The sequence below is a fragment of the Phoxinus phoxinus genome (genome assembly GCF_949152265.1).
Source record: "Phoxinus phoxinus genome assembly, chromosome: 2".
In the NCBI taxonomy this organism is placed as follows: domain Eukaryota; kingdom Metazoa; phylum Chordata; class Actinopteri; order Cypriniformes; family Leuciscidae; genus Phoxinus; species Phoxinus phoxinus.
The window spans coordinates 30,166,981-30,311,159 of record NC_136877.1 but is presented as its reverse complement, the minus strand read 5'-3'; the positions used below and the strand labels follow the sequence as shown (position 1 = coordinate 30,311,159).

Sequence of the window (144,179 nt, the reverse complement as noted above, 5' to 3'; positions counted from 1 at the left end):
GGCCCTAAATATAGCTGCAAGCAGCGATTACGGGCCCAAGCCGGTGGCACCGCCACCCTGGTGCCTTTAGTTCCACTAAAGGCACCGGGCTGGCGCTGCCACCGGCTTGGGCCCTCCATCGCTGCTTGCAGCTATATTTATTTATATATATATATATATATATATATATATATATATATATATATATATATATATAAAAAGCCGCCACCCCGTTGCCTTTCGGGTTCCTGTGCACGACGGGCAATAACGTAACCCCGCTTTGACTGTCGAGAAGAAGTCTGCTTTAGAGCTTGCATCAGTGTGAGTCTTTCTGCTCCCCTCCAAACACACACAGAAAAGGGGGGGGGGGGCTGTCTGTGTGTGTGCCCTCCCTCCCTCCCTCCCTCCCCCCCTCCCTCCCCCCCCCCCCCCCCCACACACACACACACAGAGAATGGCAGGGGGAACTCTGTCAGAGAGAGACAAAACCACATTCAAACCAAAATATCTGACTTCCTGTTGGTCGGAGCTAATGACTGTAAATGAGAAAGTTGTCCGGATCGATAAGCACAATATACAGACCGAGTTTTGTGACTGTAGGTAAAAATAACCCACCCACTTTAGTCAAAAGTATCTTGAAAGTAACACACTTCCTGCTGCCAGTTGGTGGCGCTATAACTTTGACTCACAATAGTCACATCCATGTGATCGCCCTCTTACAACAAACACACTGCTGAAGTTTCATCAAGATCAATAAATGTATGAAGACGTTATAACACATTGTGTTTTTCTTTTCTCGCCATAACTTCGTTTCCTCGCCACGGCCAAACCGTTCGAGATATCAAAAATCCGTCCGCAATTTAGCGTCCTCAATGTCTTGACTTCATGCTGACCGAGTTTGGTGGCGATAGGATAATTTTTCTTGGACGAGTATATCAAATTCCAGGGGCATGCATTTTCATACAGCCCATAATAGCCGACTTCCTGTTGGACTGGCGTAAAACTTAGAGCACGAAAGTTGTTCGGCCCGATTAAATCTATATGTGTACCGAGTTTCATATTATTACATGCAAACGTGTTTGATATATGGACCAAGTTTTTCGGACCACGTTCAAGGGGGCGCTGTTGAGCTCCCCTGCCACGCCCGGGTACCAGCTTCAGCCCAGCCCTGATGGCCGCAGGTTCTGACATGTGTGCAAAGTTTCAAGAGTTTTCGAGCACGTTAAGGGCCCCAAAAGTGCCCGAGAAGTCCCACACAGCAGAGAAAGGGTTAAAATAAAGCCCCCCTCCTCTCTCACACACACAGACACTGAGGGCCCTATTTTGACGATCTGAAACGCAAGTGTCAAAGTGCAAAGCGCAAGTAACTTTGTGGGCGGATCCCGGCGCTGTTGCTATTTTCCCAGCGCGATAAATGACTCTTGCGCCCGACGCAAATCTAAAATGGGTTGGTCTGAAGTAGCTTCATTATTCATAGGTGTGGTTTGGGCGTAACGTGAAATAAACCAATCAGAGCGTCCTCTCACATTCCCTTTAAGAGCCGGCACGCTTGTTCCACGGCGGATCGCTATTATAACGGCGGATTTGCCGGCGCACGCCAGGAGCAGTTCACAGCCGAGGAAACCGACGTTCTCGTCAGGGCCGTAAAACACAGAGAAGTGACATTGGGGATGATGGGAGAAACCCACCCAAATTAGCTTCGGTTAAACAGGCGTATAATTCGGGTAGTAAATGTGTAGCCTAATCTAGATTTTTTTATTTTTTTTTATCTAGATAGATCTTTTTCACATCTTCACGGACACAACAATGATTTCCCTCGTGTGTTAATATTTTTCCTTGTAATAATGTATGATTTGCAAAAATGAAAACTGCTGCATCTTTTTATATTCGAGAATCAAAGTGGATGCGCGTTAACATTATGGCCAAGCACGCGCCCTTAAAATACCATATCACTAACGCGCAACGCGCCACTGTCTTTAGACTGTTTTTTTTACTGGTCAATGGCGCAATTGCTTTCTAAAACTGGAAAATAGCACCATGGAAGTTTTGCGCCGGAACACGCCTTCTCTTTGCGCTGAACCGCCCCCGCGAGCGCAAGTTTATTTCCCAATTTACTGACGTGCGTCTGTGGAGGGAAAAGTCCGCTGTGCGCGGGTGCAAAATAGGAATGATACATGCGTCGGTGTTCAAAGTCAATTGCGCTGGGTGCAAGATAGGGCCCTGAGAGAGACTGGCAAAATTCCCATCAAATCACATTCAAACCAAAATATCTGACTTCCTGTTGGTCGGAGCTAATGACTGTAAATTAGAAAGTTGTCCGGCTCGGGGAGATAAATATAAATACCGATTTTTGTTACTGTAGGTAAAACTAATACCCCATTTTTGACTAAAGGTGGCGCTACTGAGCCCCTTACCACGCCCGTTTCTGAAACTTTGCACAAGTGTACTAGGCAATAAATGTAAAGTGTCTGTCGAGTTTCATGCAATTTCAAGCATGCTAAGAGTCTCAAAAACTTTTAAAAAGAATATTAAAGTTTGCTGCGTTGCCATGGCAACAGTATTTAAGATATCAATAATCCTTTCACAGGTCTACATCTGCCGTGTGTTTACATTATACACATAAAGTTTGACGCAAATCGGGTAAAAATAAGAGGGTGATTTTAAAGCATTTTGAAAGTGACACACTTCCTGCTGCCAGTTGGTGGCGCTATAACTTTGACTCACAATAGTCACATCCATGTGATCGGCCTCTTACAGCGAACACACTGCTGAAGTTTCATCAAGATCAATTAATGTATGAGGATGTTATAACACACTTCCTGTTTCCAATATTCGCCATAAATTCGTTTCCTCGCCACGGCCAAACCGTTCGAGATATCAAAAATCCCCTGGCAATTTTTCATCCTCAATGTCTTGACTTCATGCACACCGAGTTTCGTGGTGATTGGTTGAATTTTCTAGGAGGAGTATTTTAAATTCCATTGCATGTGTTTTTTAAACTACGCCAAATAGCCGACTTCCTGTTGGGCTGGGGTAAAAAGTCAGAGCACGAAGGATATATGAACCGATGAGATCTATAAGTGTACCGAGTTTCATATTATTACACGCAAGCGTGTTTGATTTATGGACCAAGTTTTCGGACCGCGTTCCAGGGGGCGCTGTCGAGCCCCCCTGCCACGCCCGGGTACCAGCTTCAGTCCGGCTCTAATGGCCGCGGGTTCTGACATTTGTGCAAAGTTTCAAGAGTTTTTGAGCACGTTAAGAGACCCAAAAGTGCCCGAATAGTCGTAAGAAAAATAATAATAATAATAATAATAATAATAATAATAATAATAATAATAATAATAATCCGAAGGAAAACAATAGGGCCTTCGCCTTTTCAAGGCTTGGGCCCTAATAAAGAATAATAAATAATAATCCGAAGAAAAATAATAGGGCCTTCGCCTTTTCAAGGCTTGGGCCCTAAAAAAAAAAAACGATGACCCGGGACCTGTCGTCAAAATCCCAAAAGTATGAGAAAAAAAAAAAAAAACGATGACCCGGGACCTGTCGTCAAAATCCCAAAAGTATGAAAAAACAATAAAACAAAAAAAAAAACATGACCCGGGACTTGAACTCAATTTTTTTGTGGATGGAGCTTAACTCCCATAAGTTTAAAGAATATCTTTTGCCTTTTAACAATGATAGGAAAGTATGAAAAAAACTAAAAAAAACGATGACCCGGGACCTGTCGTCAAAATCCCAAAAGTATTGAAAAACAAAAAAACAAAAAAAAACATGACCCGGGACTTGAACTCAATTTCTTTGTGGATGGAGCTTGCTTAAGTGCCATCAGTTTAAAGAATATCTTTTGCCTTTTAACAATGATAGGAAAGTATGAAAAAAAAAAAAAAACGATGACCCGGGACCTGTCGTCAAAATCCCAAAAGTATGAAAAAAAAAAAAACATGACCCGGGACTTGAACTCAATTTTTTTGTGGATGGAGCTTAACTGCCATCAGTTTAAATAATGTATTTTGCCTTTTAACAATGATAGGAAAGTATGAAAAAAAAAAAAAAAAAAAAAAAAAAACGATGACCGGGACCTGTCGTCAAAATCCCAAAAGTATGGAAAAACAAAAAAACAAAAAAACAAAAAAAAAACATGACCCGGGACTTGAACTCAATTTCTTTGTGGATGGAGCTTAACTGCCATCAGTTTAAAGAATATCTTTTGCCTTTTAACGATGATAGGAAAGTATGAAAAAAAAAAAAAAAACGATGACCCGGGACCTGTCGTCAAAATCCCAAAAGTATGAGAAAAAAACAAAAAAAAACATGACCCGGGACTTGAACTCAATTTCTTTGTGGATGGAGCTTAACTGCCATCAGTTTAAAGAATATCTTTTGCCTTTTAACCATGATAGGAAAGTATGAAAAAAAAAAAAAAAACGATGACCCGGGACCTGTCGTCAAAATCCCAAAAGTATGAGAAAAAAACAAAAAAAAACATGACCCGGGACTTGAACTCAATTTCTTTGTGGATGGAGCTTAACTGCCATCAGTTTAAAGAATATCTTTTGCCTTTTAACCATGATAGGAAAGTATGAAAAAAAAAAAAAAAAACGATGACCCGGGACCTGTCGTCAAAATCCCAAAAGTATGAAAAAACAAAAAAACAAAAAAAAACATGACCCGGGACTTGAACACAATTTCTTTGTGGATGGAGCTTAACTGCCATCAGTTTAAAGAATATCTTTTGCCTTTTAACCATGATAGGAAAGTATGAAAAAAAAAAAAAAAAACGATGACCCGGGACCTGTCGTCAAAATCCCAAAAGTATGAAAAAACAAAAAAAAACATGACCCGGGACTTGAACTCAATTTCTTTGTGGATGGAGCTTAACTGCCATCAGTTTAAAGAATATATTTTGCCTTTTAACCATGATAGGAAAGTATGAAAAAGAAAAAAAAAACGATGACCCGGGACCTGTCGTCAAAATCCCAAAAGTATGAAAAAAAAAAAAACATGACCCGGGACTTGAACTCAATTTTTTTGTGGATGGAGCTTAACTGCCATCAGTTTAAAGAATATCTTTTGCCTTTTAACAATGATAGGAAAGTATGAAAAAAAAAAAAAAACGATGACCCGGGACCTGTCGTCAAAATCCCAAAAGTATGAAAAAACAAAAAAACAAAAAAAAAACATGACCCGGGACTTGAACTCAATTTCTTTGTGGATGGAGCTTAACTGCCATCAGTTTAAAGAATATCTTTTGCCTTTTAACGATGATAGGAAAGTATGAAAAAAAAAAAAAAAAACGATGACCCGGGACCTGTCGTCAAAATCCCAAAAGTATGAGAAAAAAACAAAAAAAAACATGACCCGGGACTTGAACTCAATTTATTTGTGGATGGAGCTTAACTACCATCAGTTTAAAGAATATCTTTTGCCTTTTAACCATTATAGGAAAGTATGAAAAAAAAAAAAAAAACGATGACCCGGGACCTGTCGTCAAAATCCCAAAAGTATGAAAAAACAATAAAACAAAAAAAAAACATGACCCGGGACTTGAACTCAATTTTTTTGTGGATGGAGCTTAACTCCCATAAGTTTAAAGAATATCTTTTGCCTTTTAACAATGATAGGAAAGTATGAAAAAAAAAAAAAAAACGATGACCCGGGACCTGTCGTCAAAATCCCAAAAGTATGAAAAAACAAAAAAACAAAAAAAAACATGACCCGGGACTTGAACTCAATTTCTTTGTGGATGGAGCTTAACTCCCATAAGTTTAAAGAATATCTTTTGCCTTTTAACAATGATAGGAAAGTATGAAAAAAAAACAAAAAACGATGACCCGGGACCTGTCGTCAAAATCCCAAAAGTATGAAAAAAAAAAAAACATGACCCGGGACTTGAACTCAATTTCTTTGTGGATGGAGCATGCTTAACTGCCATCAGTTTAAATAATATCTTTTGCCTTTTAACAATGATAGGAAAGTATGAAAAAAAAAAAAAAACGATGACCCGGGACCTGTCGTCAAAATCCCAAAAGTATGAAAAAAAAAAAAACATGACCCGGGACTTGAACTCAATTTTTTTGTGGATGGAGCTTAACTGCCATAAGTTTAAAGAATATCTTTTGCCTTTTAACAATGATAGGAAAGTATGAAAAAAAAAAAAAAACGATGACCCGGGACCTGTCGTCAAAATCCCAAAAGTATGAAAAAACAAAAAAACTAAAAAAAACATGACCCGGGACTTGAACTCAATTTCTTTGTGGATGGAGCTTAACTGCCATCAGTTTAAAGAATATCTTTTGCCTTTTAACGATGATAGGAAAGTATAAAAATAAAAAAAAACGGTGACCCGGGACCTGTCGTCAAAATCCCAAAAGTATGAGAAAAAAACAAAAAAAAACATGACCCGGGACTTGAACTCAATTTCTTTGTGGATGGAGTTTAACTGCCATCAGTTTAAAGAATATCTTTTGCCTTTTAACCATGATAGGAAAGTATAAATAAAAAAATAAAAATAAAAAAAACGATGACCCGGGACCTGTCGTCAAAATCCCAAAAGTATGAAAAAACAAAAAACAATAAAAAACATGACCCGGGACTTGAACTCAATTTCTTTGTGGATGGAGCTTAACTGCCATCAGTTTAAAGAATATCTTTTGCCTTTTAACCATGATAGGAAAGTATGAAAAAAAAAAAAAAAAAACGATGACCCGGGACCTGTCGTCAAAATCCCAAAAGTATGAAAAAACAAAAAAACAAAAAAAAACATGACCCGGGACTTGAACTCAATTTTTTTGTGGATGGAGCTTAACTCCCATAAGTTTAAAGAATATCTTTTGCCTTTTAACAATGATAGGAAAGTATGAAAAAAAAAAAAAAAACGATGACCCGGGACCTGTCGTCAAAATCCCAAAAGTATGAAAAAAAAAAAAACATGACCCGGGACTTGAACTCAATTTGTTTGTGGATGGAGCTTAACTGCCATCAGTTTAAAGAATATATTTTGCCTTTTAACAATGATAGGAAAGTATGAAAAAAAAAAAAAAACGATGACCCGGGACCTGTCGTCAAAATCCCAAAAGTATGAAAAAACAAAAAAACAAAAAAAAACATGACCCGGGACTTGAACTCAATTTTTTTGTGGATAGAGCTTAACTGCCATCAGTTTAAAGAATATCTTTTGCCTTTTAACAATGATAGGAAAGTATGAAAAAAAAAAAAAAAACGATGACCCGGGACCTGTCGTCAAAATCCCAAAAGTATGGAAAAAAAAAAAAAAAAAAAAACATGACCCGGGACTTGAACTCAATTTCTTTGTGGATGGAGCTTAACTGCCATCAGTTTAAAGAATATATTTTGCCTTTTAACCATGATAGGAAAGTATGAAAAAAAAAAAAAAAACGATGACCCGGGACCTGTCGTCAAAATCCCAAAAGTATGAAAAAAAAAAAAAAAAAAAAAAAAACATGACCCGGGACTTGAACTCAATTTCTTTTTGGATGGAGCTTAACTGCCATCAGTTTAAAGAATATATTTTGCCTTTTAACCATGATAGGAAAGTATAAATAAAAAAAAATAAAAAAAAATAAAAAAAACGATGACCCGGGACCTGTCGTCAAAATCCCAAAAGTATGAAAAAACAAAAAACAAAAAAAAACATGACCCGGGACTTGAACTCAATTTCTTTGTGGATGGAGCTTAACTGCCATCAGTTTAAAGAATATCTTTTGCCTTTTAACCATGATAGGAAAGTATGAAGAAAAAAAAAAAAAACGATGACCCGGGACCTGTCGTCAAAAACCCAAAAGTATGAAAAAAAAAAAAACATGACCCGGGACTTGAACTCAATTGTTTTTGTGGATGGAGCTTAACTGCCATCAGTTTAAAGAATATCTTTTGCCTTTTAACAATGATAGGAAAGTATGAAAAAAAAAAAAAAAAAAAAAAAACGATGACCGGGACCTGTCGTCAAATCCCAAAAGTATGAAAAAAAAAAAACATGACCCGGGACTTGAACTCAATTTCTTTGTGGATGGAGCTTAACTGCCATCAGTTTAAAGAATATCTTTTGCCTTTTAACGATGATAGGAAAGTATGAAAAAAAAAAAAAAAACGATGACCCGGGACCTGTCGTCAAAATCCCAAAAGTATGAGAACAAAAAAAAAAAAAACATGACCCGGGACTTGAACTCAATTTCTTTGTGGATGGAGCTTAACTCCCATAAGTTTAAAGAATATCTTTTGCCTTTTAACAATGATAGGAAAGTATGAAAAAAAAACAAAAAACGATGACCCGGGACCTGTCGTCAAAATCCCAAAAGTATGAAAAAAAAAAAAACATGACCCGGGACTTGAACTCAATTTCTTTGTGGATGGAGCTTGCTTAACTGCCATCAGTTTAAAGAATATCTTTTGCCTTTTAACAATGATAGGAAAGTATGAAAAAAAGAAAAAAAACGATGACCCGGGACCTGTCGTCAAAATCCCAAAAGTATGAAAAAAAAAAAACATGACCCGGGACTTGAACTCAATTTTTTTGTGGATGGAGCTTAACTGCCATCAGTTTAAAGAATATCTTTTGCCTTTTAACAATGATAGGAAAGTATGAAAAAAAAAAAAAAACGATGACCCGGGACCTGTCGTCAAAATCCCAAAAGTATGAAAAAACAAAAAAACAAAAAAAAACATGACCCGGGACTTGAACTCAATTTCTTTGTGGATGGAGCTTAACTGCCATCAGTTTAAAGAATATCTTTTGCCTTTTAACGATGATAGGAAAGTATAAAAAAAAAAAAAAACGGTGACCCGGGACCTGTCGTCAAAATCCCAAAAGTATGAGAAAAAAACAAAAAAAAACATGACCCGGGACTTGAACTCAATTTCTTTGTGGATGGAGTTTAACTGCCATCAGTTTAAAGAATATCTTTTGCCTTTTAACCATGATAGGAAAGTATAAATAAAAAAATAAAAATAAAAAAAACGATGACCCGGGACCTGTCGTCAAAATCCCAAAAGTATGAAAAAACAAAAAACAATAAAAAACATGACCCGGGACTTGAACTCAATTTTTTTGTGGATGGAGCTTAACTCCCATAAGTTTAAAGAATATCTTTTGCCTTTTAACAATGATAGGAAAGTATGAAAAAAAAAAAAAAAACGATGACCCGGGACCTGTCGTCAAAATCCCAAAAGTATGAAAAAAAAAAAAACATGACCCGGGACTTGAACTCAATTTTTTTGTGGATGGAGCTTAACTGCCATCAGTTTAAAGAATATATTTTGCCTTTTAACCATGATAGGAAAGTATAAAAAAAAAAAAAAAAAAACGATGACCCGGGACCTGTCGTCAAAATCCCAAAAGTATGAAAAAACAAAAAAACAAAAAAAAACATGACCCGGGACTTGAACTCAATTTTTTTGTGGATGGAGCTTAACTCCCATAAGTTTAAAGAATATCTTTTGCCTTTTAACAATGATAGGAAAGTATGAAAAAAAAAAAACTAAAAAAAAACATGACCCGGGACTTGAACTCAATTTTTTTGTGGATGGAGCTTAACTGCCATCAGTTTAAAGAATATCTTTTGCCTTTTAACCATGATAGGAAAGTATGAAAAAAAAAAAAAAACGATGACCCGGGACCTGTCGTCAAAATCCCAAAAGTATGAAAAAAAAAAAAAAAAAATTACATGACCCGGGACTTGAACTCAATTTCTTTGTGGATGGAGCTTAACTGCCATCAGTTTAAAGAATATCTTTTGCCTTTTAACGATGATAGGAAAGTATGAAAAAAAAACAAAAACGATGACCCGGGACCTGTCGTCAAAATCCCAAAAGTATGAGAAAAAAACAAAAAAAAACATGACCCGGGACTTGAACTCAATTTTTATGTGGATGGAGCTTAACTGCCATCAGTTTAAAGAATATCTTTTGCCTTTTAACCATGATAGGAAAGTATAAATAAAAAAATAAATATAAAAAAAACGATGACCCGGGACCTGTCGTCAAAATCCCAAAAGTATGAAAAAACAAAAAAACAAAAAAAAACATGACCCGGGACTTGAACTCAATTTTTATGTGGATGGAGCTTAACTCCCATAAGTTTAAAGAATATCTTTTGCCTTTTAACAATGATAGAAAGTATGAAAAAAAAAAAAAAAAACGATGACCCGGGACCTGTCGTCAAAATCCCAAAAGTATGAAAAAAAAAAAACATGACCCGGGACCTGTCGTCAAAATCCCAAAAGTATGAAAAAACAAAAAACAAAAAAAAACATGACCCGGGACTTGAACTCAATTTCTTTGTGGATGGCGCTTAACTGCCATCAGTTTAAAGAATATCTTTTGCCTTTTAACCATGATAGGAAAGTATGAAAAAAAAAAAAAAACGATGACCCGGGACCTGTCGTCAAAATCCCAAAAGTATGAAAAAAAAAAAAAAAAAACATGACCCGGGACTTGAACTCAATTTCTTTGTGGATGGAGCTTAACTGCCATCAGTTTAAAGAATATATTTTGCCTTTTAACCATGATAGGAAAGTATGAAAAAAAAAAAAAAAACGATGACCCGGGACCTGTCGTCAAAATCCCAAAAGTATGAAAAAACAAAAAAACAAAAAAAAACATGATCCGGGACTTGAACTCAATTTCTTTTTGGATGGAGCTTAACTGCCATCAGTTTAAAGAATATAACAATGATAGGAAAGTATGAAAAAAAAAAAAAAAAAAAAAAAAACGATGACCCGGGACCTGTCGTCACATCCCAAAAGTATGAAAAAAAAAAACATGACCCGGGACTTGAACTCAATTTTTTTGTGGATGGAGCTTAACTGCCATCAGTTTAAAGAATATCTTTTGCCTTTTAACAATGATAGGAAAGTATGAAAAAAAAAAAAAAACGATGACCCGGGACCTGTCGTCAAAATCCCAAAAGTATGAAAAAACTAAAAAAAAAAAAAAAACATGACCCGGGACTTGAACTCAATTTCTTTGTGGATGGATCTTAACTGCCATCAGTTTAAAGAATATCTTTTGCCTTTTAACCATGATAGGAAAGTATAAATAAAAAAATAAAAATAAAAAAAACGATGACCCGGGACCTGTCGTCAAAATCCCAAAAGTATGAAAAAACAAAAAACAAAAAAAAACATGACCCGGGACTTGAACTCAATTTCTTTGTGGATGGAGCTTAACTGCCATCAGTTTAAAGAATATCTTTTGCCTTTTAACCATGATAGGAAAGTATGAAAAAAAAAAAAAAAACGATGACCCGGGACCTGTCGTCAAAATCCCAAAAGTATGAAAAAACAAAAAAACAAAAAAAAACATGACCCGGGACTTGAACACAATTTCTTTGTGGATGGAGCTTAACTGCCATCAGTTTAAAGAATATCTTTTGCCTTTTAACCATGATAGGAAAGTATGAAAAAAAAAAAAAAAAACGATGACCCGGGACCTGTCGTCAAAATCCCAAAAGTATGAAAAAACAAAAAAAAACATGACCCGGGACTTGAACTCAATTTCTTTGTGGATGGAGCTTAACTGCCATCAGTTTAAAGAATATATTTTGCCTTTTAACCATGATAGGAAAGTATGAAAAAGAAAAAAAAAACGATGACCCGGGACCTGTCGTCAAAATCCCAAAAGTATGAAAAAAAAAAAAACATGACCCGGGACTTGAACTCAATTTTTTTGTGGATGGAGCTTAACTGCCATCAGTTTAAAGAATATCTTTTGCCTTTTAACAATGATAGGAAAGTATGAAAAAAAAAAAAAAACGATGACCCGGGACCTGTCGTCAAAATCCCAAAAGTATGAAAAAACAAAAAAACAAAAAAAAAACATGACCCGGGACTTGAACTCAATTTCTTTGTGGATGGAGCTTAACTGCCATCAGTTTAAAGAATATCTTTTGCCTTTTAACGATGATAGGAAAGTATGAAAAAAAATAAAAAAAACGATGACCCGGGACCTGTCGTCAAAATCCCAAAAGTATGAGAAAAAAACAAAAAAAAACATGACCCGGGACTTGAACTCAATTTATTTGTGGATGGAGCTTAACTACCATCAGTTTAAAGAATATCTTTTGCCTTTTTATCCATTATAGGAAAGTATGAAAAAAAAAAAAAAACGATGACCCGGGACCTGTCGTCAAAATCCCAAAAGTATGAGAAAAAAAAAAAAAAACGATGACCCGGGACCTGTCGTCAAAATCCCAAAAGTATGAAAAAACAATAAAACAAAAAAAAAACATGACCCGGGACTTGAACTCAATTTTTTTGTGGATGGAGCTTAACTCCCATAAGTTTAAAGAATATCTTTTGCCTTTTAACAATGATAGGAAAGTATGAAAAAAACTAAAAAAAACGATGACCCGGGACCTGTCGTCAAAATCCCAAAAGTATGAAAAAAAAAAAAAACATGACCCGGGACTTGAACTAAATTTTTTTGTGGATGGAGCTTAACTGCCATCAGTTTAAAGAATATATTTTGCCTTTTAACCATGATAGGAAAGTATGAAAAAAAAAAAAAAAACGATGACCCGGGACCTGTCGTCAAATCCCAAAAGTATGAAAAAAAAAAAACATGACCCGGGACTTGAACTCAATTTTTTTGTGGATGGAGCTTAACTGCCATCAGTTTAAAGAATACCTTTTGCCTTTTAACCATGATAGGAAAGTATAAAAAAAAAAAAAAAAACGATGACCCGGGACCTGTCGTCAAAATCCCAAAAGTATGAAAAAAAAAAAAAAAAAAAAACATGACCCGGGACTTGAACTCAATTTCTTTGTGGATGGAGCTTAACTGCCATCAGTTTAAAGAATATCTTTTGCCTTTTAACGATGATAGGAAAGTATGAAGAAAAAAAAAAAAAAACGATGACCCGGGACCTGTCGTCAAAATCCCAAAAGTATGAGAAAAAAACAACAAAAAAACATGACCCGGGACTTGAACTCAATTTTTTTGTGGATGGAGCTTAACTGCCATCAGTTTAAAGAATATCTTTTGCCTTTTAACAATGATAGGAAAGTATGAAAAAAAAAAAAAAAAAAAAAAAAACGATGACCGGGACCTGTCGTCAAATCCCAAAAGTATGAAAAAAAAAAAACATGACCCGGGACTTGAACTCAATTTCTTTGTGGATGGAGCTTAACTGCCATCAGTTTAAAGAATATCTTTTGCCTTTTAACCATGATAGGAAAGTATGAAAAAAAAAAAAAAACGATGACCCGGGACCTGTCGTCAAAATCCCAAAAGTATGGAAAAACAAAAAAACAAAAAAAAAAACATGACCCGGGACTTGAACTCAATTTCTTTGTGGATGGAGCTTAACTGCCATCAGTTTAAAGAATATCTTTTGCCTTTTAACGATGATAGGAAAGTATGAAAAAAAAAAAAAAAACGATGACCCGGGACCTGTCGTCAAAATCCCAAAAGTATGAGAAAAAAACAAAACAAAAACATGACCCGGGACTTGAACTCAATTTCTTTGTGGATGGAGCTTAACTGCCATCAGTTTAAAGAATATCTTTTGCCTTTTAACCATGATAGGAAAGTATGAAAAAAAAAAAAAAACGATGACCTGGGACCTGTCGTCAAAATCCCAAAAGTATGAGAAAAAAACAAAACAAAAACATGACCCGGGACTTGAACTCAATTTCTTTGTGGATGGAGCTTAACTGCCATCAGTTTAAAGAATATCTTTTGCCTTTTAACCATGATAGGAAAGTATGAAAAAAAAAAAAAAAACGATGACCCGGGACCTGTCGTCAAAATCCCAAAAGTATGAAAAAAAACAAAACAAAAAAAAACATGACCCGGGACTTGAACTCAATTTTTTTGTGGATGGAGCTTAACTCCCATAAGTTTAAAGAATATCTTTTGCCTTTTAACAATGATAGGAAAGTATGAAAAAAAAAAAAAAAAACGATGACCCGGGACCTGTCGTCAAAATCCCAAAAGTATGAAAAAACAAAAAAACAAAACAAAACATGACCCGGGACTTGAACTCAATTTCTTTGTGGATGGAGCTTAACTGCCATCAGTTTAAAGAATATCTTTTGCCTTTTAACCATGATAGGAAAGTATAAATAAAAAAATAAATATAAAAAAAACGATGACCCGGGACCTGTCGTCAAAATCCCAAAAGTATGAAAAAACAAAAAAACAAAAAAAAACATGACCCGGGACTTGAACTCAATTTTTTTGTGGATGGAGCTTAACTCCCATAAGTTTAAAGAATATCTTTTGCCTTTTAACAATGATAGAAAGTATGAAAAAAAAAAAAAAAAACGATGACCCGGGACCTGTCGTCAAAATCCCAAAAGTATGAAAAAAAAAAAAAACATGACCCGGGACTTGAACTCAATTTTTTTGTGGATGGAGCTTAACTGCCATCAGTTTAAAGAATATCTTTTGCCTTTTAACAATGATAGGAAAGTATGAAAAAAAAAAAAAAAAAAAAAAAAACGATGACCGGGACGTGTCGTCAAAATCCCAAAAGTATGGAAAAACAAAAAAACAAAAAAACAAAAAAAAAACATGACCCGGGACTTGAACTCAATTTATTTGTGGATGGAGCTTAACTACCATCAGTTTAAAGAATATCTTTTGCCTTTTAACCATTATAGGAAAGTATGAAAAAAAAAAAAAAACGATGACCCGGGACCTGTCGTCAAAATCCCAAAAGTATGAGAAAAAAAAAAAAAAACGATGACCCGGGACCTGTCGTCAAAATCCCAAAAGTATGAAAAAACAATAAAAAAAAAAAAAAAAACATGACCCGGGACTTGAACTCAATTTTTTTGTGGATGGAGCTTAACTCCCATAAGTTTAAAGAATATCTTTTGCCTTTTAACAATGATAGGAAAGTATGAAAAAAACTAAAAAAAACGATGACCCGGGACCTGTCGTCAAAATCCCAAAAGTATGAAAAAAAAAAAAAACATGACCCGGGACTTGAACTAAATTTTTTTGTGGATGGAGCTTAACTGCCATCAGTTTAAAGAATATATTTTGCCTTTTAACCATGATAGGAAAGTATAAAAAAAAAAAAAAAAACGATGACCCGGGACCTGTCGTCAAATCCCAAAAGTATGAAAAAAAAAAAACATGACCCGGGACTTGAACTCAATTTTTTTGTGGATGGAGCTTAACTGCCATCAGTTTAAAGAATACCTTTTGCCTTTTAACCATGATAGGAAAGTATAAAAAAAAAAAAGAAAACGATGACCCGGGACCTGTCGTCAAAATCCCAAAAGTATGAAAAAAAAAAAAAAAAAAAAACATGACACGGGACTTGAACTCAATTTCTTTGTGGATGGAGCTTAACTGCCATCAGTTTAAAGAATATCTTTTGCCTTTTAACGATGATAGGAAAGTATGAAGAAAAAAAAAAAAAAACGATGACCCGGGACCTGTCGTCAAAATCCCAAAAGTATGAGAAAAAAACAACAAAAAAACATGACCCGGGACTTGAACTCAATTTTTTTGTGGATGGAGCTTAACTGCCATCAGTTTAAAGAATATCTTTTGCCTTTTAACAATGATAGGAAAGTATGAAAAAAAAAAAAAAAAAAAAAAAAACGATGACCGGGACCTGTCGTCAAATCCCAAAAGTATGAAAAAAAAAAAACATGACCCGGGACTTGAACTCAATTTCTTTGTGGATGGAGCTTAACTGCCATCAGTTTAAAGAATATCTTTTGCCTTTTAACCATGATAGGAAAGTATGAAAAAAAAAAAAAAACGATGACCTGTCGTCAAAATCCCAAAAGTATGGAAAAAAAAAAAAAAAAAAAAAAACGATGACCGGGACCTGTCGTCAAATCCCAAAAGTATGAAAAAAAAAAAACATGACCCGGGACTTGAACTCAATTTCTTTGTGGATGGAGCTTAACTGCCATCAGTTTAAAGAATATATTTTGCCTTTTAACAATGATAGGAAAGTATGAAAAAAAAAAAAAAACGATGACCCGGGACCTGTCGTCAAAATCCCAAAAGTATGGAAAAACAAAAAAACAAAAAAACAAAAAAAAAAACATGACCCGGGACTTGAACTCAATTTCTTTGTGGATGGAGCTTAACTGCCATCAGTTTAAAGAATATCTTTTGCCTTTTAACGATGATAGGAAAGTATGAAAAAAAAAAAAAAAACGATGACCCGGGACCTGTCGTCAAAATCCCAAAAGTATGAGAAAAAAACAAAACAAAAACATGACCCGGGACTTGAACTCAATTTCTTTGTGGATGGAGCTTAACTGCCATCAGTTTAAAGAATATCTTTTGCCTTTTAACCATGATAGGAAAGTATGAAAAAAAAAAAAAACCGATGACCTGGGACCTGTCGTCAAAATCCCAAAAGTATGAGAAAAAAACAAAACAAAAACATGACCCGGGACTTGAACTCAATTTCTTTGTGGATGGAGCTTAACTGCCATCAGTTTAAAGAATATCTTTTGCCTTTTAACCATGATAGGAAAGTATGAAAAAAAAAAAAAAAACGATGACCCGGGACCTGTCGTCAAAATCCCAAAAGTATGAAAAAAAACAAAACAAAAAAAAACATGACCCGGGACTTGAACTCAATTTTTTTGTGGATGGAGCTTAACTCCCATAAGTTTAAAGAATATCTTTTGCCTTTTAACAATGATAGGAAAGTATGAAAAAAAAAAAAAAAAACGATGACCCGGGACCTGTCGTCAAAATCCCAAAAGTATGAAAAAACAAAAAAACAAAACAAAACATGACCCGGGACTTGAACTCAATTTCTTTGTGGATGGAGCTTAACTGCCATCAGTTTAAAGAATATCTTTTGCCTTTTAACCATGATAGGAAAGTATAAATAAAAAAATAAATATAAAAAAAACGATGACCCGGGACCTGTCGTCAAAATCCCAAAAGTATGAAAAAACAAAAAAACAAAAAAAAACATGACCCGGGACTTGAACTCAATTTGTTTGTGGATGGAGCTTAACTCCCATAAGTTTAAAGAATATCTTTTGCCTTTTAACAATGATAGAAAGTATGAAAAAAAAAAAAAAAAACGATGACCCGGGACCTGTCGTCAAAATCCCAAAAGTATGAAAAAAAAAAAAAACATGACCCGGGACTTGAACTCAATTTTTTTGTGGATGGAGCTTAACTGCCATCAGTTTAAAGAATATCTTTTGCCTTTTAACAATGATAGGAAAGTATGAAAAAAAAAAAAAAAAAAAAAAAAACGATGACCGGGACGTGTCGTCAAAATCCCAAAAGTATGGAAAAACAAAAAAACAAAAAAACAAAAAAAAAACATGACCCGGGACTTGAACTCAATTTTTTTGTGGATGGAGCTTAACTCCCATAAGTTTAAAGAATATCTTTTGCCTTTTAACAATGATAGGAAAGTATGAAAAAAAAAAAAAAAAACGATGACCCGGGACCTGTCGTCAAAATCCCAAAAGTATGAAAAAACAAAAAAACAAAACAAAACATGACCCGGGACTTGAACTCAATTTCTTTGTGGATGGAGCTTAACTGCCATCAGTTTAAAGAATATCTTTTGCCTTTTAACCATGATAGGAAAGTATAAATAAAAAAATAAATATAAAAAAAACGATGACCCGGGACCTGTCGTCAAAATCCCAAAAGTATGAAAAAACAAAAAAACAAAAAAAAACATGACCCGGGACTTGAACTCAATTTGTTTGTGGATGGAGCTTAACTCCCATAAGTTTAAAGAATATCTTTTGCCTTTTAACAATGATAGAAAGTATGAAAAAAAAAAAAAAAAACGATGACCCGGGACCTGTCGTCAAAATCCCAAAAGTATGAAAAAAAAAAAAAACATGACCCGGGACTTGAACTCAATTTTTTTGTGGATGGAGCTTAACTGCCATCAGTTTAAAGAATATCTTTTGCCTTTTAACAATGATAGGAAAGTATGAAAAAAAAAAAAAAAAAAAAAAAAACGATGACCGGGACGTGTCGTCAAAATCCCAAAAGTATGGAAAAACAAAAAAACAAAAAAACAAAAAAAAAACATGACCCGGGACTTGAACTCAATTTCTTTGTGGATGGAGCTTAACTGCCATCAGTTTAAAGAATATATTTTGCCTTTTAACCATGATAGGAAAGTATGAAAAAAAAAAAAAAAACGATGACCCGGGACCTGTCGTCAAAATCCCAAAAGTATGAGAAAAAAACAAAAAAAAAACATGACCCGGGACTTGAACTCAATTTCTTTGTGGATGGAGCTTAACTGCCATCAGTTTAAAGAATATCTTTTGCCTTTTAACCATGATAGGAAAGTATGAAAAAAAAAAAAAAAACGATGACCCGGGACCTGTCGTCAAAATCCCAAAAGTATGAAAAAACAAAAAAACAAAAAAAAACATGACCCGGGACTTGAACTCAATTTCTTTGTGGATGGAGCTTAACTGCCATCAGTTTAAAGAATATCTTTTGCCTTTTAACAATGATAGGAAAGTATGAAAAAAAAAAAAAAACGATGACCCGGGACCTGTCGTCAAAATCCCAAAAGTATGAAAAAACAAAAAAACAAAAAAAAACATGACCCGGGACTTGAACTCAATTTCTTTGTGGATGGAGCTTAACTGCCATCAGTTTAAAGAATATCTTTTGCCTTTTAACCATGATAGGAAAGTATGAAAAAAAAAAAAAAACGATGACCCGGGACCTGTCGTCAAATCCCAAAAGTATGAAAAAAAAAACATGACCCGGGACTTGAACTCAATTTTTTTGTGGATGGAGCTTAAAGAATATCTTTTGCCTTTTAACAATGATAGGAAAGTATGAAAAAAAAAAAAAAAAACGATGACCCGGGACCTGTCGTCAAAATCCCAAAAGTATGAAAAAAAAAAAAACATGACCCGGGACTTGAACTAAATTTTTTTGTGGATGGAGCTTAACTGCCATCAGTTTAAAGAATATATTTTGCCTTTTAACCATGATAGGAAAGTATGAAAAAAAAAAAAAAAACGATGACCCGGGACCTGTCGTCAAAATCCCAAAAGTATGAAAAAACAAAAAATAAAAAAAAACATGACCCGAGACTTGAACTCAATTTCTTTGTGGATGGAGCTTAACTGCCATCAGTTTAAAGAATATCTTTTGCCTTTTAACCATGATAGGAAAGTATGAAAAAAAAAAAAAAAAAACGATGACCCGGGACCTGTCGTCAAAATCCCAAAAGTATGAAAAAACAAAAAAACAAAAAAAAACATGACCCGGGACTTGAACTCAATTTTTTTGTGGATGGAGCTTAACTGCCATCAGTTTAAAGAATATATTTTGCCTTTTAACATTGATAGGAAAGTATGAAAAAAAAAAAAAAAACGATGACCCGGGACCTGTCGTCAAAATCCCAAAAGTATGATAAAAAAAAAAATAAAAAAAACATGACCCGGGACTTGAACTCTATTTTTTTGTGGATGGAGCTTAACTGCCATCAGTTTAAAGAATATATTTTGCCTTTTAACAATGATAGGAAAGTATGAAAAAAAAAAAAAAAAAAAAAAAACGATGACCCGGGACCTGTCGTTAAATCCCAAAAGTATGAAAAAAAAAAAACATGACCCGGGACTTGAACTCAATTTTTTTTGTGGATGGAGCTTAACTGCCATCAGTTTAAAGAATATCTTTTGCCTTTTAACAATGATAGGAAAGTATGAAAAAAAAAAAAAAAACGATGACCCGGGACCTGTCGTCAAAATCCCAAAAGTATGAAAAAAAAAAAAAAAAAAAAAAACATGACCCGGGACTTGAACTCAATTTCTTTGTGGATGGAGCTTAACTGCCATCAGTTTAAATAATATCTTTTGCCTTTTAACCATGATAGGAAAGTATGAAAAAAAAAAAAAAACTATGACCCGGGACTTGAACTCAATTTTTTTGTGGATAGAGCTTAACTGCCATCAGTTTAAAGAATATATTTTGCCTTTTAACAATGATAGGAAAGTATGAAAAAAAAAAAAAAAACGATGACCCGGGACCTGTCGTCAAAATCCCAAAAGTATGAAAAAAAAAAAAAACATGACCCGGGACTTGAACTCAATTTTTTTGTGGATAGAGCTTAACTGCCATCAGTTTAAAGAATATCTTTTGCCTTTTAACAATGATAAGAAAAGTATGAAAAAAAAAAAAAAAAACGATGACCCGGGACCTGTCGTCAAAATCCCAAAAGTATGAAAAAAAAAAAAAAAAAAAATAACATGACCCGGGACTTGAACTCAATTTCTTTGTGGATGGAGCTTAACTGCCATCAGTTTAAAGAATATATTTTGCCTTTTAACCATGATAGGAAAGTATGAAAAAAAAAAAAAAAACGATGACCCGGGACCTGTCGTCAAAATCCCAAAAGTATGAAAAAAAAAAAAACATGACCCGGGACTTGAACTCAATTTCTTTGTGGATGGAGCTTAACTGCCATCAGTTTAAAGAATATCTTTTGCCTTTTAACCATGATAGGAAAGTATAAAAAAAAAATAAAAAAAAAACGATGACCCGGGACCTGTCGTCAAAATCCCAAAAGTATGAAAAAACAAAAAACAAAAAAAAACATGACCCGGGACTTGAACTCAATTTTTTTGTGGATGGAGCTTAACTCCCATAAGTTTAAAGAATATCTTTTGCCTTTTAACAATGATAGGAAAGTATGAAAAAAAAAAAAAAAACGATGACCCGGGACCTGTCGTCAAAATCCCAAAAGTATGAAAAAACAAAAAAACAAAAAAAAAACATGACCTGGGACTTGAACTCAATTTCTTTGTGGATGGAGCTTAACTGCCATCAGTTTAAAGAATATTTTTTGCCTTTTAACCATGATAGGAAAGTATGAAAAAAAAAAAAAAACGATGACCCGGGACCTGTCGTCAAAATCCCAAAAGTATGAAAAAACAAAAAAAAACATGACCCGGGACTTGAACTCAATTTCTTTGTGGATGGAGCTTAACTGCCATCAGTTTAAAGAATATATTTTGCCTTTTAACCATGATAGGAAAGTATGAAAAAAAAAAAAAAAACGATGACCCGGGACCTGTCGTCAAAATCCCAAAAGTATAAAAAAAAAAAAAAACATGACCCGGGACTTGAACTCAATTTTTTTGTGGATAGAGCTTAACTGCCATCAGTTTAAAGAATATCTTTTGCCTTTTAACAATGATAGGAAAGTATGAAAAAAAAAAAAAAACGATGACCCGGGACCTGTCGTCAAAATCCCAAAAGTATGAAAAAAAAAAAAAAAAAAAAAAACATGACCCGGGACTTGAACTCAATTTCTTTGTGGATGGAGCTTAACTGCCATCAGTTTAAAGAATATATTTTGCCTTTTAACCATGATAGGAAAGTATGAAAAAAAAAAAAAAAACGATGACCCGGGACCTGTCGTCAAAATCCCAAAAGTATGAAAAAAAAAAAACATGACCCGGGACTTGAACTCAATTTCTTTGTGGATGGAGCTTAACTGCCATCAGTTTAAAGAATATCTTTTGCCTTTTAACCATGATAGGAAAGTATAAATAAAAAAAAAAAAAAAAAACGATGACCCGGGACCTGTCGTCAAAATCCCAAAAGTATGAAAAAACAAAAAACAAAAAAAAACATGACCCGGGACTTGAACTCAATTTTTTTGTGGATGGAGCTTAACTCCCATAAGTTTAAAGAATATCTTTTGCCTTTTAACAATGATAGGAAAGTATGAAAAAAAAAAAAAAAAAAACGATGACCCGGGACCTGTCGTCAAAATCCCAAAAGTATGAAAAAAAAAAAAAACATGACCCGGGACTTGAACTCAATTTTTTTGTGGATGGAGCTTAACTGCCATCAGTTTAAATAATGTCTTTTGCATTTTAACAATGATAGGAAAGTATGAAAAAAAAAAAAAAAACGATGACCCGGGACCTGTCGTCAAAATCCCAAAAGTATGAAAAAACAAAAAAACAAAAAAAAAACATGACCCGGGACTTGAACTCAATTTCTTTGTGGATGGAGCTTAACTGCCATCAGTTTAAAGAATATTTTTTGCCTTTTAACCATGATAGGAAAGTATGAAAAAAAAAAAAAAACGATGACCCGGGACCTGTCGTCAAAATCCCAAAAGTATGAGAAAAAAACAAAAAAAAACATGACCCGGGACTTGAACTCAATTTCTTTGTGGATGGAGTTTAACTGCCATCAGTTTAAAGAATATCTTTTGCCTTTTAACCATGATAGGAAAGTATAAATAAAAAAATAAAAATAAAAAAAACGATGACCCGGGACCTGTCGTCAAAATCCCAAAAGTATGAAAAAACAAAAAACAATAAAAAACATGACCCGGGACTTGAACTCAATTTCTTTGTGGATGGAGCTTAACTGCCATCAGTTTAAAGAATATCTTTTGCCTTTTAACCATGATAGGAAAGTATGAAAAAAAAAAAAAAAAAACGATGACCCGGGACCTGTCGTCAAAATCCCAAAAGTATGAAAAAACAAAAAAAACAAAAAAAAACATGACCCGGGACTTGAACTCAATTTTTTTGTGGATGGAGCTTAACTCCCATAAGTTTAAAGAATATCTTTTGCCTTTTAACAATGATAGGAAAGTATGAAAAAAAAAAAAAAAACGATGACCCGGGACCTGTCGTCAAAATCCCAAAAGTATGAAAAAAAAAAAAACATGACCCGGGACTTGAACTCAATTTTTTTGTGGATGGAGCTTAACTGCCATCAGTTTAAAGAATATATTTTGCCTTTTAACCATGATAGGAAAGTATGAAAAAAAAAAAAAAACGATGACCCGGGACCTGTCGTCAAAATCCCAAAAGTATGAAAAAACAAAAAAACAAAAAAAAAACATGACCCGGGACTTGAACTCAATTTCTTTGTGGATGGAGCTTAACTGCCATCAGTTTAAAGAATATCTTTTGCCTTTTAACGATGATAGGAAAGTATGAAAAAAAAAAAAAAAAACGATGACCCGGGACCTGTCGTCAAAATCCCAAAAGTATGAAAAAACAAAAAAACAAAAAAAAACATGACCCGGGACTTGAACTCAATTTTTTTGTGGATAGAGCTTAACTGCCATCAGTTTAAAGAATATCTTTTGCCTTTTAACAATGATAGGAAAGTATGAAAAAAAAAAAAAAACGATGACCCGGGACCTGTCGTCAAAATCCCAAAAGTATGAAAAAAAAAAAAAACATGACCCGGGACTTGAACTCAATTTTTTTGTGGATGGAGCTTAACTGCCATCAGTTTAAATAATGTCTTTTGCATTTTAACAATGATAGGAAAGTATGAAAAAAAAAAAAAAACGATGACCCGGGACCTGTCGTCAAAATCCCAAAAGTATGAAAAAACAAAAAAACAAAAAAAAAACATGACCCGGGACTTGAACTCAATTTCTTTGTGGATGGAGCTTAACTGCCATCAGTTTAAAGAATATTTTTTGCCTTTTAACCATGATAGGAAAGTATGAAAAAAAAAAAAAAACGATGACCCGGGACCTGTCGTCAAAATCCCAAAAGTATGAAAAAACAAAAAAACAAAAAAAAACATGACCCGGGACTTGAACTCAATTTCTTTGTGGATGGAGCTTAACTGCCATCAGTTTAAAGAATATATTTTGCCTTTTAACCATGATAGGAAAGTATGAAAAAAAAAAAAAAAACGATGACCCGGGACCTGTCGTCAAAATCCCAAAAGTATGAAAAAAAAAAAAAAAAAAAAAAAACATGACCCGGGACTTGAACTCAATTTCTTTTTGGATGGAGCTTAACTGCCATCAGTTTAAAGAATATATTTTGCCTTTTAACCATGATAGGAAAGTATAAATAAAAAAAAATAAAAAAAACGATGACCCGGGACCTGTCGTCAAAATCCCAAAAGTATGAAAAAACAAAAAACAAAAAAAAACATGACCCGGGACTTGAACTCAATTTCTTTGTGGATGGAGCTTAACTGCCATCAGTTTAAAGAATATCTTTTGCCTTTTAACCATGATAGGAAAGTATAAAAAAAAAAAAAAAAAACGATGACCCGGGACCTGTCGTCAAAATCCCAAAAGTATGAAAAAAAAAAAAACATGACCCGGGACTTGAACTCAATTTTTTTGTGGATGGAGCTTAACTGCCATCAGTTTAAAGAATATCTTTTGCCTTTTAACAATGATAGGAAAGTATGGAAAAAAAAAAAAAAAAAAAAAAAAACGATGACCGGGACCTGTCGTCAAATCCCAAAAGTATGAAAAAAAAAAAACATGACCCGGGACTTGAACTCAATTTCTTTGTGGATGGAGCTTAACTCCCATAAGTTTAAAGAATATCTTTTGCCTTTTAACAATGATAGGAAAGTATGAAAAAAAAAAAAAAAACGATGACCCGGGACCTGTCGTCAAAATCCCAAAAGTATGAAAAAAAAAAAAACATGACCCGGGACTTGAACTCAATTTCTTTGTGGATGGAGCTTGCTTAACTGCCATCAGTTTAAAGAATATCTTTTGCCTTTTAACAATGATAGGAAAGTATGAAAAAAAAAAAAAAACGATGACCCGGGACCTGTCGTCAAAATCCCAAAAGTATGAAAAAAAAAAAAACATGACCCGGGACTTGAACTCAATTTTTTTGTGGATGGAGCTTAACTGCCATCAGTTTAAAGAATATCTTTTGCCTTTTAACAATGATAGGAAAGTATGAAAAAAAAAAAAAAACGATGACCCGGGACCTGTCGTCAAAATCCCAAAAGTATGAAAAAACAAAAAAACAAAAAAAAACATGACCCGGGACTTGAACTCAATTTCTTTGTGGATGGAGCTTAACTGCCATCAGTTTAAAGAATATCTTTTGCCTTTTAACGATGATAGGAAAGTATAAAAATAAAAAAAAACGGTGACCCGGGACCTGTCGTCAAAATCCCAAAAGTATGAGCAAAAAACAAAAAAAAACATGACCCGGTACTTGAACTCAATTTCTTTGTGGATGGAGTTTAACTGCCATCAGTTTAAAGAATATCTTTTGCCTTTTAACCATGATAGGAAAGTATAAATAAAAAAATATAAATAAAAAAAACGATGACCCGGGACCTGTCGTCAAAATCCCAAAAGTATGAAAAAACAAAAAACAATAAAAAACATGACCCGGGACTTGAACTCAATTTTTTTGTGGATGGAGCTTAACTCCCATAAGTTTAAAGAATATCTTTTGCCTTTTAACAATGATAGGAAAGTATGAAAAAAAAAAAAAAAAAACGATGACCCGGGACCTGTCGTCAAAATTCCAAAAGTATGAAAAAAAAAAAAACATGACCCGGGACTTGAACTCAATTTTTTTGTGGATGGAGCTTAACTGCCATCAGTTTAAAGAATATATTTTGCCTTTTAACCATGATAGGAAAGTATGAAAAAAAAAAAAAAAAAACGATGACCCGGGACCTGTCGTCAAAATCCCAAAAGTATGAAAAAACAAAAAAACAAAAAAAAACATGACCCGGGACTTGAACTCAATTTTTTTGTGGATGGAGCTTAACTGCCATCAGTTTAAAGAATATATTTTGCCTTTTAACCATGATAGGAAAGTATGAAGAAAAAAAAAAAACGATGACCCGGGACCTGTCGTCAAAATCCCAAAAGTATGAAAAAAAAAAAAAAAACATGACCCGGGACTTGAACTCAATTTCTTTGTGGATGGAGCTTAACTCCCATAAGTTTAAAGAATATCTTTTGCCTTTTAACAATGATAGGAAAGTATGAAAAAAAAAAAAAAACCGATGACCCGGGACCTGTCGTCAAAATCCCAAAAGTATGAAAAAACAAAAAAACAAAAAAAAACATGACCCGGGACTTGAACTCAATTTCTTTGTGGATGGAGCTTAACTGCCATCAGTTTAAAGAATATCTTTTGCCTTTTAACCATGATAGGAAAGTATGAAAAAAAAAAAAAAAACGATGACCCGGGACCTGTCGTCAAAATCCCAAAAGTATGAGAAAAAAACAAAAAAAAACATGACCCGGGACTTGAACTCAATTTCTTTGTGGATGGAGCTTAACTGCCATCAGTTTAAAGAATATCTTTTGCCTTTTAACCATGATAGGAAAGTATGAAAAAAATAAAAAAAACGATGACCCGGGACCTGTCGTCAAAATCCCAAAAGTATGAAAAAACAAAAAACAATAAAAAACATGACCCGGGACTTGAACTCAATTTCTTTGTGGATGGAGCTTAACTCCCATAAGTTTAAAGAATATATTTTGCCTTTTAACAATGATAGGAAAGTATGAAAAAAAACAAAAAACGATGACCCGGGACCTGTCGTCAAAATCCCAAAAGTATGAAAAAAAAAAAAAACATGACCCGGGACTTGAACTCAATTTCTTTGTGGATGGAGCTTAACTGCCATCAGTTTAAAGAATATCTTTTGCCTTTTAACCATGATAGGAAAGTATGAAAAAAAAAAAAAAACGATGACCTGGGACCTGTCGTCAAAATCCCAAAAGTATGAAAAAAAAAAAAAAAAAAACATGACCCGGGACTTGAACTCAATTTTTTTGTGGATGGAGCTTAACTGCCATCAGTTTAAAGAATATATTTTGCCTTTTAACCATGATAGGAAAGTATGAAAAAAAAAAAAAAACGATGACCCGGGACCTGTCGTCAAAATCCCAAAAGTATGAAAAAAAAAAAAAAAAAAAAACATGACCCGGGACTTGAACTCAATTTCTTTGTGGATGGAGCTTAACTGCCATCAGTTTAAAGAATATCTTTTGCCTTTTAACGATGATAGGAAAGTATGAAAAAAAAAAAAAAACGATGACCCGGGACCTGTCGTCAAAATCCCAAAAGTATGAGAAAAAAACAAAAAAAACATGACCCGGGACTTGAACTCAATTTTTATGTGGATGGAGCTTAACTGCCATCAGTTTAAAGAATATCTTTTGCCTTTTAACCATGATAGGAAAGTATAAATAAAAAAATAAATATAAAAAAAACGATGACCCGGGACCTGTCGTCAAAATCCCAAAAGTATGAAAAAACAAAAAAACAAAAAAAAACATGACCCGGGACTTGAACTCATTTTTTATGTGGATGGAGCTTAACTCCCATAAGTTTAAAGAATATCTTTTGCCTTTTAACAATGATAGAAAGTATGAAAAAAAAAAAAAAAAACGATGACCCGGGACCTGTCGTCAAAATCCCAAAAGTATGAAAAAACAAAAAAACAAAACAAAACATGACCCGGGACTTGAACTCAATTTCTTTGTGGATGGAGCTTAACTGCCATCAGTTTAAAGAATATCTTTTGCCTTTTAACCATGATAGGAAAGTATGAAAAAAATAAAAAAAACGATGACCCGGGACCTGTCGTCAAAATCCCAAAAGTATGAAAAAACAAAAAACAATAAAAAACATGACCCGGGACTTGAACTCAATTTCTTTGTGGATGGAGCTTAACTCCCATAAGTTTAAAGAATATATTTTGCCTTTTAACAATGATAGGAAAGTATGAAAAAAAACAAAAAACGATGACCCGGGACCTGTCGTCAAAATCCCAAAAGTATGAAAAAAAAAAAAAACATGACCCGGGACTTGAACTCAATTTCTTTGTGGATGGCGCTTAACTGCCATCAGTTTAAAGTATATCTTTTGCCTTTTAACCATGATAGGAAAGTATGAAAAAAAAAAAAAAAACGATGACCCGGGACCTGTCGTCAAAATCCCAAAAGTATGAGAAAAAAAAAAAAAAAACATGACCCGGGACTTGAACTCAATTTCTTTGTGGATGGAGCTTAACTGCCATCAGTTTAAAGAATATATTTTGCCTTTTAACCATGATAGGAAAGTATGAAAAAAAAAAAAAAAACGATGACCCAGGAACAGTCGTCAAAATCCCAAAAGTATGAAAAAACAAAAAAACAAAAAAAAACATGATCCGGGACTTGAACTCAATTTCTTTTTGGATGGAGCTTAACTGCCATCAGTTTAAAGAATATATTTTGCCTTTTAACGATGATAGGAAAGTATGAAAAAAAAAAAAAAACGATGACCCGGGACCTGTCGTCAAAATCCCAAAAGTATGAAAAAACTAAAAAAAAAAAAAAAACATGACCCGGAACTTGAACTCAATTTCTTTGTGGATGGAGCTTAACTGCCATCAGTTTAAAGAATATCTTTTGCCTTTTAACCATGATAGGAAAGTATGAAAAAAAAAAAAAAAACAATGACCCGGGACCTGTCGTCAAAATCCCAAAAGTATGAAAAAACAAAAAAACAAAAAAAAAAACATGACCCGGAACTTGAACTCAATTTCTTTGTGGATGGAGCTTAACTGCCATCAGTTTAAAGAATATCTTTTGCCTTTTAACGATGATAGGAAAGTATGAAAAAAAAAAAAAAAACGATGACCCGGGACCTGTCGTCAAAATCCCAAAAGTATGAGAAAAAAAAAAAAAAAACATGACCCGGGACTTGAACTCAATTTCTTTGTGGATGGAGCTTAACTGCCATCAGTTTAAAGAATATATTTTGCCTTTTAACCATGATAGGAAAGTATGAAAAAAAAAAAAAAAACGATGACCCAGGAACAGTCGTCAAAATCCCAAAAGTATGAAAAAACAAAAAAACAAAAAAAAACATGATCCGGGACTTGAACTCAATTTCTTTTTGGATGGAGCTTAACTGCCATCAGTTTAAAGAATATATTTTGCCTTTTAACGATGATAGGAAAGTATGAAAAAAAAAAAAAAACGATGACCCGGGACCTGTCGTCAAAATCCCAAAAGTATGAAAAAACTAAAAAAAAAAAAAAAACATGACCCGGAACTTGAACTCAATTTCTTTGTGGATGGAGCTTAACTGCCATCAGTTTAAAGAATATCTTTTGCCTTTTAACCATGATAGGAAAGTATGAAAAAAAAAAAAAAAACAATGACCCGGGACCTGTCGTCAAAATCCCAAAAGTATGAAAAAACAAAAAAACAAAAAAAAAAACATGACCCGGAACTTGAACTCAATTTCTTTGTGGATGGAGCTTAACTGCCATCAGTTTAAAGAATATCTTTTGCCTTTTAACGATGATAGGAAAGTATGAAAAAAAAAAAAAAAACGATGACCCGGGACCTGTCGTCAAAATCCCAAAAGTATGAGAAAAAAACAAAAAAAAACATGACCCGGGACTTGAACTCAATTTCTTTGTGGATGGAGCTTAACTGCCATCAGTTTAAAGAATATCTTTTGCCTTTTAACCATGATAGGAAAGTATGAAAAAAAAAAAAAACGATGACCCGGGACCTGTCGTCAAAATCCCAAAAGTATGAAAAAAAAAAAAAACATGACCCGGGACTTGAACTCAATTTTTTTGTGGATGGAGCTTAACTGCCATCAGTTTAAAGAATATCTTTTGCCTTTTAACAATGATAGGAAAGTATGAAAAAAAAAAAAAACGATGACCCGGGACCTGTCGTCAAAATCCCAAAAGTATGAAAAAACAAAAAAACAAAAAAAAAAACATGACCCGGAACTTGAACTCAATTTCTTTGTGGATGGAGCTTAACTGCCATCAGTTTAAAGAATATCTTTTGCCTTTTAACGATGATAGGAAAGTATGAAAAAAAAAAAAAAAACGATGACCCGGGACCTGTCGTCAAAATCCCAAAAGTATGAGAAAAAAACAAAAAAAAACATGACCCGGGACTTGAACTCAATTTCTTTGTGGATGGAGCTTAACTGCCATCAGTTTAAAGAATATCTTTTGCCTTTTAACCATGATAGGAAAGTATGAAAAAAAAAAAAAACGATGACCCGGGACCTGTCGTCAAAATCCCAAAAGTATGAAAAAAAAAAAAAACATGACCCGGGACTTGAACTCAATTTTTTTGTGGATGGAGCTTAACTGCCATCAGTTTAAAGAATATCTTTTGCCTTTTAACAATGATAGGAAAGTATGAAAAAAAAAAAAAACGATGACCCGGGACCTGTCGTCAAAATCCCAAAAGTATGAAAAAACAAAAAAACAAAAAAAAACATGACCCGGGACTTGAACTCAATTTTTTTGTGGATGGAGCTTAACTGCCATCAGTTTAAATAATGTATTTTGCCTTTTAACCATGATAGGAAAGTATGAAAAAAAAAAAAAACCGATGACCCGGGACCTGTCGTCAAAATCCCAAAAGTATGATAAAAAAAAATTAAAAAAACATGACCCGGAACTTGAACTCTATTTTTTTGTGGATTGAGCTTAACTGCCATCAGTTTAAAGAATATATTTTGCCTTTTAACCATGATAGGAAAGTATGAAAAAAAAAAAAAAAACGATGACCCGGGACCTGTCGTCAAAATCCCAAAAGTATGAAAAAACAAAAAAAACAAAAAAAAACATGATCCGGGACTTGAACTCAATTTCTTTTTGGATGGAGCTTAACTGCCATCAGTTTAAAGAATATATTTTGCCTTTTAACAATGATAGGAAAGTATGAAAAAAAAAAAAAAACGATGACCCGGGACCTGTCGTCAAAATCCCAAAAGTATGAAAAAACAACAACAAAAAAAAAAACATGACCCGGGACTTGAACTCAATTTCTTTGTGGATGGAGCTTAACTGCCATCAGTTTAAATAATATCTTTTGCCTTTTAACCATGATAGGAAAGTATGAAAAAAAAAAAAAAAACGATGACCCGGGACCTGTCGTCAAAATCCCAAAAGTATGAAAAAAAAAAAAACCATGACCCGGGAATTGAACTCAATTTTTTTGTGGATGGAGCTTAACTGCCATCAGTTTAAAGAATATCTTTTGCCTTTTAACAATGATAGGAAAGTATGAAAAAAAAACAAAAACTATGACCCGGGACCTGTCGTCAAAATCCCAAAAATATGAAAAAAAAAAAAAACATGACCCGGGACTTGAACTCAATTTTTTTGTGGATAGAGCTTAACTGCCATCAGTTTAAAGAATATATTTTGCCTTTTAACAATGATAGGAAAGTATGAAAAAAACAAAAAAAACGATGACCCGGGACCTGTCGTCAAAATCCCAAAAGTATGAAAAAAAAAAAAAACATGACCCGGGACTTGAACTCAATTTCTTTGTGGATGGAGCTTAACTGCCATCAGTTTAAAGAATATCTTTTGCCTTTTAACCATGATAGGAAAGTATGAAAAAAAAAAAAAAACGATGACCCGGGACCTGTCGTCAAAATCCCAAAAGTATGAAAAAAAAAAAAACATGACCCGGGACTTGAACTCAATTTCTTTGTGGATGGAGCTTAACTGCCATCAGTTTAAAGAATATCTTTTGCCTTTTAACCATGATAGGAAAGTATAAATAAAAAAATAAAAATAAAAAAAACGATGACCCGGGACCTGTCGTCAAAATCCCAAAAGTATGAAAAAACAAAAAAAAAAAAAAAACATGACCCGGGACTTGAACTCAATTTTTTTGTGGATGGAGCTTAACTGCCATCAGTTTAAAGAATATCTTTTGCCTTTTAACCATGATAGGAAAGTATGAAAAACAAAAAAAAACGATGACCCGGGACCTGTCGTCAAAATCCCAAAAGTATGAAAAAACAAAAAAACAAAAAAAAACATGACCCGGGACTTGAACTCAATTTTTTTGTGGATGGAGCTTAACTGCCATCAGTTTAAAGAATATCTTTTGCCTTTTAACAATGATAGGAAAGTATGAAAAAAAAAAAAAAACGATGACCCGGGACCTGTAGTCAAAATCCCAAAAGTATGAAAAAACAAAAAAACAAAAAAAAACATGACCCGGAACTTGAACTCAATTTCTTTGTGGATGGAGCTTGCTTAACTGCCATCAGTTTAAAGAATATCTTTTGCCTTTTAACAATGATAGGAAAGTATGAAAAAAAAAAAAAAACGATGACCCGGGACCTGTCGTCAAAATCCCAAAAGTATAAAAAAAAAAAAAACATGACCCGGGACTTGAACTCAATTTTTTTGTGGATGGAGCTTAACTGCCATCAGTTTAAATAATGTCTTTTGCATTTTAACAATGATAGGAAAGTATGAAAAAAAAAAAAAAAACGATGACCCGGGACCTGTCGTCAAAATCCCAAAAGTATGAAAAAACAAAAAAACAAAAAAAAAACATGACCCGGGACTTGAACTCAATTTCTTTGTGGATGGAGCTTAACTGCCATCAGTTTAAAGAATATTTTTTGCCTTTTAACAATGATAGGAAAGTATGAAAAAAAAAAAAAAAAAAAAAAACATGATCCGGGACTTGAACTCAATTTTTTTGTGGAAGGAGCTTAACTGCCATCAGTTTAAAGAATATCTTTTGCCTTTTGACAATGATAGGAAAGTATAAAAAAAAAAAATAAATAAATAAAAACGATGACCGGGACCTGTCGTCAAAATCCCAAAAGTATGAAAAAAAAAAAAAAAAAAAAAAAAAAAAAAGACCCGGGACTTGAACTCAATTTCTTTGTGGATGGAGCTTAACTGCCATCAGTTTAAAGAATATCTTTTGCCTTTTAACGATGATAGGAAAGTATGAAAAAAAAAAAAAAAACGGTGACCCGGGACCTGTCGTCAAAATCCCAAAAGTATGAGAAAAAAACAAAAAAAAACATGACCCGGGACTTGAACTCAATTTCTTTGTGGATGGAGTTTAACTGCCATCAGTTTAAAGAATATCTTTTGCCTTTTAACCATGATAGGAAAGTATGAAAAAAAAAAAAAAAAACGATGACCCGGGACCTGTCGTCAAATCCCAAAAGTATGAAAAAAAAAAAACATGACCCGGGACTTGAACTCAATTTTTTTGTGGATGGAGCTTAACTGCCATCAGTTTAAAGAATATCTTTTGCCTTTTAACAATGATAGGAAAGTATGAAAAAAAAAAAAAAAAACGATGACCCGGGACCTGTCGTCAAAATCCCAAAAGTATGAAAAAACAAAAAAACAAAAAAAAACATGACCCGGGACTTGAACTCAATTTCTTTGTGGATGGAGCTTAACTGCCATCAGTTTAAATAATATATTTTGCCTTTTAACAATGATAGGAAAGTATGAAAAAAAAAAAAACGATGACCCGGGACCTGTCGTCAAAATCCCAAAAGTATGAAAAAACAAAAAAACAAAAAAAAACATGACCCGGGACTTGAACTCAATTTCTTTGTGGATGGAGCTTAACTGCCATCAGTTTAAAGAATATCTTTTGCCTTTTAACCATGATAGGAAAGTATGAAAAAAAACAAAAACGATGACCCGGGACCTGTCGTCAAAATCCCAAAAGTATGAAAAAACAAAAAAAACAAAAAAAAACATGATCCGGGACTTGAACTCAATTTCTTTTTGGATGGAGCTTAACTGCCATCAGTTTAAAGAATATCTTTTGCCTTTTAACAATGATAGGAAAGTATGAAAAAAAAAAAAAAACGATGACCCGGGACCTGTCGTCAAATCCCAAAAGTATGAAAAAAAAAAAACATGACCCGGGACTTGAACTCAATTTTTTTGTGGATGGAGCTTAACTGCCATCAGTTTAAAGAATATATTTTGCCTTTTAACAATGATAGGAAAGTATGAAAAAAAAAAAAAAAAACGATGACCCGGGACCTGTCGTCAAAATCCCAAAAGTATGAAAAAACTAAAAAAAAAAAAAAAACATGACCCGGGACTTGAACTCAATTTCTTTGTGGATGGAGCTTAACTGCCATCAGTTTAAAGAATATCTTTTGCCTTTTAACCATGATAGGAAAGTATGAAAAAAAACAAAAACGATGACCCGGGACCTGTCGTCAAAATCCCAAAAGTATGATAAAAAAAAATAAAAAAAACATGACCCGGAACTTGAACTCTATTTTTTTGTGGATGGAGCTTAACTGCCATCAGTTTAAAGAATATATTTTGCCTTTTAACCATGATAGGAAAGTATGAAAAAAAAAAAAAAACGATGACCCGGGACCTGTCGTCAAAATCCCAAAAGTATGAAAAAACAAAAAAACAAAAAAAAACATGATCCGGGACTTGAACTCAATTTCTTTTTGGATGGAGCTTAACTGCCATCAGTTTAAAGAATATCTTTTGCCTTTTAACAATGATAGGAAAGTATGAAAAAAAAAAAAAACGATGACCCGGGACCTGTCGTCAAAATCCCAAAAGTATGAAAAAACAAAAAAACAAAAAAAAACATGATCCGGGACTTGAACTCAATTTCTTTTTGGATGGAGCTTAACTGCCATCAGTTTAAAGAATATCTTTTGCCTTTTAACAATGATAGGAAAGTATGAAAAAAAAAAAAAAAAAAAAAAAAACGATGACCCGGGACCTGTCGTCAAATCCCAAAAGTATGAAAAAAAAAAAACATGACCCGGGACTTGAACTCAATTTTTTTGTGGATGGAGCTTAACTGCCATCAGTTTAAAGAATATATTTTGCCTTTTAACAATGATAGGAAAGTATGAAAAAAAAAAAAAAAAACGATGACCCGGGACCTGTCGTCAAAATCCCAAAAGTATGAAAAAAATAAAAAAAATAAAAAAACATGACCCGGGACTTGAACTCAATTTCTTTGTGGATGGAGCTTAACTGCCATCAGTTTAAAGAATATCTTTTGCCTTTTAACGATGATAGGAAAGTATGAAAAAAAAAAAAAAAAACGATGACCCGGGACCTGTCGTCAAAATCCCAAAAGTATGAAAAAAAAAAAAACATGACCCGGGACTTGAACTCAATTTCTTTGTGGATGGAGCTTAACTGCCATCAGTTTAAAGAATATCTTTTGCCTTTTAACCATGATAGGAAAGTATGAAAAAAAAAAAAAAACGATGACCCGGGACCTGTCGTCAAAATCCCAAAAGTATGAAAAAAAAAAAAAAAAAAAAACATGACCCGGGACTTGAACTCAATTTCTTTGTGGATGGAGCTTAACTGCCATCAGTTTAAAGAATATCTTTTGCCTTTTAACGATGATAGGAAAGTATGAAAAAAAAAAAACCGATGACCCGGGACCTGTCGTCAAAATCCCAAAAGTATGAGAAAAAAACAAAAAAAAAACATGACCTGGGACTTGAACTCAATTTCTTTGTGGATGGAGCTTAACTGCCATCAGTTTAAAGAATATCTTTTGCCTTTTAACCATGATAGGAAAGTATGAAAAAAAAAAAAAAACGATGACCCGGGACTTGAACTCAATTTCTTTGTGGATGGAGCTTAACTGCCATCAGTTTAAAGAATATCTTTTGCCTTTTAACAATGATAGGAAAGTATGAAAAAAAAAAACATGACCCGGGACCTGTCGTCAAAATCCCAAAAGTATGAAAAAACAAAAAAACAAAAAAAAAATGATCCGGGACTTGAACTCAATTTCTTTTTGGATGGAGCTTAACTGCCATCAGTTTAAAGAATATCTTTTGCCTTTTAACAATGATAGGAAAGTATGAAAAAAAAAAAAAAAAAAAAAAACATGATCCGGGACTTGAACTCAATTTTTTTGTGGAAGGAGCTTAACTGCCATCAGTTTAAAGAATATCTTTTGCCTTTTGACAATGATAGGAAAGTAAAAAAAAAAAAAAAAAAAAAAAAAAACGATGACCGGGACCTGTCGTCAAATCCCAAAAGTATGAAAAAAAAAAACATGACCCGGGACTTGAACTCAATTTTTTTGTGGATGGAGCTTAACTGCCATCAGTTTAAAGAATATCTTTTGCCTTTTAACAATGATAGGAAAGTATGAAAAAAAAAAAAAAAACGATGACCCGGGACCTGTCGTCAAAATCCCAAAAGTATGGAAAAACAAAAAAACAAAAAAACAAAAAAAAAAAATGACCCGGGACTTGAACTCAATTTCTTTGTGGATGGAGCTTAACTGCCATCAGTTTAAAGAATATCTTTTGCCTTTTAACGATGATAGGAAAGTATGAAAAAAAAAAAAAAAACGGTGACCCGGGACCTGTCGTCAAAATCCCAAAAGTATGAGAAAAAAAACAAAAAAAAACATGACCCGGGACTTGAACTCAATTTCTTTGTGGATGGAGTTTAACTGCCATCAGTTTAAAGAATATCTTTTGCCTTTTAACCATGATAGGAAAGTATGAAAAAAAAAAAAAAAAACGATGACCCGGGACCTGTCGTCAAATCCCAAAAGTATGAAAAAAAAAAAACATGACCCGGGACTTGAACTCAATTTTTTTGTGGATGGAGCTTAACTGCCATCAGTTTAAAGAATATCTTTTGCCTTTTAACAATGATAGGAAAGTATATAAAAAAAAAAAAAAACGATGACCCGGGACCTGTCGTCAAAATCCCAAAAGTATGAAAAAACAAAAAAACAAAAAAAAACATGACCCGGGACTTGAACTCAATTTCTTTGTGGATGGAGCTTAACTGCCATCAGTTTAAATAATATATTTTGCCTTTTAACAATGATAGGAAAGTATGAAAAAAAAAAAACGATGACCCGGGACCTGTCGTCAAAATCCCAAAAGTATGAAAAAACAAAAAAACAAAAAAAAACATGACCCGGGACTTGAACTCAATTTCTTTGTGGATGGAGCTTAACTGCCATCAGTTTAAAGAATATCTTTTGCCTTTTAACCATGATAGGAAAGTATGAAAAAAAACAAAAACGATGACCCGGGACCTGTCGTCAAAATCCCAAAAGTATGATAAAAAAAAATAAAAAAAACATGACCCGGAACTTGAACTCTATTTTTTTGTGGATGGAGCTTAACTGCCATCAGTTTAAAGAATATATTTTGCCTTTTAACCATGATAGGAAAATATGAAAAAAAAAAAAAAAAACGATGACCCGGGACCTGTCGTCAAAATCCCAAAAGTATGAAAAAACAAAAAAACAAAAAAAAACATGATCCGGGACTTGAACTCAATTTCTTTTTGGATGGAGCTTAACTGCCATCAGTTTAAAGAATATCTTTTGCCTTTTAACAATGATAGGAAAGTATGAAAAAAAAAAAAAAACGATGACCCGGGACCTGTCGTCAAATCCCAAAAGTATGAAAAAAAAAAAACATGACCCGGGACTTGAACTCAATTTTTTTGTGGATGGAGCTTAACTGCCATCAGTTTAAAGAATATATTTTGCCTTTTAACAATGATAGGAAAGTATGAAAAAAAAAAAAAAAAACGATGACCCGGGACCTGTCGTCAAAATCCCAAAAGTATGAAAAAACTAAAAAAAAAAAAAAAACATGACCCGGGACTTGAACTCAATTTCTTTGTGGATGGAGCTTAACTGCCATCAGTTTAAAGAATATCTTTTGCCTTTTAACAATGATAGGAAAGTATATAAAAAAAAAAAAAAACGATGACCCGGGACCTGTCGTCAAAATCCCAAAAGTATGAAAAAACAAAAAAACAAAAAAAAACATGACCCGGGACTTGAACTCAATTTCTTTGTGGATGGAGCTTAACTGCCATCAGTTTAAATAATATATTTTGCCTTTTAACAATGATAGGAAAGTATGAAAAAAAAAAAACGATGACCCGGGACCTGTCGTCAAAATCCCAAAAGTATGAAAAAACAAAAAAACAAAAAAAAACATGACCCGGGACTTGAACTCAATTTCTTTGTGGATGGAGCTTAACTGCCATCAGTTTAAAGAATATCTTTTGCCTTTTAACCATGATAGGAAAGTATGAAAAAAAACAAAAACGATGACCCGGGACCTGTCGTCAAAATCCCAAAAGTATGATAAAAAAAAATAAAAAAAACATGACCCGGAACTTGAACTCTATTTTTTTGTGGATGGAGCTTAACTGCCATCAGTTTAAAGAATATATTTTGCCTTTTAACCATGATAGGAAAATATGAAAAAAAAAAAAAAAACGATGACCCGGGACCTGTCGTCAAAATCCCAAAAGTATGAAAAAACAAAAAAACAAAAAAAAACATGACCCGGGACTTGAACTCAATTTCTTTGTGGATGGAGCTTAACTGCCATCAGTTTAAATAATATATTTTGCCTTTTAACAATGATAGGAAAGTATGAAAAAAAAAAAACGATGACCCGGGACCTGTCGTCAAAATCCCAAAAGTATGAAAAAACAAAAAAACAAAAAAAAACATGACCCGGGACTTGAACTCAATTTCTTTGTGGATGGAGCTTAACTGCCATCAGTTTAAAGAATATCTTTTGCCTTTTAACCATGATAGGAAAGTATGAAAAAAAACAAAAACGATGACCCGGGACCTGTCGTCAAAATCCCAAAAGTATGATAAAAAAAAATAAAAAAAACATGACCCGGAACTTGAACTCTATTTTTTTGTGGATGGAGCTTAACTGCCATCAGTTTAAAGAATATATTTTGCCTTTTAACCATGATAGGAAAATATGAAAAAAAAAAAAAAAAACGATGACCCGGGACCTGTCGTCAAAATCCCAAAAGTATGAAAAAACAAAAAAACAAAAAAAAACATGATCCGGGACTTGAACTCAATTTCTTTTTGGATGGAGCTTAACTGCCATCAGTTTAAAGAATATCTTTTGCCTTTTAACAATGATAGGAAAGTATGAAAAAAAAAAAAAAACGATGACCCGGGACCTGTCGTCAAATCCCAAAAGTATGAAAAAAAAAAAACATGACCCGGGACTTGAACTCAATTTTTTTGTGGATGGAGCTTAACTGCCATCAGTTTAAAGAATATATTTTGCCTTTTAACAATGATAGGAAAGTATGAAAAAAAAAAAAAAAAACGATGACCCGGGACCTGTCGTCAAAATCCCAAAAGTATGAAAAAACTAAAAAAAAAAAAAAAACATGACCCGGGACTTGAACTCAATTTCTTTGTGGATGGAGCTTAACTGCCATCAGTTTAAAGAATATCTTTTGCCTTTTAACAATGATAGGAAAGTATATAAAAAAAAAAAAAAACGATGACCCGGGACCTGTCGTCAAAATCCCAAAAGTATGAAAAAACAAAAAAACAAAAAAAAACATGACCCGGGACTTGAACTCAATTTCTTTGTGGATGGAGCTTAACTGCCATCAGTTTAAATAATATATTTTGCCTTTTAACAATGATAGGAAAGTATGAAAAAAAAAAAACGATGACCCGGGACCTGTCGTCAAAATCCCAAAAGTATGAAAAAACAAAAAAACAAAAAAAAACATGACCCGGGACTTGAACTCAATTTCTTTGTGGATGGAGCTTAACTGCCATCAGTTTAAAGAATATCTTTTGCCTTTTAACCATGATAGGAAAGTATGAAAAAAAACAAAAACGATGACCCGGGACCTGTCGTCAAAATCCCAAAAGTATGATAAAAAAAAATAAAAAAAACATGACCCGGAACTTGAACTCTATTTTTTTGTGGATGGAGCTTAACTGCCATCAGTTTAAAGAATATATTTTGCCTTTTAACCATGATAGGAAAATATGAAAAAAAAAAAAAAAACGATGACCCGGGACCTGTCGTCAAAATCCCAAAAGTATGAAAAAACAAAAAAACAAAAAAAAACATGATCCGGGACTTGAACTCAATTTCTTTTTGGATGGAGCTTAACTGCCATCAGTTTAAAGAATATCTTTTGCCTTTTAACAATGATAGGAAAGTATGAAAAAAAAAAAAAAACGATGACCCGGGACCTGTCGTCAAATCCCAAAAGTATGAAAAAAAAAAAACATGACCCGGGACTTGAACTCAATTTTTTTGTGGATGGAGCTTAACTGCCATCAGTTTAAAGAATATATTTTGCCTTTTAACAATGATAGGAAAGTATAAAAAAAAAAAAAAAAAACGATGACCCGGGACCTGTCGTCAAAATCCCAAAAGTATGAAAAAACTAAAAAAAAAAAAAAAACATGACCCGGGACTTGAACTCAATTTCTTTGTGGATGGAGCTTAACTGCCATCAGTTTAAAGAATATCTTTTGCCTTTTAACCATGATAGGAAAGTATGAAAAAAAACAAAAACGATGACCCGGGACCTGTCGTCAAAATCCCAAAAGTATGATAAAAAAAAATAAAAAAAACATGACCCGGAACTTGAACTCTATTTTTTTGTGGATGGAGCTTAACTGCCATCAGTTTAAAGAATATATTTTGCCTTTTAACCATGATAGGAAAGTATGAAAAAAAAAAAAAAACGATGACCCGGGACCTGTCGTCAAAATCCCAAAAGTATGAAAAAACAAAAAAACAAAAAAAAACATGATCCGGGACTTGAACTCAATTTCTTTTTGGATGGAGCTTAACTGCCATCAGTTTAAAGAATATCTTTTGCCTTTTAACAATGATAGGAAAGTATGAAAAAAAAAAAAAACGATGACCCGGGACCTGTCGTCAAAATCCCAAAAGTATGAAAAAACAAAAAAACAAAAAAAAACATGATCCGGGACTTGAACTCAATTTCTTTTTGGATGGAGCTTAACTGCCATCAGTTTAAAGAATATCTTTTGCCTTTTAACAATGATAGGAAAGTATGAAAAAAAACAAACAAAAAAAAAAAACGATGACCCGGGACCTGTCGTCAAATCCCAAAAGTATGAAAAAAAAAAAACATGACCCGGGACTTGAACTCAATTTTTTTGTGGATGGAGCTTAACTGCCATCAGTTTAAAGAATATATTTTGCCTTTTAACAATGATAGGAAAGTATGAAAAAAAAAAAAAAAAACGATGACCCGGGACCTGTCGTCAAAATCCCAAAAGTATGAAAAAACTAAAAAAAAAAAAAAAACATGACCCGGGACTTGAACTCAATTTCTTTGTGGATGGAGCTTAACTGCCATCAGTTTAAAGAATATCTTTTGCCTTTTAACCATGATAGGAAAGTATGAAAAAAAAAAAAAAAAACGATGACCCGGGACCTGTCGTCAAATCCCAAAAGTATGAAAAAAAAAAAACATGACCCGGGACTTGAACTCAATTTTTTTGTGGATGGAGCTTAACTGCCATCAGTTTAAAGAATATCTTTTGCCTTTTAACAATGATAGGAAAGTATAAAAAAAAAAAAAAAAACGATGACCCGGGACCTGTCGTCAAAATCCCAAAAGTATGAAAAAACAAAAAAACAAAAAAAAACATGACCCGGGACTTGAACTCAATTTCTTTGTGGATGGAGCTTAACTGCCATCAGTTTAAATAATATATTTTGCCTTTTAACAATGATAGGAAAGTATGAAAAAAAAAAAAACGATGACCCGGGACCTGTCGTCAAAATCCCAAAAGTATGAAAAAACAAAAAAACAAAAAAAAACATGACCCGGGACTTGAACTCAATTTCTTTGTGGATGGAGCTTAACTGCCATCAGTTTAAAGAATATCTTTTGCCTTTTAACCATGATAGGAAAGTATGAAAAAAAACAAAAACGATGACCCGGGACCTGTCGTCAAAATCCCAAAAGTATGATAAAAAAAAATAAAAAAAACATGACCCGGAACTTGAACTCTATTTTTTTGTGGATGGAGCTTAACTGCCATCAGTTTAAAGAATATATTTTGCCTTTTAACCATGATAGGAAAATATGAAAAAAAAAAAAAAAAAAAACGATGACCCGGGACCTGTCGTCAAAATCCCAAAAGTATGAAAAAACTAAAAAAAAAAAAAAACATGATCCGGGACTTGAACTCAATTTCTTTTTGGATGGAGCTTAACTGCCATCAGTTTAAAGAATATCTTTTGCCTTTTAACCATGATAGGAAAGTATGAAAAAAAACAAAAACGATGACCCGGGACCTGTCGTCAAAATCCCAAAAGTATGAAAAAAAAAAAACATGACCCGGGACTTGAACTCAATTTTTTTGTGGATGGAGCTTAACTGCCATCAGTTTAAAGAATATATTTTGCCTTTTAACAATGATAGGAAAGTATGAAAAAAAAAAAAAAAAACGATGACCCGGGACCTGTCGTCAAAATCCCAAAAGTATGAAAAAACTAAAAAAAAAAAAAAAACATGACCCGGGACTTGAACTCAATTTCTTTGTGGATGGAGCTTAACTGCCATCAGTTTAAAGAATATCTTTTGCCTTTTAACGATGATAGGAAAGTATGAAAAAAAAAAAAAAAAACGATGACCCGGGACCTGTCGTCAAAATCCCAAAAGTATGAAAAAAAAAAAAACATGACCCGGGACTTGAACTCAATTTCTTTGTGGATGGAGCTTAACTGCCATCAGTTTAAAGAATATATTTTGCCTTTTAACCATGATAGGAAAGTATGAAAAAAAAAAAAAAACGATGACCCGGGACCTGTCGTCAAAATCCCAAAAGTATGAAAAAAAAAAAAAAAAAAAAACATGACCCGGGACTTGAACTCAATTTCTTTGTGGATGGAGCTTAACTGCCATCAGTTTAAAGAATATCTTTTGCCTTTTAACGATGATAGGAAAGTATGAAAAAAAAAAAAAAACGATGACCCGGGACCTGTCGTCAAAATCCCAAAAGTATGAGAAAAAACCAAGAAAAAACATGACCTGGGACTTGAACTCAATTTCTTTGTGGATGGAGCTTAACTGCCATCAGTTTAAAGAATATCTTTTGCCTTTTAACCATGATAGGAAAGTATGAAAAAAAAAAAAAAACGATGACCCGGGACTTGAACTCAATTTCTTTGTGGATGGAGCTTAACTGCCATCAGTTTAAAGAATATCTTTTGCCTTTTAACAATGATAGGAAAGTATGAAAAAAAAAAAAAACGATGACCCGGGACCTGTCGTCAAAATCCCAAAAGTATGATAAAAAAAAATAAAAAAAACATGACCCGGAACTTGAACTCAATTTTTTTGTGGATGGAGCTTAACTGCCATCAGTTTAAAGAATATATTTTGCCTTTTAACCATGATAGGAAAGTATGAAAAAAAAAAAAAAACGATGACCCGGGACCTGTCGTCAAAATCCCAAAAGTATGAAAAAACAAAAAAACAAAAAAAAACATGATCCGGGACTTGAACTCAATTTCTTTTTGGATGGAGCTTAACTGCCATCAGTTTAAAGAATATCTTTTGCCTTTTAACAATGATAGGAAAGTATGAAAAAAAAAAAAAAAAAAAAAAAACGATGACCCGGGACCTGTCGTCAAAATCCCAAAAGTATGAAAAAAAAAAAACATGACCCGGGACTTGAACTCAATTTTTTTGTGGATGGAGCTTAACTGCCATCAGTTTAAAGAATATATTTTGCCTTTTAACAATGATAGGAAAGTATGAAAAAAAAAAAAAAAAAACGATGACCCGGGACCTGTCGTCAAAATCCCAAAAGTATGAAAAAACTAAAAAAAAAAAAAAAAAAACATGACCCGGGACTTGAACTCAATTTCTTTGTGGATGGAGCTTAACTGCCATCATTTTAAAGAATATCTTTTGCCTTTTAACCATGATAGGAAAGTATGAAAAAAAACAAAAACGATGACCCGGGACCTGTCGTCAAAATCCCAAAAGTATGATAAAAAAAAATAAAAAAAACATGACCCGGAACTTGAACTCTATTTTTTTGTGGATGGAGCTTAACTGCCATCAGTTTAAAGAATATATTTTGCCTTTTAACCATGATAGGAAAGTATGAAAAAAAAAAAAAAACGATGACCCGGGACCTGTCGTCAAAATCCCAAAAGTATGAAAAAACAAAAAAACAAAAAAAAACATGATCCGGGACTTGAACTCAATTTCTTTTTGGATGGAGCTTAACTGCCATCAGTTTAAAGAATATCTTTTGCCTTTTAACAATGATAGGAAAGTATGAAAAAAAAAAAAAAAAAAAAAAACGATGACCCGGGACCTGTCGTCAAATCCCAAAAGTATGAAAAAAAAAAAACATGACCCGGGACTTGAACTCAATTTTTTTGTGGATGGAGCTTAACTGCCATCAGTTTAAAGAATATATTTTGCCTTTTAACAATGATAGGAAAGTATGAAAAAAAAAAAAAAAAACGATGACCCGGGACCTGTCGTCAAAATCCCAAAAGTATGAAAAAACTAAAAAAAAAAAAAAACATGACCCGGGACTTGAACTCAATTTCTTTGTGGATGGAGCTTAACTGCCATCAGTTTAAAGAATATCTTTTGCCTTTTAACGATGATAGGAAAGTATGAAAAAAAAAAAAAAAAACGATGACCCGGGACCTGTCGTCAAAATCCCAAAAGTATGAAAAAACTAAAAAAAAAAAAAAAAACATGACCCGGGACTTGAACTCAATTTCTTTGTGGATGGAGCTTAACTGCCATCAGTTTAAAGAATATCTTTTGCCTTTTAACGATGATAGGAAAGTATGAAAAAAAAAAAAAAACGATGACCCGGGACCTGTCGTCAAAATCCCAAAAGTATGAAAAAAAAAAAAACATGACCCGGGACTTGAACTCAATTTCTTTGTGGATGGAGCTTAACTGCCATCAGTTTAAAGAATATCTTTTGCCTTTTAACAATGATAGGAAAGTATGAAAAAAAAAAAAAAACGATGACCCGGGACCTGTCGTCAAAATCCCAAAAGTATGAAAAAAAAAAAAAAAAAAAACATGACCCGGGACTTGAACTCAATTTCTTTGTGGATGGAGCTTAACTGCCATCAGTTTAAAGAATATCTTTTGCCTTTTAACGATGATAGGAAAGTATGAAAAAAAAAAAAAAACGATGACCCGGGACCTGTCGTCAAAATCCCAAAAGTATGAGAAAAAACCAAAAAAAAAACATGACCTGGGACTTGAACTCAATTTCTTTGTGGATGGAGCTTAACTGCCATCAGTTTAAAGAATATCTTTTGCCTTTTAACCATGATAGGAAAGTATGAAAAAAAAACAAAAACGATGACCCGGGACTTGAACTCAATTTCTTTGTGGATGGAGCTTAACTGCCATCAGTTTAAAGAATATCTTTTGCCTTTTAACAATGATAGGAAAGTATGAAAAAAAAAAAAAAAACGATGACCCGGGACTTGAACTCAATTTCTTTGTGGATGGAGCTTAACTGCCATCAGTTTAAAGAATATCTTTTGCCTTTTAACCATGATAGGAAAGTATGAAAAAAAAAAAAAAACCATGACCCGGGACTTGAACTCAATTTCTTTGTGGATGGAGCTTAACTGCCATCAGTTTAAAGAATATCTTTTGCCTTTTAACCATGATAGGAAAGTATAAATAAAAAAATAAAAATTAAAAAAACGATGACCCGGGACCTGTCGTCAAAATCCCAAAAGTATGAAAAAACAAAAAACAAAAAAAAACATGACCCGGGACCCGGGACCCGGGACATGACGACCCTGTCGTCAAAATCCCAAAAGTATGAAAAAAAAAAAAACATGACCCGGGACTTGAACTCAATTTCTTTGTGGATGGAGCTTAACTGCCATCAGTTTAAAGAATATCTTTTGCCTTTTAACAATGATAGGAAAGTATGAAAAAAAAAAAAAAACGATGACCCGGGACTTGAACTCAATTTCTTTGTGGATGGAGCTTAACTGCCATCAGTTTAAAGAATATCTTTTGCCTTTTAACCATGATAGGAAAGTATAAATAAAAAAATAAAAATAAAAAAAACGATGACCCGGGACCTGTCGTCAAAATCCCAAAAGTATGAAAAAACAAAAAACAAAAAAAAACATGACCCGGGACTTGAACTCAATTTTTTTGTGGATGGAGCTTGCTTAACTGCCATCAGTTTAAAGAATATCTTTTGCCTTTTAACCATGATAGGAAAGTATGAAAAAAAAAAAAAACGATGACCCGGGACTTGAACTCAATTTCTTTGTGGATGGAGCTTAACTGCCATCAGTTTAAAGAATATCTTTTGCCTTTTAACCATGATAGGAAAGTATAAATAAAAAAATAAAAATAAAAAAAACGATGACCGGGACCTGTCGTCAAATCCCAAAAGTATGAAAAATAAAAAATAAACGATGACCCGGGACCTGTCGTCAAAATCCCAAAAGTATGAGAAAAAAACAAAAAAAAACATGACCCGGGACTTGAACTCAATTTCTTTGTGGATGGAGCTTAACTGCCATCAGTTTAAAGAATATCTTTTGCCTTTTAACCATGATAGGAAAGTATGAAAAAAAAAAAAAAAACGATGACCCGGGACCTGTCGTCAAAATCCCAAAAGTATGAGAAAAAAACAAAAAAAAACATGACCCGGGACTTGAACTCAATTTCTTTGTGGATGGAGTTTAACTGCTATCAGTTTAAAGAAAATCTTTTGCCTTTTAACCATGATAGGAAAGTATAAATAAATAAATAAAAATAAAAAAAACGATGACCCGGGACCTATCGTCAAAATCCCAAAAGTATGAAAAAACAAAAAACAATAAAAAACATGACCCGGGACTTGAACTCAATTTCTTTGTGGATGGAGCTTAACTGCCATCAGTTTAAAGAATATATTTTGCCTTTTAACAATGATAGGAAAGTATGAAAAAAATAAAAAAAACGATGACCCGGGACCTGTCGTCAAAATCCCAAAAGTATGAAAAAACAAAAAACAATAAAAAACATGACCCGGGACTTGAACTCAATTTCTTTGTGGATGGAGCTTAACTCCCATAAGTTTAAAGAATATATTTTGCCTTTTAACAATGATAGGAAAGTATGAAAAAAAACAAAAAACGATGACCCGGGACCTGTCGTCAAAATCCCAAAAGTATGAAAAAAAAAAAAAACATGACCCGGGACTTGAACTCAATTTCTTTGTGGATGGAGCTTAACTGCCATCAGTTTAAAGAATATCTTTTGCCTTTTAACCATGATAGGAAAGTATGAAAAAAAAAAAAAACGATGACCTGGGACCTGTCGTCAAAATCCCAAAAGTATGAAAAAAAAAAAAAAAAAAACATGACCCGGGACTTGAACTCAATTTTTTTGTGGATGGAGCTTAACTGCCATCAGTTTAAATAATATATTTTGCCTTTTAACCATGATAGGAAAGTATGAAAAAAAAAAAAAAACGATGACCCGGGACCTGTCGTCAAAATCCCAAAAGTATGAAAAAAAAAAAAAAAAAAAAACATGACCCGGGACTTGAACTCAATTTCTTTGTGGATGGAGCTTAACTTCCATCAGTTTAAAGAATATCTTTTGCCTTTTAACGATGATAGGAAAGTATGAAAAAAAAAAAAAAAAACGATGACCCGGGACCTGTCGTCAAAATCCCAAAAGTATGAGAAAAAAACAAAAAAAACATGACCCGGGACTTGAACTCAATTTTTATGTGGATGGAGCTTAACTGCCATCAGTTTAAAGAATATATTTTGCCTTTTAACCATGATAGGAAAGTATAAATAAAAAAATAAATATAAAAAAAACGATGACCCGGGACCTGTCGTCAAAATCCCAAAAGTATGAAAAAACAAAAAAACAAAAAAAAACATGACCCGGGACTTGAACTCAATTTTTATGTGGATGGAGCTTAACTCCCATAAGTTTAAAGAATATCTTTTGCCTTTTAACAATGATAGAAAGTATGAAAAAAAAAAAAAAAAACGATGACCCGGGACCTGTCGTCAAAATCCCAAAAGTATGAAAAAAAAAAAAACATGACCCGGGACCTGTCGTCAAAATCCCAAAAGTATGAAAAAACAAAAAACAAAAAAAAACATGACCCGGGACTTGAACTCAATTTCTTTGTGGATGGCGCTTAACTGCCATCAGTTTAAAGAATATCTTTTGCCTTTTAACCATGATAGGAAAGTATGAAAAAAAAAAAAAAAACGATGACCCGGGACCTGTCGTCAAAATCCCAAAAGTATGAGAAAAAAAAAAAAAAAACATGACCCGGGACTTGAACTCAATTTCTTTGTGGATGGAGCTTAACTGCCATCAGTTTAAAGAATATATTTTGCCTTTTAACCATGATAGGAAAGTATGAAAAAAAAAAAAAAAACGATGACCCGGGACCTGTCGTCAAAATCCCAAAAGTATGAAAAAACAAAAAAACAAAAAAAAACATGATCCGGGACTTGAACTCAATTTCTTTTTGGATGGAGCTTAACTGCCATCAGTTTAAAGAATATATTTTGCCTTTTAACAATGATAGGAAAGTATGAAAAAAAAAAAAAAACGATGACCCGGGACCTGTCGTCAAAATCCCAAAAGTATGAAAAAACTAAAAAAAAAAAAAAAACATGACCCGGAACTTGAACTCAATTTCTTTGTGGATGGAGCTTAACTGCCATCAGTTTAAAGAATATATTTTGCCTTTTAACCATGATAGGAAAGTATGAAAAAAAAAAAAAAACAATGACCCGGGACCTGTCGTCAAAATCCCAAAAGTATGAAAAAACAAAAAAACAAAAAAAAAACATGACCTGGAACTTGAACTCAATTTCTTTGTGGATGGAGCTTAACTGCCATCAGTTTAAAGAATATCTTTTGCCTTTTAACCATGATAGGAAAGTATGAAAAAAAAAAAAAAAAACGATGACCCGGGACCTGTCGTCAAAATCCCAAAAGTATGAGAAAAAAACAAAAAAAAACATGACCCGGGACTTGAACTCAATTTCTTTGTGGATGGAGCTTAACTGCCATCAGTTTAAAGAATATCTTTTGCCTTTTAACCATGATAGGAAAGTATGAAAAAAAAAAAAAACGATGACCCGGGACCTGTCGTCAAAATCCCAAAAGTATGAAAAAAAAAAAAAACATGACCCGGGACTTGAACTCAATTTTTTTGTGGATGGAGCTTAACTGCCATCAGTTTAAAGAATATCTTTTGCCTTTTAACAATGATAGGAAAGTATGAAAAAAAAAAAAAACGATGACCCGGGACCTGTCGTCAAAATCCCAAAAGTATGAAAAAACAAAAAAAACAAAAAAAAACATGACCCGGGACTTGAACTCAATTTTTTTGTGGATGGAGCTTTACTGCCATCAGTTTAAATAATGTATTTTGCCTTTTAACCATGATAGGAAAGTATGAAAAAAAAAAAAAAACGATGACCCGGGACCTGTCGTCAAAATCCCAAAAGTATGATAAAAAATTTTTAAAAAAACATGACCCGGAACTTGAACTCTATTTTTTTGTGGATGGAGCTTAACTGCCATCAGTTTAAAGAATATCTTTTGCCTTTTAACCATGATAGGAAAGTATGAAAAAAAAAAAAAAACGATGACCCGGGACCTGTCGTCAAAATCCCAAAAGTATGAAAAAAAAAAAACATGACCCGGGACTTGAACTCAATTTTTTTGTGGATGGAGCTTAACTGCCATCAGTTTAAAGAATATCTTTTGCCTTTTAACAATGATAGGAAAGTATGAAAAAAAAAAAAAAAAACGATGACCCGGGACCTGTCGTCAAAATCCCAAAAGTATGAAAAAAAAAAAAAAAAAAAAAAACATGACCCGGGACTTGAACTCAATTTCTTTGTGGATGGAGCTTAACTGCCATCAGTTTAAAGAATATCTTTTGCCTTTTAACCATGATAGGAAAGTATGAAAAAAAAAAAAAAACGATGACCTGGGACCTGTCGTCAAAATCCCAAAAGTATGAAAAAAAAAAAAAAAAAACATGACCCGGGACTTGAACTCAATTTTTTTGTGGATGGAGCTTAACTGCCATCAGTTTAAAGAATATATTTTGCCTTTTAACCATGATAGGAAAGTATGAAAAAAAAAAAAAAACGATGACCCGGGCGGGACCTGTCGTCAAAATCCCAAAAGTATGAAAAAACAAAAAAACAAAAAAAAACATGATCCGGGTCTTGAACTCAATTTCTTTTTGGATGGAGCTTAACTGCCATCAGTTTAAAGAATATCTTTTGCCTTTTAACAATGATAGGAAAGTATAAAAAAAATAAAAAATAAAAAAAAAACGATGACCCGGGACCTGTCGTCAAATCCCAAAAGTATGAAAAAAAAAAAACATGACCCGGGACTTGAACTCAATTTTTTTGTGGATGGAGCTTAACTGCCATCAGTTTAAAGAATATCTTTTGCCTTTTAACCATGATAGGAAAGTATGAAAAAAAAAAAAAAAAACGATGACCCGGGACCTGTCGTCAAAATCCCAAAAGTATGAAAAAACTAAAAAAAAAAAAAAAACATGACCCGGGACTTGAACTCAATTTCTTTGTGGATGGAGCTTAACTGCCATCAGTTTAAAGAATATCTTTTGCCTTTTAACCATGATAGGAAAGTATGAAAAAAAAAAAAAAACGATGACCCGGGACCTGTCGTCAAAATCCCAAAAGTATGAGAAAAAAACAAAAAAAAAACATGACCTGGGACTTGAACTCAATTTTTTTGTGGATAGAGCTTAACTGCCATCAGTTTAAAGAATATCTTTTGCCTTTTAACAATGATAGGAAAGTATGAAAAAAAAAAAAAAAACGATGACTCGGGACCTGTCGTCAAAATCCCAAAAGTATGAAAAAAAAAAAAAAAAAAAAAAACATGACCCGGGACTTGAACTCAATTTCTTTGTGGATGGAGCTTAACTGCCATCAGTTTAAAGAATATCTTTTGCCTTTTAACCATGATAGGAAAGTATGAAAAAAAAAAAAAACGATGACCCGGGACCTGTCGTCAAAATCCCAAAAGTATGAGAAAAAAAAAAAAAAAAAACATGACCCGGGACTTGAACTCAATTTCTTTGTGGATGGAGCTTAACTGCCATCAGTTTAAAGAATATCTTTTGCCTTTTAACAATGATAGGAAAGTATGAAAAAAAAAAAAAAAAAAAAAAACGATGACCCGGGACCTGTCGTCAAAATCCCAAAAGTATGAAAAAAAAAAAAAAAAAAAAAACATGACCCGGGACTTGAACTCAATTTTTTTGTGGATGGAGCTTAACTGCCATCAGTTTAAAGAATATATTTTGCCTTTTAACCATGATAGGAAAGTATGAAAAAAAAAAAAAAAAAAAAAACGATGACCCGGGACCTGTCGTCAAAATCCCAAAAGTATGAAAAAAAAAAAAAAAAAAAACATGACCCGGGACTTGAACTCAATTTTTTTGTGGATGGAGCTTAACTGCCATCAGTTTAAAGAATATATTTTGCCTTTTAACAATGATAGGAAAGTATGAAAAAAAAAAAAAAACGATTACCCGGGACCTGTCGTCAAAATCCCAAAAGTATGAAAAATAAAAATAAAAAATACATGACCCGGGACTTGAACTAATTTTTTTTGTGGATGGAGCTTAACTGCCATCAGTTTAAAAATTATCTTTTGCCTTTTAACAATGATAGGAAAGTATGAAAAAAAAACGATGACCCGGGACCTGTCGTCAAAATCCCAAAAGTATGAACAAAAAAAAAAACATGACCCGGGACTTGAACTCTGGTCGTCAAAATACCAAAAGTGTTAAATGTCAGTGCTTAGACCACTAGGCTATAGGGGACAACTGGAAAACAAACGTTTGTTGAGTATTTGAACCTCACTGCTAAGAAACATGAGAGAATCCGACGGCAAAAAAACAGCTGTCGGAATCCGTTCCCCCACCCTCATTATGAGAGGTTTTGATGAAGTGGCTTAAAAAAAGGCTGATTACATTTTTTTGTGGATGGAGCTTAACTGCCATCAGTTTAAAGAATATCTTTTACCTTTTAACCATGATAGGAAAGTATGAAAAAAAAAAAAAAAAAAAAACGATGACCCGGGACCTGTCGTCAAAATCCCAAAAGTATGAAAAAAAAAAAAACGTGACCCGGGACTTGAACTCAAAAAACAAGTTGCACTAAAGGCACCGGGTGGCGGTGCCACCAGCTTGGGCCCTCCATCGCTGCTTGCAGCTTTAATTATATATATATATATATATATATATATATATATATATATATAAATATATATATATAAAAAATATATATATATATATATATATATATATATATATATATTATGTAAATTCTTTTTCCCCCTATTTTTAACATATATATTATTATATATAATAATAATATATATATATTATTAACATTTTTGGATGCTAAACTATTCTTTATTATAGGCTTTGTACTTTGTACACTTTGTACACTCACGTTCCAATATAGAAAAATTATCCTCTTCAAATGCGCAAAAATGTGCTTGGAAACATCACAGTGGAGCGGTGCTTACTATGAATGGCACAAACTGTACAAATGACTATTTAAACAGAGCAGTGTAATTAAACACACACACACACACACACACACACACACACACACACACACACACACACACACACACACACACACACACACACACACATCCCCCCTCCCCTCCCCTCCCCACACAGACGGACACACACACACACAGAATGGCAGAGAGACAGAGAGAGAGAAAATACACATTCAAACCACAATATCTGACTTCCTGTTGGTCGGAGCTAATGACTGTAAATTAGAAAGTTGTCCGGATCGAAGAGAAGAATATACGTACCGAGTTTGGTTACTGTAGGTAAAACGATAACTAAGTTATAACACACTTTATGCATCCTTTTTTAATCATAAATTTGTTTCCTCGCCACGGCCAAACCGTTCGAGATATCAAAAATCCCCTGGCAATTTATCATCTTCCATGTCTTGACTTCATGCTGACCGAGTTTCGTGGTCATCGGATGAATTCTCTAGGAGAAGTGTTTCAAATGCGAGAGCAAGCGTTCTCCAATCAACCCGTAATAGCTGACTTCCTGTTGGGCTGGCGTAAAACTTGACCCAGGGAAAGTTGTTCGGCCCGATTAAATCTATATGTGTACCGAGTTTCATATTAATTCATGCAAGCGTGTTTGATATACGGACAAGTGTTCGAATCCCATTCCAGGGGGCGCTGTCGAGCCCCCCTGCCACGCCCGGGTACCAGCTTCAGCCCGGCCCTGCATGGGTTCTGACCTGTGTGCAAAATTTCAAGAGTTTTCGAGCATGTTAAGGCCCTCAAAAGTGCCAGAGATTTTGCACACAGCAGAGAAATGGTTAAACTAAACTAGCCCCCCTCCTCTCACACACACACACACACACACAGAGGGGCAGAGGGAAAATGCTCCAAACAGTACACATTCAAACCAAAATATCTGACTTCCTGTTGGTCGGAGCTAATGACTGTAAATTAGAAAGTTGTCCGGATCGAAGAGAAGAATATACGTACTGAGTTTGGTTACTGTAGGTAAAACTAATACCCCATTTTTGACTAAAGGTGGCGCTACTGAGCCCCTTACCACGCCCGTTTCTGAAACTTCGCACATGTCTATTACACAATAAATGTCAAATGCATGTTGAGTTTCATGCAATTTGAAGCATGTTAAGAGCCTCAAATGCATCCAAAAAGAATATAAAAGTTTAAAGCGTTGCCATGGCGACAGTATTAAAGATATCAATAATCCTTTCACAGGTCTACATCTGTCGTGTGTTTACATTATACTGATGAAGTTTGAAGCAAATCGGGTAAAAATAAGAGGGTGATTTCAAAGCATTTTGAAAGTGACACACTTCCTGCTGCCAGTTGGTGGCGCTATAACTTTGACTCACAATAGTCACATCCATGTGATCGGCCTCTTACAGCGAACACACTGCTGAAGTTTCATCAAGATCAATTAATGTATGCAGAAGTTATAACACACTTCCTGTTTCCAATATTCGCCATAAATTCGTTTCCTCGACACGGCCAAACCGTTCGAGATATCAAAAATCCCCTCGCAAATTTTCATCCTCAATGTCTTGACTTCATGCACACCGAGTTTCGTGGTGATTGGTTGAATCGTCTAGGAGGAGTATTTTAAATTCCATTGCATGTGTTTTTTAAACTACGCCAAATAGCCGACTTCCTGTTGGGCTGGGGTAAAAAGTCAGAGCATGAAGGATATATGAACCGATGAGATCTATAAGTGTACCGAGTTTCATATTATTTCATGCAAGCGTGTTTGATTTATGGACCAAGTTTTCGGACCCCGTTCCAGGGGGCGCTGTCGAGCCCCCCTGCCACGCCCGGGTACCAGCTTCAGTCCGGCTCTAATGGCCGCGGGTTCTGACCAGTGTGCAAAGTTTCAAGAGTTTTTGAGCACGTTAAGGCCCCCAAAAGTGGCAAAAACCTTGAAAAAAAATTTATTATAAAGAAGAAGAAGAAGAAGAAGAATAACAAAAAACCCTTAGAAGAACAATAGGGCTCTGCGCCCTTTCAGGGCTTGGGCCCTAATTAAAGTTTAAAAAAAATAAAGCTAAAAAGATTTTTGCCAAAAAACAAAAGCACATAAAAACGTAAAATAAAATATAAATATAGCTGCAAGCAGCGATTACGGGCCCAAGCCGGTTGCACCGCCACCCCCGGTGCCTTTAGTTGCACTAAAGGCACCAAGGTGGCGGTGGCACCGGCTTGGGCCCTCCATCGCTGCTTGCAGCTATATTTATATATATATATATATACATATATATATAAACCGCCACCCCGGTGCCTTTAGGGTTCCTGTGCACAACGGGCAATAACGTAACTCCGCTTTGACTGTCCAGAAGAAGTCTGCTTTAGAGCTTGCATCAGTGTGGGTTCTGCAAAAGTGCGCATCGAGGGCACATATCAACCACAAAGTATGCGTGAGCACCCTTCTGAAACCTAAAATGAAAAATTAGACACCCTACAGTCTCATGGACTTAACGGTAACGGACACATGAAATCAGCAGCCATTGTAAGTACACAACACCGAAAATTCCTATGAAGTGTGGTATATATAGTCATTGAAATTACTGTACTTTAAAACACTTGTTTAAAAGAAAAAAACACATATACATAGTATAAAACACTAGATTGCACAATATACCTATTTTTAATAGAGTCTTTCTGCCCCCCTCCCCACACAGACACACACAATGGGGGGGGGGGGGGGGGGGGGGGGGGGTTTCTGTGTGTGTGCCCTCCCCTCTCCACACACACACACACACACACACACTCACTCACACACACAGAATGGCAGGGGGAACTCTGGCAGAGAGAGGCAGAGAGAGACAAAACCACATTCAAACCAAAATATCTGACTTCCTGTTGGTCAGAGCTAATGACTGTAAATTAGAAAGTTGTCCGGCTCGATGTGCACAATATACATACCAAGTTTTGTTACTGTAGGTAAAACTAACCCCCCACTTTTGTCAAAAGCATCTTGAAAGTAACACACTTCTTGCTGCCAGTTGGTGGCGCTATAACTTTGACTCACATTAGTTACATCCATGTGATGGGCCTCTTACAGCGAGCACAATGCTGAAGTTTCATCAAGATCAATCAATGTATGAAGACGTTATAACACATCGTGTTTCTCTTTTCTCGCCATAAATTTGTTTCCTCGCCACGGACAAACCGTTCGAGATATCAAAAATCCGTCCGCAATTTAGCGTCCTCAATGTCTTGACTTCATGCTGACCGAGTTTGGTGAAGATAAAATTAAATTTCTTGGAGGAGTATATAAAATTCCAGGGGCGTGCGTTTTCATACAACCCATAATAGCCGACTTCCTGTTGGACTGGCGTAAAACTTAGAGCACGAAAGTTGTTCGGCCCGATGAGATCTATATGTGTACCGAGTTTCATACTAATTCATGCAATATTCAGTTTGATATATGGACCAAGTTTTCGGACCCCGTTAAAGGGGGCGCTGTTGAGCCCCCCTGCCACGCCCGGGTACCAGCTTCAGCCCGGCCCTGATGGCCGCAGGTTCTGACCTGTGTGCAAAGTTTCAAGAGTTTTCGAGCACGTTAAGGGCCCCAAAAGTGGCCGAGAAGTCCCACACAGCAGAGAAAGGGTTAAAATAAAGCCCCCCCTCCTCTCTCACACACACACAGACACTGAGAGAGACTGGCAAAATTCCCATCAAATCACATTCAAACCAAAATATCTGACTTCCTGTTGGTCGGAGCTAATGACTGTAAATTAGAAAGTTGTCCGGCTCGGGGAGATAAATATAAATACCGATTTTTGTTACTGTAGGTAAAACTAATACCCCATTTTTGACTAAAGGTGGCGCTACTGAGCCCCTTACCACGCCCGTTTCTGAAACTTTGCACAAGTGTACTAGGCAATAAATGTAAAGTGTCTGTCGAGTTTCATGCAATTTCAAGCATGTTAAGAGTCTCAAAAACTTTAAAAAAGAATATTAAAGTTTGATGCGTTGCCATGGCAACAGTATTTAAGATATCAATAATCCTTTCACAGGTCTATATCTGCCGTGTGTTTACATTATACACATAAAGTTTGAAGCAAATCGGGTAAAAATAAGAGGGTGATTTTAAAGCATTTTGAAAGTGACACACTTCCTGGTGCCATTTGGTGGCGCTATAACTTTGACTCACAATAGTCACATCCATGTGATCGGCCTCTTACAGCGAACACACTGCTGAAGTTTCATCAAGATCAATTAATGTATGAGGATGTTATAACACACTTCCTGTTTCCAATATTCGCCATAAATTCGTTTCCTCGCCACGGCCAAACCGTTCGAGATATCAAAAATCCCCTGGCAATTCTTCATCCTCCATGTCTTGACTTCATGCACACCGAGTTTCGTGGTGATTGGTTGAATTTTCTAGGAGGAGTATTTTAAATTCCATTGCATGTGTTTTTTAAACTACGCCAAATAGCCGACTTCCTGTTGGGCTGGCGTAAAAAGTAAAAGCACGAAGGATATATGAACCGATGAGATCTATAAGTATATCGATTTTCATATTATTACACGCAAGCGTGTTTGATTTATGGACCAAGTTTTCGGACCCCGTTCCAGGGGGCGCTGTCGAGCCCCCCTGCCACGCCCGGGTCATAATAATAATAATAATAATAAATATATATATATATATATATAAATAAATATAGCTGCAAGCAGCGATTACGGGCCCAAGCCGGTGGCACCACCACCCTGGTGCCTTTAGTTACACTAAAGGCACCGGGCTGGCGCTGCCACCGCCTTGGGCCCTCCATCGCTGCTTGCAGCTATATTTATTTATATATATATATATATATATATATATATATATATATATATATATATATATATATATAAAAAGCCGCCACCCCGTTGCCTTTCGGGTTCCTGTGCACGACGGGCAATAACGTAACCCCGCTTTGACTGTCGAGAAGAAGTCTGCTTTAGAGCTTGTATCAGTGTGAGTATTTCTGCTCCCCTCCAAACACACACAGAAAAGGGGGGGCTGTCTGTGTGTGTGCCCTCCCTCCCTCCCCACACACAGAGAGAGACAAAACCACATTCAAACCAAAATATCTGACTTCCTGTTGGTCGGAGCTAATGACTGTAAATGAGAAAGTTGTCCGGATCGATAAGCACAATATACAGACCGAGTTTTGTGACTGTAGGTAAAAATACCCCCCCCCACTTTAGTCAAAAGTATCTTGAAAGTAACACACTTCCTGCTGCCAGTTGGTGGCGCTATAAATTTGACTCATAATAGTCACATCCATGTGATCGCCCTCTTACAACAAACACACTGCTGAAGTTTCATCAAGATCAATAAATGTATGAAGACGTTATAACACATTGTATTTTTCTTTTCTCGCCATAACATCGTTTCCTCGCCACGGCCAAACCGTTCGAGATATCAAAAATCCGTCCGCAATTTAGCGTCCTCAATGTCTTTACTTCATGCTGACCGAGTTTGGTGGCGATAGGATAATTTTTCTTGGAGGAGTATATCAAATTCCAGGGGCATGCATTTTCATACAGCCCATAATGGCCGACTTCCTGTTGGACTGGCGTAAAACTTAGAGCACGAAAGTTGTTCGGCCCGATTAAATCTATATGTGTACCGAGTTTCATATTATTACATGCAAACGTGTTTGATATATGGACCAAGTTTTCGGACCACGTTCAAGGGGGCGCTGTTGAGCTCCCCTGCCACGCCCGGGTACCAGCTTCAGGCCGGCCCTGATGGCCGCAGGTTCTGACCTGTGTGCAAAGTTTCAAGAGTTTTCGAGCACGTTAAGGGCCCCAAAAGTGCTCGAGAAGTCCCACACAGCAGAGAAAGGGTTAAAATAAAGCCCCCCTCCTCTCTCACACACACAGACACTGAGAGAGACTGGCAAAATTCCCATCAAATCACATTCAAACCAAAATATCTGACTTCCTGTTGGTCGGAGCTAATGACTGTAAATTAGAAAGTTGTCCGGCTCGTGGAGATAAATATAGATACCGTTTTTTGTTACTGTAGGTAAAACTAATACCCCCTTTTTGACTAAAGGTGGCGCTACTGAGCCCCTTACCACGCCCATTTCTGAAACTTTGCACAAGTGTACTAGGCAATAAATGTAAAGTGTCTGTCGAGTTTCATGCAATTTCAAGTATGCTAAGAGTCTCAAAAACTTTAAAAAAGAATATTAAAGTTTGATGCGTTGCCATGGCAACAGTATTTAAGATATCAATAATCCTTTCACAGGTCTACATCTGCCGTGTGTTTACATTATACAGATGAAGTTTGAAGCAAATCGGTAAAAATAAGAGGGTGATTTCAAAGCATTTTGAAAGTGACACACTTCCTGCTGCCAGTTGGTGGCGCTATAACTTTGACTCACAATAGTCACATCCATGTGATCGGCCTCTTACAGCGAACACACTGCTGAAGTTTCATCAAGATCAATTAATGTATGAGGATGTTATAACACACTTCCTGTTTCCAATATTCGCCATAAATTTGTTTCCTCGCCACGGCCAAACCGTTCGAGATATCAAAAATCCCCTCGCAATTTATCATCCTCCATGTCTTGGCTTCATGCACACCGAGTTTCGTGGTCATCCGATGAATTCTCTAGGAGAAGTGTTTCAAATGCCAGAACATGCGTTTCCATACAACCCATAATAACCGACTTCCTGTTGGACTGGCGTAAAACTTAGAGCACGAAAGTTGTTCGGCCCGATGAGATATATATTTGTACCGAGTTTCATATTATTACATGCAAGCGTGTTTGAGATATGGACATGTTTTTGAATCCCATTCCAGGGGGCGCTGGCGAGCCCCCCTGCCACGCCCGGGTCCCAGCTTCAGTCCGGCTCTAATGGCCGCGGGTTCTGACATTTGTGCAAAGTTTCAAGAGTTTTTGAGCACGTTAAGGCCCCCAAAAGTGCCCAAAAGGTAGTAAAATAATAATAATAAAGAAGAAGAAGAAGAATAAATAATAATCCGAAGGAAAACAATAGGGCCTTCGCCTTTTCAAGGCTTGGGCCCTAAAAATAAAATCCAATGCATTAAAGCTGCAAGCAGCGATTGCGGGCCCAAGCCGGTGGCACCGCCACCCTGGTGCCTTTAGTTCCACTAAAGGCACCGGGTGGCGGTGCCACCGGCTTGGGCCCTCCATCGCTGCTTGCAGCTTTAATTATATATATATATATATATATATATATATATATATATATATAAAAAAATATATATATATATATATATATTATGTAAATTCTTTTTTCCCCCTATTTTTAACATATATATTATTATATATATATAATAATAATAATATATATTATTAACATTTTTGGATGCTAAACTATTCTTTTTATAGGCTTTGTACTTTGTACACTTTGTACACTCACGTTCCAATATAGAAAAATTATCCTCTTCAAATGCGCAAAAATGTGCTTGGAAACATCACAGTGGAGCGGTGCTTACTATGAACGGCACAAACTGTACAAATGACTATTTAAACAGAGCAGTGTAATTTTTATATGTAAGGTTGACTATTTTATTATTATATTTTATTAAGGCTATAATGAACATTCTGCGATGTCAAGATTGCAACGCTGGAATGCTGTGTGTGTGTGTGTGTGAGGCTCGATCGAACAATGGAGACATAAAAACACACTCTGTCATTTAGTTCATACAGAACACAACATTGTGCTTTTGTTAAACTATAAACTCTTGTCAAACTGTAACCTACAACTGTCACCCAACCAAAATATCTCACACACACACACACACACACACACACACACACACACACACACACACACACACACACACACACACACACACACACACACACACACACACACACACACAGAATGGCAGAGAGACAGAGACACAATCCACATTCAAACCACAATATCTGACTTTCTGTTGGTCGGAGCTAATGACTGTAAATTAGAAAGTTGTTCGGCTTGATAAGATCAATATACACGCTGAGTTTTGTAACTGTAGGTAAAACTATAACTAAGTTATAACACACTTTATGCATCCTTTTTTAATCATAAATTTGTTGCCTCGCCACGGCCAAACCGTTCGAGATATCAAAAATCCCCTGGCAATTTATCATCTTCCATGTCTTGACTTCATGCTGACCGAGTTTCGTGGTCATCGGATGAATTCTCTAGGAGAAGTGTTTCAAATGCGAGAGCAAGCGTTCTCCAATCAACCCGTAATAGCCGACTTCCTGTTGGGCTGGCGTAAAACTTGACCCAGGGAAAGTTGTTCGGCCCGATTAAATCTATATGTGTACCGAGTTTCATATTAATTCATGCAAGCGTGTTTGATATATGGACAAGTGTTCGAATCCCATTCCAGGGGGCGCTGTCGAGCCCCCCTGCCACGCCCGGGTACCAGCTTCAGCCCGGCCCTAATGGCCGCGGGTTCTGACCTGTGTGCAAAATTTCAAGAGTTTGAGCATGTTAAGGCCCTCAAAAGTGCCAGAGATTTTGCACACAGCAGAGAAATGGTTAAACTAAACTAGCCCCCCTCCTCACACACACACACACACAGAGGGGCAGAGGGAAAATGCTCCAAACAGTACACATTCAAACCAAAATATCTGACTTCCTGTTGGTCGGAGCTAATGACTAGGGATGCACCGATTGATCGGCTGGTGATCGGAATCGGCCGATTTTCACATGATCGGCCGTAATCGGTGACCGGCCGATCACTCTGACCAATGCCGATTTTTAAAACCGGTCAAAGAGAAGCGCGCGAGCTTCAAGCAGGAACGTCGCGTGAGCAGCAGTGAATCGCGGGTTTCGGCGCCGAGACTTTTGTAGCAGCTGCTGTGACGCTGTAGCCTACTACAAACGCTTCCAGTAATACTCCGGCGGCTGCAGCTGCTGTGATGATGCATTTACGCTGACGCGCCACTCACGGTCGTTCACGCGCCTCTCACGTTTGCCATGTGAGACTGTCGTTCACGCGCCGCTCGTTTACAGTGTGAAACGGTCGTTCACGCGCCTCTCACGTTTGCCATGTGAAACTGTCATTCACGCGCCGCTCGTTTACAGTGTGAAACGGTCGTTCACGCGCCTCTCACGTTTGCCATGTGAAACTGTCGTTCAACTGGCCAGCCCCTTGTCTGTGCAGGTACAGAACTACCTGTCAGAGGCGCCCATTGGCAGAAGTGAAAATGCATTGATCTACTGGAAGATCAACAAAGATCGTTTCCCTGCACTTGCTCCACTTGCCCGAGCTTACCTCTCTGCACCTTGTACAAGCGTCGACAGTGAGCGCTTGTTTAGCCTGGCTGGACATGTGGGTGGGGGTGGGGGGTATTGGATGTGAAAAGAAGGAAATGTTTTTTTTTTTTCATAACACACTTCACTTTAATGTGTGTGAATTTCCCACACCGGGAGTAATTATTTGTTTGAATGTTCTATATTCTATGCAAAATGTTCTGTTAAAGAAAACATAGACAAAAAACATTTGTGTGTGTTGTAAAGTGGTTAGAAAAAATAAAATCGGAATCGGCTAAAATCGGTATCGGCAGGTCAAACTTGATGAAAAATCGGAAATCGGAATCGGCCTAGAAAATTGAAATCGGTGCATCTCTACTAATGACTGTAAATTAGAAAGTTGTCCGGATCGAAGAGAAGAATATACGTACCGAGTTTGGTTACTGTAGGTAAAACTAATACCCCCTTTTTGACTAAAGGTGGCGCTACTGAGCCCCATACCACGCCCGTTTCTGAAACTTCACACATGTCTATTACACAATAAATGTCAAATGCATGTTGAGTTTCATGCAATTTGAAGCATGTTAAGAGCCTCAAATGCATCCAAAAAGAATATAAAAGTTTAAAGCGTTGCCATGGCGACAGTATTAAAGATATCAATAATCCTTTCACAGGTCTACATCTGTCGTGTGTTTACAGTATACAGATGAAGTTTGAAGCAAATCGGGTAAAAATAAGAGGGTGATTTCAAAGCATTTCGAAAGTGACACACTTCCTGCTGCCAGTTGGTGGCGCTATAACTTTGACTCACAATAGTCACATCCATGTGATCGGCCTCTTACAGCGAACACACTGCTGAAGTTTCATCAAGATCAATTAATGTATGAGGATGTTATAACACACTTCCTGTTTCCAATATTCGCCATAAATTCGTTTCCTCGCCACGGCCAAACCGTTCGAGATATCAAAAATCCCCTCGCAACTTTTCATCCTCAATGTCTTGACTTCATGCTGACCGAGTTTCGTGGTGATTGTTTGAATCGTCTAGGAGGAGTATTTTAAATTCCATTGCATGTGTTTTTTAAACTACGCCAAATAGCCGACTTCCTGTTGGGCAGGGGTAAAAAGTCAGAGCATGAAGGATATATGAACCGATGAGATCTATAAGTGTACCGAGTTTCATATTATTTCATGCAAGCGTGTTTGATTTATGGACCAAGTTTTCGGACCCCGTTCCAGGGGGCGCTGTCGAGCCCCCCTGCCACGCCCGGGTACCAGCTTCAGTCCAGCTCTAATGGCCGCGGGTTCTGACCAGTGTGCAAAGTTTCAAGAGTTTTTGAGCACGTTAAGGCCCCCAAAAGTGGCAAAAACCTTGAAAAAAAATTTATTATAAAGAAGAAGAAGAAGAAGAAGAAGAAAAACAAAAAACCCTTAGAAGAACAATAGGGCTCTGCGCCCTTTCAGGGCTTGGGCCCTAATAACAAAAAACCCTTAGAAGAACAATAGGGCTCTGCGCCCTTTCAGGGCTTGGGCCCTAATAATGCACATTAGAATGACAGAATTGGGCCCGATCAAAACTGATGTTGGCCTGTTTAATCAGTGGAGCTAATAGAAGATACGAAAAGTAGTGCTGCCATCTGCTGGACATTGTTATTAAATAAATTAAACAAATGTCCAAAAGCCTGAGGAGTAACTGGAAATACAATTAAAGTCACAAAGACCACCGATTCAATAATATAAAGAAAAATGGATTTTCGTAGAAACACAGGCCTGATGAATCTGTGACAGATTTTGGGACAGGCCACCTAGATAAATCACATAAACATCACAACAGACACTCAGACTTTGAGGATTTACAGATCCTGTTGAACAGTTAAAGTCCCTGGAAAAGCTTGTTAAAGTTTAGTACCTGTCCTCTGGGATGGTCTAGAGTTGTGGTTTGTTCCTTATCTAGGTTAACATCTCAATGTAAGGTCAGCTGGGTCCCTTTCCAAGCGCTCAATCACTCTATTGATGTGCTCTTGTGAAGGGTCTGGAGCCTGCAGCCAGTGTTGGCCTTTCATTCAGCAAATTTAAGAAAAAACACCAGGGTAGATTTTCTAAAGTAAGCTATCATTACCATGCCTTCATGTGATTTAATGCAGACTTTAAATAACATTATTTCTGTTACTGTTACTTTTTTCACTTTCATCCCATCAGGCCGCCCCTTTAATACTACATTTTACCATTAGTATAGATTATTATTGTACAACCATAATAAATGTGAATAGGGGATTTCCTTTCACATAGTGTCTTTCTTTCATTTTGCCAGTGGTAGATTAATTTCTCTGTTTATATACTTAAAATGATTCCTGAATTTCATTTTCTCATGTAATGAGTCACAACTACTTGGTTTTATAATAAGGCACCACACGCTCATACTCAAATCGTTCTAGCAACTTGACTTTAACTGTAACTGATGGGTAATCAAATCACTCCATCTCAGAAACAAAATAAAACAATAAAACATGGGCATGGGTCGCTTTATGAGGTCAGTAAACATTTACACCACTTAGACATTTAAAAATAAATGCTTAAATGTAGCTCAGATACATATGCTCATATTAAAAGAATTGAAGTTAATGAAATTGTTTGGAATAATTAATTTTGAATTGATTTTCTCTCTGAATGTTCAGTCATCAGATGTAGAATGAGTCGCATAAACATTAAGTCTGTCTGAGAAGAGTCTCTGGGTTTCAGCGTTGCACGTGAAAGAAGGATGTGCACACACAACCTGTGACAGCGTCGGTTAATTGTTAGCTGCTCAGATGCCACCCAGAATGTGTGTGCAATTCCTAGCTTGAAGATTCAGATCTGAGTTTGGGATAAGAAGGAGCCCATCTAAAGGTAAGGAATCATGTAAAGAGTACACTGTGTTGATATAATGTATTTGTATAGTTCTTATTTCTAAGGGTGCCTGCCATTGGCTTGCATGTCCTTGGAAGTTCCTTGATGAATAAATATTGGAAGTACGAGAATAATGTTGCTTGTGGAGGAAGTAGACAATGCTGTGATGTGTAATTCGGCCATGACCTTTTCATTTTGCTTAATATCTTTTAGGAACTGTTAATGCAGATTTATTTTGTAAGGTTAACTCATGTTGATCATTTTGAAGATTGGCAATAAAAAGTGATGGTATTTGTCTCATTTATAGCCAAATGACAGCTATATGAAAGGTAATTACATTTTGGATGTTTGTGTTGGGTTGTATTGGTCTGTATTAGTGTTTATAGGTTGCAGTATCGGTAGGCTAGGAATTGTTGAAACACTGGGAGTAGTTACATAGTAACATAGCAAGTTGCTGTAAAGTGAGAGCTGTGCTGTCATTTGTGTACATAGGAAAACTTTGGACACACGGTTACAATTAACATTGTGTTATGTTAATATATTATGTATTACCTATCCTGAACTAACAATAAACAACCCTCTTACAATTAAAGACAAGTTAGTAAGAAGTTACCTCCCTGCTCCTAAACGTGAAACTTGGCTTCGTCAACCCAAGGGAAATTGGGTTAAAAATTGTGCTACCTAAAAGTAGCTACGTCAACCCTTTCCTTGTGGTAATTGTAATTATTGTGAGAATCTGGGTAAAACTGACACATTTATGGATGTTTTCAGTAATAAGACTTACACAGTTAACAGTTTTATAAATTGCGATACTACCCATGTTGTCTATCGATTAGAGTGTACTTGTGGCTGTTTTTACGTAGGTCTCACTAAAAGGAGTCAGACAGGGTAGCTGAGCATGGGTATGCCATCCGGACTGTAAATATGAATTATCCAATGGCCAAACATTATATAGACGCAAAACATGGGAGGGATTCAACTTTACGAGTGGGCATTGAGGCTATTCACCTTGATGCCAGATTAATAATTAATAATTATGATGTGTAACTAGCTTATTCATATTTATTGACTTTTGGTACATATTGTGTGGAGTACACTAGATGTTTGTAGTGGTGTCACTTCTATTTTTCCACTTGGAGATCTCTCATTTGGTCTTGTATTTGTATGGGTTAACCTCTGGCATTAGACATGACCTGAACTATTGCTTCTAGTGAACAAGAACTTGTGTTGCAAGTGCCAGAGTGGCACACCTGAAATCAATGCAATAAGTATGGCTTGATTCTGTCTGTTTGTTACCAACACCCTGATGAAGGCCAGTGGGCCGATACGCGTTGGTGTTTTAATGTTTTAGCCATCAAAAACAATAAAGGCTTAACTTTTGCATTCTACCGAGTGCCTGGACCTGGATTTTTTTCCAATTCTTTTTTATGAACATTTAACCCTTCCAAGAGCACCAGAGGATACAACACCAGCTCCCCTTTGTCTAATCCTCTTACAGTGTTTATTATTCTTCATTGTTCATTTCTACACACACTTTGCAACATTTATGAATGTATTACAAACAAACATGAATAACAATAAGCTATTGTACATTTATGAGTTAACATTATATTAGAATAATAAATGCTGTAAATTGCCAGGAAAAGTGACAAAAGTACTTTACATATCAGTATTTTTAATACCACAGCAAGCTATTAACTGACTCCCTTTGAAACTAGAGATGCGTCTCATTGGCCAGCTTTTGAACTCGACAAATGAAAAGGAAGTAGAGACGAGTACATCAATCAGAGAAGCTCTTCTTGACTGTGAAATGTATTTATAATGGAGATCATTGAGCTTACACTGCTTCAAGTAGGCTATTCACAGGCCTGTATTTATTTAAGCAATGGCTTGTACTGAGTTGCATTGGCAGTGCTTTTGATCTGAGACGGTTCTGTGTTCTGGTCAAACCTTGGCTTCACACTGTCACCCCCTCTTTCCAACCAAACCATATCAAGTGTCTCTTTCAAAGGAGTATTGTGTTGGTCAGAGCCTGCTCACCTCTAGCCAATCCTGGTCCCTCTCCTCCTTCTTGTCACGTGTTTGTTTCAAGCACGGTCAGCCAGGAGAATAACTGAACATTGAAGGTTCCACCCACTTTTTGGTGGTTATTAAACACATGAATTTGCAAATGGATCAAAACTTTTCTGCTGGAAAAACTGAAAGCATTGCAGGTTTGTCTTTCGCCTCACGCCTCGAGTTAAACATGATTCTCATGTGACGGTGGAATTGGTGGCACAGAAAGTAAGCTTGAGTTAACCTATAGTTTGTCTTTGCTAACTGCACCTGAAAAATGTTCAATTAGAAAAATATATTTAATGCATTATAATTTATGTTACAATATTGTAACTTGTTTGTTGTAAATACATATTTTCTACAAATATGATAAATGTTTGGCAGAAAGGAAACATTAATCTTAACTGAAGTATTGATATGTGTTTGTTTACTGTAAATCTTCATGTTAAGTGAGAGTATTTACAGGGTTACATAATGGACCATCAAGATAATGGCAGCACGGATGAGCCTATTGACTTTTAACGGTCTCCAAATACATTTTTTCATTAGATTTAGAATCAGTGGCTGCTTATGGACATCAGCCTGACTGTCTTAACTGTAGATGAGATACAATATTTTCTTATCTGTGTAGGATGAGAAAGCAAATTCTTTAAAATTGGAAAAGGTCTTCAGATGACTTTGTTTTGCACAAAATTTATTTGACTACCTAATGTGCACAAATAAATCATAAACTAAAATAATCATAAATAAATAATATTTGTGAATTCTTCTACTGAGTTTACAGCAGTATTTTAATATTTGTAATTCATGAAAAAAATGTCCTTCAGATTTTTTTTGCAGCCAATTCTAATCTTTGCTTCTTGACTAAAGTATAAACTGAACCTTTGACTATTGTTCTGCGGTTGCTAGGAGACAAAATGATCTGAATTGAAGTGCAAGTGGAGCAGATGTTATGTGTATGAATAAAAAGATCTGTCGGAGAGCCCATAACATGTTGACGCACATTCACCTGCAACACTTAAAGCATTATAATGTCTTTAAACGTTAACTTGGCCTATAGGATGCTTGAAGTAATCTGACACGATGAACTACACTAGCAAGAACAAGTCATCAAAACAACAAGAATAAAAGAGCTATAAGACTTCCCTAGATTTCTATCTGTCTTTCAGTTCAGGTTCAGGCTTAGTAATTTTTGTTCTTTTTATTTATTAATTAACTTTTAATTGATCATCATAATAAATGTAATTAGGTTTATAAGAAATGGTATATTATAGTTTTGTCTGTATTTATTCAGGCTGACTGCACAAAGTAAAAACTGAACTGTTGACCCTGTGAATGATGGATGTGGATCTGAAAAAAGCGAACACTCACAATGGGAGCATTAAAGAGGCTTTGAAAACTAAAAAGTCCGAGCAGCCAAATGCAGCAGTTCTGCGTCAGGATGTGAGTATGAGAGAATGAGGCACATTACACAAAAGAATGTGAAGAATGTTTAATGATCAATGGTTTCCGTCCAGAGTCGATACATGTGGGCGTGTAATTAAGTGTGTGAAGGGTTTAACTGTGGGTTAACCTGGCGGTGCCTGTCACCATCACAGTGTAATCCTTTCCTTTCCTGACCCATCTGTCCGAGCAGTCTTTTGTAGCTCTCATTAATGACAAGTTTAACTATTTATATGTAATTCTGCATACATAAGAACATGGAAGGTCTAGTAATATGAATCGCTTTAAGTAGTTATTTATTGCAAACCTTGTTCTTTATGTTGACCCCAGAGAAAACCTTCAGGCAATATAAATAGAAGCCTCGTCTTTCCTGTGTTAAAGTGGAGTGATATCATTTAGATCACATTTATTGGTAAAATGCCAGTTCTATAAAATAAAACAGTAAAAACTAAAATCAGTCATTTTAAATGCTACGTGTGAATTTAGACATTAAAACATTATTATGTACGGTATTAAAAAGGATGTTTATGAAGAGATTTGCTAAATTATTAGTGTTTTAAGAAATAACTTTAATGGCAAAGGTAACCTAAATGTAATAATGGATCAAATGAGCATAAACAATCGGTAGCCAGCATATCAGATAAAGTCACAAATCTCTAAAATCAGCTGACAACCCCTTGTAGTATCAAATCTAATTTTATTATCACGCTAACTTAATTACATTATCAGTTAAACCAATCCCTAAGCCTTTAACCTTAAGCCTGTGTGAATGCCTCAGGTGGGTCTTGTAAGTGGCATCTGTCTGATAGTGGGAACAATGATCGGCTCCGGGATCTTCATTTCTCCCAAAGCGGTGCTGGAGGGAACTGGAGCTGTGGGTCCGTGTCTGTGTGTGTGGGCGGCGTGCGGATTACTGGCTACACTGGGTCAGTATCCACACAAAGACATTATCTATGAGGTTGCACAAAAGCCTGATTACCCCCTATAACAAAGATTAATGTGTGAGATTAAGCATAATCACCTCATGTATCGTGTCATATTTGTATTTGCTGCTTGATAATCTCACCATATACCATGTATGCAAAATACAACCTTTTTTATAGTGTGTAACATAATTTAAAAGTCTAAAGGTTGCTGCTTTATTAATTTGTTTATTAATTATTAAACACTTTACGATAAGGCTCAGTTCGTTAATGCATTAAGTAGAATTAACTTACAATGAACAGTATCTTGTAATAATCAAGGTTAATGTTCATATATATATTACTTAATTTTTGTTCATACCACATAAAATGCATAGTAAAACTAATTTCTGACAAATTAAATGTTAAATATTTATAAATTAACCAGGATTGTTAGTTCATGATACGTGATGCATTAAATAATGTTAATGTATTGGACCTTATTGTAAAGTGTTACTCTTTTAATTCGCTCCAAATTAAATTTGTCTTACCGCATTATGTGTTACAAATATGTAAATCTAAACTAAATCTTTATTTTATCCAGCACTTTCTGCTGAGATTATAGTTGGGCAAAGTCAAGGAGGTTAATCAGATATGTTCACTCACTCAGAAACCCTCAGTCAGTCTTTTTAAGTCACATACTGTTCAGGAAAATTCCCAAGACACAGAAATCCTCTTTAGTTTAATACTGACTCTGCCTGCAGAAGACCTTTTGGTAATGGACTCATTGACCTCAACTTGAACAGTGAGAAACTAATGGGAAACTATGCGTGTGTGTGTGTGTGTGCAGGGGCCCTCTGCTATGCCGAGCTGGGCACAATGATCGTGAAGTCTGGTGGTGAGTATCCATACCTGATGGAGGGCTTTGGGCCTGTGCTGGCATACCTATATTCCTGGACCACGGTCATCGTGTTAAAGCCTTCGTCATTTGCCATCATTGCCCTGAGTTGTGCCGAGTACGCCTCCACTCCATTTTACCCAGGATGCACTCCTCCTCAAGTGGTTACCAAATGCCTGGCTGCAGCTTGTATCGGTAAGTACAAGTCTAGGCCCTGTTTATATTCCAATGACATTATTTTGGTCTAACCCTCACTTTGTTCTCTCATCAGTAATAATTACACTCATCAACTGTCTGAGTGTGAAACTGGCCTCCAGAGTGCAGAACTTTTTCACCGCAGCCAAACTCTTGATTATTGTCGTTATCGTGGTTTCAGGCATCGTTCTGTTGGCTCAAGGTACCTCTCTATTCCCTGAGAACAATCAAACCAGCTTTTACCCGACCTCATATCTCATTGCCAGATCTGTTGTTGTGACTCCTATCTTATATGATATCAGTTTTTATTGACTGGCTTATGTGACATCGAAAAGGACAGCAGCATCTTATTATTCAATTGAAGGGACTGAGTTCAAAAACATTTTGATAACAGATCAAAAAATAAATATGTTTTGATTATGTTGTGAAAGATGACTCATCGTAGACTATGCCCAGAGATTACTGTAGATGTGTGTTTAGATAAGTAGACCTCTGTAAATGTTCAATGAAAGATCAATAAAATGTGTCTTTTTATTGTGTTTTAAATGTTTTTTAGGCAATACACAGAATCTTAGAGACCCATTTGCAGGGGGAACAACATCATTTGGAGCAATTGGCCTTGCATTTTACAATGGCCTCTGGGCTTATGACGGATGGTAAAGTAATGATGAGCTCATATAATGTTGCACATGTATATGAGGCTAATGTTAAGCAGCAGTGTACATATTTTTAAAACTTTTAATACGCCTATTAGACTCAAAGAATCAACTTTCTAGTGTGCTCTCAGCCCTGGGAACCATTCACACCGTCTAATGATAAAGGGAAGTATCATTACATAATGAAAAGGGAAATTGAATGCTTGTCAAACCTTGTTTTTAGTTGCGTGTGGTTTTTCACCAGATCATTCTTTATCCATGGCTTTTTCATTCTGAGAGAAGCGTGTATAAGACCAGAAGTCAGCTATGGCAATTCATGTCAAAGTTCTCTTTTCTTTTTTTCATAGGAATCAGCTTAACTTCATAACAGAAGAGCTGAAAAATCCATACAAGTGAGACTGAAATGTTCTAAATTAAAATTCCAATTCTGATTTTCTAAAACATGTGAAATCTGTATTATAGTATTGTTAGCGGCAATATTATCAGCAAAATGACATTGCAGTATATCTGCAATCTTACATTGTTAGCTGTAGGTCTTCTTGTGTTATTGAAAATCTATTGTGTTTTTGTTTATTATATATATACAGTACTGTGCAAAAGTCTTAGCCATGTTAGTATTTTCACACACAAAAAAGTTTTAAGCCAGTTATTTATACTTCTTTTGCTGTAGTGTGTCAGTCGGAAATATCAGCTTTGAATTTAGTCTCAGTTTTTTTCTGTTTCTTCATGCATCACAGACTCGATGATGGTGAGATCAGATCTTCGTGTGGATCATACCGGCTGTTGTGCATACAAAAATCTCACTAGATTATTACAATTAATGGCAAAATAAATGTTTGGAAATGTCAACTAATATTTCCTACTGAGACACTACAGCAAAAGATGTATAAATAACTGGCTTAAAACCTTTTTGGGGTGAAAATACTAACGTGCCTAAGACTTTTGCACAGTACAGTATACTATATACAGTGTATATATATATTATCATGAAAGTGTTATTGTATTGAAAATGTGGTGTTTTTATTTATTAATTTCATAGATGTTTATTTATTTTTTATGATTAAGATTTTTTTTTTTACAGAAACCTTCCCCTGGCTATCATGATTGGGATTCCCCTGGTTACTGTGTGCTATATATTTGTCAACATAGCATATTTCACTGTCATGACCCCTGTTGAACTTCTACAGTCTTCTGCTGTTGCTGTGGTGAGTGTGTATTGTAGTCATAGTTCCCAGTACCATGGAAAACCTTTTATCAGCCAAACAATAACAAGCAAGAAAGGTTTGAGAAAAAAGAAAAGAAGTTGTCAGTTAATAAATGCTTGTGCAATGATCTTTGAGTTGTATTTTACTAAATCATTGGGTTCTCCACAGACCTTTGGTGACAGAGTGCTGTACCCATTATCATGGGTTGTGCCTCTATTTGTGGTTTTTTCCACTTTTGGTGCAGCCAATGGGAGCTGTTTCACGGCAGGAAGGTTAGGAACTTCAGCTGTTTTATAGAAATTTGCACACAGGATTAAGTGCATGCTGAAAACTGTTTTCTGGGCCTTACACTTACTGTCTGTTGTGTTTATACCTGTTAGGTTGACGTATGTGGCAGGACGGGAGGGTCACATGGTTAGGATCTTGTCGTACATCAGTGTGAAACGTTTCACACCTTCTCCAGCTCTCATGTTTAATGTAAGTCTCATGTAATATTCCATCCTCAACACTTTGGACAAGGCTTATCACTATTTTTGCCATATTACATCAACTGTTCTAAACACTAACATTATATTTGATTTGTGATAATGTATTTGTTCTTGTATGTGATTTGCAGGGCATCCTGTCAATCATCTACATCATGCCAGCAGACATAAACACTCTCATCAATTACTTCAGTTTTGCTCAGTGGGCTTTCTATGGGCTCACATGCCTTGTGCTCATCGTTATGCGATTCACTAGAAAGGAGCTTCATAGACCTGTCAAGGTTAGAGCACATTATGCATGCGACACAGCATAACATGGCTGGATTAAAAATATATCTATAATAATTAGCAGATGCTATTATTCAAATTAACTTTAAAATTATGAAGATCATAAGCTATTTGTCATAAGACCCTACAATAAATATGAAGGCAACTTTCAAGAGTAAGCTAGAGTAGAAGCTAATACACAAGTGAAAATCTGAGAATCTTTTTTCATATATTATGTTTATCATAGCAAGTGCCTTTGTTTATGGATTCATTTAGTACTTGCATAAGAGGTGTGTCTTCTGGATTGATTATTTCCTATCTAGCTATTTCAATGCATTCGGAGTCTCAAATTTGGTCTGTATTTTATATTGCCCATGTATACTATTCTCGAATGTGGTAGATGTCTAGCTCAATGGCATGGACTGAATCAACCATAAATCTAATCTATTGTAAAAGGACTATACCCGAATTGAAAATGTTTGCCTTTTGTTCCTCTCAGGTTCCGATAGTCATTCCTGCTTTGGTGGTGATTGTGTCCTGTTACCTAGTTCTTGCTCCCATCATAGACAAGCCTGAGTGGGAGTACCTGTACTGCACAGTGTTCATAGTCGGCGGTCTTCTCTTATATGTACCCCTCATTTACTACAAATTCAACTGGACTCGCCGCATCATGAGTAAGTAGCTGGAAATCACACATTTGGATATATTACAGTGAACTGCTTGTCTTGACCCTTGACATTTACAATAATTAATTATATGTTTTCTGAATAATATATAACTTTTAAGGCTGTTTTTAGTGGATGTTCACCATTATCAGAAACATTTAGCAACTCTTCCCAAATGCTAGATTCTGAAACTTGACCTGTTGACGCTTACAGGGCCATTCACTATGCACCTTCAGCTGCTACTGCAAGTCGTCCCAGCTGAAAAGATTGAGTGACAGATGTCAAACTGGAGGAAAGACACAGACATAATAGCCTGCAATGGAGGCTATTATGATTGATTCGTGGAAATGTGGATAAAGGATCCTTAAAGGGAACACGGCTGCATATGGACAGATTTTTTTATTTATTCCTAATGCAAGACCATCCATTGCTTTTACAATGTATTGCAAGCCTTTCCCAGGTCACAGGGATTTGTTTTTACTTTAAAGAATAACATATCACTTCCACGAACTTCTGTAAATTATGACAACTTCCAGTTCATCTAACTTATTGTGTAATTAAATGCAAGTTTGTTGTACAGGATAGCAATTCTATTTTTCCACATTTACGGAACTCAAATGTATTAATTGTGTTAATACCCATTTAATCACAGTAGAAGAATTGTAGTCATGCAAGTCTTTAAGTCGATAGCCTAATTGTAGTTACTAGTGTGGAGTGCAATAATAGGATTTTAGTAAAAATCCCATTCATTTTCTCCACAGGTGAATTGATTTTTAACTATAACTTTTAAAGACAGACCTACTGTAAGCTATAAGGATGATTTTGAGGCCTATTTTAATATGCACATTTTAACTGTTCACTGTTTGTTTTCAATTCAGTTGCTATTAAAGTTTTACATACTCTGCAATAATTTTTAACTGCCAGTGTTAAGTGGTATACTGGTACCTGTAAATTTTTCAGCGCTTATCGGGATTGACCTACCTAGGCTATAACAAAGTTGTTTGTGGCCATTACACGTGGATTTTATAGGTATTGTTGGACTTGGAAGCAATCATAAATCACTATCAAATTAATCACTATCAAATTAATAGCAATCACCTTCCTCAAATAATTGCCCAAGTCATTTTCAAATGACTTAGGCAATTATTTTAGGAAGGTGACGATATTTAATCGATTATAACTGTGTCTGAAGTATAACAGAAACAGATGTGAAGGTGGCAAGGAAAAGCAAGAGTTCTTCCCTGGCTGTAGATGGCGCTCAATCACCAAATACAGATAGATTATTATTTTCTCTGTGCTGTCCTTCACGCCATTGTTGACCGATGTCGAAAGTTTCCGGATAAGGTAGTGTAGCTGTGATCATGTAAGCACTCAGGGAGCAAGATGAACACGGCGCTGAAACACTGGAGAGAGGCGGCGACGGTGATCCTGGCGGCCGGGCTGAGACACACTCCGAGTGCGGACTCTCTTAAAGCAGGTCTGGGAAAAGTCATTGATGTAGCGCACAAATCTGCCTTCGACTATCAAGTGCTACTGCTGAAACGGAGCGGTCGCAGCGGGTTCATGCCCAATGCCTACGTGTTTCCCGGGGGGCTGGTGGATTCGTCTGACTTCTCCAGCGAGTGGCAGGATATCTTTAAAGCCTTTACGAAAGCGCCCAACTACGGCATCGGAGTTGTGAAGCAGCCGCCGGCGACTAGGCCACCCATTTTCGCTACTGACAGATCTCAGCTGGGATCTCCGATACCGGGAGATGTGGCTTTCAGGATCTGTGCGGTGAGAGAGACGTTTGAGGAGTCAGGTGTGCTCCTGGCGGTTCCCAAACACGAGGAAAGCGGGATTCGCGTGCACACAGATGATGCTAACAGTGACACCCAGCCCACACTGACCAGATTGAGCGGACTGTGGAATAAAGACGTGCTGTCTAAGTGGAGATCTCTGGTTATTGGTAACCCGGCGAATTTTATCAACATGTGCAGGGAGTTGCAGTGTCTGCCCAACATCTGGGCTCTGCATGAATGGGGGAACTGGCTGACACCCATAGGCGTGTACGGCAAACAGAGGCGCTACGACACGGCATTTTACATCTGCTGCCTACACGAGATCCCATATACGCTTCACGACGAGAAGGAAATCGTTCATTTTAAGGTGCGTTTTGAATGGTATAGTTACCTTGTACATTTAAAATTGTATTTGGCAGACACTTACCGAGCGTCTATTTGTTCAGGTCATGAATTCGTGACCAATTTGTGACGGAACGTAATTAATTTTCATAAAAACCAGCCATTCCCATATAGGTCATTCAGTCTCGCCCTGATGAGAACCGATTCTTGACTGTTGGGAAATAACACAACTGCCTTGTCTCTCAGTGGTCCACTCCCCCAGAAGTCATGCACAGCTACAAATCAAAGGAACTCTGGATAGCTCCACCTCAGTACTACGACCTTGGGCGAATGTACCATTTTCCAGCTCTCAGAGATCTCCATCGCTTTGCCTGGCAGAGGTCTTTGGAGGGATGTGAGCAGTGGCTGCCTATTTACCTGGTGTCATCTGACTGCTATGCAAGTCTTTTACCAGGTAATTGTCACATAATAAATTCCTTCAGCTGTCTGCTAAATGTTGCTTCTAAATGGGATAATAGTGTGCTGTGACTGAGTCAGGAACTTACTTGCACAAAACTGAACCTTTCCCCCCCTCGTCTGATACCTAGGGGATGCTCTGTACCCAGAGAAAGTGGACACTTCTGGGAAAAGTGGTGGTGTGGTTAAAATTGAGAAAAGCCTTGAAGAGCTCCAGCAGGAAAGTGCAAACATGCACCGCATTGTCGGTCAGGATCCATATTCAATATCTATCCATATGAACATCAGGCCCAAGTATAACCACCTCCCTCCCCTCTGCGGTGAAGATGTGGGTGGTGCCTCCAAAAATAGTAAACTCTGACACTTACCCATCACTACCTATAGTGGCAGCCTGGCAGGACTGATGGACAAAGCCTAGATGGATTTTTAATTAGCTGATTTCTACATACTGATGTGTCCCTTGACCTATGCAATGTAGTTTGATATATGGTCCATTTAACTTGTCATAAAGAGAATACACAATGACTTCCTTGTTGACGTGATGACTGTTAATATATTTTTGAACTTGATCATAAACTCTTAAAGTGGATTGTTCTGGTTATTGTCTATACTGTAATACAACACTGTATCAGGCATATAATGCAAACAAATTTTGAAGGTTTAATAGCTGTATTCAAGTTTTAATTATTCTTTATTGCAGATGAGATGGTAACGCGGAACTGTTAGTGAAGCATTGTACAGCGCTGTCAGCTTTTTCCATGCGTTCAGTTTGCAGAATACAGGATTCTTAAAAACAACTTGAAAAAAGTAGTGTACAAATAGTATAATTTGTCTATGGCTAACATATAAATAACCAATTACAATGAATTTGACTAGCAATTATTGCATATTTATTAATAATATTGGCTGAATTATCACCCTAAATTTAAATGTTTAAGTATAATGAAAAACAAATCAAGAAATATCTAATCATTTGACAAAAAAATAAAAGCATGATGTGTATTTTTAAATTGAGAAAAAACAAATGAATTCAGACAATGTGTGTGAATCTTTTCAAACAGTTTAATCATACATGAACTAAAGATAAACTACCAGATGACTGTTTCGTAGGTGTCCACTTTTCTAGATTTCTGTAGAGACAGTAGCATAAAATCCTGAACCAACTTAATACAAACACACTTGTTTCAGACATCTAATAAATTCTGCACTCTCTACACTTCCAATGAAAACCACACAACTTGAATGACAAAACGACAAAAAACAAAAACAAAACTTCTGTTAAAGGCTGTTTTGTGGAGTTGATTATTTTTTGTTTGTGGTTTGGTTATTTTGTACAGGTTGATGTTTGGTCATGGTGTTACAGTCTACATGCTTCTACTTACTGGGACTTACATTGTGAAACAACTTATGAAGTAGAAAAGGCAAAATCTGTACAAATCTTAAATGTTAAATACAATCACTCTGTACCAGTAATGACAAACATCCCACAGGAAATGTTCTCAGAATACATAAACTCACAAAACAGCAGCTTAAAATCTAAATAGAAAACAACCACCTCAACCCCCAATTAGATAAATCTGTCAGAATACATCTTAAAAAGAAAAGAAAAAATAGCTCTTCATCCATGTAGACATGTTGGACATTAGAGAGATGCCCCCAAAACTAAAGGTTTAGGGGGCAAAGCTGCAGTTGAGCTCTACCAATCAGTCCAGAACTTCACAACTTGTACAGATGCCAGAATGGGGGGGAAAATGCCTGCAAGCTGAGTGTAAAACAGACCAACTGTATGGTTATAACAAATTGTCATTAACTGAACAACATTTTAAAAAGAGCACATGTTTTTGCTGTTGTAGGCACAATAATTTATATCTAAGGGCTCATTTGAAAACCACTTCAGTTTTTGTAACAAGAATGCATTTAAAACTCACTTTAACCCATTACCTAAACACACATTGTTTTTTAAAATCTTAAACCATCAAAATGAGTACGTGTCATCGTAGCAGGAGCCAAACATGATGTGAAACATACTGCAAATGTAACCAACAGCAACATGCAAAACTTTTGGCACCACTTTATTCATCTTGACTTTTTGAAACAGAACTAATCACATTTTGCTGAGGATTTCAGTGCACTTACAAAAAAACATGCATGCTTAATATTTACCTGTGACAAGAAATTCAACTCTGCTCATTCTATGCATTATTTCAGCTAATCCTGATTTTCACACAATAAGGAAATGAAAAACATGTGCCTATGTTGGCTCGACACACAAAGAAAAAAGGCAATTCAAGTGTCTATTGTAATGTCACTCTGTTAATAAAAACTCCCAAAATTACATCATGCCAACTAACCTAACACAAAATTACAAAGTTTATCCTCGATTTCAGCAAAATGTGACGAAAACATCCTCTAAAAGTTTTAGAACTAACAAGTGAGAGAAAGGGAAACACACCCACACTTACACAAAAGTGATTCTATAAACTGAATGGCTGCTTTGAGAAGAAAAAAAACAAACAATTAGAAGCGCTAGGAAGACTGCTTAAAACAATAAAAACCAATATAGAAAAAAAAAATCTGAGAAATTAAACAATGAAAATTAAAAGCTTCTGCAAAAATCTAGTGGTTATGTTTGTACGTTCTAGAAAAATAGACTCTTTGCTCAGAACAATTTTCATGAAACTTTTTACACTTTTAGCAGTCTTTCTAACGCTCCCTATTGGCAGCACAAATGACAGAAATGAACATCACACAAAGAAACAAACAAAATAAGTAATCAATAAGCGTCAAAAGTTAACAAAAAAGGTCAAGTGTGAAATTTCAAGCGTCAGAGAAGCGAAGAGGACAACGGACTGGACGATGAACTTTTGACGTCACATCGACATGCTAGGCAAACGATGACAAACGGGCACGAAGATATCTAGAACAAAAACAAAAAAAACGAATAACAAACCTAGGTTAAAGCACAACGGAAAAAGGAGAGGGGATGAAAAAGAAAATCATGAATGATTATTTTTACATGGGGGGGCTTTCAAAGATGCACATGATCTAAACACAAAACACTGAATGCAACACAGGAAACAATGAAGAAAAGTGGGAAGAAAGAGGGAGAAATAAGCACCATGCCAATAGTGAACAAAGGAAATAACATTAAACGACAACATCCAGAAAACACAACCTGCCTACTACAGCTACGACAACTCAACACTGTCCTCGACAGCAACATTTGAACTGAAATGAAAATGTTCAACTTCTCACAACCACATTTTGATTTTAGACCAAGGGAGAGAGAGAGAGAGAGAAACAAAAAGAAAAATTGTGCTTCAATGTTTCAGCTCTTTCAGTGAAAGTCTTTTTATTTTGTGCTTCAACTTTGAATTGTGTGGGACTGTGGAATAATGCATATTTGGAGCTGCTCATAATGGTTCTTATTCACAAAACACCTGCCATGGGTAACACAAATGGATACAGTTTAGCTACCGGTACATTGAACTCCGTGAAGGACAACAACATGATGGGACACAGAGCGAGTAACAGAGTATCATCATTAAACGTGTACAGAAATTTAAGACTTGATGTGTTTGGCACATAAGTGGAACTACTCTGCACTTGTGAGCTGTTTTAAGGTGCACAAATCTGCAAACCTTTACACAAACGCCAGTCAATCTGCTCTGGATAAAAAGCAACAAAACTATGAAAAGATTCTGTCTAACAAACAAAAATCCCTGCCTAGTACAAGTTCACAAGAATCTTTGGATTGTTCAAAATGGTGATTGGTGGTGCAACTCGGACATGTCCGAGGCCTTCGCATTTTTCTTCCACTAAATGGTTTTTGTAATGCATGCGTTTATTTGAACAGAGGCACAGACCAGGGACTGGGGATTCCCTGCACTAGCATCTAAACGCTTCAAGAGGGGCTTCACACCTGGGTTCAGTCTAAAGCGTCTCTAACGTATGAAACTAAAAGGCATACAGACCGGCATATCTGTACAAGTCGCAAGAGTGGCACACGTTTCCTCACCTGGATTGTTGGAAGTGTGTCCGTACTTGATGAAAATAGAAAGATTGTGAGGTTAACAAGAATTGGCTTATTTGCAATTAATCAGTGAAAATAAAAAGCACCATTAATAAATACAAGCGTTTCAAACAGTGATGACAATAGTGAGGTAAATGTCAAACAACAACAATAAAAAAAAAGCCTGATACACTAATTTCACTTATTTTTACTAATTGCGACTCAGAGCTCAAGTTATGCTGTGAGGAAATCAACGAATGACTTCTGATAAAAGCACATTTCAGCATTCGTACTGCACATGTAAATGTACTTAGTTTAGAGATATTAAGAACTTTAGACTGAACCTTGGATCTGCTTCAGACTTTAAAAAAAAAAGCTCTTGGTGCAATTTTTTTGACTAAACAGATGACACTAAACCTAGTGAAAAGGGCCACACATCAGTTGTTTTCACAATCGGTGAATGTATCCACAAAACTTCACAAGGATTCTACAAAAACACTGTTGAATCTTTTGAGTGATTTTTTTAAACAACCGTTTTAATTCAGAGAAATTATTTAGGCAATATTATAAAACCTCTATAAAAATAGAAAAGGCATAATAGTTAAGTAATATACACTATCTGGATAATGATTTCTTCTCAATTTCCATAAAAACAATCTTCTTACCTCACGACTCAGATTGGCATTAACATTTGATTACGTTTTGAACACTAATTTACTGCCATGGTCAACTAAAGTGAGCTGCATGGAGTAACTCAAATACACGATCACAAGGTCAACTGGGAGTCTGAGGAGTCTCGATATACCAGGGTACAAGAGACCACCTGCAAACACCGAGAATAAAATACTTATTGAAATTGACTTGATTCATTTGGACAATTAAGTGGCCGTGAATTCAGCAATTGTAAACTTCCTTCCTTCTTTATGTTCTTGGCAACATTATCTCTCACTCTTTTCCAGAATGCAAATATTGCTAAAAGCTTCAAGACCAACCTCTTGAATTGAGGCGCAGGATAATGTATCAAATGACCATCAAAATAAAAGTAATGTTGTAGATTGTGCGCAAATGCCATTTTAAAACCCTATGTGCTACCATTGAGATTCTTCAGCAACTTCCAAAGAATTTGGGTTAAAAAAAAAAAAATCTTATTTTTGTTTGAGGCTTTTAAGAAATTATTCATGAACTGAAATGAAGCACTCCATCACTTATTTCATCATGTACCAGGTGAGTAGAATAATGGGCAAGTAGTTTTGGTCTGACAGAATGGTGAGAATGTCCTGAGAGTAAGTGTAGCATCTCCAGCAAACTAGCAATACTGAATGATTAACCACCATCTATGAACCAGCATGTGATATAATACCCTTGCTTAGTGTTTGTCTTTTTTAGAATGTAAAAATATTAATGTGAACTAAAAACAAGCAAAAAGCATCATCATTACTGTTGTTAGCTGAGCCCTCCAACAGAATACATACAACAAACTTTGAAGCAATGTAACATCACCCTCATTGTGAAGACACAGATACATTAAAAAAATAAATAAATAAATTAGTGAAATAAATAAATGAATTAAATAAAAAGGCATCCATGAAAACGGAGTCTAGTGAAGTGCAGCCTGACCTTCCAGATGCTCAATACAATATTCAGGTGACTGATTGATTATCTTTTGCACCGATGCAGCAAGCCTCCTTCATTTTCTAGAAAGGCAGCATTGTAGGAGGCATCAGCATTACACTGTCCGAATGTACTACAAGAGTCTAGTGTAAACACAGGAGAACATCTACAGGGGCCAGACCGTGATGATCAACAGTCTAAGGGACTGAAAGCAGTCACACAGGCTGGCTTTCATTGTGCAACATCCTTTGACGCAAGATTTAGATTTATACACAGCAAACTTGTAATATGGCACCAAAAAATAATAATAATAATAAAGACTTAAGGGAAAACAAAAGATCAACAAAACAATTAGATATATAAATGTGAAAAAAAAAAAAACTAATTTCTCCTTGGAACAAATTCATAATGCTAACAATTTGCATGTTGTCTTTGTTTTTAAGGTTAAGAGAGAAGATATGTAGGAAAGGCCAGAGAAGTAAAAGAAGGATTAGAAAAGGCAGGTGTTAAGGGTGGGTGGGGTCATTATAACTTTCCAACGTCACACTCCACTTACCAGAAAAACATTTTCAAAACAAGTCCATTTGAGAGTAAAAGCGCTCAGTATGGCTTGCTGTCATTTTTGGATCGTTTAAGTTGCACCTTCAGCCGCTTCATTCCAATCTGAAAACCGTTCATTGACTGAATGGCCGCCTGGGACGAAACTGGATTGTCGTAACTTACAAAGCCTTAAGAAAAAAAGAACAGAACAGAACAGAACCGGACATTAGTTACCCACGGCTCAGAATATACATCAAAGGCTTGTTTCTGATGTCCGAATTCAAAAATCAAAACACTCGACTCACCAAAACACTTGCTAAGGTTGGTCTGTTTGTCAATGAAGACCTTGGCAGAGATAACATTGCCGAAAGGCATAAACATCTGCAGCAAATCCTGATCACCAAACTCCTGTGGCAGATGGTAGATGAACAAGTTTGCTCCTTCAGGGCCTTTAGAAAAAAACAGAAGAGAAAGAAACAAAGATAACTTTTGGCTCCATAGCAACCTTTTTTATTTTCAATTTACATTGATCATTTATTCTCCTTGCCTAGTTAAAATAATATTCTGTGTTAAATACAACTCAAGCATGGTGCAGATTAGCACAGAAAATAGAGACCCAAGTTGATAAAACTATCATACTGGAGGGTTTGCATTTTGTTATAGCATTTTAATCGAATTCAGTAAAACAGTTGCACAAATTGCTCTTTTGATGTGGGGGGGAATACATTTTCAAGGTCTGTTTATGTGTTACTGCCATAATTACTAGTTATGCATATGCCACTTTTTCCAGAACTAGGCCGATACTTTCAATTTTGGTATACCTGTATTTTCACTGCATTTGTAATTTTTAAATATACTAGGTAGAGAAACCAAAATAATATGAAACATTTGTTGATTTAATTTGTTTAGCAAATATTTATTCCCTTTAGTTATTTTCATGCTTAATTATGATCGTTAAAATAGACTAAGGAAATAAAACTGTCTATATCAGCAGATATCAATACACACAAAAAATCTGGCCTTGCTGAACTAACAGCAAATGAAATCTGGAAAGAGGGCTTTCAAGACGAAGATTGTCATTTACATTTTTTTAGGAATATCCAACAGTCTTTCCTTAACAAAATGGTTGATTAATCTTAAATGAATAATTTTCTTAGTTCTAATATACACTACTATTCAAAATTTTAGTGTCAGTATTGTTTAAAGTATATATACACTTTCATTTAGCAATTAATCAGCATTAAATTAAACCAATGTGACAAATCTTTTGTAAAATTCTAGATGTCTTTACTATTTCAAATAAATGCATTTGAACTTTATTCAACAAAGAGTAGTGAAAAAATTAACTACAGAAAAGCTACAGAAACTGTTCGTTTTCAACATTTAAAATAATTGGTCATATAAAATACAAGCATAAAAAAAGCAAGCCACAGATTATTCCGATTGCCTTGAAGTTGTATTTAACCCAGAATGCTTCTTGAATCCATTGGCAGAGAGTTGCTGGCATGGATCTCCACATAATTTTAAACAAACCAAAATGTAGAAAATGGACATTGTGGAGAGTGATTATGATCTCTTACCCGCACTCTGATTGGGACTTGCTGTTGCAGCATATTTAAAACAAGAATGAATCCTTAAGATGGTGATCACAAGAGCCACATCAACACACACACGTTTCTCTAGTACAGAGGCTTTCACTCTCCCAACCCAAACAGCTGCTCAAAGCTCATCAGACCTCCATGTACTCACCTTCCTTCTGGCTGCCAGCGGCACTAACGTTCTGCTGGGACAGTAAACTCTGACTATAGAGGCTAGGCAGTGCGGCAGCGGCATACTGCTGGATTCCGGAATAGGCTGCCTGAGTCAGAGCCTCCATAGTGCTCCCCGAGCCGTTAGAGAGACCTCCACCGCCCAGACCACCATTCAGAGCAGCCATGCCTGCGCACACAGAAACACAGCTCAGCTTTCAGACACACAAAAACTACTGATAGATACAGAGAAACTGCATTCAGAGATACAACAGAAACGAGGCAAAGAAAGTATAGATACTGTAAATACAAATGCATCCTTATGCGTTCCAGACAATAGCAAACAATTAAACATGTAGAAGTAACTTCATGTGCTCCTTTTTTGTTGATGTGACCACATCACCTGAGATGCATTTTAATAACATGGGCAAACCGGATATTTAGCAACACCACCTGACCTTATATAAAAGCAAAAACAGTGAATGTTTCTTCTTCCTTACTTGCTAGGGAGCTCATGTTGAGACCTGCTCCAGCGCCCGCAGCAAGAGACTGGAGAGCACCTAAAGATGCCATCGGGTTCACCGAATTACTAGTACTGGAGGTGGGAGAGGAACCCGCTGTGAGGAGGAGAGAAAACAAGAACCAGGTCTGATACATTACTAATCCATCAGACATATTGCCAATTCACATTTCACTGCACTGACATGTAAAGCAAATGAGACTGAGAAGAAACAGCACATGGTTATGAGAGAAGTCATCTATTTCAGAGTGCAAAAAATGAATAAGTCAAATAACAAATACAGCACTTTAACGCAAATGATGGGGATTATCAAGAGTCAAGGTGGGTAGACTGATGCATGAACAGCAAGATATGGTTTAAACACATTACACAGTTGTTTATGTTTGGGGAAATTGCTAACACTTCAATGTTCAATGTCATCATTAGCTGTCATTACCAATGAACAATTCTTTAACCAAGATTAATGTACGTTACTTTCTACATATGCACATAACATCAGGCATAAACTCATTTTACTTAACAATGAAAAATACTACATTTAAAATTCAACACTAATTGGACAGATATATTCCACAGAGCAATTCTATTTCACAGACTGATAAGAAGCAAAGTTAAGAACAGGAGGAGATTAAAAAGCAGGACCAACCCTTGTAGGCGTCCCAGGCAGATTGAGCGGGCTGTCCGGAGGGCATACCTGAGCTGGTGAGGACACTGAGAGGGGAACTGGAGGTGGTCAGAGCACTGCTACCTGTGGGTGTAGCCTGTGTAGCACTCGCTGCTGCTGCTAATGCAGCCAGATTCTGCATGGCATTCAGACCTGCCGCAGATCACATCCAGAATATCAAGAACCACACAACACCACACACTGCCTTCTCGCCAACATTCACATGCACAACCTTCTTCCATCGTCCTAAAGCTAATAGTTAGTCAAAACCAATGATTTTATGGGTTTGCAATGCATCTGAGAAAGTGGCTAACTAACAGCCGCTATCATTTCTAGCGGGTCCGAGTGGAGCGAAGCGCATCAGACTCTCACCTGACATTGGATGGAGATTGTTGAGCGCATTTCCAGAGGATGCAGACTGTTGTAGAAGCTGCAAATAAAGCTAGACATTACATCAAAACAGAGAACAGAGAGAGTCAGGACTGCATCCAGGACTGTGATGAGAGGAGAGGAGAGGAGAGGAGAGGAGAGGAGAGGAGAGGAGAGGAGAGGAGAGGAGAGGAGAGGAGAGGAGAGGAGAGGAGAGGAGAGGAGATAAATCAGGCAACACTGCAAAATAAAGACAAACAGGAGCACATGTGAACAAGAGTCAAGACAGAAACAAAGAAGAGGGAAATGTGGACATTCAAGGGCGATCAGAAATTATAATAGGACTGAAAAGGATTAGAAGGGGAAAAGATGAAGATAGAAGTTTTCACAGCACACCCATGGAGCAGCACTAACACATTCAAACAGGGCTACACATCTATGCCGGCCCATGTGAGGAAACAACTAATTAAACAGTAACTTTAGGAGTAACCAATCATAGACAATCAGGATTTTGAGAAGCCAAATTAAATGCATTTAAATAACGGCCAAACACAGACCTGTAGCCCAAGTGCTCAAACACAGCAAAAAAACACAGCAACCTTTTTTAAAAAAAGCAAATCTGATTACAAGCCTCTCACGGAATCTAATCTAATCACTATAGATTAGGGCTGCACAATTAATCGCAATGAAACCGCACGCGATTTGGCAAAGGCTGCGATTATTTTATGCGCAGCTTGTCAGTGCAGTGCGGCTGATCGGTAGTAAATGCTGCTTCATCTGAACACCAGAGGGCGCTCTCACGCAGACACGCCAAATATGGCCTGCTGCAGAAGTATGATAACACATCATTCCAGGAAATCCCTATCGGGCATCATACTATCTTTAGCTGAATAAACAGAAGATTGAAACACTTAGATTAATTAAACATGACTAAAAAACACACGACTGTCTATTTCTGTGTAAGAAGCCACATCATCTCACAGAAGGATGCTCAAGTGTCGTTATGAAGTGAGTTTGGAGTAAAAGCATGTTATTAAAAGTTGTCTTTTGTTGGACAAGAGGTGCATAAATGCTTCTCATGTTTGGAAAGATGTTAGATGCGTGTTGCTTTTTCAAATACACATTACAAGTGACTCAAACTCGTAGTGCTTTCAGATGGAGCAGCATTTACAGAGCCGTACATCAATGTAAAGCTGCGCGTAAAATAAATAAATAATCGCAGCCTTTGCGATTTCATAATGGAGATAAGCCAAATCGGTTTAAGTGCGATTTCATGTCAATTGCAATTAATCGTGCAGCCCTACTACAGATGCAAACAATAATGCATTATAGTTTTGATAAAGCAAATTGCATTTTGAATGGAGCTAGGGGTGTCGCAATATACCAGCATTGATAAGTGATACTTAAGAAAAATCTTGATATGTTAATACCACACCAATGAAAATATCGTAATTAATCCAGCAATCTGCTTGACACTCCAACATAGGAGGTGGCAGTAGTGCACCTTAATGCTACTTGTGTAGCTACTACTGCTGCACAAAATCATCTCAGAGATGACGACAGACGAAAGAGAGATGTTCTACCTGCACCAGAAAAAGGTGAGCTCTTTAGTGTGGGAGTTTTTTTAGATTCAGTAAAAATAAAATAAAAACATGTGATGCTAGACACCACAATCAGCAAGAAGTGCTGATCAACAGCAAGTGCTTTTTGTACAGTTGTGGTTACAATTTCTCTCGTCTGCATACCCACATATTTTAAGTGATTATTTTTTCCAAACAAATTAAAACAAAAACAAACCAAGTTAAATTTGGCTGACTGTTTGTTTTTTCTTTCAAAATTTCTATATTGTGATTATAATGTTACTGTGAAGTATTTTGGCTATTTAATAATTTAAGGAAATTCTGATATTGTGACAGCCCTAGATGGAGCAAAGACCAGCTTTCTTTTACCAAATATGAATGTTTTCATTGTGCACGTGCTTCGTGTAGTTTATGCAGTGCAGTTTGCATGTTTTAAACAGTGGCGCGGTTTCTACGTGCATAGACCTCAGATGCAACTGGATCTGTCCTGTGTACTCACTGCAAGGTACTGTGGCCCCAGTGAGTTCAGTCCTGTAAGGTTCCCCCACATAGAGGCGGCGTTGAGCTGCTGCATCTGTTGCTGCAGCTGCTGGGTGATGCGTTTCTGTTCCTTATCCTTCTGTGTGTCTGCAAACTTCACCACGATGGGAGAAGAGCAGCCCTAAGGGACACAATAGAATTCAAAATATAGCATAGCAAATTCAGCATAGAATATCATTTAGAAACATAAAAAGGAAAAGCAACCAAGTTGTCACAGATATGTGTATACTCTAATATGTTACAGCAGCGTCTCAGCTTTTCATAATACACTACTGTTCAAATGTTTTGGGACAGTATGATTTTTTTCTTCTGGAAGAGAGAAATTAATACTTGATCAATTTGCATCCTTGCTGAATAAAAGACATTTACAAATGAACCGTTTCAAATAAATGCTGTTCTTTTACATTCTATTCATAGAATCCTAAAAAAAAAACCCATACGCATTGGGTCATAGGCATTTATGAGTGTATGTGTATGTGTGTTTACCTCCATGGTCTGTGCCTGGTGCATGGATTTGATGGCAGACTGGGCCATCTGTCTCGCTGTGAATGTGACGAAGGCACAGCCTGTGAACAGAATTGACAAGTAAGAGTAGATCACGAAAGGACACCAACTTCTGTTTTTAAACCATAAACCTAAATCCATAAACTAAAAGTACACATGAAACAATCAGGTAGAAACACAACCTCATCAAAAACAGGCCCGATTCAGGCCCAGTCTCTTTGAAAAACGGTTCGAGGGCTGCTGAGTCGAAATGGGTTGTGCATATTACTTATGCAGTTCCCATGGTGATGGACAGCAAGTTCACTCAAGCTAATTCTAAAATAAATAGCGTGGGCCTGAATGTGCATTATGTTCCCTTGGTTACACTTTGGTTAACTTAAAAATCACAGTGATTCTCTACGCCACAGGTAAATGACAGCTAGAAACTAGGAGAATAAGTGGACAAGCGGAAAAAAATTTGAATGATCAAAGCGACTGTGCAAACATTCTCAATTTGTTGCATGCAGTAATGGTTATATAACCTCTAATATCACTTGTCATGTGGAGTTTCAGATGAATGAAGCCATTTTCATTTGGGCCGACAGGAGCCAATTGAGTCTCATTTTTCTCTGATGGGTTGTGTCTGCAACTATTAGTTACGTAAACACTACCTCCTCGAAATAACTAAAATGAGAGAGTAACTGATGAAGATGTTTATTAGTGTGCTACCAGTGCACAGAAGGAAAGACCTTCATGCGTAAGTCAAGTTAAATTCATGCGTATATGTGCTAGAAGTCAAAACATTCACAGTACTGGCTCTATTCTCACTCTCTTTTTTTCTTAATCGGGTCACATGATGGGTGTATAATTTCCTTTGGCTGGTGATAGTGAAAATGTACATGTGTGCATGAGAGAGTTCTCACCGCGGCTCAGTCCGTCAGGACCTCTCAGTATACGGCACTCCTCAATTTGACCGTATGGAGAAAACATGAGCCTTATGTCATTCTCATTACACTTCTTTGAAACCATTCCAATAAACAGCTTTCTATCTTCTATCGCTGAAACACAAGAAAAGTGTTATGGCAGCACTGCCTCTGCACAGCTGTTCAACAGTCTTTGTGAACATTTCCTCAAGCAATACACTACCGTTCAAACGTTTGGGGCCGGTAAGATTTTCTAATGTTTTGAAAGAATTATCTTAATCTAAGGCTGCGTTTATTTAATTATAATACAGTAAAATAGTAATATTGTGAAATAGTATTACAAGTTACAATTTTGGTAAAGCTGAATTTTCATTACTCATATGATCCTTCAGAAATCACTCTAATATAGTAATAACTCAAGAAAAATTATTCATTAAATGTTGAAAAAAATAAAGTGTCATGCATCTTTTTTTCAGGATTCTTTGACTGACTCTAAACTTTTGAACGGAGAGTAACTTTTGGAGTAAATTCAAGCCACTCACCATTGTTTTTTTCACTGTCTGCAGGCTTCATCTGTATTGGATGATGCATCTGTACAGAGAGAAAAAAAAAAAGTTCACGTGACTTAACATCGACATTTCCCATCCCCCATGAGAAATCGGCTGTTTGAAAAGCTTTAGTTTATTTTGGGTCTACTGAAAATACATGTGTAGATTTGATGCATTTTTAAGAGCAATAAATATAAGGCGGCCATCTGAAGACACGCATGAAGGATTAATGGATTATTGATACAATAAAATAAAAGTAGATCCTTTTCTCACCCCTGGAAGAATCTTCATGTTGTGAAGGGCATTTTGTGCTTCTAACGCAGATTTACGGGTGTAATATGTGACAAAACAACAACCTGCAAATGCAATAAATGGTCTATGAACCAAGTCCAAGATGACAACAATTCCACTGAGACCAATTTCTAGAACTGCGTTCCAAATCCTAGTGAGCAGCATTTTAAGGGGTTGTTGGCACATTCCCAACATGAGGACTGTTCCAAAAAGTAGGCAAATTAACTGCGCTGCCACATAAGACAACTTGTTTAGGCCACACTTTTTAAGCAGCACTGCATGCGTGTGTGTGCTATGTGCTCACTAGGATTTGGAACAGACCGTATAAGTGCGCAGTGTACTGACTGTCAAGTACCTTTACTCTGTGGGGGGTTCTGACTCCTGTCCCGAAGAACATTGATTTCATAAACTGCACCATAGGGCTCAAACAGCTCACGCAGCTGATCCTCTGACCACGTCCGGGGGACCTGACCCACAAACATCTTTATAGCATCAATGTCGGGCTGGTCTGGGTGGTCCAGAGACCCATTCATCTTCTTGGTTCTACAGAAAAGAAAAAAACCTAAATCTGTTTAACTAGTCTTAAAGAGATGGCCCTCAATGTCTCTCTGACAGATGATGATACTCAAACATATTGCACATGGAAGGATGCACACAACAATCTCATATCGTGCCCACTGCCCAAGTATGAAAACCCCCAAATTACAACTAAGTCTTATTTACCAACAGCACGCCAGTATTAGACTGATCGGTCAGGCTGATTAAACCAGTTGATGATTGTTTTTTAGACCAAGCTTTGATTTGGCAGATAAGTTTCTTCCACTTGGTCAGCTTTGCCAATATATAATGCATTTGCTGTTCTCAGGATGAGATGGGTAAATGGCCTGCAAAATAAGTACTTATTTCAACAGCTGTTTACATCTTATTTGCGATCACAAAATTGCTTTCTGTAAATAAATACTTGAGTTCTTTGTATTACATTACATTATGATTGTCTATACCAGTAGATCTCAGAACCAGCATCAGCCATTGAAAAACCCAAATTGATTGACCACTAGTCTAAATATGATCATTCAGATACAGTTTCTTCGAAATTCATATATGAACATATATGAAGCCTTAAAATGGCTACACAAGATTTTCTGAGGTAAGCAATAACTGAAAATTGTTCATGCACTAACAGTTTACAACTAACTGGATTTATAGTCGTAATGAAATGGAAGCAGCGACAGATCTTTTCTTACAGTACATATTGAGACAATCATGTGAGTGTAACAAGATTATCGAAAAAGACAAAATGGGCTTGGTTCAATTCATCAGTTGTTGATTGTGAAGATGTGGGCGTTGCACTCAAAATTGGAGGCAGATGAATGCGAGCTTGTAGGGGCAGAGTTTAAGCAGACTAAATGATTGGAGAAATCCAGCATCCGGAAATCTGGAAATCCATCTGTCATTTTCACCTGAAGGTCCAGTAATGACATTTTGATTCAGCATAAAAAAAATATATAAAAAAATTAAACGTGTAGATTCACAATAACATGGATTTAGAAAGTATATTTGGACTTCAATCAATAAACCACCAAAAATGACATTAAAAAGAGAAAGGAAAATGTCAGATATCACAAAAGAATATCAAAGTCTTGATACACTTCTGCTTGACAGAGTAGAGCATGAGGGGAAGCAACGAGTGATGTCATGGACAGGCCTGAAGCACTGCTTCATCACTCTCTTTAGCAGCTGCTGATCAGTGGAGTGACAGATCACTTTACGAAAACACAGCATTGTCCTGCTGACAAAGAGCAGCATTAGCCAGAAGCTAAAAGCCAGATTAATGGTGTTTATTGATCAGAGGACAGCAGAGCTTATAAAACCTTCCGCTTTGTCGATTTTCCAGCAACCAGAACTTGTTCAGACAAGCAGATAACACAGCCTCTCTAAAATATCATCCAATCTGGGCCAGAGAAACATTGGGTGTTCACTGGGGCAAAAACATTTAAGGATTGTAAATTCTTTCCCAGTGAACTGACCAGTTTCTGACTGTTGGGATTAGATAAAATCACAGAACATCAGAACACAATGTTGGAGAAGAATCAGAAGATTCTACCGATTCAACAAAAACTACTAAACCTGAATGGAAGAACAATCAGACAAACAGGAAGGAGATAATCAAGATGGTAGTCATCTCTTTCCCATTGCTGCAAATTAATATGAATAGTATATGAATGCAGCCTTCAATCTGAAGACTATTAGCCACAATGAACTTGTTCTTTTTGGGTTATTTGTTATGCAAGAGATGCAGAGAAGGCCATTTACCATAGCTCTAGCTCAGTCAGCAGTTCCTGGCCTTGGTCTTGGCTAAATTGTTCCCTTTGAGGTTGTAAAACCTCACAATGAGAATCACAAACAAACAACCCTTGTGATTTTAATAAGACAAACACTGAAATGTTTTATTTCAGCATCCTGCAACAGCAAAGAATGAAATCTTGCGTTAACCTACAAATAATATAAGGGGCAATACATCCTATCCTATAACAGACAGGGAAGTAGTAAAACAAGGATTTTACTTTCCTTTCTAAAATGCGAGTGACTAACTCGTTGACTATTTGAGAAATATTTCAGAGTTTCGCACCAACAAGTTTTTACAATGCTTCAATCATATAAATCATCTTACTCTCCAGATTTTAACTTCTTTTTGCTTTTCCTGGGCAGATTATGAAATGTCCAAATATCTTCATTTAGCAGATCCAACTAGATGATCACATCTAGTAGATCATACACAGTCAAATTATTGGGCTTTTATTAAAAGAGACGTATCAGACTAGGCTGCGAATAAAAAATTAACAACAATACAGTCTAATAATAAAAACAACAATATGTTTACAACAGGATTATGTAGTAAACATGAACTAGCATCCCTCACTGCAGGCCTCTGGTCATTGGGCATTGACTTTCAGCTACTTAGTACCGAAAATACTGCCTGACATTTACATTTACTGGCCTTTCGGCTCAGAATAAGACGTAAACAAATCAGTAAATCACTCAGATTTTACAGACCACACTAATTAATAAAATTAAACAGTCTCTGCAGTTAAAAAAAATCCCACCTTTAATAACGAGAAATTAAGGTATTAAAGTGAAACCCAAATCAAGTTACGACCAAGCTGAACAGTAAAGTCTGTACTCACACTGGGTTGGAAGTCAAACTGCAATGGTCCACCATCATCTCAGGAAGAAAATCCAGCTTAAAGGAAGCCATTTTCTACAGCACTTCACCAATCAGTAAGTCTCAAATGAACACTGACAGAATCCACAAAAAAAGCACTTGTTTACACTTAAACAGCCACAGCAACTATCCGTCTAAACAACGTCTCTCAAGGTTCAGAAGTCGTGAGAAGTGACATGGGAACAGCTGAGAGAGAAAGGGAAATGTACACCTCATGGAGGCTGATCAGACCCCACAAAACTCAAATCGACATGGAGCAAAGAGAGACAACGATGAGGCTCGGCACTGTGCTGGATGACAAACACAGGCCGTAGCTCTGGTCACTGGGCTGGGACTGAGGATTAGGACGGGCCCGACGGGACACTAAAAGCTGCACCCCTGCTTCCACAAAGGAAAGTGCTGATGGAGGGGGACTTTTTTGTGAGTTTTTCTCTTAGCAAAGCAGAAAGGAGTGCAGTGTCAGATAAATAAAGCGTCAGATTGATGCTGATAAGCGTGAGTGAGCGGCAGGAATGAATGGGTACGGGCAGCTCTCTGGTAATCCCCGAGCTGAAGCGCCCCTAGGACACAATCGTGTTCCGGCAACGGGCCACGAACGGTGCACTGTTCCAGCATGGTGGGGGTGGCGGAAGGGAGGGAGGAACGGGCTGCTCGGGGTCATGCGACATGGGTCATGTTATAAGCTCGCAGTCAAAGGTGTCAAACTAAACAAGCCACAGGCAGACTGAGGTATACCATTTAGTCTTGTTTAGCACAAAAACACCAATGGCCCTATAATAGGCATATAACAAATAACATTCAAATGCCTTGATTGCCAAAAAAAGTAGTTTGTATAATATAGTTTGTAAAATGCTGATTCGTTTAGAAAATAATTGCATATAAATAATGATGCAGGAATACATAAAAGAACATCCTTACAAAAATATTTCAGCAATTAATCAGAATGTTATCATTTTTGTCTTCCTCAACAGTCTGTCTCAGATATTCAAAAAGGCCATGACATCATCGCTAGTCATGCAGTGACATCAGGCGGGCTGCTCACTGCAGATATGCTTACTATTTAGAAAAAGGAGCAATGACAAAATAAGAGCAAGTAATTTTTTCTTCTCATTCCAGCTTAAAAGAGAAGCTGCTTAAAAGACTTGTTTCCCACTGAGGGAAAACCTGTAGATGGAGGGTATCCTCACACCCCTGGGGTAAAAGGATGTGGAGTGTATGTGTTCTTACCCGCCAAGGGCAGGTACTTCCACAGCAGGAAGGGAAAGCTCGCATTGAGGTTGCCCGATCTGCGCTGTGGTCAGGTAGAGGGCTTCAGCGTCGATGCTATCCATCCAGTGACTTTGTTAAATGCTACAGAAACACACCAAACATTACAGGACACACACATCAGACACACATACACAGGTAAACATAAACTGGAAAGGAAAAAGGAAGAGAGACGTCTTCTGACAGAATAGACAGCATGCAAACCTCATGTCACAAAACTGCATGCACACAGAAAACACATATGTAGGAGAGTGAGAAGACACTTCCTGGATGATCTGAACATAATTATGTAAATGACAGACTATAATCTGAGAGGAAGCTGTTGTCACTTTAATTGAGCCTCTACAAACTGATTACCTCCAAACACAAAGGTTTGTCATATTAAAAAAGGGAAAAAATGGTCTCCAAGCTTAGACCAAACCAGATGTTCAGCCCAAACTTATTTTCAATTTACTTTTAACAAAGAGAGTTACTGAAAGGAGAGTGTATATGACTAACAGCACTGTGTAAAATACTACTCTGCTGAGAAACACAATGTAAAGTCCCACATACCCAACCAGTAGGCAAAGAAAAGATTCACACATCAGATCTGTGGTCAAAGTAAATACAACTGATAGGCTATATCAGTAACATAATATCAGTGTTTATAATATAGACATAGTGCATAGGATCACTATCATGGCGAAACAACCAGACCACAATGACAGATAGAATTTTCATTTTTGGGTGAACTATCCTTTTAATGAATCTGACATTCTACGATGCATATGAGCACATACACTACTAAACAACTTCAAAAATATGAACAGATTGTAAAACACTAGGCATCATACACTTGCAGACTTTGTATATTAGTTACAGAGGAAATTACTGGGCACCATACTAAACGACTATCACACCAAGTCAGAACAGAACAGAACAAACTCGCACAGAAACAAATGCTTTGTTGCTAGGAGACGGATGACAAATGAAAACAAGGTGTTCTAAAATCAGCTCAAAATATTAAACATGTTTGATGTCCTACGACGGCATGGAACCAAACTTTGAAGCTAAAAATAAAAAATAAAGATTGGGAGTCTGTGAACATCATACACTACACTGTTTTCTGTGAAATCTGTCAACTCAAAACTGCAGACTGACTAGGGATGTCAAGTTACACAAGTTCCCATAATCGATCGTCATTTAAATTAAGGATCAATTAATTGATTAATCGTTAGCCTTAATATTGCAATATGCGTCTACAGCAGTGGCATATAGACAACAGCATGACATTGACATGGTGTGCATGTTTCTCACCAAATGAATGAGAACGGTTTTTAGTCTAAATAAAGGGCTAGTAGGATTGTAAGATGAGTCAATCAATGTGTGATTGATAATTTAATTAAATTACTTATTTAATAATCAAATATGACGACTAATAGCCTACAACATGTCAATGCCGCCTCAGATGCGTGCTAGTCAGAACCTAACCAGAATCCTGTTTGTGAACGCGATCGTTGATTAATCGTTAGCATCCCTGAGACTGACTATGACTTTCACCAAATAGCATCCACTTGTCCAGACTGTAAATATGGGGGGAAATCTGGGCAAAAGTTGTGTAGTGTATTCCAGCCTTTAAAAAACAGAAAATGTAACATTTAGAGGGAAATCAAAACTACACAATTTCTGAACTACGATAAGGCTTCCAAATTACAACTAGTAGCGCTGCAACTTTTGGAAAGCTGCCTGATTCTCAACACTGTACACATCAATAATTCATCTTCCCTTTGGGAAACTCCTGCCATGCAGCTGTGATGTGGCTTGTGACCCTGGGAGCGAAGTGAGAATGCTCTAAGACCACAGGCCATACCATGTTTTAATGACTGCTGAGTGACTGCGGCTTATTCATGGACTGTCTATGTAAGGCAGTGTTATAGGCCTTTGGGGTGGAGGTGGAGGGGCAGAGCATATGGTCTGCACAGTTCATCTAACAACAAACTCAATCTCGAACACCGGCAAAGACAGAGAGCACTGTGGACAAATGGAGTAATACCGAAGCATCTGGAACGACCCAGCGGCTGAGAATACAACGCACACAGCTGACTGATCAGAGAAAGGGGTAGATGGACAATTACAAACCTCCCATCAGTATATGGCACTACCTCCATCCTGTTCCTCTCTGTCTGTATGACTACAAAAATAACAACTTGTACTACTACATCCTGATCAGAGCACCCCACGCCATCCGCTCAGAATGCCAAGGGTCATAAACTGCCGACCAACACGATCAGCTCACTCGCTGTCCAAAACAGAAGTTTACTTCATGGCAGAAATTAAAACGACTTCAATTCTATTGGAAATAGAATAGCAAAAATACTGTCTAAATGGTTCTAATGAAGTTGCCCGGGTTCACTTCACTACCTTGAGTGCATATTTGATTTCTGTGATGTGCAGGGCATTAGACGCCACATCAAAATTACAGAAAGCATATTTGCCAAGATCCAAAGCAGCTTAGAGAAATCAATCAGGTATAAAAATCAGCCGTTGGTGCATTAACCCTCCATTAATTCTGTTTGTCTTGAAAACCACACGCATACTGGAAGTTTCACAAGCTCATGGTTTACCATTATGTAAAAAAGGAAGCAAAGTATCTGAAACTACTCTAAAATGCAGCAATTTGCAGCAATTCCTGAAGTCTGATTGTTTAGCATTAGGACAGCATGCCGTCCAAAGTCAGACTGCCAAAATAAGGTGAAACTATTTGAAAGCGCGCAGAGACGCCTGAATTACTTTAATGAAAATGCAGTTAAGTGCAAGATATGCTGATCTCTGACATGTGCATAACATTATAATGAGAACACCACTGTAATAGAAATTTGTAATTTCTTTGTGCTTTAGTTGCCCATATTTCAGCGTTGTCCAGGGAAAAGCACATGTAATTTGTAATATTATTTTCAATAATTTTTTCTCGTCATCATTTTTCAACAGTAGGCCTATGTTAGGGCTGCATGATATTGAAGAAAAATGTGATAACTCGTTAAATAATGCGATATTCAATATGAGCTACGATAATGTACGATAGTGTGTAAAACAAATAATTATTATAAATACTTTTAAAAACACAGTGATATTACATTTACAATTATGCATTGGGCAGACGCTTTTTTCCAAAGCACACATTTACACATTTTAAATTCTTATCAGTTCTTGCTTTCCCTGGGAATCAAACCCATGACTTTGGCGTTGCAAGCTACAGGAAAGCAATGAGGAATATTACCTAAATGTTTCATATTAAATTTTTTTAAGATAAGGAATCATCTCTACAACTTCTGAAAGTGAAAAGCAGTGTTTTGCTAATAGAGAATTACGAAGCGTCCGCCTCCGTCAAATTTCGTGCTGCCTCCGGCTGTCGACAAAACTATCGACTACAGTCTGCTCAGATGACCTTTTTCCACCAACACGGTTGTTGCAGGTTCCTGGCCTGTGACCATTCTCCAAGCGTTCGTTAGTGATGTGCGGATCGCATTATTTCCGCGGATACTGCAGATAATCTGCGGCTCAGACAGGCCAAGTTATAAAAAATTAAATTGCGGGTGGGTCGCGCGTCGATGAGACATAAATCATTAAAAGACTGAACTCTCATTTCACAGTAAAACACAACAAACGTGTCACTTTTAGTTTCGTTTTTCAACGTATTTCTCTTAAGGGAGAAGCAATCAAGGAAAACATGTCTAGAGCACCTTCTAGAGGTCATTATATAAAACACAAAGGAAAAAACCCTACATGAGACTGCTTTATAACTTAACAGCTTTAACTGAAAATATATACAAGCTTCACATACTTATTCTGATAAGAGTGTTTTCCAACAATGATGTAATGAAACAGTGATCATTTAAGTTTGAAGGGAGTAAAGCCTGTGTTTAGGCTATTAAAGAAATGTAATTTTGCCAAACAAGAACTTTTATTTTAAATGAATGTTCATTTAAAACACCACAAACAAACAGCAGCCACATTTTACAGTTTCTCCTGAACCAAAACAACGTATTGTTTGTCATTACACGCATCAGACTCTGATTTATGCATTTCAATGGCAACACTATCATGCCGAAATTAAACTGCAGCAGTCAGGCGGCACTCTTCAGCTTCACCTCATGCAGATATTGCTTTTAGATGTTTCTTTTTTGAAAACAACATGCATTATTGAAAATCGTGTTATTTTTCTAGTCAAATTTTCATAAACATTTTCATGTCATTTTTATTTGTGAACATTCATTTTCATAACAGTATTTTAATAAAAAAATAAAAATTGAATATGAATAACCCACATTTCTGTCAAAATACCATGGTGCACTTAGTGTTACTATTTGTAGATTGAAAAGCCTTCTGACTGTATTGTAGCGCACAGTGTTTATCTTGTTTGTCTGCGCCATTTTATCAGACATTTGTGTTCTTCGCTGAATTCAAGCGCTTCTCACTGGATCTCACAGCGCCGTTTAGTGGTCGCGTAACCGAGACCGATCAGCGTGTAAACCAAGCGGCAACCTCCCTGTCTCTCTCTTGAAACCAACACGGAAATGAATTAAACGGCAATTCATCAACTGGCCGCTTGAGGCTGGCTGCAGAAGGGAGTCAAATCTGTATCTCCCCCATGTTAAAATGCCAAACTTTACAGCAGAAAAAAACATATTTACAGCCTGGTTCTCTCTGTGGCTTTGGTCTATACAGCTAATTTTGCCCTTCATAACAACTGTGAGGGGGGTGAATTTTTTTTATAACTCACCCGTTTAGTTGATTAATATTTAAAGTTCTGCAAAATTAAGGGTGTGTCCACTTTTGAGTGACAGGTGGATTCTCGCTGATATAAATGCTAGCCGGTTAGCCGTCACTTCACCTCAGCAAATTCCAGCTGCTGAACTTGCCATCTCTGCCGTGTTTGTGCTTTTTTTCGGGATTATTTCATATAATTTAATACACCCATTACTTCGCCCACGGCTTTGGATTCCGCCGTTGTCGTCGAGAATCGTTCGAGAGGACAACCAGCGCTGTATTCCAGTAGTTTTCCTCAGTGAACATGCACTATGGATGTCTGACAATTTCGTTGCTTTTTGGAGTTTTCAGATTTAAAAACGTCTATAGATATAAGGCTAACGTTACACTCGTTCTGCGGTACCGTTGCTCTGGAACAGATTATAACATCATGCTTATGTACCGTCAGATGAAATCCTGCAGGTGTCGCTGCTTTCTCCGTCCATGCAATAAATGCACATCCTTGAATGAGCGCGTATTTCTAGCGCATTTACTTGAACTTCATAGGTAATATATCTATGTTTTGACCCATTTGAGAATTGAGATGCGGCCAAAATCAGAATTGGAAATGGACTAAAAAATAAAGCTCTCTACGAACTTGACGAGCGATGCCGCGCTGACGGACCATAGACTGTAATAAAAGAGTGACTGACATGTATGCACATAATCACGGTCACACACACACACTCGGAGTAATATTGTAAAGGTACTGCATAATACATTTTCAACTAGCAGAATAGCTGTACAGAATCACGATACACAGTCTCACTTGTAGCTATGTCTTTTAACTATTATAATATTTCGAAGGGCAAAAACAGGACCTTTTAATTGGCATTCTGATTTTAATCATCAACTGTCAGTGTCACTTTAGCGCGAGCCCCTGTGCAGTCTCAGACTTGGTACTGTGAGTAGCATATAGCATAAGCTCCCAAGCCTGCGCTAACCATGGAGCTAACTCCATTCTTGTGTTCTCAGGTGATAAATAAATTGTTGTAGAAAAAATGTTTTGCCAACAAGCCGGTTCTTGATATTTCAGCCAATCAAATTTTGCTCATATACATACATATTGCTCTAGCACTGTGGTTCTCAAATAGGGGGCCTTGCCCTCGACAAACCTCCAAGGCGACCTCAAGAGGACTCTGCAGAACAAAATCTAACCCGACAGACGTTCAAAAACGGCCCACCAGCGGCTTGGTGCCTTTGGAAAAATTGTCATTTTCCCCTTTTTTCTTTTTGGACAGTTACAGTGAGATTTATTCTGCCTTCAGCAGAACCACCCGTTTCACTACCAAACTGGAGAAAACTCACAGCCAAATCAACCTCTGACGATGACAATAAACTCCTGCTTACATTAATGTGCAACAGAATCAGGCTGAGTCTTAGGATACTCAAATGTGTATCAAAATTAACAATGATACAGACCAAGCATGTGCACATGGTGACGGCACGCATAATATAAGATATAGTCCCTTCCTTCACTACATGCAATAAAGAAGACATTTTTTTATGAAATATATGTAACAATATTGTCATATTTTGTAAATTTTTAAATCAGGGCTGTCAAAATGAAAAACTAAATTAAAATTTTATTCTTAAATATTACTAATATTCAAATGATATTTGAATTAAATTTCAGTTAGAGGGAAAATTGCTTTTGGCTTGTCTCCTGAGGCCACAAGAGAGCGCGATGAGCAAATCCTTAATGCACCACATTGAATTTAAGCAATGAAATAGCGTAGCTGTAGCCTGGTTGACACCAGACCCTTCTCAGTTGTAACCGAGAGTGGGTCTGGGGAAGGTTCATTCACAGCCCATTTCCAAAGGGTGTTCACCGACGGATGTCGCTCAAATGCCTCTGGGCACAACTGGATAGACCTAAGACCAATCAGAGTGATCGTCATTGTGTAAAGCCCTTCTCAATGTTAGTGATTGGTGCCTCGATTTGGAAAAATTGGAAACGGGCTTGAATGGGCTCTTGGCCAGTCAAATTTGCCAAAAGTTCGTCAGGGTTTTCCCAGGCTAGCGTGGCTGTCTGAAAGAATAAAAACGCTGCCTTCGGAGGCCAAGGCACGTCCGAATCTAATGATAGCATTACTAATGATAACTACTCCTAAAATACCTTCATCTGATACATTTTTGCATAACGATATTCTATCCCACAATCCAAAAATAAAGATGGCTTCTAAAAGTTCTAGTTGGTGGTCAGTTTGTGTGTAAATATAAGTTTTTGACCAATAGCAAGAAATTACTATTGTAGTAATTAAATAATTGCTTCGTTATCACCAAAGCTCGCTGTTATTCTATAGATCATTAAACCGTTCCATAGGTACTTTCCTGCGCAAATGCTTTAAATATATATTTTTTAATTGCATAAACAATTATGAGCATAAGAGCATTCGGTATTTATGAATAGTTTAATACAAAGAGCCGAAATGCCAATCACACAGAGTGGCTTTTGTGTTTAAAAACATGACAAGCAGTGGAATGAGAAAGAAAAAAAAACAACGTCTTGAGACATGTTTTTACATGGCTTTCTAAACATGATCTTGTGCGAGACGCGAGTGCAACTATCAAAGATGTCCGTCTAGCGCATGTTTACATAATGGAAAAGCAGCACAGAAAATTAGTTGTGTTTGTGAATGGGGTAAGCTGTTTTGACAGAACCACGATCTTCTCCATTTCTGCAATGTTTTGTATCTAGCGCGACTTGGGTGCTGGAGGGCCACTGTCTTGCACAGTTTAGCTCCAACCCTAATCAAACATATCTGAACAAGCTAATCAATGTCTTCAGGATTACCAGAAAGCTACTGGCAGGTGGTTTTTAGCAGGGTAGAAGCTGAACTCTGCAGTACAGTGACCCTCCAGGACAAAAGTTGCCCATCCCTGATTTAGAGGGTTCAACTGGATAGGCTAACAAAAACATTAAAACGCAACAACGCCATCAGCGCATCTCATGTGCCACGACGCACACCTAAAATTTGAATGCACTGTTTTTGCATTCTACGTGAATTTTTATTTTAAATTGGACAAATATTCAATATTCAAATTTTTATTTGACAGCCCTAGTTTAAATGTATAGGAATAATTATTTAGGTCTTTAATGGCATTCATTAGCCACATTAGCAGGAGCATAAACAGGATTGTTCCCGACAGGTGCTGCTGACCTCCATGTGGTAACTCCGTCCTGGAGAGGGTTGTCATGATTTAACAGCTGCCATGGTGCAGCAACTGTCAGACACAAATTTACCACAGCGAAATCTGACAGAAGTCAAAGCTAAAGAGCTTTTGGCCTGAAAGCATTAGTATGTGAAGTACAAAATGAAACTGAAGACTTTCAGTGGCTCAGTACAAGTATTTTAGTCTCCTCATGAGTGTCTTAAAGGTAACACAGTAGATGATTGATGGCTCCTTTAAAGAGCCTGCACTCTGACACACTTCCCTTCCCCCTGTAATGGAGACATAAACCCCCCTGACTTTGCGCTAAGCGCTCAAACTCACGCCTACAATTGCACTCTAGACTCTCCAGCCGAACGCTCTTCTGAAAACCCTCAGTATTTATGTAAATACACACTCAAATATGAGCAGAGTCTGACAGAATTGTCAGCTCTCAGTTGAAGATAATGTAGGCGTTGCCATGCAGGACAAAAATCCAACTGCAAAGAACAGCCCACCATAGCAGCATCAACTCACAAGCGCGTGTGTGTGCGTACGCTGCACTAACAAGTAACCAAGGAAACGGTTTGTCTTCAATTCAGAGCACTAAACACCAAGGAACAGGGAGTTCATTTCATGCAATTTTGCTTCATGCAGCTCACTAATAGCATGACATAAACTGATAGAAATGGAGGTGCAAAATCCTAAATGACAATGGACCTCCACATGTGTGACTAATACATAATTTAGGCTGATATAAACCGACAATAATTATCCAAATGCTAGCAGAAAAACATCCAAAAACAGAGAGGACTGCATTGAGAGTTTACTCAAATGACACTCATTAAACGTTCAATACTCAAGGAAGGAACTAAAAGCACTGAATGTCCAAATAGTCTGAGGAACATAGGCCACAACTACTCACTTCTATCAAAGAGACTTGAATAGAAACTGAAGTTTAAAGATCAGTATAATGGTTTTGTTTTACACAGTGAAGTTCTCAACAGGCATGCAATCAGGCTTGAAAATAATGAGGTTCCATTTGAGCCAAAAATAAGTCGACTAGCCTACTTTGTGCTTGATACTACACATTTGTCCTTGTCTACAGTCACTGCCTACTTGTTCAGATAAATTAGTATATGTTGATATGAATGTGCTCTGTTTATGTCATTGTTCTGTCGTTGTCTTCTGTCGTCTTTACTGTACTCTTGTTCTGTCGTCTTTACTGTTGTCTATGGAAGGTTTAAAAAAAATGTGTTTGGGCCAGTGTGTACAAATATATAAACAAAAAACAAAGTCTTATCTGCAAGCAAAGTATGCAAAATAATTGCATTCATTCATGTGTGTGGAAAAAATAACGTGTTAAAATGATTTCATGCATTTAACGCACCCACCACAGACTTACGGTCATCTTACATTTCATACAGTTGATTGGTGACAAACATGAAGCAGGGCAAAAACTCACTGCATAATAGAGTCTATAGAATGCACCTAAAATTCAAGATATTGGGGCAAAAATTTCCATGTATGAGTCTCATATGATCTAGTTAAGCAATATCACACAAGTGCTGTTTTTGTATGGACAGAACAAAACTACAGTAAGGACGACAGAGAAAGACGTCAGAACAACAAGACTACATAAACAGAGAACATGTAGGCTATATTAAAATCAGTATATTTTGACAATTATTGAAGACATGGACACATAAAATATACGTATAGTATAATGCACAAAGCAGGCTACTCATTTCTGGCACAAATGGAACCTCATAGAAAATAAACTGAAAATCAACTCATTTGCGACCTCTCAAACTAATCTGTTGGCTGAACATTTGTGTGCGCTGTCTGATGAATCTAGTCAAATCATGTTCTTCTGAGCGCCAGTCAATTGGAATATGAATACTTACCTTTCCCACATTCACGCATGACATTGTGATGTCTCACTTAACAAATAGTCCATTGTAATACATCATAACACAAAAGTGAGAACCACTTACCCTCTCTGTGGCCTTGCTTTTCTGAAACTTTGCTCCCGTCAACCTGTAAAAAGAACATTGTATGTTAGACTGCCATTTTATCTGTGAACATCTGTGATGATTCCCAGTATTTGCGGACTTGCAGTCCTTTACCTCCATTACCGTGCTTATTTGCGGTCTTTGTCTATTGTTTATACTGCGTCTATTAGAGTTGGGTTTTCCCCTTAATAATTCTGGGAGACAGACAGATCTTACAAGAGAGTCCATGCTGCACAATTTGCCAATGTCAGTAAAGGACTGAACAGGTCGGTTAAAAAACTGGCCTCATAGAATGAAGCCTAATGAAATGCAACAGCAGAATACAAGCAAAGCCTATTGACCCTCTACATTAAGATAACATACATTTTCAGTGCAACATTTTTACTTTATTCTCACAATTCTAGCGGTGTATTTTGTCTGACTGGTTACGTGTTGCCAGGGGGTGTAATGTATATTAGTATATAATATACCGGTACTAACTATTACATGTATTAGTTGGAGGAAGATTCATATTCATTACAACATTATGGCTAAATTATATCCAGTTAACAATCTCAGCCAGGTTAAAGAAATCAAGTTCATAATCAAACAGCAAAATTAGTCAAAAACACCAAAGATCCCATTACAAGCAATCACATCAAGCAGAATGATTCTCATTCAATAGCATGTTATCAGCATATGTTGTCTTTTCCCTGAAAATCTTTTACCTACAAGGCTCCCATTCTAGACGCAACTCATTTCTATACCAAACTACAACTGAAGGTCACAACACTGGTAACATAATAAAGCATTCCCAACAGAACACAGTCCAGTCCACATTAGATTACCATTGCATTAAACACCGACTGGTCCTGATATAGGACTATAATGCAGATTCTTTAACTCATGTACAAAAAGCTTTAAAAATGCATTATTCCTATATAACGGTTTGGCTTGGAAGTAAAAGGACAATAGTCCATTGTGATTGTGAAGCTCTTATCAAATGATAGTGATAGTTCACGTGACAGTCCTGAACATCAGCAGCTTTCTGTCCAGCAGGCCTCTGTGCTCAAAAACCAGCAGGCCAGAAACTATTACTTCTCACTGCATTTCACTTTACACATTTTGTTGACATACTTTGTGGAAATAAGCAGCAACATGAGCGAGATTCAAATTAAATTAGATACAAACTGACACTGAATGTGATGATCTCAGAAGTACTTTTGCATGATGTATTTATATTTTATTAGCACGTTAGCTTTAACACAACCAAGTAAAAGGAATATCAGGTAGAGAGATTTAATTCGCAGCAAGTTAGTTAACGTACTAGGACGGAGAGTCGCTAGCTGAACTTGCTATGATCGATAGTTCCCACGATTAAGCCACAAAGCTGCATGTTACTAGCAGCTTTTTGCAAATGGAGAACATGACAGGCTCTGTGCTAAAACTTAACACTGCTACTATACGAACACATTTGCTACGTTCATTTGAATTTAGCCGGGGAGTGACCATGCGTTTTCCAACAGAACCTCTAACGTTAGTTACTTAATTTCTAGACCGATCGCTGTGAAAATACATGCGATTTTAAGACCATATGTGCAACATAGGGAACGACCTGTCCGAGAGTTCTGCTCATCGCCTGCATCGTTTTAATTGCGTTGCATCATTGTTACGCTTCTCAGTGATGCTAAACTTAGCAGAACAGCTCGGACAGCCCGCCGAAGTTACACGGGTTTAGATAACTATTGACCCAACCGTGCATGTACTACTGACCAAAACAGCATCTATAACCGAAATGAGCCCTATGGGCGCGCGGTGGTCGAACTGCTCTTACATAATGACGCATGTTAACGCGTGCTAGCGACCGTAAACAACCACCAGTTAGCTCGCGCAGCTACAACCGTGAACAATCAACACTTACCCTCGATGCCCCCTTTTTCAAACGGAGGGAACTGAGTAGGTATGGTGTGCTGACACAGGGGAATGATTGTTTAGTGGGATTTGTGAATTAGTTAGTTTTCTCAGATTACGTCTTCCCACGACAACCTACTTTCTGGGTGAAACAGGGACGGTGCAAAATGGCTGTCTTTCCTGCATGCACCATCACATTTATTAAAAGGGGATTGGGGTGGAGCCTCTGTCGAAATGTACTGGGCAAATATGTACTTTTGGAGGCGAAACGTTGATAGACGTGACTATAACAACAAATTCTGTTGGTCTTTTATGACGAATTGCCATATAAATACTTAAAACAGAAGTTAGAAGGAATTGATTGAAATACGCCCCCCTTCTTAAAGAGACAGATACACGTTTCTCTCACGTGGTCGCTGAAGTCAATAAATACCCAAAAGGCCTGCGCGTGTGATATGGAGATAAACATCAAATGTGTTCAACTGACAGACTGGAGTTGTGAATTGTCCTTTTAATGTCTGTGCAGTTGTGTTGGTATTATGTGTTTTATTATAGAATGCGTTATATAATGCATTCACAATGCCAAATTATTTTAATCCTAAGAAAGCACAAATACATTATCCACACTGTTAAAAGGACATTAACCAATAACGTCTGCAGGCAAATGTCCATATCCGTTTTTATCCACGCGGTTTGCATGCTATTGGACTATTAACCGGAAATTCTGTTGTAGCATTTTTTTTATTTTATTTTTTTATTTTTTTTATGAATGTAATATATTAATTAATGTTCATTCACAAACACATTAACCAAGAGCATGATAAACTACAAAATTACACGGGACTCTTGCAAAGGTAGGTCATGACTTTTATTTTAAGTCTCCTTCACACACAAAAATTCGCGTCTGATCAGCTTAAGATAGGTAATTTATTTTTTATCTTTTAAAATAGTATTACTGGTCCGGTGAATTCCTTATAATTTAGTCGCTGGATATTATTGGAAACGAGACACTGTATTTAGCCAATTAACTTCCAAAACAGAAGAGGGCAATGTCGAGGATTTGTGACAGGCGTCGAAGAAGAAAAAAAACTTAAAGAGCGTCATATGGTCATATGCAGTGCTAGTTGAGAAAGAATGAAACTTGCGGTGACTCGTTTCCTTCGTTTACATGTGGAACGATGTCCAGTGTTTTAGCAAGGATTTTATTTTATCCCACACTCGCTTACAATGTTGTCATGGAAAAGGTTACCTCCAGACAATGGTTTAATCGCGTGGACCCGACTGTCATTCTTGGTGCTCTCCCATTCAGGTCAATGACAGAAGAGGTTAGATTTGACTTTTACTGTATTTATGGATTACATAATTGTAATGATCCTAGCACATTTATAATTTGCCTCATATCGTAGTCCTGTTTAAGGGTTCAACTATACCCTCTTCTAAACCCTCTTGTCTCATTTGGCTTTAGTTGGTCCAAAAAGAGAAAATCAGAGGAGTCATTACCATGAATGAAGAATATGAAACAAAATATTTCTGCAATTCAGCTGAGGTAAGTGTCTCTCCTAACTCTTTCACTCATTCCGAATCCTAACTACTATAATAACAGATGGCAATGTAAATCTAAGGATGCTTATATTAATAACAGGAGTGGCGAGCTGTTGGCGTTGAGCAGATCAGACTGGACACGGTGGACCTGACAGGTGTCCCCAGCCTAGAGCACATCCACAAGGGTGTGGACTTCACCTTGAGGCATCGACAGCAAGGCAGTAGTGTCTATATTCACTGCAAGGCCGGCCGTTCACGCAGTGCAACTATTGCAGCTGCATACCTCATCAGGGTGGGTATCAGTCTGCCTGCCCTAGTACACCATGAACAAAAGTAAAACCAACAGCATCAATACAAAAAGCTCTGTATCATAGGTCACCACTGTATACAATATTTGTCATTGTGTGGTTGCACATTTCTTTAGCACATTGTTTGAGCATTGTACAAGACGCACCTGAAATTTTTTCGGCATAATATTGTTGGTGGATATTTTTGGAGAGAAAACATTAATATATAGGTTAATTCAAGTGATGCTGTTCACTTCTCTACATGAAACTCACACATGCATGCAGAATACAAAGGGACTTTTATCTTAAAGTGCCCCTATTATGCTATTTTAAAGTTTCCTAATGTTGTTTTGGAGTCTCCTACAACAGGTTTACATGCATCAAAGGTACAAAAAAAAGAGTAAAATTTTTCCATAATATACATTTACACATCACCACATATTCAATGATTCTTAAACGGCTCGTCAGATTAATTTTTTTATTCTTTATTTAACCAGGAAAAGCCCATTGAGATTAAAAATCTCTTTTGCAAGGGAGACCTGGCCAAGATAGGCAGCAAAATTACATCACATCATTTCATACATACAAAGACACACAAGAAACAAATAAATTAATAGAAACAGTATGAAAGCCAATTATGCACTTACAATGACATCTCAATAAAAACATTGACATGTGACGGATTTCAACTCAAAACATCTCATTCTCAACTTAAAAACACTCAAAGGAATCAAGTTGTTCTGCAGCAAATTCCATGTAGAGGGAGCAGAATAAACAAAGGCCTTTTTACCCTGCTCAGTACTGACACGAAAAACGATTCATTTCATTGACTCAGAGTCTACTCTTACTTTTGAAAGACAATAACTTTATATACGGTGCACTTTCAGATTTAAAACTTTGCAGAATGTTTTCATTCACTTAGAGCTATGTTACACATTACATGAAAGGTCATTTTCAAAAATCCATAATAGGGGCCCTTTAAGCTTCACTTCTCCTTTTTTAAAGAATAAACCATACAAAATTTCACTGATTATACACACGCAGTATATTATTTATATGAATTTGTTCCTTCTTGAACCAGTATCAACCAGTTATTTCTGAAGATGCTTACCGGTATATACAATCATATGCATTGTATAATGTAGTTATATAAAGGGAAAGAAAAACAGTTCTGTCAAACGAATGTTAGGAGACTCAAGAGTGTGACAGTCTTTGGAATCTGCATTTGATGTTAAACCAAGGTTATAACCATGTAAAATAATTAGAATTTATACTTCGTAATATAGGAATATATTATATTTTTATTTTAAAATATGCCAACATTCACTCTTAAACGTGTCTAATATGTCAAAAACAGCTCTATTAATGTTCTTTTTCTCATCACTGTTATGAATTAGCCTACATTAATCACAGTTTAGTTGTTTGCATCAATAGATATTGTCTCCCTCAATGTCTATGGTAGTTATGGCCCTGTGTTTAACCTTTATTCTCCTTTCACAGCTACACTGTTGGAGTCCAGAGGAGGCCTGTAAGATGCTGGCCTCAGTCCGGCCTCATGTGCTGATCCGCTCAGCCCAGCTGGAGGTGCTGCAGGAGTACTATAAGCAAGTCTGTGCTTCAGAGTCCAGCTAGAAGATACACAGTGTACAAATGCAAACATTTATGCCGAATCTCATATGCAGTACATTGTTAATGAGTTGTTTCTCCTTGCTGGAGTGCATATTTTTATATATACAGTATATATGTATAAGAATTTGTGTACTATACATAAAAATAGACTTTTATAAGCTATAATGTCAATCTGGATCATCGGTTATATTGTGATTCTTTATTTTTTTTAAAAAAAAATTATAATCTCAGGTGTTAAGACAGTACATTTCCAAATTGTAATTATTTTTGTTTGAGATAGTGATTTTTTTATAATATTAGAACAGATTTATTTTTATTTTTTTATCCCACCTAGCCTCTTTGTGTTGGAAGCTGTTCAAAAACCTGGTTCTTTGTGATTATGTATAAGATCATGATATTTTTTAATTGTCGACAGTAAACATAATCTTGAATTCCTTTTTTGGCAGCTTAACGGAGCCTATTTTTTAAATTATTGTTATACACTATAATGAAATAGAGAGAGGTGTACAACTGGTTATGTACTGACTTATTTAAAACCATTTCAAATACATTTTAATTAATATGATGAAATAATGGTATGCTGTGGTCTATTTAGTGAAATATGTGAACAGCGTTTGTATCATATTTGATAAGTTTAAATGCTTCTAAACTATTCACATGATTAAAACATTGTTCAAAAACTTGTTGCACAATATCTTGGTTAGGTCAGAAAGCTTTATTAATCCCCCTGAGGGGAAACTCTTGCCATCATTCCACATACACATCTCAAACAGTACAAACAATTACATCAAATTAAACAAAAACTAAGACATAATTAAAAATACTATTCAAAATACAACAACTGCAGCTGTGATAAAAGACCTTTTAAATCGGTCAGTGGTTTTTTAATTTTGACCTTGTTCTCTTTTCAACCGCGACCTCAAGTGAATCGAGTAAGTCCAATAAAAACCAGCCTTCCTAATTTTATAAATCCTATTTTTGTCATCCAGACTCCACATACTACCTCCCCAACAGAGCACAGCGTAAAACAAAACACTGGCCAGGATGCCCTGAAAAATTCTTAATACCAAAGGATCTTAACTTCCTCAAAACGAGTTTCAGTTTAATCTACTGTCCAAGATATTTATAAGACTGAACTCTATTCTGACCTTTAATTGTAACTGGTAATACAGTTTCTTTATTAAATCAATAATCAGCTCCATGGTCTTCTCCACAATTTATTCTCTAATTTACCATACCTTTTGCCCTATTGATAGATTGATAGTTCATACACTTAAGTAAAAGGCCTTTTTGTATGAATCTATAAATGTCCTCCTTCAGGTCTTCTTGGTGCAGATGACGTTTTGCTGTAAAATATACAATAATAAAAATGTAAGAATAACTGTTCTATTGTTAGTGATATTATAAGATAGTCATTCACTGGACTGAAGCAACTTAGGTTGACTTGATTATCCATACATATTTTTATTTTATTTTTTTAAGTTAAAATATATGTATCATCCAATATGATACAACAGGCTTTTGAGGAAAGTTTATTGCATTGCCCCCACAATTAAAACTACAGCGCTTTGATCATTAGAAATATTATTAGGGGGCAACTGACGTTTAGGTTATTTATCAGTCTGTTATACTGTTATTGAAATCTCAATGGTTTAGGCTGCTTACATTTTGGCCAAATAACAACATCCGCAACAAATTGCATATTTGTGTTAAGCTTTGACCTTTGAAAAGAAGATGTTTCTCTCCTCCTTGAGTGTGAGCTCCATATTCTCGATATATATTAGGCTATATGGGCCATACACAACTGATTTATTAAATATAATACAAAACATAAAACACATATAGGCCTACATATTTTGTCTAAAGGTTCAATAAAATTGTTGAACACAAAACAAGATATTTGAAGAAACCAGACAGTTGACTGCACCCATTGACTTCCATTGGGAAAAAATACTATGGAAGTCAGTATAGGTGCCGTCAATTGTCTGGTTACCAACATTTTTCTAAATATCTTCTTTTGTGTTTAATAGAAGAAAGAAACTCACACAGGTTTGGAAAAAAAAAACGTTCATTTTTGGGTCTCGATTGTAGCGCCTGAAGGTGGCAGCAGCGAACTGCAAACGCACTCGTAACTCGCATCAGTAAATCCCGCGAGGAAGGACGGTGAGGGAGTGAAGATGGCGGCCTCCTTGGTTAGATTTGTCCGCAGCGGTTTTGGGAAAAGTCTGAACGGTAAGAAATAAACAAGAACAGCACATACGTGTTTAATATTAATTATTTACTCATTTAACCATTCTTGTCAGTGTGCAGGACCCAAACAAGCTCTCCTGTGGTTTAGGCTTTTCTTCGTTGTTGACCTTTACAAACACAGAACGCTAATGACAGCGTCGACTGATTTACAGTTATAATGTGAATTATGCCTATACAGCTTCTTTTATTCTTGATATTAAGACATCACGCTTCCAGTGAGACGATTATTGAGTTATTTGGAAACTTAAGGGATGTCTTTAATTTCATCAGACATAGTTACCAATTTGTTTTATTTTGATGTCTTGACCTGAACGTGCAGCAATGACACTATATTGTAATGCATTGATGTCTCTCATAGTTGCTAGACAGAGCGCTGCGATTGTCCAGACAAGAACAACGACAACTGAAACCAGACGTGAGTAGTTTTTTTTTGTTTTTGTTTTTGGATGTCTGTCGTTAACTTTGCGTCTTGCTGTATATCAGGTGTATTTAACTACTTACGTTACTTACATTTAAAATGTGTTGGGCACATGCTGCTATGGTGTTCATTTTGTATTGCAAAACACTTGAGGTGAGATAAGGTCAGGGACAGGTGTAAAGGAAGGGACAACAGTGTAATTATACAGCAATTATTTTAGGCTGCTATTTTTTTATTAAATATAAGTAAAATGTAAAAAAAAAAAAAAAAGTATGTACACAATAAGTGCATTGTATCAAATGAATTATTTAAATCGTAGAACATAGTACTTAAAGACATTTAAAAAGTAAGACCAAATGTCTTATTGTTTTGTTTTGCATTAGCTACTGTAAGGCCCAAGGATCCAGTCACCCACACTCAGCTTTCAGAGTTTGGCGAATACATTGCAGAGATTCTCCCCAAATATGTGCAACAAGTTCAGGTAAGTTATTCTCATGTATATCTTTGTCAGATGACAGATTAGTGATTTTTTTTGCACTCTGCAATTCCTCCAAAATTGCTCTGTTTACAGCATTTTGTTTGAATCCTAGGTGACCTGCTTTAATGAGCTGGAGGTAATGATCCACCCAGAAGGGATTATACCTGTTCTCACCTTCTTGAAAGATCACACAAACGCTCAGTTCAACAACATGACTGACCTGACAGCTGTGGATGTCCCTACAAGGCACTATCGCTTTGAGGTGAGCATGCTCATACCCCTTTTCCACCAGCAAGAACCAGGTGCTGGTTCAGAGCTAGAGCTAGAGCCGGTTCGGAGTTGGTTCTACTGACGGTTCTTCTAAGAACCGGTTTGCCTTTCCACAGGCTAGAGAGCCAAAACAGAGCCAGATCTTACGTCACTGTGTATACATCTCATGTTGCCCAGCAACGCTAGCGCGGCAGCGCCAAACAAAAACACACCAGGCTTGTTCGAGATGGTTCGGCTTCTCGCAGACCGATCGCCGCGTGACATTAAAGCACTGCGAAAGCGATCAAAAGCACAAGGAGTCGTATGCTCTCCAAATACTCCCGGAGCTCTGATCGGTCCGCGCCGCTCCGATGCATCTCGAACAAGCCTTACATCAACAATAACGGACGTTGCAATACTATGGATCCTCATGGGATTGCAAAAATACATCGGAATCCAACGCGTTCGTGCAGCTCGCCGTAACTTACATAGACGGATATTATAATCGAGCTGCTATTAGCTTGACTAGCTGCTATTTAAAAATGGCGGTCACAAGTTTCTATTCGTCTTGTTGGTCACGGTAACCCCGCCCCCAGCCCCTGACGCAAGCGGTTCTTACTTGGCTCCGTTCTAGCCCAGCAATGATTTGGTGCTACTTGAGAACCACTTTTACTGGTTCGGAGCTGGTGCTTTGGCGGTGGAAAAACAAAGAACCGATTTGAAACTAGGCTCTGGCTCCGAACCAGCACCAGCTCTGCCTTGGTGGAAAAGGGGTATCAGTCTCAACTATGAAATGTCCATAAAATATTATCTTGATTTTGTGTTTTTAGCAAGTTAGATTATTTTAATAGACTTTTATTTTTTTAAATACATAAGTACTGCACATAATATGCATAATTTGGTAGTCTGGATGGTAGCCTGGATGCTGAAAGTTATTGGAATTTGAAATACAAATCCATTTTCTGAAACTGTTCTGCTAATGATTGATGATACAATTTTTTCCTTTTCAGATTGTGTATAATCTGCTGTCCCTGCGCTATAACTCTCGAATCCGAGTGAAGACCTACACTGATGAGCTGAGTCCTCTTGACTCCTCTGTGTCTGTGCACCAGGGAGCTAACTGGTATGAGAGAGAGGTATGTGTCTCACTGTAATCAGCTGAGGTTTCGTGAACAGGTTTTGACATTTGTATATTTCACACTTTAAAATAGATGTGTGTTTTGTGTAGCATATGCTCAGACACAACAATCTGCAGTGGAGCCCCTGAGCTGCTTCCAACATGTTATGACACTGCAGACCAGGGATGGAAATGAACTTTTTTGTTCACCTGCCACTGTGGTTGGTGGATTCCAAAATCTACCAGCCACTCAAAAGTTTTTACCAGCCAACTTTCTTGTTTTTAACCGACAATGTGTAACTGCATGTGAAAATGAATACTACAAGATCTACAATACTTAAGCCGTTTATTCCATAGGGTAAAATCTCAAGATGTGCCTCCTCTAAAAGTGGTGAAAACGCATGCTACTTTTATTTACCCGCCACAGTGGCTGGTAGGTGAAGCGAGTTTACCAGCCACAACACAAAATCACCATCATTTGGCTGGTGCTAATTTCCATCCCTGCTGCAGACTATGACTGAGGGTTGTCCATTGTCTAATGATATATTAGATCATGTATCATATATATTAGATCATGTATCATATATATTAGATCATGTATCATATATATTAGATCATGTATCATAACTGTAGTTGCATGCAGATGTTAAGTCTGTTTTGTTTTTCTCAAATTTTAGAGACAGTTTGGCTTCACTCTGAAATGAATGTTTCATTACAGATTTGGGACATGTATGGAGTTTTCTTTGCAAACCATCCAGATCTGAGACGTATCTTGACAGATTATGGATTTGAAGGTCATCCATTCAGGAAAGACTTTCCTTTGTCTGGATATGTGGAGGTAAATGCACAATTCATTATACAACCTTTTAATAGTTTGGTGTCAGACAGAGTTTTCTTATTTTTTCAAAGAAAATCATACTTTTATTCAGCAAGGATGCATTAAATTTATCAAAAGTGACAGTAAGACCATTTATAATGGTACAAAATATATCTATTTCAAATAAATGCTGTTCTTTTGAACTTTCTATTCACCAAAAAAAAAATTATCACGATTTCCACAAAAATATTAAGCAGCAAAACATTGATTTGTAACATTGATAATAATAAGAAATGTTTCTTGAGCAGCAAATCTGCATATTAGAATGATTTCTGAAGGATCATGTGACATTAAAGACTGGAGTAATGATGCTGAAAATTCAGCTTTGCATCGCAGGAGTAAATTACATTTTAAAGTACATTAAAATAGAAAACATGTATTTTAAATCATCATATTTCACAATATTACAGTTTTGAATGTATTTCTGGTGAAATTAATGCAGCCTTGGTGAGCATAAGAGACTAAAAAAAGAGCAACCTCAAACTTTTTAACGGTGTATGTAGAGCAATTATGTAATTTTAATTTGTTTTAAATATTCCTGTAAAGGGGTGTGGCTTCATTTATGTTGAGTTGTTTTCTTCTATTTTCTCAGGTGCGTTATGACGATGAGGTGAAGCGGGTTGTGGCTGAACCTGTGGAGCTCGCTCAGGAGTTCCGTAAGTTTGACTTGAACAGTCCATGGGAAGCGTTCCCCGCATACAGCGAGCCCAAAGATGCACCCAAGCTGGAGTCTGGGGACAAACCAGCAAAGTAACCCTGGAGAGCTGTAATGATCAGAACATATTTATGTAAATAAGACCCTGTGCTACATCTAAATAAAACAATGAAACGACTTCTGTTTCTGCATGTCATTTAATATTTATAAATAACTTTTTTTGTGACTTTTTTTTTTTTTTTACATTTTGATAGTGGTATCTGTGTACACAACAGACTTACACACATAAAAATAAGCTATTTTCTTATGTGTTTATATTCTACAATTTTAAGAGTTTTCTTAAAAGTCATGTTATGTGATAACATTCCTTGAATTTGAAAAAAAGTGACAGATAACGCAGGAAATATAGTATACCACTGATATGTTTTGCTAGACATTTCTCTCAGGTATTCTAATCAGATTAGTGTGTATATGAATAATGCTTAAATGCAAAATCTGATAACCATTCTCTTATTTTCATAATTCAGCAGTTAAATGTGCATATAGCCAAATGCCTTCAAAGTTTTATATACCCCAGTTACCTCTACAAAAGATAACAATAAGTCATACTGACAGGTTATTTCCAAAAAGATTTTTATCTGCAAAATAAAATTTTTAGCCACAAAATTGTTTAATTGCCATTCAGGAATGTCATAGAACAGTGGAAAATTATAGGTATAAAAATCTCTCCACCATAATTAACTGTGGCTTTTATTTACCAATCTCATTACAATTTGTGGCACGTCAGCTACTCGGCTGTCTGCTGCTAGTGCGTTCTCTCATTCCCTCACGAGTGGGGTTCTGCTGCAGTCGTCAGCTCTGGCATGTTTGATTTACTTTGTAATACTGATTACTGTTGTGCATATACAGTGGCTTGCGAAAGTATTCAAACCCCTTCATTTTTTTTTTTTTTTATGTTGCTGCCTTATGTTAAACTACTCCCCCCACATTAATCTACACTCCATACATCATAATGACAACGCAAGAAAAAAAGATTTGTGATTACTTTTCATTTATTAAAAAAGGAAAAACTTAAATAATTGCACAAGTATTCATACCCTTTTCTGGGACACTTGAAATTTTACCTCAGGCACATTCCAATTTCGCTTGTAGATGTTAATACAATTTGAGTGGAGTTAACCTGTGGCAAATTCAATGGAACAGGTATGATTTGGAAAGACACACACCTCTCAATACAAGGTCTAACAGCTGAAAATGCATATCAAAGCAAAAGGTCAAGCTAGGAGGTCAACGGAACTGTCTGTAGAGCTTAGAGACAGGATTGTATTAAAAAAAAGTGAAGGTTCACAGAAGCATGTAGCCTCTAATGGAAGAAGTCTGGAACAACCAGGACTCGAGCTGGCCTCCTGGCTAAACTGAGCAATCAGTGGAGAAGGGGTTGGTTAGAGTGGCCACCCGGAAGCTTGATAATGGTCACTCTGGTTGAGCTCCATCATCATATATGGAAATGGGAAAAATTTACAGAAGGACAAACATCAAGGCAACACCACCAATCTGGGCTTTATGCAAGAGTGTCCAGACTCAAGCCTCTCCTCGCTGAAGACATGAAAACCCACTTGGCTGCAAAATGCAGTCTTAGCCTTAATAAAAAACCTAGTCCAGAGCATTCAGAACCTCAGACTGGGAGGTTCACCTTCCAATGACCCTAAGCACACAGCTAAGACAATGCAAGAGTGGTTTATGGACAACTCTGTGAATGTCCTTGAGTGGCCCAGCCAGAGCCTGGGCATGAATCGAACATCTCTGGAGAAACCTGACAATGTCTGTCCACCGATGGTCCCCATCCAACCTGACCTCTAAGGAAAAGAGAATAGCAGAAAATCGCCAAATGCAGATGTGCCAAGCTTGTCAAATTATTCCCCAAAAGACTTTAAGGGCTGTAAAGGTGCTTTGAGTACTGAGTAAAGGGTTTGAATACTTGTGCAATGTACTTATTTCAGTTATTTTTTTTAAGTTGTCATCTTTGTTATATGTCATCTGTTTTTTGCTTTGTCATGTGGAGTATGTAGTGTAGATTAATGTGGAAAATTTAAAGTAGTTTAACATAAGGCAGCAAGAGTTCCAGGGCAAAGTTATTACTCCACACTTTAACCCACTAATGTAGTTTTTTTTTTAAACGTCTTCATAATTATAGTGCACAAGTTTTTGCTTAAAAAAAAAAGGTTTCCATGTTTTTCTTTTTCCATGTTCCAAGAAGATAATTTCATGAAGAAGTATTTCATTCAGGACGAAATACTTATTTCCAATTACAGCACTTAGAAAATACATTTTTGCTAATTTGGTCAAATTTGGATTGAACAATTTGCCTGGGAAAACCCTGACGAACTTCCGGCAAATTTGAGATTAGCTCTGCAAGTCATTCTGGCCAATAGCCCATCCAAGCCCATTTCCAATTTTTCCAAATCGAGGCACCAATCACAAACGTTGAGGCAGGCTTTACGCGATTACGGTCGCTCTGATTGGTTTTAGGTCTATCCAGTTGCGCCCAGAGGCATTTGAGCGACGTCCGTTGGTGACGCCCCTTTGGAAATGGGCTGTGAATGAACCTTCCCCAGACCCACTCTTAGTTAAAACTGAGAAGGGTCTGGTGTCAACCAGGCTACAATTTTCACAAACTAGAGGGGAAAATGTCAATTTTTATTCGGTCAATTATAAGTCTGGTCACTGACAGGGTCATTCTATAAAACAAACCTTATTTTCTCCAAAGCAATTCCTTCATTGTTTTTGCTGTATGTTATTCCAACACCATAATGATACAAAAGGTATTATCTGGGTGTTGCTGTATATGGCTTGCACCAAACACAGTGCTTCACTTTCAGGCTTTTTATCACTTTAATCAGACAAATTCATCTTAAACTTCCCCAGGCATCTCCTTGATCCTCATGACAGAAAACTACGGTCATCTGATCTGCTATTTTAGTTCTGAGACCTCACAAAGGCGGTGACATTCATGCTGAAATCAAGCTCATGTGGATTCAAAAAGAACACAAAGGTGTGTTTTGTTATTGCTTAAGCGTATCTCAACTGGTATAAATTGTTGAAATAAAATGTGTTTTCAGCTGGGATTTTAAAATATCTACTTGATTCAGATTTGACTAATTTTGAGGATATTTGAATATCAAACGCTTTATTTCATCATCATAGAAAAATCCTTGTAAAGATATAATTGGTAGGAGTTACAACACTGTAGATGTTAAATATTGACACGACTAAAAGATGCAAGACAAAAGAGTTTACATTCAGAGTTTTTATTTGGCTTGCTTCTGAGGACTGGCTTCTTCCACAATAAGAATCCAGTGTACACTGAAACCACCGTTACGGTACTTAACAAAGTAGCTCATACTGCACAAACACTGAAAAGCTTATCCAGCATTCATTCACAGAGTTTATTTGCTGGATTAAACCCATACAGAAAAGTACATAAGACCAGGCACAGAATTAGAAATGCAAACGTTCACTTATATAGAAATGGATAAAAAACACAAAAGTATTTACATTTTGGAATTGTGCACTTCATACATATACTTTGTCACCTAAATAAATATTAATGGCCGTATACACACAACAGAATAAACCAGAAGAATTATATAAACTGATCAATATCTTTGATAAAAAAACAATTCCCCAAAATATAAACATCAATATTTGTTGAACAATTTTCCAAAATCATTAGCATCAGTTGGTGTATATTAAATGTATTTGGCAGTGAATACAATTATTTGTTCCTTTAGAAGCTGTGAGCCTGCATTCAGCAGTTTCTGGCCATATGTAGTGAATTTACAGACGCGATACTCATTTTAAATGTGTAGTGAAGTGCTGTCCCAAAACCTGTGTGTGTGTGTGTGTGTGTGTGTGTGTGTGTTGAACACTGATTTTACAAATAATTAATGAAAAAGCCGAAGATAGAGCTCTCGTGCAAATCTTTCGTGCAAAAGCTTCAAAGACAACACTATTTATTATTTGAAAAATACATGCATTTAATAATTGTCCAATTTGAGAGAGTATTATGAAACAGTTTTGAGTTGGAGCTATGAACTGAATGAATTGCCTCTGCAGAGAGGTGCTTTAGTGCTAAGAATCTTAGATTGTTTTATATTTATTTTAATTTATATCTTTCTTTTAGTTCTTTTTGTTTTCATTTTTATATATATTAAATTTTTACTAATGATTGATATTAATTTAAAAGTGACGTTCGATTTTTTAATCATATTGTTGTAAGAAATCCACATTCAAGTCCTTAAAGTCACCATGAAATCAAAATTGACAATTCTTATTTTTTCATGGAATGTTGCAGTCTTTATTATGTGATTTATCTGTGCAAATATTTTTTTAAATGTATGTGTCCTCGTAATATTTCACCAAGAACATTAACGCCCCCTCCCAACGACATCTATGATAATGTAAGCTCCAGCGCTCCGGCTGGGAAATAACCCAGCAACCTGTCACTCACATGAGATTGCTCAATTTCCAAACAACAACAATCCAATGTTCCAATCAATTCCCGATGGACAATAGAGAAGAATAGAAGATCACAATTTCCGTTTCATGTCGACTTCAGGGATGCTGAGTAGAGGCCTTGTTTAACCAATGTGTTATAGGTGCTGCTTGCTTGACTTAATTTCTTCATAAAGTAGATAAACAGAATAAAAACAAGAGCTTGAGAGATTTTGTAATAAGAAAACTGAAGAAGCAAACCGCAAGAGTGATGACACACAGTCTCTAGAGTGTAGAAGTTTGTGTGTTGGGATCTCACACTTTTTCCACACAAACGCTCCTCCAAAATCGTACCCATCCTAAAGACCCACAGACAGACTGGCTCCTTGACTGGCCTACAATGGCTTCTCCTGTTTCTGCTGCGGAGGAGAGCTTTGGTGGAGCTCAGGATACACCAGGAAGCCAGTGAAAGTGATATACTTGGCGTGATTACTGTAAGCACCAAATCCATCCCTCTGGTGGCTGTAGAGCCAGACAGTGTCTCCATCCTGCAGTGACAACATCAGACTCTGGCTCTGCAGGGCCTTCTCAGTGTCGCTGTCATCGTAGATCATGGTCTGTACCTCCAAATGGTTCTTCATCAGCTTCACCGACAGGGTCTTATGGGGCAGCTTGCCAGCATTGAAGGAGAAGTAATAGGCTCCTGGTACACTGCATTTGAATATACCAGAGCTTAAGTTGAAGTCGTTGCCGATGTTGACAAACTCAGTGTCAAAGATGATGGGCTGGTGCTCAGGGTATCCTTGATCCACTCCCACAATACTCTGAGTGCGGCCCACTGAGAATGCAGACCTCTGGTCGTCGTCTTCCTCCTCTCCACTTCTCCCGTCCTCTTCTTTTATCTCTTCATCCCTTCTCTCTTCTTTCATACTCACACCAGTGTCTTTGGTAATTGTATTTTCGTGCTCAGACAGTAAATGATCACTGATTTTCGGTGGTTGACGGTCACTGTCATGGACTTTGTGAGTGGGCTCTTGGTAGCCGTACACATCAGGGTAGATCAGGTAACCGTTGAAGGTGGTGTAATGACCAGTGTTACTGTAGATAGCGTAGCGAGGGTCTCCATGAAGACGAAGCCAGACAGTGTCTCCGAAATCAAGCTGCAACATGGCGCTCTGGCTCTGCACTTTCCGCTCTTCTCCGGCGTTCTCGTCGTACACGATCGCCTGAACCTCATTGCGGTTCTTCATCAGCATGACCGACAGGTCTCGCCGTGGGAACTTCCCCACTGTGAAAGAAAAATAGTATGCGCCCGGAATCCTGCAGCGGAACAAGCCGGCCTTTGGATCGAAATCGCCTCCAATGTTGACGTACACCTTGTCAAAGGTGATGACCATCTTCGGCCCTCCCTCCATGCTGCTGGTCCGTGCCACAGAGAACGCGGACCGCAGCTCCACGGCGTCAGACATGCGGGCGAATGCCCATGTGGTGGTCACATGACACAGCACACACAGCAGCAGGGGCCTGGTACCAGGCAGCATTGTAACTGCAGAGGGAGGAAAGAATAATAAAAAAGCTCTGTTAATTATCATTAACCGAAGCCGTGAACATAAACAAAAACTGTTGAACACTCTTATTTAAATGATCACATTCAGTTAGGCTTGTAAATGATACTGCTCGTTACCAACACACCAGCTCAAAAAAAAAAAGAGCAATCATTATGCATACAAGTGCCAGCGGGAGGTGGGATCAAAACAGAAGAGATCAGTGCCTTCAGTAGATACAGCAGGATGAGAGCTGTATTATCAGACCTCTCCATTTTCCCCTGAGATAAGCAGTAATAAGACACACACTGGATCAGCAAAACACTGGAGGTGACAGAACATTGTGACCCAAATTTCAGATCATTTCTGCACAGCTTTCAAGGGTCTCATCCCCAAATCCCATTGTACATTTTCACCCCATCTTATAGTGCGCCTCATATCATGGCGAACATTACATGAAGACTACAAAAACATGTGGGTATTAAAATGGTTTTCTGAAGCATTTTTATTTAAATCAACCGCATTTGTTGTGATTCATCAAATGATTCATATTAAATCCTAAGAAGGGTGGATAGTGGTCTTTATAGATGTGCACATAAACTGCAAAGCAAAAAAAAGGAGTTTAGGCTGCATTAAGCACCTCATTTTGTGACGCAGATACCGCCAGCCCTCCATTCGCTGAACTACGGCCCATAAGAGCGTGTGCCTGAGGGGAGAGCAGTGTCTGTATATGGGACATTGCAGGACACCAGGTGACTATTGGGTCTAAACACTGCAGTTAAAAAGCCTTCATAACGTTTCTCCCTCTGTGAAACAAGTTCAACTGTGTCCCAGAGATCCATTAGCAACACAGCCAGACTGCCTCTTTCCCTGTTTTACTGGAACAACCATCCCCCACAATCTCCAATGTTATATCTCCATATTTTAGACTTTAACAAGACACAGATTATACTGTTGGCGGTGCCTCCTGCATGAATTAAGACATGAAACCTTAAAGCAGCCGTTTCTGTTTGATTTGATGATGGATGGAGCTCATCATACCTCTGCCACATCGAAATATGAATAAAAATGCAAAGAGTTTTTTTGCTCTTAATGAGATCTCCTGAGATGCCAGAGAAGTTGGACTTCTGTTTCATGGATGGGAAACTGAGCTAAGCCATGATAAAAATAGAGTGCCCGCTTTCTGTTTGGTTTTTGAACAGTTTAAGAATATTAAAGTGAAACGCACAAGTAAATCAGCATGTGTATGTGGTTATGTTAAGATTTTCCAAAAATAGTACCGTCTTAGCAGCCATGAAAACAATTATCTAGCTAGCCCATAAGAAACATGTTTTAAGAAAACTTTGATTTTGTATGATTGTGATCTGCGTCCTTCATCCGTTTCAAACTATAGCTTAATATCTTGTAAATCATTCATGAAATATTCTCGCAACATTTACTACTGATTCCATACTTGTTTAATATTTTTAATGTTTGTTACAGGATATCAAATTTGCCGGCGGGTTAAGTAACAACAACAAAATAATGTTTTCCTCCTGTTGTTTGACCTCTATTTTTGGCTGAGTGATGCTTTCATGCCCTAACAATCTGAACACAGGGGAGACATCAATATTTGTCGATGCCTTTCTTATGTTTTCAGCAACACCTTTTTTCTCACCGAATGCTGAACTGCAATGTCCTTTGAGAACACATGGAGTAAACCCTTCACCTCAGTGAAGCAAAAACACAAAATGTCTATGCAACAGCTGAGAATAAAAATCCCTAAAAATGCATTTTATTGCATGTCAAGATTTCCCCCTATTTTTGCTTATGTACAAATAATACTATTTGTATGATTTTGTTTGGCTTATATGAAACATGGCCACTTTCAGGTCCAACCCCGTTTTCAGCTGGTTATGCTTTGTTAACTTGAGTTTACTTGTAAAACAACAATAATAATGTAAAACAACCAGGTCAACTACTTACAGGCTACACTTGGGTCCTGATTAGCAAATAATTATACCTTTAACAGTGTAATTAAGCCGCGTTTCCACCGCGGGAACTTTCCCCAGGAACCAGGAACTTTGGGGTGGTACTCGGTGTGTTTACACCGCAGGAACCAGGGTCTAAATGAAGTTCCGGGTGAATATTTCCCCCTCCGAAAGTCCCTGCAAATTGTTCCGGGTAATTTCGGTGGAAACGCGGCTTTAGATTACAAAATGGGAGTACTCTGGGTTCGGGCCAAATTCCAAATCCCCCCGGACAGCACGCCAAAAATGCATGAAGCTTTACTCTATCTAATTATATGTAAGAGTGAACTCGTGAATGTCATTTTGCATTTTCATTCAGACCGTCTGCAGTTTTTTCATGCATTTGTCTGAACAGACATATCCCATGGAAAAATCTAACTGAGTTTTAGCGGCACACATATGTGTTGGTGAACAGGCCTGGTCAACGCTGACGTCAATTGACCTATGGCTAAGCCACGCCCCCAAATGCGATGAGCCAATCACAGTGTGCATAGCTAACCCAATACACTCGGATATTCTCTGCTTCCACGTCCATTGAAATGCATTGCAGTTAGTCAGTTTTCATTCGTTTTTATGTTTTTTCTTGTCTTTTTAAGTTTAAAATGGTCAAACGGTGTACATGCAACTCCGACACTTTGCAACTTTCCCAAGCCACATATCAACCGAGATAAGTGTCTGCTTATGGATTAAGTTATGCTGTAGACCACAACACCAACTAAACGTGGATAAATTAAACAAGGATGTCTACATCTGTTCTAAGGAAAGTCAACAACGTATTTGAACGTTATCTTTAACATCTCTAACGTGTTAGGCTAACGTTAGCCTAACATTAGAAAACGTTAACGTTAGCTTCTAGCTGCGTTGTACATCATGTCACTTAGCTTCATTAACGTATCTGTAAATAACCGAGATAACAAATGTTAGCAATGTTGTGCTGAATGATTCATGTAAATACTGTAGCACCAAACTAACGGAGAGGTATAGGCTTGGTAAAGATGGTAAAAAGGCTTGTCCTGGAAACATATGCAACTTAGACCTGTACATATTTAATTTGATCATGAACCATTAATTACATATTGAAGCACAACATTTAAGACAATGCATAGTTAAAGGTAGAATAGGTCAGAATTGTCTAAAACAACTTTTATTCAAATTTGTTTAAACTGTCTTTATATAGCCTACCAATGCATAATTAAAATGCAAGTACTCTGAAATAGAGAGTATAAAAACTGAGTGACTCTAGTGTATTTAATCTTCAATAAACACAGCTCATTAATTCCATTCACTCCCACCTAAAAACGGGTGCGCGACTACGCGCACGTGGGCAGAGCCAGTAATAGCGGCGGTAGTCATGACGACAGAGAGTGACAGTCGCGCAAGCCAATCACTTATTTCGTCCCGGTAGGAATTAATGAGCTGTGTTTTTTTAAGATTAAATACACTATAGTCACTCAATTTTTATACTGTCTTTTTTCAAAGTACTTACATTTTAATTATGTATTGGTATATAAAGACAGTTTAAGCCAATTTGAAAAAAAGTTCTTTAGACAATCGGTCTTTCTCAGGTGACGTCACACTCGCGATACACGAAGTGCATTATGGGCGTAACCGCCATTTGTAAGGTATCGATGCTGGGGTATTCTGATGTTGGAGAATTGTGTTTTTCATTCTTTTTTCAAACTAAAACATCCTTAACATGACATTATCATCATCATCAATACAGCAAACCTATCTTTGCTAGTACTACTGTGTCCTTCGGTGGGAATGTAAATACATCCTGTACACAGCCGTTTATGAAATGTCCGTGGGCTTTAAGAGATTTATAGTTTTTAAATTGTTCACTGGTATATGCGCTTATACCATAAACAAGATAGTTGTCAATGTCCAAGTATGAGGATGAGGAAAACAATTCGCGATCAGCACTCCAACTCACTGCAGTTAGCTCATATATGGATCTATGTTCTGAATGGATGACAATTTCTCCAAATAACGGTACCTGCCATATTTATCGAGTTTATTGCGGTACGACCTTTTCTCAGTTTTCTTGTGCTTCTCCAGTTTTGCGAGTTATTTACTTGTTTTCTCTACTATTGTAATCTCTTCAATGCTCACAGTCAGTAGCGATACCTCAAAAATGGCGGCGCGGTGACGTCACACACAACAAACCCATGTGTCTGACAAAGACCGATTCTATACACAACCTTTTGGTGACTTCAAGATGATATATAATCTTTCTGTCTCCAAAAATCATCAATTGCCTCCTGTGAAATGTCTCCTACTGTGACAGCTGCCATAGCGCCTGTCAGCGAATGTTTACTGTTTGTCCGAGTGAGTGGAGGGGGAGTGGCTTAGCCATAGGTCAATTGTACATTAGGAGTGAACCGTGTACATATGTGGCCTGAAAAACAAGATGCATTTACAGTTAGCTGAATTGCATTTTGTATATATCCCAAAGCTTTCTTTCTATCCTTGGTATTTTAATGGTCAGACATCTTACTTTAGCCATTTTGAAGTCACCATGCAATTGAAACTGACTGATTTTCACTATAAACGATTTATACATGCACATCATTTTTTTAATGAATATGACTTTGTTATCTTTAATCAAAAACATTAACTTCTCCCTCACAAAGACATCTCTTTTCCCTGATGACGAGAGCACTGACTTAAAATCCTTCCCTGCAGCAACCCATTATTCACATGAGATCGCAGCAATTAGCAAATGACAATGATCCAATCAATTACTGATGGACAAAATCAATTACTCAATTCTCATTCAAGAATCCATTTTTACAGATATATGCCACAATAGAGAAGAAAAAACTAGCAAATGCTGTGGCTTAAAACACATGCAATAACTGACCAAGTGTAATAACCCACCTTACGCCACAGAGATTGCACTACAGTACTAATGTGTAAATATACACACAAACATCAATGGATGTTTCTCCTATGGACTGATACTAGGTGGTCTGTAGCATTCACAAAGCTTGTGGTGAGAGAGGCAATACATTATTGATAATCTAGCCAGTGGATACAGTTGCTCTTTTCACAGGAAACACTAACATCCATAAACAGGAGCACTAAAGTGATTCAAAGCAAAATGTGATTGCAGGTAAAGAGGAGTGGACACACTTGGCCTCAGTTTGCTTGTGAAACTCCACTCAGCAAGTAAAGGGCAGTGTGTGTGACACGACTGTGGTGTTTAATGAAGATCTGTGGAGTATCGGCATACACTGAAGAGCACATGCAGTGCCTGTGAGCGTGTGCTCCAGGGCCCAGTTATCTCCCCTCTCTTTCTCTCTCCCTTTCCCTAACAGCCTTTGGTACCACACTCTGATACTGCCACTTCCACTGAACCATTCAGCCAAAGCCGCGCACACACACACACACCCTCTATTCTGACAGCACACTCTAAATCTCAAACACACGCAGACAAAATACAGCAGTCTTTACAGGCGTGTTGGATAGGTGCAGGGGAATGAGAGGGAAAAAGAAAAGGATACGGTTTTATGAGTCAACAACAGAAGTAGAACAGGAGAGAGATAAAAGACAAGCGAGGAACCATTTAAACATTGGGACGGAGACAGTCACAACGTTATGAGGGCCTCAACCCGACAGCTGGCGTCTCACGAAACTCCCAGCGATAGACAGTATCAGTCATTATCCACATTGCATTCCCTGATTAGACTAATAAGTGGTTGTAAAATAAAAAACTACTATCAATTTGAATATTTTTTTACGCTTCAATATTTCACGGTGTAATCTGCAGCAGTCAAGATGAATAAAGTTGGGTAATGGCGCGGCTCCCCTGCTGCTCTATTTGTGTGTATGTAATCTGTTATCTGTGACATGGGTAATGGCCCAGCATACAAACAACCTGCTGCCAAACACAACACCTCTTCTGTTCGACTAGGATGAAATACATCATGCGCAGCATATCGTTAAAATACATAATAATGCCTCTCACTAAGACTATGATCTTGTAATTCAACTCAATGCCACAAGCAAAAAATAATACGGTAATAATAATTTGCTCACTCTCCTTAACCACCTCAAATAAATACACCACACTGGAGAAGGTTGAAAATATTTACAGTAATTTTATAGAGCTAAGAAATGAGTCAATAAATACATATGCTGTATAAATCATGTATCTTTGTAAGCACAATAATGTTTACAGACTGCTTTGACTCTCCACACATACAAGTAAACATGCTGTGGATATTATTTAAAGCGGATTAGTGTTTTCATTTACACAATGTGCTCCAGTTTGAATTCTGCCATGGTAACGTGCAATCCCCTTCCTCTATTATAACCTACATGCTAAAATCTATAAATAGGCAAACCGACATTTATTGGGAAGTCAGATAGTCATTTCATACAATTTTAATGAGTTTGTCTGTCTAAATATTCACTTTGACCGGACAGCAGGCAGTTTCTGATTCAGCACACACACATATGCGCAAGCTGAATGGGTTTTTAGTGTCTTCGGGGATATCTCCCTGGCAGTGCAGATCCGTATCAGATCACTATCAGCAACAAAGAGCCTCTCTCTGTCTCTCCCTCGCTCACGCTGTCCCGAGGTGATGTGGATATGAGCGTAGAGAGCGTATGACCTGGCTTTGTTAGTACCAACCCCACGTGTGCTGTTTTCAAAGCGTTCAGCCAAAGGTTGATCTCTGTTACGGCTCTGCTCTCTGCTATGTTCAACAATAGCAACGTCAGCATCAGATAGAACTAGAGAGCATCATCACAGTAAATCAATTCACCTTCTCTCATATGGGTATAAAATGACAGGGACAAACCAGGACAACTGCAGCACAGAGAGGTCCGATCGCACAAGTTTGCACCTCCGATTGAGGGTTTACGCCGATCAGATAAAAGACGAATACAAAACGGTGGGGTGCGATTGCCACTGCATCACAAGATAGAGAGAGATAAAGAGAGACCACATCCTCATGCTGTTGTCCTTACCTGTGCGTTTGGATCTGCAGGAAGCGGTCTTGAAGTTCTCTCGGAGGAATGAATGAAAGAGTGTCTTTCTCTTTTTCTTTCTCTCCCTTTATTCTTTTCTTCTCTCTCTTGCTTCCTCTGTGTGTCGGCTCTCAACCTGCTGCTGATGTCTGGTGCAGCACACACCCACACATTCATGCACGCACACTCACACTCTCACACACTCTCCAATACAGTCATTGGAGGATTTAAGAGCAATCGGGGTGCTGCAAGCTGATTGGGGGGCTCTGGAGCAGACGAATGAACGGCCATTCTGGAAGGACTATCAATAGGGAGACTCCAGGGGGTGTTGCCTCTGTGTATATGAGTAAACATCTGTTTAAGAGCAAGCCAAACTGGACACGATGATCTCTTAGGATCTAATTTTGTGAATATGCATGCATTCACATGCGCTCACTCAATATGAAAATGAATGGATTAAATAATCCAACATATGTGCATTTTCTCACAAGACCCAAGTTCAATGGCAGACTGTAATACACACAGGCTTTAGTTTTGACACAACAATTGTGGTAATTTCACACCTCTGCACATAATCATAGTCATCACTGAGTCCCTGAGGAGAGACATTTTGCACCGAGTGAGAGACTGATTTTGTTAGCTATCCCACTTTTTTTATCGTTTGCAATCATATATTTGTTTTGTTTTTTTACTTTAAACACAAATGACCAATCTGTTTTGGTCTCTCCGTTTGTTTCTCTCTCTCTCTTGCTACCTTTCTCTCTCTCTGCAGGCACCATATGGACTGGGTCTATGTTCCTGTTCCCAGCAGTTCCCCCCGCCATCCTGATCATTCTGGCACTGAGCGGATTAATCTGTTTCCATAACATTCTTTCTGGCCCTCTCTCATTGTTTGCCATGATGAATGCTTGTATCAAGTTTCTGGAAGACGAGCATTTGGGACAATAATAGCTATATTTAGTTATACAGTAAGGTCTTCTCGCGTAATTGATTTGAAGGTGTTCATTCAGATGTGAAATTGAATCGTCCCGTTGTAAAGTGCAAAAGCTGCTCAAGTCTGGAGGATTTCTATGACTTTCACATGGGTCATGTGGAGAGATGATCTCTCTCTCTCTCTCTCTCTCTCTCTCTCTCTCTCTCTCTCTCTCTCTCTCTCTCTCTCTCTCTCTCTCTCTCTCTCTCTCTCTCTCTCTCTCTCTCTCCTCCTGTGACTCAGTGCTGCTTGAACTGAGCATCTGAAGAAAACAGGTTGCTCAAACCCCTCCACAAGCGGTCCGTAAAGACTAAACTGAAATGCTATTATGATGAAAGACTCCTTTCTAAACTTCAGTCGCAGGCACTTTAAAGCTCCTTGGCCATCATGGCTGCCTGGTCTGAGCTCTTAATTGAACTATTTCACTGCAACAGGTGTTTATACAGCGATATCACTCTAGCTGTCAAATGCAGAGTTCATTCACCCTGATCCAGTTTTATCTCTGAGCTAGACTGACAATAATGCAAAATGGTCGTAATGATTTGTTTTAATTAAATCAGTAAATATCTCTTGGACAAATCCAAGCAAAGCTCTTTTATACTCAACGAGACTTCTTAAGTGCCTGATGTATTTGATGCCCTGCTTTGAGGAATGGCGGTTATTTTTAGATCAGACACAGGAATGTTTTGGAAAACAGGCTTTGAAAGAAGTAAACATATTCGGCTGCAAAGGAATGGCTCAAGCAAAAGACTCAAGATGAGCTCTAAGTTCCCCCCTGGACTACTTAAAGATAAATATGAAGGTGGATTTGGAAGGGTGCAGAAGATTTGTCACAGGAGTGAGGTAAACAACACAAAGCACTTCCATAACGCTTCATAACCCTCCCATGCAGAGCCGGTGCCAGTATACACAAACTGGGGGGGCATTCGTCATTCTTTAGGATCTTAATAATGGCTCTTTATCACAGGGCTTACAAGAATAATACATAAACTGTTAATAAAACATAAAATATTATTGTACATTATTTCATTTTTTATTACATTGTAAGTTAAAGTTTGATATTCATATAATGATTCTAAAGCTGCTAAAGTACAAAAATAAATAACATGACTTTCTACTTCTCACTGGACAAAATACCTTACACAAAACAAAATGTCATGAGGGGCTATCACCTTTTGGTTCACAAGAGCAAGTTGTAATCGGTTTAATCAAGAGGAAAACACAAACTTGTTTTGCTTATTAGCATAGCAGTGCTACATGAGCATGGCAGCCAGGGGAAGTTAACTGAGCAACATGAAATCAGTAATACATCCCTTTAATTTCACACTCAGACCATGACAAGCTGCTCTGGAAGGAGAGGTGCCAAACCTCATGCCTCAAGGCAGCAATCCGTGACAACAAAATGTGTCTGTGCATTTGTGTTTGTGTATCATGTAGGGAGTGAGTGACAGAGAGGGAATTTTCCTTGACAGATCTCTCCAGTTACGGGGATTAGATGGAACAAATTTCCTGAGCTCCAGTTTCCCACCATCCTCTCTCTGACACTGCTCAGTTTTCTCAATCTCCTTAAAATAACACCTTCAAAGAGAGAGGGAATGACAGAGATAGTGAGCAAGAAAGAAATAGAATAAGATGTTCTCAAGCTAAATCTACAGTCCACCAAAACTCTCACCTCACCCAATCTCTATCTCTCCCCCTTTCTTTCTCACCCCATCAGTTTATCACTTCAAGCAGGGTGACTGTGTGTCTTATTGAGTGTTTTGTGCCTCATCGGATGGTTTCTGTTAAGCTGTGTGGAATTTTCTGTCTGTCAGGGGGAATGTTATTTTTTTATATTTATAAATTTATTTATAAATCTTTAACTGAAGGAATTGTGAACAAACGTTGCAGGTTTCAGAATATAAAATAAATAAAAAAACATTTTATAAGACTTTTTAACAATACACCATTTAATAAAGCAATGCCCCTTGGGTGTCCCTAGAACCTAGTTTGAAAACCCCGGTTATATAGAACACCTGAATATGAGTTCATTTTGTGAAGGAACAATCTCTAAATCCAACCACACTTATTAACATGAACATTCATGAAATTTTAGTGATTTTTAGTGAAATTTATTCATGATTTTAGTGTAGTCTGGTACTCTTTATATGTCTAAGGTCCAGTAAATATGGATCAAAGTGTATGTATTAGACAAAAACTTTTGCAATTTGAGATGTTTCACAGGCTCCATCTGTCTAGAAACAAATGGTCTAAATGTATCCAGGGTCAGACTCAACAATATGCCTCAGATGTAGTCTGGAACTAGCAGACCTGAGTCACATGTTCTGGGGATCCCATAGATTAACCAAATTCTGGACAGACATGTTCAGAACGTTATGATTTATATGCAACAAAAATCTTGATCTCAATCCTCTGACTTCAATCTTCGGTGTAGTGCCAGAAGAAATGCAGCTAACAACCAATCAGATAGAGCTCATAGCCTTCTCCACAGTATTGGCTAGACGCCTGATTCTTCTCAGTTGGAAAAAGGCAATGCCACCATCTCACAAACACTGGGTGACAGAGGTGATGTCATACCTCAATCTTGAGCACCTTAAGGGGGGGTACAATGGTGTTTCATGTATTCAGAGTTGTTTACAGTGTTAAAGAGATGGATTCTCATGCTAATAATGGCCAAAGTTTGAAAAGTTATTTTGAACGAATAACAGAGAATTTCTGTGCTGAAAATCATACTTCCGGATTGCAACACGTTTCGGCTGGTTTTTTTCTATCGTAGATCTAATGACGTAGACCAGAGTGGAACTCCTTATATGAGCATTGCTCTCGGAAAAGCGCGTTCACGCACACGTCGACAAGAGGAGAGAAAGACCGCGCTCATCGACGCATAGACATCATATATCTCTATATAATATCTATGCATCGACGCGCTACTACCGGAAATCATCATCAGCAGCGCTAAATAGGAATGGTTGATGTCAAGAATGTCTCCAAATAAGTGTGTTTTGGGATGTGAGGGAAAGTTTACCTTGTTCAGCTTCCCAAAGAACCCAGTGTTACTGGAACAGTGGATGCAGTTTGTATTTCCGGGACAGCAAAGGAGTGTGGCAAGTGCGGTTTTGTGTTCTGGTCATTTCAGTGACGAATGTTTTATTAACAAGGCCCAGGTCGTCGCTGGATTTGCAAACCAAATACTATATATATATATATAGTAATATGGCCTACCGCACCACGATCGATAATAAGCAAACCTTCCCGGGCGCTCCCGCTTGACTAGCTCCGCCCACGCCCAGAATCAAGGACCTCGGCTTTTTCCGGTTAGAATCGGAAAGCTGTATTTTTATTTTATAAATATGATGAAACTAAAGACTTTTTGGAGATATGAAGGACGCACTATTACTCTATAGGTACTCAAGATTAACATGAGATTGACTGAAACTAAGTATTTTACCCCCCCTTTAAATATAATATCCACCAAGGCTCCTCTGGAAAGTTTTATGGGGTCTGGCAGCCCTTTTTTTAAATTATCATCGGCTAGTATAATTATGTATAAAAAACATTTAAACCCCTCTCTCTCGTCACCCTTTTCCTTTTGTTGTAGAGGTGTGTCTGTTTATGTGTCAGGATGTGGAATATGCATGTAGGTCTGGAATTAATGTTGTATGTGTCTCTGTGTGGTATTGATTGTTGCATAACAAGGAAAGTAATACAAATATTTGTATATGGATCAAAGTGTAATCAATAATGGATAAGATTATTGATTGCACATTACCGTCCTAAACACTCACATGGATTATTTTCATTGTGTTTAATGTGATTTGGATTGTTCACAGAAAGGTGCATCTTCACATCTCAATCAGAACTACTGATGCTATAGATCAGAGCAAAGACACACCTCCCACTAGGCCAGGAAATCTTATTGATGTGTTCATGGGGAGTACTAAAAGGGGCCCTCCAAAACATCTAATCAACGGCTTCCTAGCCAAAGAGAAATGAATAGAGAAGGAGACTTAGGGGACTCACGATTGTTATGAGCATTTGTTTGAGTCTTGATCTGGTGTTCTCACTGATAAACCGCCATCTGCCACAAAGTGAGAGACCGAGGGAGAGCGAGCAAGAGAGCGCAAAAGATCAGAGAGAGAGGGAGGTAGCTTATCCAGTCCCCAGGGGGACTTCTCAAACCCATTCTCACCTCCCGAGGAGCAGATGGGGGAGGAAGAGGGACAGTATTGAATGAACTGGAACACACTGTTGTCTAGGAGGAGCTGCTAAAGGCACGGCAGAGGATAATTGAGAACCATGGATGATATTCTGTGATATTTGCTCTATTTAAGGAGAAGCAAATGAAAAAGAGAATGTGTTCTTTGTATATACAAATCTGTGGTGTGTGTTCATTCATTTTCTAGTAGATGAGTAAATAGGTCATGAAAGTTTGTGTGAAGATTTCATCGTCTGACCTATTTTTGTCAGTGATTTGTTCATTACTCTAAAACATTTGCAAATCAAAGCATTAAATCAAACCTACAGTATCCTGCTTCTCAGTTTCTTTCCACACTTATTAATAGAAAGAATAATTATTCCATCATTATAAAATTACATTTGTACAATTATTCAGCCTAGTGGATAATGCCATAACACAGAGTCCCTTTCACCAGGACACTCATTAAAAAACGTAAAGGAATAGTTCACCCAAAAATGAAAATCCTGACATCATTTACTGTCGTTCCAAACCTGTATTAATTTCTTTCTTTTGTGGAACATAAAAGACAATATTTTGAGAAATGTCTCAAAATAGTTTTTATGTCCATACAGTGGAAGTCAATCGTACCCAAACCGACATGGTTTTCTCCAAAATATCTTCTTTTAAGTTCCGCAGATGAAAGAAAGTCATACAGGTTTGCAATGACATGAAGGTGAGTAAATGACATTTTTGTGTGTACTCCCCCTTTCACAACATCATTACACAGGGATCACTCGGGATCAAACGTGGAGGATATTTTGTTTTTGATAAAAATTTCCCAGATGCTGTTCATAATATTGGGCTTAGGTTAGGTCAGCTGTTTAGCATTGGGAGTGATCTGAGTTTAGACAAGGAAATCCCTCTTTTACTACCAAAATTATATTTCTATCTAAGATGATATCATCCCATCTGTAAATGTAAGATATATCACTTTGATGAGAGAATTCATCTCTCATCGCTCCTGTACGTGTGCTGTTGCTAAGAGACCAGCAGTCTGCCACATACCACCTCATGCATCCCCCGCGTGCATTTGTTTCACACCCTCTGCCAGGAGAGGGAACTGTACCTTTCTTTCGCACAACACACAGAATCTCATCTTAGAGACTATAACCATACCGTTCAATTCTCACAAAGAAACATTCTCTGACTTACATGCATTCTAAAACTGTGATGTCATTTTCTGAAATTCAAAAAAAGAAATACAAATAAATCACTTTGCTCAAACAATGAGAAAAAAAAATATTCACAGCAAAATTAAAAATGATCCTTTCGAAAGACATCATTTATGTAATCTATTCATAAAGTGGTTCTGCTGAAGACGCTGTGATGTAGGCACATAATTCAGCAGGACATGGTGACCCTTAAGTGACCTCAACGTAATTTAAAAATGTAATTTTCTGCAATTTCTTCAGAACTATGTGGAACTATATTTTCCACACAGTGTAAAACATGTGCCTCATACTCTGTTGTGTGCTCTTCTGATTAAACATAATCTAAACACAACCTAAACACCCCATGTGGTGTGTGAATTTTAATGAAACGTGTCATAATACTACAGTGGATTTAAGTGTAGTTTTCTCCTCTTTGTGGAAGAATAACTTTTCAAATATAAGCAGTGACAAGATCACTCATTATTTTGAATCTGAGAACAGTGTATTGGTTTTCTATTGACGTCATGAAAATGCTGTTAGATCCAACTAGGATTTCTCTAGGAAAATGGCAAACCAACCTAAAGTGTATCATCAATTGACAGCCATTTGTCTCATTACGATTTTTATAAACACAAGAAAAAATGTATGTAATAATGGTGAATAAATGTCAAATGCTCTCTGATGGAAAGAGCAATTTTCAAGTTTCCCATCACACCACAACTATTTACAGTAAGTTGGTGATTTATAAAAATAAAAACAACAAATCTTTAGGAATGCTTCCCTATAGTGGGATTAATATTGTAAAAAAAAAAAAAAAAAAACTACTGCCTATCAGAATAAACAAGTCGAGTAGCCTAGTTTATGGTAAGATATGACCATGTACCTTCTACAATGCTTTTCCAGGTGTAATTCGCGTTATGAGAGTTACTCACTCTCCCGCTCTTCACTGTGTAACTTTGGCACTGCGATCGCTTGAATATACAGATCCATTCTATGATACAGATACTAGTTCAAAATCGCGCTAAACCTGTCATTTATGATGAGCCATCGGCCGTGACCCAAATGAACACTCGCTGTCTTCCTCTGAGTCCGCACTTTCGTGACGTAACGCCGCTTTGACTGTCGGGAAGAAGTCTGCTGCGGAACTCGCTTCAGTCAGAGCCATAGGAGCCCGTCTACGGAGAGCCTGGCCACTCCCTATTGAAGGGCACCTATTATGCCCCTTTTTACAAGATGTAATATTGGTCTTGGGTGTCCCCAGAATGTATTTGTGAAGTTTCAGCACAAAACTTTTGAAAAAAAAAAAATTTTGGGGCCTGTTTTAAAACGAGCGGTTTTGGTGTGTACCACCTTAAATGTAAATGAGCTGCATATCCCCGCCCTGCTTTTGGATGAGGGCGTAACTTAAACATTTATCATTTGCATACCTATGGCAATAAACAGTCAGTAGAATCAGAATGGCTGAGAGTGAGAGACCCGCTGTTCTGCACATAGACAGTATATAAGATGGACACAGCGACCCCATAGATTTCAACGGAGAAAAGTGAAGCCCATTTGAAGCACTCACTTCCTGATCGCCAGGCGTACTGCGCAGGCTCAAACTGAGCTTGACGACGTAGATGTGACGTGAGCAACCTGTCTGACAGCTGTAAGTCTTCTAGTAGCTGTGCTGAGAGAAATCTGAATAATTCCCTTCCGAATCTCGCAGAGACGGAGAGCGTGAGTATTAGCTGTCCATGAGCTAGCAGCAGGAGCAACTTTATCACTCTCTATGGGCTTCTCCCTTGACTTTATCTCTCCACGTCCCCCCGATTTCTTGCGAGCTTCTCCGCCTGTCTATACGGTAATTTCTCGACTGTGCGACAGAGTCGCGTTGTTATGACGCAATCGTTAGCCTATTTTTACAAAAACTGCTTCTACGGGGCCATAACGTAAGATACAAAGTAATGGAGCCTTTTATACATTGTCATGTTTCTTTAGAAATGGAGTCTTTGGACGCCTCAGATGTAAAGTTATTCGCTGTCAAAGTAACGCCAAATGAATGGGAGTCAATGGAATGCTAACAGCAGGTGGGGGTCCGCTAGCCAATGGCGGCGCCCGGGGAGGCTTCAGTTTCCGGCGGATGGATTACCCCCTTATTGGTTCTGTATGGTATTCAGCCGTACATGTATGAAACGGAATCAGACCCAGATGATGAAGAGACTCCGGCGGAAGAAACACGAATGAGAATGGACCAGGACGTCTCGGAATGGTTATTTGATACATTTAAGTACTTATAGAGTTTTAATCGTCCCATTTGCAATTATGGATGTGCAACAAACACACACACACACACACACACACACACACACAAATACTGTGATAACGTTCGCACTATTTTTCGAAACTACACACACAAATACTGTGATAACGTTAGCTACGTACAAATGAAATTACATTTATGTGAGGGGTGCTGGTGCGTCATGTTGACATTAACATTTTAATGTCTTTACAGAAACATAAACAGTTTTTAGACAATATCTTGAAAAACAAATATTTATAAACTATACAAACAAGGTTTATATTATATACACAGACATCCTACAACGACAACAACAATAGTTGCGAATGGGGGCGATCGCCAATGAGTGCAAAATGAATGGGAGTCTATGGAGCTAGACGGCTAAATTTGTCTCTTTCACCCGATTGCCGTTGAGAAATCTCAGATTTGATTGTAGCTTTTGCAAGTTCAACATGGGTTATAGGTCGAAAGTTAAATGAACGAGTACTTATGTCCTTTCGATTTCTTACAGGTTGAGATGTTGTTGCCCATTACACGCTAGTATTCTGCTAATGAACGCTGATTGGTCAGTGAAGGACTGATTACGACCAGAGATACAGCTTGATGGCATCGTGGCATCCGAAGCAGGACCAGAATGTCTTCTAGCAAAAACTCTTCTAGCCCGTGTGTTTACCTGTGTCAGCTGTTGTCGATTTTTACACATGTTCGTAAATTTTAATAACATGATTAAACATAAAAGCGAAGGAGAAAAAGCAGCTGCTTGGGCTGTTTTTTATTTTATTAAGCAGCCCAATTTTTGTCCACCCGCCCAATGCATTTTTCTCCGGTCCAGATCAAAAGATCTATTGGCGCTTTTCCACTGCATGGTACGGCTCGGTTCGGCTCGGTACGGTTCGACTCGGCGCGGAACGGTTCGGCTCGCTTCGCTTTTCCACTGCGTGGTACGACTCGACTCAGTACGGCACGGTTCGCTTTAGCTCGGTTGCTTTTCCACTGCAGTTAGTACCGCTGCAAAGTGGGTGGGACTGATCGTTAATAGTTGCCGCCTCTACTGGCTCGGTAGTCACTTTTTAGTTTTTTTTTATTTGTTCCTTCCCTACACTGTTTGTAGGTCCGGTGGTAGCCGTGTGCGGCTAAGAGCTGTGCTACTTCTTGGAACACTTTTTCATTCCGTATTGCCCCATCCAGCTCTCGCTGGATCCGCTCCTCGGCAAGCAACGAGAGGAACGTCTGCACCTCGTCCACTGACCACGATTCAGCCATTTCTTGTTTGATTTTTTTTTACTTCTTTTGTCAAGTAAATCAGGGCTCAACATAAAAAAAAATCCCCACTGGCCCCCGGGGCCAGTAGATCAGAGTTTTGCTGGCCCCTTCTATATTTTTACTGTCCCTGAAAGAAATATAAGGAAAAGCATGGGAAACCATTTCTGGCATATCAGAATGGGTGCTGAACATAATAAAACGAGGTTACTCGCTGCAGTTCGCTCGCAGACTGCCGCGCAGCAGCGGACTGAGACCAAAAAGTGGCCCTGGACTTTCTGACCCACAGCAGCCCACCACATCCCACATCATAACACATTGGCTCATTAATGTGCAGAATAATTTTTAACACTACTTATAGCATAAAAATATTACACAATACAAAAATAAATGCTATTTAAACATTTATTTTAAATAACACAACACATATTAGATCAGTGGTTCTCAACTCCAGTCCTCAGGACCCACTGCTCTGCACATTTTGTAGCCTATGTCTCCCTTATTTAACACACCTGAATCAGATCCTCAGCTCGTTGAGACTAGCTCGAATGCTGAACTACATCGACGATTGGTTGATTTTAGCTCAATCAGAGGCAGAGCTTATAATTCACAGCCGGAATATTAAAGGGATAGTTCACTTTAAAATTAAAATTCTGTCCTCATTTACTCACCCTCAAGTTGTTTCAAACCTGTATTAATTTATTTCTTCTGCTGAACACAAAGAAAGATATTTTGAAGAATGTCAGTAACCAAACAGTAGTCTGTACCCATTGACTTCCATAGTAGGAAAAAAAAATACTATGGAAGTCAATGGGTACAGACTACTGTTTGGTTACTGACATTCTTCAAAATATCTTTCTTTGTGTTCAGCAGAAGAAATAAATTAATACAGGTTTGAAACAACTTGAGGGTGAGTAAATGATGACAGAATTTTAATTTTAAAGTGAACTATCCCTTTAAATAACCTGAAGTAACATTGACACTCTTCGCGCCACTGTGTGTGACGAATTGCGGTTTGTTTTGCTGATGGCCAGTCACTGGCCCGCACGGGCCAGTGACTGGCCAATCAGCTAGCCCGACATACTCTTTTACTGGCCCCGGACCATCGGGCCATTGCTTATGTCGAGCCCTGAGTAAATACTCTAAAAACAGGTGCTACCGCGTTGGCTGTTGTCTGGCTATTAAAATCTAGCGTGTTTAGTGTCTCGTATCGCAAATACAATGACGCTGAAGTGACGATTCTGTCTGACCAATCAGTGATCTGCAGTGTTTTCACGTCACATTTAGTATCGGTACGGTACGCTTGGAACCTCAACAGAGGTGGTACCATTTAAAGCGAGCCGAAGCAAGCCGTGCCGTACCGTACCATGCAGTGGAAATGCGCCATAAGTGAACCGTACCGAACCGAGCCGTACCGTACCATGCAGTGGAAAAGCGCCAAAGCGTGCCGTGCCGTGCCGTGCCGTACCGTACCATGCAGTGGAAAAGCGCCACAAGTAAAACCTTTACAAAACCTCTCATCTACACATAAGAGGTAGCCTAGAAATTTAGACGCACCCTAGCGGCAGCAAAATGTATTTTGCAGCCAGGGCAGTCTAGCAACTCTCCATAGACCTTCTAGCTGCAAAAACCTAAATTGGGTCAGGCCAATCTCGTCGTGTATAGAGCTGGTAAGTCCCGCCCCCTCCGCTAACCCCGCTGGACCTCAAAGTTGAAAAACCGTCAATGCAAGTGAATGGGAGAAAATAATTATTTTCTGGTCCCGTTTGAATTGTGCCATGAATTTGAACATATGTTGACTGTGAATTTTTTATATAATCTTTCGTGTGAAAAATGCTACAATTTAGCGGGTAGAAGTTTGATACGGGTAGACTTTGTGTGAGAGCACTTTGTGGACTACAACTCTTCGCTGCTTTCGACGCGTTTGAAACGTCAACACCACTAGCACACGGCTCTAGCTCACGGATCCCGCTAGACATGGCTGTCTTTGGTGCACTTCACCGCCTTCTTTCAGGGAGAGGACAAAATCGTTGAGGTTGGCGAAAACCACGGGTAAGTCAACTTTATGGGGTGACGTCACATAGGCGACATGTAGTCTTTCTCGTTATGTCTTTTCACAACTGCTAGCCGACGATTCATACCATATACTGTCAAACTTGTAACATGAAAGATTATATAAAAAATTCACAGACAACATATGTTCACATTCATGGCACAATTCAAACGGGACCAGAAAATAATTATTTTCTCCCATTCACTTGCATTGAGGTTTTTCAACTTTGAGGTCCAGCGGGGTTTTACGGAGGGGGCGGGACTTACCAGCTCTATAGAATAGGTGGGGGCGGGCTTAACATATGACGACAGAGTTGCGACGGCTGCCACTTGAAAACAAAGAATGGCGGCTGCGGATGGAGAACAGCGGTCTTTCGAATCGGCTTTGGCCGGGACTCTGGAGGACTTGGAGTTAAGTTTTTCTTTAAGAAAAGAGCAAGAACAGCACTTAAGTCATTCTTAAAAAAGGAAGAAGTGTTCGGAGTTTTGCTGGACCGGATCTTTGCCGCTCTGACTACGTCACCTTCTTCGTTGCTCTGGTTGGTTGTAGCGGGATTTTGAGAGACAACCGTTTATCCCGCCCCTCGGATTAAGCCGCGTCTATGGAGAGTTGGCAGACTAAACATCTTGTTGTAAGTCTGGCTTGCCAGGCTACATAAGAGGTGATTAAAAGCCCAAACTTTCAAACAAAAGCTCAACAATGTTAATGTAACGGGACTGTAAGTCTCGCCTCGTAGGGGAAAATTAAAACATTACCCTGGAAGACTTAAAAGCGAAAGGATCTTAGTCCCCACTCCAGTGCTTTGAGCCTCAATATGCACGTTATGTGTATATACGTTTTACCTTACACTATTTTTAAATATACTACAGGAATAGGGAGTGTAGGCTTCAGGTGAGTATGTACGATGGCTTCCTGAAGTGCATGTGGTGAAAAATAGATTTAAATCCACATCCCCACCCACCTAATCCTAATAGTGCAAGTGAGGCGCCCCTACCCCAAGGTAAATTCAAAATAACTGTCAAATATCTTAGATTAACAATCAGTAGTTTATTTTCCTTCCCTTAGAAAATTATATTTGTCCTGGAAGGATTTATTTATATAAAGTAAAATAAAATAAAATAAAATAAAAACAGTTTTGAGATTTCTGGTTTTCTTGGAAGATTTTCAAATGGTTAACACTTTCAAGACAAACCTCTTTCAACACCTCAGAAAAGTTTAACCAAAAACAATGTCAGTTATAACTCATTTCACATAACTCATTTCACATAACTCATTTCACATAGATAACCTTGAATTCACTTAAACGATTCTTTTGAATCAATTTATGATTCAGTTCCCATTCGACTCAGTTATCACAAACACAGTTCAAATCGACAGTTCATGCGAACACTCGTTCGGTTCAGTGAAACGTTCGTGTTTGTGTGTGTGCGTATGGAACTGTTGTACCAGTCTGGAAACGACCACTTTGAAGCGATGACTTGTTGTGATGACTTGCGATGACTTGCAATGACAAAATGAACAGCAATAAACAGAGACAGGGCAGGGAGATGTCGTAAGGATGGCAGGGTAACAAAAAAACACAAGCAAAGTTTCAGCGCGGCCCAGAAAAACTCAGGAACAAAATGGCAGCTCAGCTCGCACGCGGCACGCAGACTGAAATATCTGAATCTCAAAAAATGTCTTTCAAAAAAACAAATCGGCCGTCAGTCTCTTCAAAAAACTACAAAAAAAAAAAGAATCACTCTTTCAAAACCGATCGTCCAGTTCACAGACGCATTCTCGCGCACTAACAAGTGCACTTAAATGATTCGCAGCAAAAAACATCAACGTCTCTCGTTTCGACACAGTTCATGGATGACTTAAAAACAGCAGGACTCTCAAAAATGCGTTCAGTCAGAAAAAAACAAGTGTTATGGATAAAACTCACGGCTCTAGCAACTCTCTCTCGTGCTCTCGGCCAGTCTCGAACACCGTTCTCCATCCGATGACGCAATCAACCGAACTTCTGCTTTAACTACCGAGTCTCCAGTTTCACACAAGTGTACACTAAACTCACGAAACGTAATCTGACCGTGCACCGCTGTCCTAAATTACAGCTTCAGCGTAGACAATGTCGACTTCTCATACAGCGATCATGGCGTGTCTGCCTCGTAACACTGCTCACTCTTCTTCTTCCCCAGACGTCTTTTTCAGCTGCCGCGCACACGCCGAAGAAAGGAAAACCCGTCAAAATAAAAGTCCCCATAGAAAAATACCTGTTACATTCCCCCCTGCTAAACCCTGCCATACCATCGACATCTCCAAACAGCCTGCTCCTGAAACATAAACAAAACACAATTTAAAAGTTTAACATTTTACTTAATACAGTATTACCTTATCTCATCAGATAATCATCTCTATATCTCACAGGTAATTTACCACGGTTTTGTCTTTGAGAGCGTCTGAGCTCTGGAACATTTTCACATTCAACATCTGAAATGTCAGCATCATCAGAAACTTCTTGCTCTCCCCACTCTATTTCAGGGATCACATCTTGTACTACATCCTCCTGTTCTAGTATTAGGCTCGCTCTTTGTTCTACATCATCAGTTTCCATGTGTACCACCCTTTTATCTCTACTCTGTCTATGTGCAGTGGCTGGAGAAAACACAAGATCTAGGAACTCTGTTTCAGAGTCTGACTGGTTTACGGGTCTACATGTGGTTATTCGTGGCGTACTAGATGATGACAAAGGAAATGTGCAGTGACGGAGCTGATCTCTGTGTACTACCCTGGACGGACCCCCCTGTTCAGGTTTGATAGTGAATACAGGTATATCTGAATGATTCTGCTTTACTACAATGTAGGGTGTGTGTTCCCACTTGTCTTGAATCTTATTTCTGCCCCTATGTTTGTGATTACGTAGCAACACACGGTCACCAGGCCTTACAAGCGCTCCAGAGGACTTGCGGTCATACACTCTTTTCCGTCTCTTAGAAGCTTCCTGTGCGATCGTATTTGCGACTTCTACAGCAGTCTTTAGTCGGCAATGATGACTCTTCACCCAATCATCCAAGTTTTCAGCATCACTTTCCTCCAAATCCTTTCCACCCAAGACATCTAATGGAAGGCGTGCATCCCTTCCAAACATCAAGTAAAAGGGAGAATAGCCAGTAGATGAGTGGACGTGATTGTTGTATGCCATCACTAGCTCAGGTAAGTGAGTTTTCCAGTCTTTCTTCTTCTCAGGTGTCAACGTTCTCAGCATATCATGCATTGTGCGGTTGAACCGCTCGCACTGAGCGTTTCCTTGAGGATGGTAGGGACTTGTACGGCTTTTTTCAATACCATACACTTTACAGAGTTCCTTGATCACTTGCGCCTCAAAACATCTCCCCTGATCAGAATGCAGACGAGCCGGGCACCCGTAGTAGACAAACCAATGTTTGATGAGGGCCTTTGCAGTTGTACTCGCTGTTTGGTTCTTGGTTGGGACGGCAACTGTAAACCGGGTAAACATGTCAGTAAGAACCAATACATTCTCATACCCTCCTGAAGACATTTCCAGCTGGGTGTAGTCCATTGCCAGAACTTCTAAAGGAGCAGTGACATTGCTGCAAGTCATCGGAGCCCGGATTCTTGGAAAGACATCCTTTGCAAGGGTACATCTTTTACACTGTGCTATCCATCCTTGAACATCCTTAGACATGTTAGGCCAATAGTAGTTCCGTCTCATCAGTGTCAAAGTACTCTTTTCTCCAAAATGACCTCCATGCTCATGTTGACTGTCATAAACTGAACGCTGTAAGGGGACTGGAACAACCAGCTGCCTAATTTTTTCTCCGTCTCTTGGATCGAGAATACATCTAAACATCACTCCGTTATGCAGCTGAAGACGTTCAAACTCCCTGCAGAGCTTTTTCGACACTGGTGGCATACTCTGTTGTCCTGTTCTGCTTGGTTTCCTGTCTTTGGACACTGCATTGTATATGGGACCCATTAAGTCATCACTTCTTTGCAGCTCCCTTATTTCATTCCAGCTGTAACCATTCAGCACCTTCTTGATGGACGCTTGTACAGCCACTTGAACATCAGACTCGCCCTGCTTGGACTCTTGCGCAGGCCAAAGGCATGCACGCACTTCCTCAGAGTTCAGACTGA

General features: G+C 37.3%; 6 protein-coding genes across 18 annotated transcripts; 4 read left to right on the top strand and 2 right to left on the bottom strand.

Moving 5' to 3' along the window:
• Positions 1-63,942: 63,942 nt before the first annotated feature.
• On the top strand, positions 63,943-73,226 carry slc7a9 (solute carrier family 7 member 9). The gene is made up of 13 exons (XM_079594430.1): positions 63,943-64,047; positions 67,397-67,545; positions 68,324-68,471; positions 69,298-69,540; positions 69,617-69,742; positions 70,097-70,196; positions 70,544-70,588; positions 71,278-71,401; positions 71,570-71,673; positions 71,782-71,878; positions 72,018-72,167; positions 72,653-72,827; positions 73,032-73,226. The coding sequence occupies exons 2-13, from the start codon at positions 67,438-67,440 to the stop codon at positions 73,091-73,093; spliced, it is 1,482 nt and encodes a 493-aa protein (XP_079450556.1). The 5' UTR covers positions 63,943-64,047; positions 67,397-67,437; the 3' UTR covers positions 73,094-73,226.
• Positions 73,227-73,718: 492 nt separating this feature from the next.
• nudt19 (nudix (nucleoside diphosphate linked moiety X)-type motif 19) lies at positions 73,719-76,922 on the top strand. The gene is made up of 3 exons (XM_079594442.1): positions 73,719-74,966; positions 75,188-75,395; positions 75,529-76,922. The coding sequence occupies exons 1-3, from the start codon at positions 74,202-74,204 to the stop codon at positions 75,756-75,758; spliced, it is 1,203 nt and encodes a 400-aa protein (XP_079450568.1). The 5' UTR covers positions 73,719-74,201; the 3' UTR covers positions 75,759-76,922.
• celf1 (cugbp, Elav-like family member 1) lies at positions 76,442-105,913 on the bottom strand. 13 transcript variants are annotated; one of them, XM_079594328.1, is made up of 17 exons: positions 105,569-105,844; positions 103,651-103,693; positions 93,677-93,799; positions 89,582-89,769; positions 89,209-89,291; positions 88,930-88,978; positions 88,388-88,522; positions 87,468-87,547; positions 86,941-87,102; positions 84,865-84,934; positions 84,475-84,645; positions 83,809-83,925; positions 83,310-83,498; positions 83,141-83,161; positions 81,866-82,009; positions 81,577-81,748; positions 76,442-78,314 (listed from the first exon to the last, which is right to left on the bottom strand). In XM_079594328.1, the coding sequence occupies exons 3-16, from the start codon at positions 93,778-93,780 to the stop codon at positions 81,621-81,623; spliced, it is 1,641 nt and encodes a 546-aa protein (XP_079450454.1). In that variant the 5' UTR covers positions 93,781-93,799; positions 103,651-103,693; positions 105,569-105,844; the 3' UTR covers positions 76,442-78,314; positions 81,577-81,620. The 13 variants fall into 13 exon arrangements, with proteins under 13 accessions (XP_079450454.1, XP_079450460.1, XP_079450465.1 ...); XM_079594334.1 differs by having other exon boundaries at positions 84,865-84,922; XM_079594339.1 differs by lacking the exon at positions 93,677-93,799 and having other exon boundaries at positions 105,569-105,861.
• A 521-nt stretch (positions 105,914-106,434) lies between these two features.
• Positions 106,435-110,213, top strand: ptpmt1 (protein tyrosine phosphatase mitochondrial 1). The gene is made up of 4 exons (XM_079594453.1): positions 106,435-106,883; positions 107,024-107,104; positions 107,201-107,392; positions 108,888-110,213. The coding sequence occupies exons 1-4, from the start codon at positions 106,737-106,739 to the stop codon at positions 109,017-109,019; spliced, it is 552 nt and encodes a 183-aa protein (XP_079450579.1). The 5' UTR covers positions 106,435-106,736; the 3' UTR covers positions 109,020-110,213.
• An 859-nt stretch (positions 110,214-111,072) lies between these two features.
• On the top strand, positions 111,073-115,237 carry ndufs3 (NADH:ubiquinone oxidoreductase core subunit S3). Its single transcript, XM_079594318.1, has 7 exons — positions 111,073-111,248; positions 111,625-111,681; positions 112,068-112,165; positions 112,275-112,424; positions 113,422-113,547; positions 114,247-114,366; positions 114,998-115,237. The coding sequence occupies exons 1-7, from the start codon at positions 111,194-111,196 to the stop codon at positions 115,157-115,159; spliced, it is 768 nt and encodes a 255-aa protein (XP_079450444.1). The 5' UTR covers positions 111,073-111,193; the 3' UTR covers positions 115,160-115,237.
• A 4,026-nt stretch (positions 115,238-119,263) lies between these two features.
• On the bottom strand, positions 119,264-128,289 carry c1qtnf4 (C1q and TNF related 4). Its single transcript, XM_079604789.1, has 2 exons — positions 128,085-128,289; positions 119,264-121,100 (listed from the first exon to the last, which is right to left on the bottom strand). The coding sequence occupies exon 2, from the start codon at positions 121,093-121,095 to the stop codon at positions 119,950-119,952; it is 1,146 nt and encodes a 381-aa protein (XP_079460915.1). The 5' UTR covers positions 121,096-121,100; positions 128,085-128,289; the 3' UTR covers positions 119,264-119,949.
• Positions 128,290-144,179: the final 15,890 nt, after the last annotated feature.

What these genes read in the sequence shown, in the direction of transcription:
- ndufs3 (XM_079594318.1), top strand. Translation starts at nt 111,194, where the DNA reads ATGGCGGCCTCCTTGGTTAGATTTGTCCGCAGCGGTTTTGGGAAAAGT. An exon ending in AACGACAACTGAAACCAGAC is followed by an intron (nt 111,682 to 112,067) that starts GTGAGTAGTTTT and finishes GTTTTGCATTAG; the next exon opens with CTACTGTAAGGCCCAAGGAT. An exon ending in CTTTGTCTGGATATGTGGAG is followed by an intron (nt 114,367 to 114,997) that starts GTAAATGCACAA and finishes CTATTTTCTCAG; the next exon opens with GTGCGTTATGACGATGAGGT.
- nudt19 (XM_079594442.1), top strand. Translation starts at nt 74,202, where the DNA reads ATGAACACGGCGCTGAAACACTGGAGAGAGGCGGCGACGGTGATCCTG. An exon ending in AGGAAATCGTTCATTTTAAG is followed by an intron (nt 74,967 to 75,187) that starts GTGCGTTTTGAA and finishes CTTGTCTCTCAG; the next exon opens with TGGTCCACTCCCCCAGAAGT. An exon ending in CTATGCAAGTCTTTTACCAG is followed by an intron (nt 75,396 to 75,528) that starts GTAATTGTCACA and finishes TCTGATACCTAG; the next exon opens with GGGATGCTCTGTACCCAGAG.
- celf1 (XM_079594328.1), bottom strand. Translation starts at nt 93,780, where the DNA reads ATGGATAGCATCGACGCTGAAGCCCTCTACCTGACCACAGCGCAGATC. An exon ending in GAACCCCCCACAGAGTAAAG is followed by an intron (nt 89,292 to 89,581) that starts GTACTTGACAGT and finishes TTGCATTTGCAG; the next exon opens with GTTGTTGTTTTGTCACATAT. An exon ending in TCCTGACGGACTGAGCCGCG is followed by an intron (nt 87,548 to 88,387) that starts GTGAGAACTCTC and finishes TTCTGTTCACAG; the next exon opens with GCTGTGCCTTCGTCACATTC.
- c1qtnf4 (XM_079604789.1), bottom strand. Translation starts at nt 121,095, where the DNA reads ATGCTGCCTGGTACCAGGCCCCTGCTGCTGTGTGTGCTGTGTCATGTG.
- ptpmt1 (XM_079594453.1), top strand. Translation starts at nt 106,737, where the DNA reads ATGTCCAGTGTTTTAGCAAGGATTTTATTTTATCCCACACTCGCTTAC. An exon ending in TCAGGTCAATGACAGAAGAG is followed by an intron (nt 106,884 to 107,023) that starts GTTAGATTTGAC and finishes ATTTGGCTTTAG; the next exon opens with TTGGTCCAAAAAGAGAAAAT. An exon ending in ATTTCTGCAATTCAGCTGAG is followed by an intron (nt 107,105 to 107,200) that starts GTAAGTGTCTCT and finishes TATTAATAACAG; the next exon opens with GAGTGGCGAGCTGTTGGCGT.
- slc7a9 (XM_079594430.1), top strand. Translation starts at nt 67,438, where the DNA reads ATGATGGATGTGGATCTGAAAAAAGCGAACACTCACAATGGGAGCATT. An exon ending in GAGCTGAAAAATCCATACAA is followed by an intron (nt 70,589 to 71,277) that starts GTGAGACTGAAA and finishes TTTTTTTTACAG; the next exon opens with AAACCTTCCCCTGGCTATCA. An exon ending in CTCCAGCTCTCATGTTTAAT is followed by an intron (nt 71,879 to 72,017) that starts GTAAGTCTCATG and finishes TGTGATTTGCAG; the next exon opens with GGCATCCTGTCAATCATCTA.